This window comes from Rhinoraja longicauda, chromosome 5, assembly GCF_053455715.1.
Source record: "Rhinoraja longicauda isolate Sanriku21f chromosome 5, sRhiLon1.1, whole genome shotgun sequence".
NCBI lineage: Eukaryota > Metazoa > Chordata > Chondrichthyes > Rajiformes > Arhynchobatidae > Rhinoraja > Rhinoraja longicauda.
The window spans coordinates 37,267,822-37,412,000 of record NC_135957.1 but is presented as its reverse complement, the minus strand read 5'-3'; the positions used below and the strand labels follow the sequence as shown (position 1 = coordinate 37,412,000).

Here is a 144,179-nt window from a genome sequence, read left to right as displayed (position 1 = left end):
GACAATTAAGTACAATTTTTATTGGTATTTAAATCACTTTGTTTTTACTGTACTTGGTTTGTGTTGAAATTTATCTACAGAATGTGCACTCTTATACTATGAATCATACAACATTGTTTTGTATAAAAGCTGTAATTGTCTCAATCTCTTAATACCATTGAATTAGGTCGTCAGTTAGAATAGGTTGGAGAGGAAGTATCTAAACTAAATGCAAATTTTGTGTGCATGTTGTTGTATTTCATTAGGTGGTATTGTTAACCCCCAGAACATACTGTTTGTACCAGAATAACAAGAAAACAAATCTAGTCAGGTTATCTTTCTTTGTTTGGAAGGTTCACTTCTGTGAGCATGCTGTGTATCCTTTATCTTCATGATAAAACCATTCCCCTTGTGGTATTATGTTGATAAAGAGTAATATTTAGTTTAACCTGAGCCATCGTTTTATAGAATAGTAATCAATATTCCACAAGCAAATTAAATTGCAACAGAATCAATTTAAATTTTGTCCGGGTCACTGTACACTTGGTAAGATAGCTGCTCTACTTCTGTGGAAAGGTAATGTGAAAATGTCCATATTCTATATAACTTGTTTTTAAGTTGAGCAAATTAGAATCAATGAAAATTTATTTCTTTAATATTCATAGGACCTACTTTAAATTACACTAATCCACAGATAAACCAGTTTAATCGAATATAAATTGGAGTGGATTTATTCCTGCTGGATTTAACAACTATTATGCAGCACCTATTACTGAGAATGGCAATAAGCCAATTAATGAGCAATTTTTAAATATGTGGCTGTGCTACAATCTGATTTTATATGAGAAACACTGACCTTTCAGGAGATCTAACTTTTTTAAATAAGTAAAATCAAATAAACAAAATTTCTGAAAATTGCTCAGCCAGTAGAGACTGAAAAAGTGTATGATCTAAAAAAAACAAAGATAAAACAAGTTTTAAGACGCATTGGAAAGGGGTAGACGAGGGTTCAGAAAGGGGAGGTTTGTGAAGGATTGGACGATACCAAAGTTAAATATGGTATCAAGGAAAAGATAGGTGGGATTGGGATCAGCAAAATATACACAGGGCATCGCAAAACAAAACTTGACTGGAGGAGTTCGAATAATAAAAAATAAATTAGTTTTGAGTAGTTGAAATGTGAATTTGCTTCTCACACATCATTGCTTCTCACACAACACCTGATCAATCCAGGATATTGAGAGTGATTGAAGAGTGAAGTTGTGTGTTACAAAGCAAAGTGTCTTCAGAATGTTGAAAGAAGAGGGCACAGGATGCCAATGCATTTAGTAGATTGGTACCAGAAATGTGGAGGGAAAATGGGTGGTTCAGAGAGAGAGAGAGAGAGGTTAAAATATGGGAGAAGGAATATGAGAAATCGATTTAAGATCATGGATGTGAAACGGTATGGGGAATCCTTGGTTGAGGAAAAAAAGACACGCTCAAACCACTAGCTTGAAATTGGCCCGTTGGTTACAATGGAGATAGAAACTGGGAAAGTACAGTGAAGTCCTTACTGGAATATAGGATGGCATGTAGTTAAGGTAGCTGTGAAAGTCAGTAGCTTATTATATTTGAAGACTTAAACACAGAAACTGAGCTTGTAAGGTGAAAGGAAGGGAAGGAGAGAGGGTCGAAATTAGCAATAAAGATTATCTTTTTCATTTCAAGGCAAGAATGGGAAGTGGTATCTCATCAGTCATATTTGTTTTGAAAAATGAGATGAAGGAGAGAAGATAGACACAAAATGCTGGAGTAACTCAGCGGGACAGGCAGCATCTCTAGAGAGAAGGAATGGGTGATGTTTCAGGTCAAGACCCTTCGAACCTTCAGGAAAGAACGTTGGTTCCTAGGCAGGAACAAAGAATGTTCAATATTTCGTGATATAGGCAATATTTTTGTGATGATAAGGCAGAAAGGTTAACTAGTTTTTCAAATTTTTATAATGATTAATATTACAAAAAGATTATCAATGTTTAAAAAGTAAAATTTATTACTTAAATCAGGCCCTTAAATGGGATGCTGATTTGCCATAGACAATTAGCAAGGGACAATATGTGTATCCTTGTCTACAAAAAAAGTGCTGCTCATATGGATTCCTCTCCTAACATCTCTGGAGAAAGAGAGAAAAAAAATTTCTTAGCAGACAGAAGGAACACTATGAACAGAAAAGTAATAAGAAAATAACTGCAGATGCTGGTACAAATCGAAGGTATTTATTTCACAAAATGCTGGAGTAACGCAGCAGGTCAGGCAGCATCTCAGGAGAGAAGGAATGGGTGACGTTTCGGGTCGAGACCCTTCTTCAGACTGATGTGTTATTCTTCAGACTATGAACAGTAAACATTGCTGGCCAAACAGTTTTTACTGATTTATAGAACAATTTTAAAACCAGCATTTATTTTTCAGCAAACAAATCTATGCATAGATTTTAAGGTAAATGAATGTCCATCTACATTGTTCACTAAAGTAAGAAAACTTCACAGTGGTCACAAGACAAACAAGTCTAGTTTATTGTCATATGCACAAGTACAGTGAGGTACAGGTACAATGAAAATCTTGCAGCAGCATCACATTCACTCAGACATCACACAAAGTAATACATTATACAAAATTATACAAGACAGTGAAAGAAAAAAAGACTGTCAGAACAAAGCATTAGTACAGAAACAGGAAGCAAATCCATGTAGCGCAAAAAGTGGCCCGTGTTCTGTGGAGATAGGATTTTGGTTGCGCAGTTTGGTTTAAGAACCTGATAGTTGTGGGAAAGTTGCTATTCCTGAACCTGCTGGTGTGGAAGGCTTCCTGCCTACTTCCTATCCAACCGTAGCAGCAAGAGGGCATGGCCTGGTTACTGAGGATCCGGGAAGATAGATGCTGCCTCTTTGAGGCAGCACCTCATGCTGATGCTTTTCATGATGGGAAGGGCTATAACTGTGATGGACTGGGCTGTGTCTACCATTCCCTGCAGCCTCCTGCTTTCCTGTGCGTTGGAATTGCCCTACCATGCCATGATGCACCCAGTCAGGATACTTGTTACAGTGCATCTCTAGAAGTTTGATATTTGGTGACATGCCACATATCTTTAAACTTCAAAGAAAATTGAGGTGTTGACGCACTTTCCGCACAGTTATATCTATGTGATAGGCCCGGAACAAATCATCCCAGATGTTTTTTAGTTTAGTTTAGAAATGCAGCGCGGAAACAGGCTCTTTTTCCGCGGAGGAATCTGGGTCCGCGCCAACCAGCGATCCCCGCACATTAACATTATCCTACACCCACTAGGGACAATTTTTACATTCACCATGCCAATTAACCTACAAACCTGTATGTCTTTGGAGTGTGGGAGGAACCCGAAGATTTAGGAGAAAACCCACGCAGGTCTCAGGGAGAACGTACAAACTCCGTACAGACAGCACCCGTAGTCGGGATCGAACCTGGGTCTCCGGCGCTGCATTCGCTGTAAGGCAGCAACTCTACCGCTGCGCCACCATGGCCTCCCTTAAGTTAACGCCAGAAATTTAAAACAAATTTTCTCCACTGCCAAGCCACCAATGAAAAGTGGCAGTGGTCTCCCAATTTCCCCTTTCTAAAGTCAGCGATTAGTGCTGTTGATGTTGAGTGAGAGATGGTTGATACAGAAGCATTTAATCAGGTGTTCTATCTCTCTCCTGTATACTGACTCATTGCCACCTGTGATTCGGCCAAAGGCAGCAGTGACATTTGCGAATTTGAAGGTGACATTGGAGCTGTGCTTAGACTTGCAGTTATTGGCTTTTGTAAACTGAATAGATTGGAGGGCTAAGCATGAAGCCTTAAGATGGTCAAGGATGTTGCTGGTCAGTGAGGAGTGCAGCAATTGAGGTCTGCTGATGAGAAAGTCCAATTGCAAATAAAAGAACTGAGGCCCAGCACTTGGAGCTTGACAATGAGTTTGAAGGTAATGCTGTTTTCAATGAAAATAGCCTGACATACTGTATGTGTTCCTGTTATTCAGATGGTCTGGACCAGATTGGAGAGCCAGTGAGATAGCGTCTGCTGTTGACATTGTGGCTACAGGCAAATTGAAGCACATCCAGGTCATTTCTGAGGCAGTTGATTCGCACAATAACCAACCTTATGAAGCACTTCATAATGGAGTGTAATTGCTACTGGATGGTAGTTATTGACACAGTCAGCATGCACTTCTTAGGTACCAGTACCTAATGGATGCTTATTTGTAAGCAGGTGGAAATATGTCCTTTTGAAGGCTTTAGCTGTAGACAAAATGTGTTACAACTGACAAAATAAGAAAGCCTACCCTTGAAGTACAAAGGCTGTCACAGACCCATAGTCTTTAAATTTGTGAATAGATTAAAAAATTGGTAATCACCAATCTTTGGTTTTAGTAATGAATTCAGTCGTGCTCATAATGCACATGAGGCAATTTTCTTTCCAAAGCAGCTCTGGATTTTGAGCTGATATCATAATGACATTTTCTTTAATGTTATTTCCCTTGCTCTCTCAATTCTACAGAGTTGTTTGTTACGCCATTATGATGTTTTAATTCAATTTCTGACAATTGAATTGAGAATCTGTATAAATTAGCTATATTGCTACAATTGATGTTAACCGATTAAACAGAATAAGGCTAAAATATCTTGTTTTTGGTAATGCTTTAGTAATTGACATGAGAAACTTCAAGATCTATCTGGCCAGTCAAAAATATCAAGGGTCTTTGTTTCCTTTCTCCCACTTCATATTGAGCACTTATTATTTCCTATGAAATGTTTTTTTTTTCCTTTTCTTGGTCAATGAGCTCTCCTGTTCATTCCTGTCTGCAAAGGATGTCACGGTGGAAATAAACCAGAGCAAGCAACGACATTTGCTGAAACCCAGAAAAACATTGTGTCGAAGCAATCAGTGAGGCCCATAAATATTAAACACTAACTGTCATCATTCCAACATTCTGTCCTTCACTTTGACAGAGCAACAGATACAGGTGTTCCAGAGGGGGAAAAAAAGTAAGGTATTGAGCTCACTCATAGGTTAATGAGGGTGCCATTACTCAGAATACCAGAAACCTGTTATATTAGCTACTTCATCAAGACATGCATTAGTGATGAGAACTGGCTCTTCAGTTCTCAGTTTAAAACTGACAGGTATATAGAACTAAATAGTGGGGGGGGGGTTCAAATGGGATAGACAAGGATGGAGTTAAAGGGAAAGAGAGGTGAGGAATAATTAAGAAACACCCCAGGATTAATGGGACAGAAAGCTCATGAAGCAATAGGAGAGAATGGCCAAGTGTAATAGGAATCGATGTGGAAGCTGAGATGAGCAAAGGATTAAAAGTACTATATATGAATGCGCAAAGTATCAGAAGTAAAATGGATGAGCTTGAGGCTCAGTTAGATATTGGTAGGTTATGACATTGTGGGAATTGCAGAGAAGTGGCTGCAGAAGGATCAGGACTGGGACTATGCAGGGTAATCGGTCCAAGAGAAAGGACTGGCAGGTGGGCAGAGGAGGTGGGTAGCTCTGTTGATGAGGGATGGAATTCAGTCCCTTGCAAGGGGTGACATTGAGACTGGTGATGTAGAGTCACTGTGGATAGAGTTGTGGAATTGTAAAGGGAAGAAGCCACTAAAGGGAGTTATCGACAGAGCCCAAAACAGTAGCCTGGATATAGGGTGTAAGTTGCAGCAGGAGTTAAAATTGGCATGTAACAAAAGTATTGCCACTGTAGTTATGGGGGATTTCAATATGCAGGTAGACTGGGAAAATCAGGTTAGTTCTGGACCCCAAGAAAGGGAGTTTGTAGAGTGCCTCCGAGATGGATTCTTAGAGCAGCTTGTACTGGAGCCTAACAGAGGGAAGGCAATTCTGGATTTAGTGTTATCCAATGAATCAGATTTTAAAAGGGAACTCAAGGTAAAGGAACCACTTGGACCATAATATGATTAGTTTTAATCTGCAATTTGAGAGGGAGGTTAAACCAGGAATGTCAGTGTTGCAGTTGAAAAAAGGGGTCTATGAAGGCATGAGAGAGGAGCTGGCCAAGGTCAAATGGAAAAGGATCCTAGCAGGAATGATGGTGGAACAGCAATGGCAGGAATTTCTGGGCATAATCCAGAAGATGCAGGATCATTTCATTCCAAAGACGAAGAAAGATTCTAAGGGGAGTAAGAGGCAACCGTGGCTGACAAGGGAAGTTAGAGATGGAATAAAACTAAAAGAAAAGATGTATAAGATAGCAAAGCGTAGCGGGAAGCCAGAGGATTGGACAACAGAAGATAGCAAAAAGGGCAATACGGGCTGAAAAGAAGAGGTACGAAGCGAAGCTGGCCAAGAATATAAAGAGGAACAGTAAAAGCTTCTTTAGGTATGTTAAGAGAAAAAGATTAGTAAAGACAAATGTGGGTCCTTTGAAGGCAGAAACGGGTGAAATTATTATGGGTAACAAGGAAATGGCGGAAGTGTTGAACAGGTACTTCGGATCTGTCTTCACTAAGGAAGACTCAAATAATCTCCCAGATGTACTAGTGGACAGAGGATCAAGGGAGACAGAGGAACTGAAAGAAATTTGCATTAGGCGAGAAATACTATTGGGTAGACTGATGGGACGGAAGGCTGATAAATCCCCAGGGCCTGATGGTCTGCATCCCAGGGTACTCAAGGAGGTGGCTCAAGAAATCGTGGATGCATTGGTGATCATTTTCCAATGTTCAATAGATTCAGGATCAGTTCCTGTGGATTGGAGGGTAGCTAATGTTATCCTGCTTTTCAAGAACGGAGCGAGAGAGAAAACAGGGAATTATAGACCAGTTGGCTTGACATCTGGTGGGGAAGATGCTGGAGTCGATTATTAAAGAGGTAATAACGGCACATTTAGATAGCCGTAAAAGGATTGGTCCAAGTCAGCATGGATTTATGAAGGGGAAATCCTGCTTGACTAATGTTCTGGAATTTTTTCAAGTAAAATGGATGAAGGAGAGCCAGTGGATGTAGTATATCTAGACTTTCAGTAAGCCTTTGATAAGGTCCCACACGGGAGACTGGTGAGCAAAATTAGAGCACATGATATTGGGGTTGGGTATTGACATGGGTAGAGAATTAGAATTGGTTGGCAGACAGGAAGTAAAGAGTCGGAGTAAACTAATCCTTTTCAGAATGCAGGCAGTGGTGAGTGGAGTGCCGCAAGGCTCGGTGTTGGGGCCACAACTATTTACAATATATATTAATGATTTGTGCTGTTAAATTCAGCAGAATATCAAATACCAAAAAAATAAGATTTAAATTTAATGTTGAGGAAAGTGCAGACATGATACCTGTTTACCTGAACGTTTGCCTTTTAATATTCGGATAAGAATATATAACATTGTTCACTTATTTTAATTAGTGCATCTTTCAATGGTTTCTCCACATGCAATTGTATCAGAAAATGAAAACTTGGCCAGGAGTCGCATGTGGATAAGAGCACAGTGTGCTAACACGAAAACTAAAGTTCCCATTTAATAAAGCAAATGAAGCAATGCAAAATACTTCTTTGGTTGATGGCCATTATATAACTGTCACATTGCGTTATATAAGATGGTAATACATTGCTATAAATGTACAGTGTCTAATCATCTGAGTCATATGGCATGTTTGCTGTCACAGTTCTATCTATAAGAGGCACGACTAATTGCCTACGACCACAGGTGATCATTACCATTTCATATAATTATTCATGAGTTCATCTGAAGGTCAGCAGTGAAAATACAGTTGATTTATCTTAGTGTAAGATAAAATGGCAGAGAAGATACTTACAGGTATTTAGCAGAACGGTGTCCAGGGTGTTTGTGACTGACGTGCAGGGAGGGTGAGATCATGCTAATTAGAACATTATGCCAAAATCAATTACTGACAAAAACATATTCTACCTGCACCTCCTTGATACTTATAATACTCAACAACATCAACAGAAGGGATTCTGGAATATTCTGAGCAGAAAGAAATCAGATGGTAAAAGTAGTCAAAATCCGTGGGCTTTTTTAGACCATGCTCTTGTTGATTTATCATTCATTTTGCTAAATTGGTTTATTCTACTTCATCTACAAAAGTCCAAAACAAATCGGGACCAGTGGGCAGCAACCTGAAAGAGAAGACGTGAAAAATTATTTGTGCGACATGGTCACATTGAAGTGGCAACAAGCTTCACGTTCTCCTGAAGCTTCAGACCAAGGCTTTCTTTCTTACATTTGAACAATTGTTATCTGCTCCCCCAACCCGAAAATGCCGTTAACATTCAGCAGGTTGAATAGCAAATGTACCAAGAAAAACAGTTAATGTTTCAGCTCAATGGCCTTTCTTCAGATGGGATCTCAGCTAGAAGCATTAGTCTTTTAGTGATGACTGAAAACACACCTTAGCCAACAGAAAATATTGGTAGACACAAGAAACTGCAAATACTGGAATAGAGTCATAGATTCACACCCCATGTAAACAGGCCCATCGGCCAAACTTGCCCATGCCAACCAACATGCCCCATCTACACTAGTCCCACCTGTCTGCAATTGGCCTACATCCTTCTAAACCTCTCCAATCCATGTACTTGTCCAAATGTCTTTTATATATCGTGACAGTACTTGCCTTAAATAGAGCTCTACTTAACAGTCACATTACACCTCTACATTCCGGTCTGTAAGCCAAACACTTATGAATTCTCCAAGTGCACTTTAGATATCTACATACGCAGTATATAGCAAGGCTGCCCCTTTTTACTCTTGCACTTTATTTTTACATTTTTAAATTATGTTTTTTTTAAATTGTCTGCTGTAGTGTTATGTGCGAGGAAAGCACCATGTCAAATTACTTGTATGTATACATAACTGACCAATAAATTGACTCTGATTTTGATTCTGATTCTGATTCAACTACCTCCTCTGGCAGCTCGTTCCATAGACCCATCACCCTTTTTCTGAAAAAATTGCCCCGTCAGGTTCCTGTTAAATCTTTCCCCACTCACCTTAAACCTACATCCTCTGGTTCTTGATTACCCCACTCTGGGTAAAAGGCTCTGTGAATTTACCCTATCTCTACCCCTCATGATCTTATACACCATTATCTTATCACTATTGGTAAGTAAAATCATCTATCTCTACTACTTCTATAATTCAATATTGGAATAAAAATAAAAATAAAGGTGAGTAGTTGGTGGAAGTGGTGTTTAGAGTTAATTTTAAATCTCCAATGTAATTAATATTCTTTCACTTAATGAGAGCAAAGTAAGTATTTTAAGAATATTACACCGTGATAACTTGGTCACATGAAATGCCTCCTTCTGCACAATGTGGAAAGCCAGGTCCATATCCAGAGTCTGGGGTGAATGCTTTTGGGTATTTGAGTCAGAGTGATGAGAGGAGAACTAACTACCAGATGTAATATATTTGCATTTTCAAAAGACATTCGCCAAGATACCAGGCAAGAGGCAATATATGCCAATGGACGGTGAATTGGCTTAGTAACAGGGAGAAGTGAGTTGGGAAAAGAGAGCCATTTTCAGATTGACAATCTATAACCAGTGGCCTACTGTAGGTACCAGTGCTGGGACCGTAATTGTTTACAATATAATTAACAATTTAGAGGAAAGAAGTGAATGGACCATAGCTTAAATGAAAATGATACAAATGTAGTAAGCTGTGAGGAGGTTACAAAACATTAAGAGAGATATTAATAAGTTTCACAAATAGGCAGAATGTTGACAATGCACTAAAATGCAGTAAAATATCAAATTCTTCACTTGCAAATGAAACACAGATAGCTGGCACACACACACAACAAATAAATGTAAATGCTATCATTTATATAAAGGGGTTTTGGAGTATAAAGGAAAAATTTCCTCTAACTGTGAGGTCACATCTCGAGGACTATAAAAATGTTGGCCTCCTTATTTAAGGACAAAAATATTATCATTGGAGACGGTTCAGAGAAGATTGACCACAATGGTCCCCCAGATGGTTGCAATGTCTTATGAGGAAAGAATGAGGTTGGGTCTTTATTGAATAGAGTTTAGAAGAATGATGGTGTTCTTATTGAAACATCCAAAATTCCTCAGGGGCTTGGCAGGGTAAATAAACCAATACTGATACCAAATGCTGGGAAGTTATTTCTACTTGAGGGAGGATGTAAGATTACAGCACATAATTTGAGAACAAGGGTGCATCCATTTAAGAATGAGTGGAAGATTAATTTCTTCTGTCAAAGGGTTGTGCATCTTTAATATTCCCTGAGCCAGAACATAATGAAAGCTGGAACCTTGAACATAATCAAAGCTATCATGAATAGATTTTAAATCAATTGAACTTGATGAATGTTGTATAAGTCATGATCTTATTGAACACGTGAGCAGGTTTGGCCAAATTGCTCACTTCTGTTCCTATCTCTTATGGTCTGTGTTAACATCTTCAATAAACTTGAAACTGTGACTTTCTATCTTTTTATCCAAGTCATTTAAAAATATGTTTCATGCTTGCAGACCTTGTGGAAGCCCACAAGCCATATCCTGGCCATTATTCCTGGATTCTTTTTCTTGTGCCTCAGCTAATTTAATAAGCGAGGAACAAATTTTCCCTGTATTCCACAAGCTTAAATCACTGTTCTATGTTATGTTTCTTGGACATGATCTTTACAATTTTTTTGCCAATTAACTGAGATGATTCATTACATTTGATCAGTCTACCTTTAATTATAGACAATTATAGGTCATTTCGAGACACCAATATAATTCTAAACTGGATCTCAGCTTTTCCATGTCATTTACGTAACCTCCTTAATGTGTGGATTGAGGTGCTGAATTTTCCAATGTAGGGAACAATTCCAAAGACCAAATAAGTTTGGGAGATAATGTTTTAGGATATCTACAAACATCTATTTCCCCCAAAAGTGTGGGATGGAAAGTGTGTCGCTCTGAATATTTGTCACTCTCTTGGATCTTTTGTTTTGTCACAGTTACTTTGCTTACATTAATTTTGACAAGTTCCAGTCGCTAATTCAACATGTGTTTTCTAGGGATGTCCAGAGCACTAACCTATTCCTCCACCATAAATACTGATGCAATGTAATCATTCCACATGTACACTTTCATTTTATCTATAAATTCCGTATTATCCATTCATAAGGGGCCCACGTTGCTCCTGACAATCACCTCATCCCTAATCTATTTTATTGTATTTTTCTGAGATCTCTTACAAGCTCAAGCTTAATTTTTCCTCCTTTATCATCCTAACTTTCCATCTGCATGAATAATTATTGTAACTTTTGAGGTTGATTTGAAGCTCAGCTAACATTTTTATGCAGCTGAACAGTGTTGTTTATTTCATATTCTAAATCTATCATTTTATTTCACATAGTGTAAGAAAATAACTGCAGATGCTGGTACAAATCGAAGGTATTTATTTCACAAAATGCTGGAATAACTCAGCAGGTCAGGCAGCATCTCAGGAGAGAAGGAATGGGTGACGTTTCGGGACGAGACCCTTCTTTCACATGTTTCACTTACCAGATGACTTTTTCATTATTTGCGAGATGAGGCACTTACCAGATGACTTTTTCATTATTTGTGAGATGAGGCATTCCAGAAAAGCAGTTGACATTTTCAGGAAGTTCATAAATGATTATGTTTAAAGGTTTGCACTAAAATTGGTGGTTCAGAAAAACATAGCAGGATTCTAGCCCCTAATGGTAGCTTTCAAGAACAGCTGTGCTGTGGTGCTGGTGTCATTTTAATACAGAGTTCATTGATTACTGGAGCAATTAGTCTTAATGCAAGTAATGACATTTATCTGAGATTCATACTATACATGAAAATTACATCCTATGACTTCCGTTTTACCATGATGTGTTTAACAACCTTTATGCTCATTTTTGCTAATTAAATAAGCTTGTTAAGTAATGTGGTGATGTGTTTGAAAATAGTGACTCAAAACACCAACAACTTGAAATGAATTAGCTTCCACAACCCACAGATATATTAGCTGAATGCATGCCTATTTTATGGTACACTAATATTTTTTTTCTTAAGCTTCCACTTGCATCTGATAAATAATAAATTAGATTAATCTTAACATATAATTTGTTGCAAATCAGCATCAGTCATACTTCATGCTAATTCTATTTTATACCAAAATGTTATTGAATTGAATTGAAAGATAAAGCTTGGATACAGGCCCGCCCTTCGACCTGAGTCCATACTGACCCTCTTGTCTTTGCAATGTGGGAGGAAATCGGAGCACCCAGAGTAACGCCACGTGGTCACAAGAAAACGTGTTAACTCCACAAAGACAGCATCCAAGGTCAAAATCGAACCCAAGTTTCTGGCGCTGTGAGACAGCAGCTTTATCACTGTGCTGCCCTGTAGATTCTGTAAAAGTTTGGACTCTGTCCTTTATTTTAGAATGCAAAATGTCATTTGATGATTAAAAGAAACAATTTGCAGTTTGACAAATTTACTAGCATTACTGTTCTCCAGTCAAAGTACAGAAGTTATATTCTGTCACAATAACAGGAAAAGTGCAAAAAAAACGTGACAAAGCAAGTTACCAGATAGGTTACAGTTAACATGGACAAATCCACAGGAATTGTTCATGAGGGACTTTGAACTACAGAGTGAGAGATCTGCCTTGTTTCAGTGCCTCTACATTGTTTCTGTGTTAGGTTATTGGTGAACACCCCACTCTGGAGAATTGAGCATAAAATCTTGGCATTCATAGTGAGGGAGTGGTCTCTTTTGAGAGCGATATTATATCAAGTTTCCATCTGGCCTCTCGGATAATTTTTTTTTAAAGTTCAGAATGATTTCCTGATGTTCAATCAACTAGGCCAGTCCTCATTTCAAACTCAGAAGTTAATTAGCCCTTTTCCTTTAAAACATTATTTATTTTACACACAATTGTTCATGTCTTTTTCCATAACAATGTTACTTGGATCACCGTTCTTCAGATATTCTGCTGCTGCTTCACTTTATTCCCAAATTATGCATTTGCCTATTTAACCAAATTCACTTCTGCAGGTTAAAATTTTCCCTCATCCTTGTCCTTTACACTACAGTGTTTCAGTCTGTGTTTAGAATAATTGAAATTCTACATTATCGTTGCTCTGTATTTTTGCATCCTTCTGGAATTTGCATGGAAATTTGCTCCTCTGCAATCTACCCACTATCTGGTGTAAACCGTAGCTCAGCTGGTCGTACTTGCACCTCTGCGTCAGGAGAGTTCATATTAGTTTAGTGTAGTTTAGAGATATAGCATGGAAACAGGCCCTTCGGCCTACCGAGCCCATGCTGACCAGCTATCACCCATACACTAGTTCTATCAAACTAGTGTACAGAACTAGTGTCAATTTACAGAGGCCAATTAACCAACAAACCTGCACGTCTTTGGAATATGGGAGAGCACAAACCAGAGCACCCGGAGAAAACCCACACTGTCACAGAGAGAACATGCAAACTCTGTACAGGCAACACCTGTAGTTAGTATCAAACCTGGGTACCTGGCTTTAAGGCAGCAACTCTACCACTGCACCACTCTCCTGCCATATTGAAGTCCCACTCCAGAATTGTTCAAAAGTATTACAATCTCTCATTGATAATCCAGTGCAGCGATCCTAGAAGCCCTTACTGTTGGAGGTGTTGGCTTTTGGATGAAACATTAAAATGAAATCTCATCTTTTTTCATCTAGTACCATAAATATCCTCATGGTTTGATTTTGAAGAAGAGTTGCAAGTTAATCCCAGTGACGTGGAGAAAATTTATTTCTTATTTCGGATCACCAAAAATGTTATTATTATCACATCACTATGAGATCTTCCTGCAGGTAAAGTTGCAGCTATATTTCCCATTCTGTAATGATAAATTCATTGGCTGGGAAGCACTTTAGTATGCCCAGGTTTACTCCATTTGTGGTCCAAAGCTGTGGAAATATGGCCTTCTTGGCCTAAACATCAATAATGGAATCTAATTTTAAATTTGCAAGGTTTGGTCTTGAAGAATAGGAGCATTCTGTAATATGGTGGAGAAAAGTTTTTGCCACTTTTACACATCTGTCAAAGGATCTTTTCTTTCAACAGTAGCCAGACTTACTGTGATATGGAAAGTACTGTTTAAAAGGATTGACAAAGTAGATACAAGAAATTAAAATAATTTCAGAGCAAGTGGATGTGGGATTAATCGAATTGCACTTTCGGAGATGAAAATCGATTGAAAAATAGGTCTTGATGTATCATTTTCAATGGTTATTTTTTAATGTTAGGTATCCTAACCATTCATCAGATTAATAAAACAACATAGGTACTCTATGGAAATTTAAAAAAAAGTCACTGGCCATTATAACATATACAATTTGGCTTATGCAGTGCATAGTATTGTCTATGGTGTGTCCTTGTATCAGTTACTGTGCGTTGTCTATGTGTTGTAACTTGGAATGATAACAATTATTCAACCTGGTTGTATGCTTCATACATTTTTATTGTGTGTAAGTATATGTTCTTAGTGCTGCTTTTGAGAGCATTATGGATTTGTTAAATAATCTGTCTACATTGGAAATAATCATGAAGCTAACAGGAAATGAGATGAAAATGGATGCAACTCTCCCTAATGCTGATCAATAATGAGAGTCATTTGCAATAAATGTGTCAGTTACTTAACATAACATGGGATTCTCATGGCAATTCCATTAGAAAATCCTATTTGGTTTGGAAAGGAATTTGGTTTAGAAAGGTATGTACAGTGTATTCAGAAAGTATTATGTAAATGTGATATTTCAGTTGTTTCTTTTTAATTACTTTGCAAAAATTTCTAAATATCTATTTTCACTGCTTCATTCTGGGGTATTGTGTGTAGATTGATGATAAAAAAAAAGAATTTAATCCATTTTAAAATAAGGCCTTAACATAACAAAATGTGGAAAAAGTGAAGGAGTCTGAATACTTTCTGAATGCACTGTAATTACTTTTAAACACAAACATGTGAGTGAGAATTAACTTTGTTCATAAATGTTCTCCAGAAAAATTCATAATGAACAAATTCATAATTAACTTTATTATGAATAAATATTGCCAGCTATTTGTCCTGGAACCGCCCCATCAAAGCAATGGCTCTGAAAGTATACAAATGCATCTACTTCCTTAGAAGTCTTAGGATGGTTTACATGTCCCCAACAATCCTCACCAACTTCTACAGATGCACCGTAGAAAGCATCTTATTGGGATGCATCACAGCATGGTTTGGGAAGAAATTGCAGAGTTGTGGATGCAGCCCAGACCATCATGCAAACCAACCTCCCCTCCATGGACTCCATCTACACTTCACGCTGCCAGGGCAAGGCCACCAGCATAATCAAGGACCAGTCTCACCCCAGTCACTCCATCTTCTCCCCTCTTCCATCAGCAAGAGGTACTGAAGTTTGAAAACACATACCTCCAGATTCAGCGACAAATTCTTCCCAGCTGTTGTCAGGCAACTGAACCGTCCTCTCACCAGCTAGAGTGCGGTCCTGATCTCTGATCTACCTCATTGGAAATCTTTTAACTATCTTTAATCGGACTTTATCTTGCACTAAATGATATACTGTGGCGAGTCTGGAAGCGGATGTGTGTTGCAGACAGAGTTTATTGCATGGGCAAAACTCCGTGACAATCGCAACACCCAAAACTGTAGACAACCAACAAAACGTCTTCATCAGACGGAGTTCAACACTAGACTGCTTGTCCCTCCCGCGCTGGCACACCATGTGACATCGCTAGCCAATCCGAGGGTTCGAACTCTCCCAGCCAATCCCTATGTCCCTACATGACCCCCCCCAGAACCCTCGGTACGGTACCGAACGGGCAGCCGGACAGCCCGACCCGAACGAGTACGGAGAGGGGAGGCCGGTACCCCCGGCGACGAAGGAGGCGGGGAGGGCCCTGCAGGTGGAGGCGATGGGGGCGCAGCTGGAGGGGAAGGCAGGGAGGGCCCTGCAGGAGGAGGCGATGGGGGCGCAGCTGGAGGGGGCAGAGGAAACACGACCGGGGGCCGCGGAGGGCCGAGCGGTGGGAGAAGAGATGCAGCTGTGAAGCCAGGTGGGCCGGCCAGAGGGCGGCCCCGGCGAGGAGGTTGACCCACCAGAACGGGACTGTCCTGGTCCAAGTGGGCAGGTTTAAGCCGGGAGACAGAGACCAGCTCCTGTCGGGTGCCCACTTGCAAAGTGAAGGTGACCGTCCCTCTTTTCAGCACCTGGAACGGGCCCTGGTAGACCAGCTGCAGAGGGGGGCGGTGGGAATCCCGGCGGGGGAAAACGAACTTGCAGTCATGCAAGTCCACCGGTACATGCGCTGCGGTACTCCCGTGAAGGGAGGCCAGGACTGGGGCCAGGGAACCTACCCGGGCCTGGAGAGAAGCCAAAACTGACCGCACGGAAGACGGCAGGACGGAGGATGTAGGAAAAATGTCACCTGGCACCCGCAGGGGCGAGCCATAGACGAGTTCCGCCGAGGAAGTACCCAGATCGGACTTAGGGGCCATGCGAATACCGAGGAGGACCCAAGGCAGCTGGTCAGCCCAGTCAGGGCCGGTCAGGCGGGCACAGAGGGACGCCTTCAGCTGTCGGTGGAAGCGTTCTACCATCCCGTTAGCCTGGGGATGATAGGCGGTAGTCTGCTGCAAGCGAGACCCATACAGCTGCGCAAGCGCGACCCACAGGGACGAGGTGAACTGGGCGCCCCGGTCGGTAGTGATGATGGCCGGGACACCGAAACGGGCAACCCAATGTAACGCCAGGGCCCGTGCACAGGAGGCCGCCGAGGTGTCGGACAACAGAAAAGCCTCCGGCCAACGAGTAAAACGGTCGACCACCGTCAGGAGATGAGTGTAGCCCCTAGAGTAAGGCAATGGACCAACCAAATCCACGTGAATGTGGAAAAAACGGACGGGCGGATCCACGAAATTCTGGAACGGAGGCTGGACGTGGCGGTGGACCTCGGAGGTCCAGCACGGGACACAGGCGCGGGCCCAGGTGGCCACCTGCTTCCGCAGGCCGTGCCAGACAAATCGGGCGGCCACCATAGCCGAGGTTGCCCGAATGGACGAGTGTGCCAGGCCATGAATGGCCTCGAAAACCTTCCGCCACAGGGCGGTCGGCACAACCGGGCGGGGGCGGGGAAGGGAAATGTCACACCAAAGTGTGGTACCTGTGGGGCCGCACGGCACCTGGGCCAACCGCAACCCTGAGGCGGTGGAGGCGTACGCTGAGGCAATGTCTTCCAGGCGCTGAGCCTCCGCTAGCTCCCGAAAATCCACCTCGCCCCCCACCGCAGCAACAGAGGAACTGGCCGGCCGGGACAGGGCGTCAGCAACGGCGTTAAGCCTACCCGCGATGTGGCGAACATCCGTGGTGAACTCCGAAATGAGGGTGAGGTGCCGTTGCTGGCGGGCCGACCACGGATCAGAAACCTTAGAAAAAGCAAACGTGAGGGGCTTGTGATCCGTATAGGCAACAAAAACACGGCCCCCCAAAAAATAGCGAAAATGACGAACAGCTAAATAGAGGGCCAGGAGCTCCCTGTCGAAGGCACTGTAGTTCAGCTCAGGTCGCGTAAGCTGCCAGCTGAAAAATGCCAGAGGCTGCCAGTGACCATTGACCTGTTGCTCTAAGACCCCACCCACCGCCACGGCTGAGGCGTCCACCGTCAGGGCCGTGGGGGCAGAGAAGCGGGGTTGCACGAGCATGGTGGTGTTGGCGAGGGCCAGCTTGACCGCATCAAAGGCCGCCTCGGCAGCTGTGGACCAGACCAACTCAGCGGGATTACCCGCGAAGCATTGAAAAAGGGGGCGCATGATCCGAGCTGCCGCAGGCACGAACCGGTGATAAAAATTCACCATGCCCATGAATTCCTGCAAGCCCTTGATGGTGGTAGGGCGGGGAAAAGAGCGGACGGCGTCCACCTTAGCGGGCAAGGGAGTGGCACCGGCCGGTGTGACCCGGTGACCCAGGAAATCCACTGAGGACAGGCCGAACTGGCATTTGGACGGGTGGAGGATAAGGCCGTGGTCCTGCAGCCTCTGGAACACAGTGGACCAGGTGCTCTGGGACCAAATGACTAGCAACCAGGATGTCGTCGAGATAAATAAACACAAAAGACAATCCACGACCCACATGATCCATGAGACGTCGGAATGCCTGAGCAGACAGAGTTTATTGCATGGGCAAAACTCCGTGACAATCGCAACACCCAAAACTGTAGACAACCAACAAAACGTCTTCATCAGACGGAGTTCAACACTAGACTGCTTGTCCCTCCCGCGCTGGCACACCATGTGACATCGCTATCCAATCCGAGGGTTCGAACTCTCCCAGCCAATCCCTATGTCCCTACAATACTCTTTATCTTGTATCTGTACATTGTGGTTGGCTTGATTATAATCATGTATAGTCTTTTTGTTGACTGAATTGCATGCAGCATAAAAAGTTTTTTTATTGTACCTTGGTACACATGACAATAATAAACTAAACTAAACAAATAACTAAATTAAACTATATCCACACAAAAAATAGGGATCTGAGTGGAGGATTGTGCCAGAAAAACATCTTTCAGCAAATAAAAAGGAAAATACCTTATAATTTAGATCTAAACGACATTGGATAGTTAAAATCTCTGCAAGATTTCTCAGTGAAAATTATTCCCCCCAACTCTTGACATGGAAAATAAATGAAGTGTCACTTCACCAAATTGCATGGGTGAAAACCGGGGACACGTATGGATTCACACCTGTTTTGCAATTCCATTATCCATGACATCCTGTCTTTCTTATCTGCTGTCGCAGATGAAGTGGATTAAACTCTGCGATGTAAAGGTTGTGAATGTTCAGGCTGAGAAAATTAGGAAATTGTCACTGCAGCAGAGCATGGCTGATTGTATCATCAGCCGAAAGCTGAGTGTTTGAAAATTTAAATGTCATAAGGTCCAATGACTGCACGGTGGCAAGTCACCTTTAAATTGTAGTGACACACATGACTGCAACCCTACTTCCGATAAGAGGTGTGCACTGAAGGTCAAAAGGAATAGGAGTAGAATTAGGCTGTTCCGCACATCAAGTCTGCTCCGCCATTCAATAATGTGGAAAAGAATTCCACAGATTCACCACCCTCTGACTAAATAAATTTCTTCTCATCTCCTTCCTAAAAGAACGTCCTTCCTCAGGGTCTCAACCTGAAATGTCATCCATTGCTTCTATCCAGAGATCCTGCCTGTCCCACTCAGATACTCCAGTATTTTGTGTCTGTCCTTGAACTCAACGTTGCTAACATTCAACTAGTTGGGAATGTCATTGATGTTATCCCATAATACCAGGTGTACTCTGGTGTCTCTTTATCTTATTGTTGTCAACCTATACATTGTAGACAATAAATCAGATGAAATGATCCCATCATTTGGTTGCAATCTTAATACAGCCAAGCAAAATGGGATAGATGTTTATTACATGCCCAAGATCTTCCCTGCAAGGATTACTAATCAGTGGAATGGGTCCCAGAAATATTGTTCTCATAGCAACCAGCTGGAAGCTGGTGGAATCCAGCCTTCATTTATTTACATCAAGGAAGATTAGTGGCCAAAGCATAAATATTGCCATGCTAAGTGGTCAAATCATATTTAGTGGACAAAATGAATACACCACTGCTTGTACCAACTTTGTAATGTCTGGAGGAGTGTTCCCACCATAATCATCCAATTGTGTAGGAAGGAATTGCAGATGCTGGCTTAAACTGATGATAGACACAAAATGCTAGAGTAACTCAGCGGGACAGACAGCATCTCTGGAGAGAAGGAATAGGTGACGTTTCGAGTCGAGACCCTACTTCAGACTGAGAGTCAGGGACAAGGGAAATAAGAGATATGGACAGTGAGAAGAACAAATAAATGAAAGATATGCAAAGACCCACAGCACCATCAACATAAGAGTGAAATTAAATGTTGTATAATTATAAAAGGTCGTTTAAATTATTTATGTTGAGAGACTGCACTCTAATTAAACTAAAATTAAACCATCGCTGTGAACACACACAGAATTAATTTTACAAAATGTGCACGGTTCAACTGTACTTATTTTGCCAGATTTATTTTACCCAGAAAAAATATTCTGGAACAGGAAGTATCACAAAAACAGCCATGAATGAACGTCACAATTCACGCAGGAAAGCTTTCTCCCCAAAAGGGTACATTTCTATGTTATAAAGCACTTCACAATATTCCTACAATGAGATTGTAGGAATAATGCCTAATTAGTTCCAGCCTGATCCAATCAGTATGAATCCAAGGGACCACAGTGAATATTGACCATTATGTAAAACAGTGATTTCCATGGAACATTTTTCTGCTTATGCCAGTTAACTTTACCATTACATTTACAGGTTTCATCAATTAATATTGCACATGACTTTTAATCAGTGCATATCAACCCTGATTTTGAGGTGCCTCACTGGTGATACCGCTGCTTACAGCTAATAGCAGTTATAGGTTGGTAAATTAGGCTTCTAGCCTTTTACAAGCACGGTAGCGCAGTGGTAGAGTTGCTGCTTTACAGCGAATGCAGCGCCGGAGACTCAGGTTCGATCCTGACTACGGGTGTTGCACTGTAAGGAGTTTGTACGTTCTCCCCCGTGACCTGCGTGGGTTTTCTCCGAGATCTTCGGTTTCCTCCCACACGCCAAAGACGTACAGGTATGTAGGTTAATTGGCTGGGTAAATGTAAAAATTGTCCCTAGTGGGTGTAGGATAGTGTTAATGTGCGGGGATCACTGGGCGGCACGGACTTGGTGGGCCGAAAAGGCCTGTTTCCGGCTGTATATATATGATATGATATGATGATATGATACTGAATTTCTAAGTGGCCACTTGGGGCCAAATAATTACTGGATGCTAATAGTACGTATAACCTAATTTTAATATGTAAATGAAATTATAGTGTTCAAAATTTGTCACTGAGACAAATTTAGAATTGAATATAGGCAAAATCCAAGATGTACAGTATATCTGCTAAGGTAAATGCCTTAAAAGGAATTTGTTTTTGTTTATGTGTCTTTTAGCATTTCCTTAATTTTTTGTGTGGCATTTGCTGCACTTTAATTCATATACCCATTGTTTTTTGGCTAACTTTTTTACTTTTCCGGTAAATATTCTTCTTTATTACTGTTGGATGTTTCTGGTCTTTTCACCATATTTCAAAACTAATATAATTATGTTTTGATTTTCCAATGCACTGTAATATTGAGGCAAAGAAATGCTTCTAAATGGCGTGCAAAGACAAGTAAAATAAGTCTTGAACACCTTTGACAAATAACCCTCAGAACTGTAGTTGCACACAGAGTTATGACTTCACATCTTTGCATTGCAAAATTGAATTATATCATCTGCTGCCTGATAACTACAGAAATTATCTGAATCGGAAGCTGTTCTTCCCATTGATGAATGAATATAACATCACAGGAATATATCTTTACAAACAGCCATGGGGAAATTTGCTGTGGGGAAAATTGTCTATAAAGCACACATGAACCAAGTAAATGTGAAGAAAAACCCAGTAAACACTTTCTTGATTAGATGTGCACATAGGTTTCAGTGTGGCGAGAGTTGCCTTGAGGATAAACCTTTGCATATGATACTCTTGCGAGTTTCAGTTCAACCTAATGGTTTAAAAAAAAGTAAGGATTTACAGATAATTGATGCTCATCTGGTAACCAACATAAACATATTACATCATTATCTAATAAGCAACTCTGATGCCTTCATTGTGCAATAATCCTTGGTGCCCCCATTATTTAAATGTGAAATAGTGTATTGATACCTTACTCTCTGGATCCATAGCTGCTGAACCACACCAAAGGTTCATAGAATTAGAAAACATTTCATCTTGGTCACAACAGTCTATATTGGCATTGATCTTCAGGAACTATGACATTGTAGCATAAGTGTGTACACCTGTTCCTATACCTCCTCCCTCAAGGGAGTCCAGGGACCCTGACGGTTTTTTTCAGGTTAGGCAGATGTTCACTTGCACCTCCTTCAACTTCATTTACTGTATTCGTTGTTCCAGGTGTGGATTCTTATATATCGGCAAGACCAAGCATAGACTGGGCGATCGTTTTGCTAAACACCTTCGCTCAGTCTGCCTTGGTCTATGTGATCTTCCGGTTGCCAAACACTATAATTCCCCTTCCCATTCTCATCCTGACCTTTCTGTCCTGGGCCACCTCCATTGTCAGAGTGAGGCCTAACGCAAATTGGAGGAACAGCACCTCATATTTCACTTGGGCAGCTTACAGCCCAGCGGTATAAATATTGATTTCTCCAACTTCAAGTAACCCTTGCATCCCCTCTCTTCCCCCCCTCCCCCCCTTCCCCCTCCCCTCCTCCACCCGCTCTGCCCTGTTCTGTCCCTTTTCATACTTCTAGTTTCCCTCTTCCTGAATCAGTGTGAGAAAGAGTCTTAACCTAAAACGTCACCTATTCTTTTTCTCCAGAGATGCTGTCTGACCCGTTGAGTTACTCCAGCTTTTTGTATCTATCTTCCATATAAAACAAGATGGTTGTCTACAGTATGTCAAATGGTACATTCAGAAAAGGTGTGGGAGGTCTCATTTTAGGTTTCTATCCAAATGTGAGGTGCACACTCACCCTTTTCTTTCATGTTATGACATTTCATTTTTTTCAACTGCTATAAAGAAATTCATTAACTGCATTTCACCAGCGTACAATCTTCTTTCTAACATTCGACAACTGTGCTCTTATTTTCAACCCCAGAGAAGAACACTCCCTCAAGCAGCACACAGTGCCAAAACACATATCCATGCTGTCCAACTGCAGGCAATCTATCCACTTTCCTGACTCCACAAGAATGTTCTTTTTTTGATGCCTCCAATGCAGTAAGTCTTGACAAGATCCATCTGGAGGACTTTACTTTTCTGGATACGAAAATGTACAAATATACTGCTGACATCGGAAATGAAAAATAAAGCAGAAAAAGTTTAGTGCTGAAATAACTCAGCTGGTCAGACAGCGTCTCTGGAAGACGTGGATAGGTGATGTTTTGGGTTGCAACCAAAAATACTAGAGGAGCAAGATGGACACTCCGTCTAAATCGTGTATACTGAAGTGTAGTACGCAAAGGAACAGAACGTCTGTCATTTAAATAGGCAAAACCAACCATTCGTTATGCCCCTCGCAGTGTTGTGGGAGAACGGTATGTGTGATGATACCATTAAAATGCAGAAAATATCTCATCTATTAACTCACTTTTTTTTGTTATTTTTAATTTTTTTTATGTTTTTCCCCTACTTAATTTCTCTGATTTTATTATTTCTTACTGTTTCTGCCCATTTCCCTCCCATCCTTCTTCCCCAGCCCCCTCTTTTGTGCAGATTCCCTTGTATTGCTCAAACACGCACTCTGCACAAATTTAACTTATTATATGTATATATATGAAACTGCACAAAAGAGGGGGCTGGGGAGGAAGGATGGGAGGGAAATGGGCAGAAACAGTAAGAAATAATAAATATATATATATATATATATGAATATGTATTTGTGTTTGTGTGTGTGTATGTTTGTGTGTGAGAGGCAAGATAAATAGACCTCAAAGTTCCTTCTCATGGATCAGAAGCAACTGATTTAAAGTAACACTATATTTCTCTCTTCATCTTATTTTTCACATGATGCACATAAACCATAAAGGCGATTTGACCTTTATGGTTTGTGTATCTATATATATATATATATATATATATACATATATACACACACACACACACACATATATATATATATATATAGTTTCTTTCTTGTGATTTCCTATAATTTGTTTAGCTCTCTCTCTCTCTCTCTCTCTCTCTCTCTCTCTCTCTCTCTCTCTCTCTCTCTCTCTCTCTCTCTCTCTCTCTCTCTCTCTCCCTCTCCCTCTCTCTATATATACACAGTATATATATATGTATATATATATATATATATATATATATATATATATATGTATATATATATATATACACAGTATATATATATACACAGTGCATTCAGAAAGTATTCAGACCCCTTCACTTTTTCCACATTTTGCTACGTTAAGCCATTTTAAAATTTTATTTTTAATTACTTTACTTTAATTACTTCTTTTAATTACTTTACACTTTTTTTTTAAGGGGTATTGTGTGTAGATTGATGATTAAAAAAAAAATGTAATCAATTTTAAAATCAGGCTGTAACGTAGCAAAATGTGGAAAAAATGAAGGGGTCTGAATACTTTCTGAATGTACTGTATATATAATCAGTTATGCACACACTTCTCAGCACATGGTTCTCCCTATCATGACCACTGTTCTCTCACGTAGATTTTTAGATTTTTTTTTTAGATTTAGAGATACAGCGCGGAGTCCGCGCTGCCCAGTGATCCCCGTACATTAACACTATCCTACACACACTAGGGATAATTTTTACATTTACCCAGTCAATTAACCTACATACCTGTACGTCTTTGGAGTGTGGGAGGAAACCGAAGATCTCGGAGAAAACCCACGCAGGTCACGGGGAGAACGTACAAACTCCGTACAGACGGCGCCCGTAGTCAGGATCGAACCTGAGTCTCCGGCGCTGCATTCGCTGTAAGGCAGCAACTCTACCGCTGCGCCACCGTGCCGCATACATTTCATTAGGGCCTACCCTATACATTCGCAATCAATGACATCAAACTTATTTCCAGAAATCCTAATATTGTGAATAAAATAACTATGAACACATGTCAACATATTTTTTCATTCTTTTCATTCTATATTAGTGTAATAAAATGCAATGCATACATACCTACACTGATACAGAAGTGCTAGCTTTAGACATGAATAATATACATTGCTCCCATAGTCTAGTTTTGAATTTAACATATAATTGAGGTGGTCAGTGCAATATAGCGCTAACCCTCACTTTTGTGAAAAATGAGTTACATGCATTAACACGATCCTTACCCACTACCCTACTACCTGCAAAAAAATCATATTTAAATTCAACCGATAGGTTGGTCAAATAACATAGGCACCTTCTTGTTTTTTTTGTGATTTATGGATTTTTCAAATGTGAATATCTCATAACGACACATTTGTGGGTTAGCAGTATATTGCACCAACCCCCTTCAATTTTACATAATTCAAAAATGCACTTCACAAACAAGGATAACACTTTTTATTTCTGTCATTCATGGTAAGATGTACATCATTTTGTGTGTGAGATGTACAGGGTTGCACTGTTTCGCATATCAGCTAACCAATAAAAAGAACAGGTCCTGATTTATACCAGCTCTTAACCTTCCCCCCCTTGTCTGAAGAAGGGTCCTAACCTGAAACATCACCCATCCTTTTTCTCCAGAGATGCTGCCTGACCCGGTGATTTACTCCACCACTGTGTCTATTTGAATTGGATTCATGCTTCTGTACCACGTCAGGCAGCATAGGTGATTTCAGTGGCTGTCAATGGTTTATAACTAATGAATTCACCAATTCAAATTTGTTGGCTCTAAGTATAAAGTTAAATGTCTTTTCAATTATATTGTGGATTCAGTAGAGTTCTATTGTTTGCAAATGCCTAATCTCTGCTTCCATGACTTTTTCAAATAAAACAAAAAGAGATACAGCTCGTGGAAGTGAAATTAAAATTAACAGAGAAAGCAAAGAAGAACAGTTCATTAAATATGATCAATTGGCCTGATACAGAGTGAATCTCTAGTGCAAATATTCAATCAGTAACATCCAAAGTTTAAAGATCACAAAGCAGCAACTCTTCAAGAAATAGTTATAAATGTCAACTTATCCAAGAAGTGATTGTTTGCAAACATTTTATATACGAAGAAATCGCAGAGAGTTGTGAACACTGCCCAGTCTAGCACAAAGAATCTGCTTACTAAAATGGCACTGAAATTTACCCATGACTGACTCTCCAAATCAGAATACCAATCATATACAAGCTGGTCCTGATTGAACTGCTGACTGGGTAGGCACAAGAGAACAGGTGTCAGAGGTTATGGCAGGAGAATGGAGTTAGAATGGAATGGATCAGCCATGATTGAATGGAAGAATAGATTTGATGGGCCGAGTGGCCTAATTCTACCCTATTCATTATGACCTTTCAATAGATACTGTAGATGTAATATATTTGATATAGATGTAATATATTTGCATAACTTTTGCCAAGGACATAATAAATGATTTTTCTTCTGAAAACAAGTCATCTTTTAAAAAGATAACTTTTGTTTCCAGTGTAGAAGGAAACTAGTCTTTGATATAAGATGAATTCACTCCTGCTTCTGAGTTAATAAGTTTATTGAAATGTTCAAAATAATTGTATTTTTAATAACATAAAAAGAAAGAATAAGACAGTTACCCCTCAAACCTGTATGCCATTCAGTAAGATCATGATTCAGTCAATCTTGGCCTCATCACCACTTTCCTGTGCCCTCTCCATGAACCCTAACTGCCTTAAAGTTTAAATGTCTGTCAATCTCTACCTTGAATAATTCTTCTCTGAAGAACTCTGAAACTTTATTGACCCTTTGGTGTAAAGAAACTCCTCATCTTCACTGAAATTATGCATGTAGTTCGAAACATCCTCCCAGCATTCATTCTGTCATTCCTGCTCAAAATCTTACATTTTTTGATGTTCACCTCTCCATCTTCTAAAACCCATTGAGTGAGTATGGGCTAAACACTTCTTTGCACGCCTAACCCATCCTCCCAGGAATCAGCCATGGAACGCTACCTGCACTGCCTTCAATACAAGCATTTACTTCCTTAAACATGAAGATTAAAACTGAATGCAATAGAATGTAGAACATTGAACAGTACAGCACGAGACCAGGCCCTTCAGTATGCAATATCTGGGCCGAACGATGATGCCAAGACCATCTTTTATCTACCTGCATATAATCCAGATCCTTCCATTCCCTGGATATCTATGACTATGCAAAGTCTCGTAAATGCCACTATTGTATCTGTCTCAACTACCAATTACGGCAGCACTTTCTAGGCACGCAGCACTCTCTGTGTAAAGAAAAGGTTGCCCCACACATCACCATTAAATGTTGCTGCTCTCACCTTAAAACTGTACCCTCCAGTATTTGATTTTTCCATCCTGGGAAAAGGTTCTCTCTGTCTTCCCTATCTAAGCCTCTTGCAATTTTATATATTTCTATCAGGTCAACCTGCAATCTCCAGCATTCCAGATAACAGGGATTACCTCCAGTACTCAAAAGAAAAATAGACAATAGACAATAGGTGCAGGAGTAGGCCATTCGGCCCTTTGAGCCAGCACCGCCATTCACTGGGATCATGGCTGAGCATCCACATAACTCCTAGTCCTTCAGATGCATTCTGATCAGCACACTATAAAGTTGCATCTAAACTTCCTTTCTTTTAAAATCCATGGCCGTTGGAATAAAGATCAACGTTCCATTAGCTTGCTAATTACTTGATGTTTCTGCAACCTACTGTAACTCTGTGTTATATGCTAACATCTGATACCTTTGTATCACAATATCTTGTGGCTTTACTCCTTTTAACTCTTTGAACTCTTAATTTGCTTTTTCCTTCTTCCTTCCAAAGTGGGTAACCTCACATTTTTGCACATTGTGCCCCAGCTGCCAACTTCTTGTCAACTCACTTAACCTATCTATATCCCTTTGCTAGCACTGTATCTTCTCAGAACTTGATAATCCAACTATTTTATTTGTACCATGAACACAAAATTCATGGTCCCATCGTCCAAGTTATCAACAGTAAAAGCAGTTGAGGCCCCAATAGGAAATGATTGTCAAACTGACAATGATCCATTTATTTCTGTTCTAATTTCTGTTCATCAGCTACTCTATCCATGCCAATTATTCCAAATGTTTTATGCTCTTGTGCAGTGATCTTCTGTGACACCACATCAAATAGCACTACCTTTACTGTTTTGTTATGTCCTCAAGGAACTCCTGGAAATGTATCAAACACAATCTCCCTTGGTTTCCTATGATTTTCTAAATGTTCTGCTATCACCTCCTTGATAACGAATTCCAGTATTTATTTGAATAGATGCAATTTTCCAATCCTCCAGGACCTCTCCAGGGAGAACATAAATAGTGGGAGAACATAAATATTGGCAGGCATTATATATAATGGAGGATGTTTTAACTACCCTGTCTTCCATTCAAACCAGACCAAACACGGGGAAAGTTTGATTGGTGAAAGGTCAGTACAAGGCCAGACAGGTGACAGCGTGAAGAGGAAAGCTGGATGAATGACAATGATGATGACAATGATGATTTGTACCAGACATACAAATCATGTGAGAAAGCAAATATAATAGTAATGACCTCCAATGTCTTCTATTCATTCATCAACTCTGCGATTTGTTCTAATTTCCTTAAGATAAACAGTTCTTGGTATGTTTTATACTGATTAAGTTATTTCTGGCATTTCCTTTCTGTCAATTTTAAAATTTATGGGTCACTGCTGCAATTCAGTGTACAGGGGAAAGAAAGTGCTTTAAAAATGTTGATTGTTTAATCCTTTCCAGCACAGACAAACATTTTTTTTTAAGTACAGACAAGAGTATACTGTTTCTTTGCAGTTTTGACTAATGTAAATTAACAGCATTTCAAAAATTTAGAATCCTCAAACTCAACTTATGGCCTACAAAAGCTTACATACACAGAGCAATGAGGGAGCAATAGAGGGGTGAAAGATCTTATTGGAAAAATACTATTTTCAAGGGATTTGACAGGTTAGATGCAGGAAAAATGTTCCCAATGTTGGGGGAGTCCAGAACCAAGGGTCACAGTTTAAGAATAAGGGGTAGGCCATTTAGGACTGCGATGAGGAAAAACATTTTCATCCAGAGAGTTGTGAATCTATGACATTCTCTGACCCAGAAGGCAGTGGAGACTAATTCACTGGATGTTTTCAAGAGAGTTAGAAAAAGCTCTTACGGCTAATGGAATCAAGGGATATGGGGAGAAAGCAGGAACGGGGTATTGACTTTGAATGATCAGCCATGATCATATTGAATGACGGTGCTAGCTCAAAGGGCCAAATGGCCTACTCCTGCACCTATTTTCTATCTTTCTTCTGTTTCAATGGATGAGAGCAAATAGCTTACCAAGCAGGCCAACAATTTAAACCACATTATTTAAAGTATCAATACTTTGTAGTTGTCTGACAACATAACAGAATAGAGAAGTACATTGGGAGAATCAAGAAGGAACTAAATCATTTATCTCTATATTGGTAATATGAGAAAGCTCTGAGAACATCTACATTATTTGGATGCTTCCTTTGCTTCTCCCTGCAGGTTTAGTAAACATTTAACAATTTGGTGTATGTATTGAGGAACTATAATGTTGAGATAAAGTGTAAAATATTTCCAGATATTAACTCATCGTCAGCACCTTACTGATCTGTCCAGCATTCAATGCAATTTAGCAGAAAAAGAAACAAAATATCAAAGCTATATTTTAAATTTAAATCCCTGACAGCTCAATCCCTGGTGTCAGGGGTTATGGGGAGAAGGCAGCCATGATTGAATGGGGAGTAGACTTGATGGGCCGAATGGCAAAATTCTGCCCCTATAACTTATGAACTAACAAGCTGAGGCTACCGAAGTTGTCGCTGCCACTCACCACCTCCCTGGCTGCTCGCAGGTCGGGCACAGAGACAATGACGTCACCACCAACCCTTACCTGCATTCCAAACTCTTTCACCTCACCACCTTCCACATCCAACACATCATCCTCCAACATTTCTGTCACCTCCAATGTTTCTGTCACCTCCAACGTGATCCCACCACTAGTGACATCATCCCACACCCTTTTCAGCCTTCCACAACTCCTTGGTTCACTAATGCCTTCCCATGCAAACCACCACCTCCCAGGTACTTCTGTAACTACAGAAGATGTAACAGCTGTCGCTTTACCTCCTCCCTCACCAGTATCCATGGACCCCAGCAGTCTTTCCAGGTGCGACAGAAGTTTACATGTACCTCCTCTAACCTCATCTACTGCATCGGTGTTCCTGATGTGACCTCCGGTACTTGGGTGAGATCATGCGTCAACTCAGCAACTGTTCTGCCGAACACTTGCGCTTGATCCACCAAGGCCTACTGATCTCCTGATTACTAACCATTTTAATGCCGCTTCCTGACCTTTCTGTCTTGGGCCTCCTCCATTGCCAGAGGCCACATGCAAACTAGTGAAACAGCACCTAATATTCCGCTTCGTCAGCTCACAACCCAATAGTTGGAACATTGAATTCTCCAATTTTAGGTAACTAACCCACAGTTACTTCAGCATTTTGAGTCTTTGTTTGGTATAACCCAGCACCTGGAGTTCCTTGTTGATGCACTTTAAATTTAATCACTTTTATATTGGAATGGAAGAAACCATTCAGTCCCTCTAGCCTATCTCATCATTCAAACACATCAGAGCTGATGCAAACTTTATAACCTCATCTTTGTGCCTTTTCAGCATTATCTCGTGATGATAATCTGTTGATTGTAATTGATGCAGGAAGATCCCAAGTCATTCTGCAAGTACATCAAAGGCAAAATTATAGCTTGGGAAAGTGTACCCCTCCCCTCCCCACAGAGACTGAAGAGTAATCTATATGTGGAGGCAGGGGACAGGTGAAGTCCTGATTAAAATGTCTGTTTTGTTTGTATTCCTCATAAAGATGTGGAGGATAGTGAGTTCATGGAGGGATAAGCTGATTGTCTGGACCGCCTTGATGTTAAGAAGGTAGAGGTGCTGAATGATTTGGAGTACATAAGGGTTAGTAATTCCATGGGGCCAGATGAGATCAATCAAGAATGACATGAAAAGCAAAAGAAGGAAATTGCAGGGGGCCTGACAGAGATTTTTGCTTCTTCGTTAGCCACAAGTGAGGTACCTGAAGACTAGAGAACAACTCATGTTTGAAGTCTGAAGAAAGACCCCAATCTGAAACGTCACCCATCCTTTTTCTCTAGAGATGCTGCCTAACCTACTGAGTTACTCCAGAATTTTGTGTCTAACTCGTATTGTTCTTTTAGTAAGCAAGGTAACAGGGATATGCCAAATAACTACAAACTGGTGAGCTTTATGTCAATGGTAGAGAAATTATTGGAGAAAGTTCTAAGGTTCAAGATTTATATAATAATAATAATAATAATGCATTTTATTTATATAGCGCTTTTCATATACTCAAAGACGCTTTACAGAGATTTAGAGAACATAGGGAAATGAATAAATAGATAAATAAGTAAATAAATAAACGAACAGAGAAAGGAGACAGAAGGTGAGGTGACCTTCAGTGGTTGAAGGCAGTTCTGAACAGGTGAGACTTCAGCGATGTTTTGAATGTGGTGAGTGTGGAGGAGTCTCTAACGGTTTGGGGTAGTGAGTTCCATAGGGTGGGAGCAGCGATGGAGAAAGCTCTGTCCCCCCAGGATCTGAGTTTGGTCCGGATGTGGGGGGATAGGAGATTGGCAGCAGCAGAGCGGAGGGTGCAGGTGGGAGTGTGCCTGTGGAGGAGGTCGGTCAGGTAGGATGGGGCCAGGTTATGGAGGGCTTTGTAGGTTATGAGGAGGATTTTGTACTGGATTCTCTGGGGGATGGGGAGCCAGTGGAGTTTATAAAGGACGGGGGTGATATGGTCACGGATCGGGGTGTGGGTGAGTAGACGGGCAGCGGAGTTTTGAATGTATTGAAGTTTACTGATGATTTTTGAGGGTGCGCCATAGAGGAGGCTGTTGCAGTACACCAGACGGGAGGTGATGAAGGCGTGGATGAGGGTTTCTGCAGCTGTGGAGGAGAGGGATGGACGGAGACGGGCAATGTTTTTGAGGTGGAAGAAGGCTGTCTTTGTGATGTGTTTGTCGAAGGAGAGGGTTTGATCAAAGATGATTCCAAGATTCCGGATGTGAGGTGAGGTGGATACTGGGAGACCATAAATGTTGAGGATAAAGTTTTGGGTGGATTTGGTGAGCGTTTTTGGACCAATGATGATGATTTCAGATTTGTTGCAATTGAGTTTGAGGAAATTTGATTGAAGCCAAGATTTTATTTCAGTGATGCAGTTTGTCAGTGTAGAGTGTGTGGTGGGGGAGATTGACTCGGTGGAGATGAGGAGCTGGATATCATCGGCGAAGCAGTGGAAGTTGAGACCATGACGGCGGATTAATTGACCAAGGGGGAACAGGTAGAGGATGAAGAGGAGGGGGCCAAGGACTGAGCCTTAGGGGACACCTTGGGGGAGGGGAGCGGTGGGGGATTTACAGTTGTTAATTGAGATGAACTGGTGTCTGTCAGAGAGGTAAGATTTGAACCAGGATAGGGCTGTGCCGGTGATGTTAAGGGAGGTTTCAAGTCGGGTGAGGAGAATGGAGTGATTTATGGTGTCAAAGGCGGCGCTGAGGTCAAGTAGGATGAGGATGTTGAGGTTGCCAGCGTCGGAGGAGAGGAGAATGTCGTTTGTGATTTTGAGGAGCACAGTTTCAGTACAGTGGTTTGAGCGGAATCCGGATTGGAAAGTTTCATACAGGTTATTGGTAGAGAGGTGGTATTTGAGTTGGGAAGCTACAGCACGTTCCAAAACTTTGGACAGAAAGGATAGGTTGGAGATTGGTCTGAAGTTGTTTGGGGTGTCAGGGTTTAGACCAGGTTTTTTCAGAATGGGGGTGACAGCAGCGATTTTGAGGGATGGCGGGACGATGCCAGTGGACAGGGAGGAGTTTATTGTTGCAGTGATAAGTGGAGAGAGAGCAGGAAGGCAGGCCTTGACAAAGCTGGAGGGGATGGGGTCCAGAGAGCAGGTGGCAGTTTTTATTCCTGTGAAGAGGTCAGAGAGGTCGGTGGTGGAGATTGGGGAGAACTGAGGCAGGGGCTGACAGGATAAGGGGGGGCAGGTGGTTTGAGGGGGAGCAGGTGCGTTGGTGGTTAAGGTGCTGTAGATGTTGTCTATTTTGCTTTGGAAGAATGAAAGGAAAGTGGTGCATTTGTCAACTGTGAATGATTGGGAGATGGTGTCCAGGGGGCTGAGGAGTTTGTTTATTGTAGAGAAGAGTGTTTTTGGGTTTCCGGAGCCAGAGTGAATTATTTGAGAGTAGTAGGTGGAGTGGGCGCGGGAGAGGGCATCTTTGTAGTGCTGCATGTGGTCTTTGTAGGTTTGGGAGTGAATTGTGAGACCTGTTTTGTTGCGGAGTCTTTCAAGTTGGCGGGCATGAGTTTTCATCATGCGGAGTTCAGGGGTAAACCAGGGAGCAGAGTGGGTGAAGGAAACTGTTTTGGTTTTTATAGGTGCAAGCTGGTCGAGGCAGGAGGAGAGAGTGCGGTTGTAGTAGTCAGTGAGGTCAGAGGGGCTGTGGAGGTCAACGAAGGGAGAGGCGGACATTATTTCAGAGAGGGAGGATGAGAACGAGGTAGGTGAAACAGAGTTCAGCTTACGGAAGTTGATTTTGCGTTTTTGCTTTGGAGCTGGGGTGGGAATGTTGACGGACATGGTGTTGGCTAAGCGATCAGAGAGGGTGGGGTCGGAGCCAGAGAGGTGATGTAGATTTAGTCCAGTGGAGCAGACAAGGTCCAGAATGTGCCCACGGTTATGGGTGGGAAAATTGACGTGTTGAGTGAGGTTAAAGCAGTTGAGTATTTCAGTGAAGTCAGCGGTTATTGTGGAGTCAGTGGAGTCCATATGGATGTTGAAATCACCGAGGAGGAGGATTGAGGGGGAGAGAGAACAGAACTGGGTCAGAAAGTCAGAGAAGTCAGAAAGGAATGATGGGTATGGTTTGGGAGGGTGGTAGACAACTGCCATGACTAATTGTGTGTGGCCAGAGAGTTTGAAAGCCAGGTGTTCAAATGAAGGAGCAGATGAGATGGAGATGAGGTTGATCTTGAAGTCCTGTCGGTGAATTACGGCAATCCCACCACCTCGGCCTTCTGAGCGTGGTTTATTGATGTAGGAGTATCCGTTGGGTGTAGTGAGGTTGAGTGGGAGGTAATCCAGAGGTTGTTGTCAGGTTTCTGTCAGACAGAGGAAGTCCAGTTTATTTTCCAGGATGAAGTCATTCAGAATGTGGGTTTTATTGTTGAGGGACCGGATGTTGAGCAGAGTGAGCTTCATGTTGCTTTGTGTGGTGTGGATGGACACGGGTGATTTAGCCAGGGCTTGTAGACAGGGGGCACGCTCGTGTGCGTTGTTGTGATGACGTAATGGACGAGTGGAAGTCCGATCAGCTGACCAGAGTGCAGGGATGGAGTGACCGGTCTGGGAGTAGACAAACTTGTGACCGGAGCCTCTGTGGATGTATTTGGGTCGTCGTAGAAATCCGTGGTTGATGATGGCAGAGATGCATGGCGGAGTGGAGTGGTTGTTGAGCTGGAGCAGCCTAGCAGCGAAGTACTTCAGTGCCATGCCAGGCAGGAGCGAAGGAGCATAGAGCCCGGAGAGATCAAAACGTCACAGCAGGCACAACAGGCTGATCCAGAGCAAGGCCTATGAGGACCGAGGAAGCTGAGCAGCCTAAGGGTTAATAGGGAGCTGAGGACGTGCAGGCAGAGGAGGTAGCCAGGCAGCCAGGCAGCTGTTAGCGTTAGCGGTAGCGTTAGCGTAAGCAATTAGCGAGTTGATGACTGCAGCGCTAGCTGTCAGGTAACCCACAGGGGAGCAGTCCAAGCCAGCAGACAGGAGCACAGACAGGAGTGAGAGGTCCAAGGGTGCGGAGTCCAAGGGTGCGGAGGCAGCGGTGGAAGAGCTGGGCAGATGATACCAGGTGGTCAAGCAGAAGGATTAGTTTAAGCAGAGGGATTTTTGCAAGCTGAGAAAATCTTTTCAAAAACGGCAAAATTAATACAAAAAGAGAAGTGGTGAGAAGCGGCGAACAAACAACGCCAGCGTCCTCTCACGTCACTTCCGGGGTATATACGTTTAGAAAGACAGGAACTGATTAAGGCTAGACAGCATGACCTTGTGAGTTCTGGTCACCACACTACAGGAAGGATGTGGTTGCACTGGAGAGGATTCTGAAGAGATTCACCAGAACTTTGTCAGGATTGGAGAACTTGAATTATGGAGAGAGATTGAGTAGTTGGCATGGTTTTCCCCACAGCGAAGAAGGCTGAGGGGTGACTGATAGAAGATTATATGATTATGAGAAGCATGGATACAGGAGATAGTGAATGTTGCTTTCCTATTGAAGGAATATCAAAAACAGGGTGTATTTTTAAGGTAAGAGGTAGGCATTTAAAATGGGGTTTGAGTGGTGAGTGCTTTACATAGAGAGTGGTTGATAACTGGACTGAGCTGCCAGCAGAAGTGGTGGAATCAGATAAAATTACTTTAGGACACTGTATCCATAAAACTTTAAATAGTGATAGGGAAAATATTTTCACACTTCTCTAATTTTTGACTCCTAACTATTGATTCCAATTTTAAGATTTTTGTGTCGGAAGGAACTGCAGCTGCTGGTTTAAACTGAAGATAAGACACAAAATGCTGGAGTAACTCAGCAGGACAGGCAGCATCTCTGGAGAGAAGGAATGGGTGATATTTTGAGTCGAGACCATTCTTTTAAGTTTTTTGTCCTGATTCTAAGTTTCCCCATGAGAGGAATTGGCTCTGTTTTTGTATCTAACAGATTGACAGTTTGATTATCAGACTATGGAACTATCCTCCCATAAGCTAGAGTGCAGTCACGGTCTTCATTGCAGACACTGGACTTTTTCTATGTAACTGTAATGCTACATTGCTGTAAAACTATATTCTGTACCCGTGTATTCTTTTCTTTGCACAACCTGTTGTACTAGTGCATGGCTTAATTGTACTATCATAATTTGATTTAATTGAATAGAAAGCAAACAAAAGCTCTTCACTGTATTTAAGTTCACGTGAAAAGAATAAACCGATACCAATACCTATTTTAAACACTTCAATTTGTTATCTCTTGCTCTTCTAACCTCAAGGGATCACATTAAACGTAATGCAGTCTATCCATACAATTCAATCTTTGGATTTACAGTTTGTTTCTGGTGAATCCAACAGGTTGTGAATGCCCAACTTATATCCAGCTCATACATAATAAGCTCTTGGGTGGCCGACAGGATGAAATTCACGGCTACTGCAGGCACCTTCTCATTTGTGGAAACTTGATTTGCAGTAATTTATCAATTCTTGCAGAGAAATCGGATTGGTTGAGTTGAACACTCTGGTTTAACTACACATTGCCTATGATTGGCCTACATTACTATTTAAATGTGTTGCTTCAGTATTTCCGATTTGTGAACTGTTTGGGTTACTGAAGAGTTCTCAGGGAATGAGCCCTGAGCAGGACTTATACTCGTTAAATTGCACTACATTTGTTTGAAGTTTGTGTCTACCCCCCTCCACCTCCCCCAATTCTCCACGCATATAGCTTTGCCCAAGATAAAACCATTCAGAAAAAAAGGAATATTCAATGCCAATTTCTTAATCTGTTGGGATATTCAGTATACATATTAATTTGTTTAATTAATTCTAAAAAAGATATAAAATAATTTCAACTTTTTTGTAAAATTATGGGTTAAGAAATGACCTGGAGAAGTCAAATAGCTTTCCACAGACTACCTGCAGACTAGACATCAAATAACAAGTTATGGGTGATCTTGTATTAGGACCAAACTGAAAAATTGCATACTATTTTTTAATCTGTCGTTCTTTGTTCCTAACTTGATAGAATTATCATAAATGCAGACGAAAAGTGATGAGGTGTTCCTTTTGATGCCAAGAATTATGTTCACTAATGGAAAACCAGTCTCCCAATTCCTTTCATCTAAATAATCCGTTTGATTTTATGCTATTGTTAAAGACATGTGTACCTTGCATAATCAGTGGTCACACCAAAATAAATCTACCTAATTGAAGTTTTATATGACTTTCTGACTGCGTACAAAATCCTGAGAGGAATAGATCGGGTAAACAAATAGTCTCTTGCCCAGAGTCGAGGAATCAGGAACCAGAGGACATAGGTTTAAGATGAGATGGGAAAGATTTAATAGAAACCTGAGGGGTGATTTTTTTCCACAGAATTCTGCTCCTATAACTTATGAACTCACAAGCTGGAGCTACCGGTTGCTGCTGCCAGTCACCACCTCCCTGGCTGCTCGCAGGTCGGGCACAGTGACGTCACCACCAACCCTTACCTGCACTCCAAACTCTTTCACCTCACCAGCTTCCACATCCAACACATCATCCTCCAACATTTCCATCACCTCCAACATTTCCGTCACTTCCAACGTGATCCCACCACTAGTGACATCTTCCCATCTCCACCCTTTTCCGTCTTCCGCAGAGATCGTTCCTTACACAACTCCTTGGTTCACTAATCCCTTCCCATGCAAACCACCATCTCCCAGGTACTTCTGTAACTACAGAAGATGTAACAGCTGTCACTTTACCTCCTTCACCAGTATCCATGGACCCCAAGGTGGGTGTATGTTACGAGCTGCTGGAGGAGGTAGTTGAGGCAGGTACCATTGCAACGTTTAATAAGCATTTGGACAGATACATATATAGGACAGGTTTAGAGGGATATAAGCCAAACACAGGCAGGTGGGACTAGTGTAGATGGGACATGTTGGTTGATGTGGACAAGTTGTGGAAAGGCCCGTTTCCACACTGTAAGACTCTATGACTGCTGCTATTCATTCTGGGGCCTGCAACCCTGCAGCAGTTGACCAGTTGGCTTTTTACAAGTCTCCTTTCAAGCTTAGTGTCCATTTTGGAATTGTATGAAGCAAGAATACTTTTCTACTTTAAGGGTTTAAATGCCATTTGTTGTGGTTGCAGCATGCATTGCTCATTGCACTATGATGTCATTACACATGCATACTATTATTCTTTATGTAGCAAATTAAATTTATGATGAGTCACACAATGTCAACTGAACCTCCAATGGTGTTACCAAAGCCCTGCAAAAGTCAACTTCTGGGGTATCATAACTCTGAACAACAACCGAGATCCCAATGATCCGTTAATATCTTTTTGTGCATGCTAGCATTTCTGCTGGGCTGCTAGTGCAGGAACTTCATAACAAACCCGTAATAATTTGAAAGGATCAGATTAGTGCTAATTTGCCAATTTATCTTCTGTCCCTGTTATCTTTATACTCACCTATTCTGAAATCTTTAGACGCAGATTGTTAGATCCTGGGAATTTATTGGGTTTCAGTACTATGAATCTCCATTTTTTAAATACCAAGGTTGATTATGTAGAACTCATTCACTCCAATCCTGTAGTTCTCCTCCGTTTCTCTGAGATTTTATATGTCTTTTGTACAGTAATACAAGCTGTTTTTGACAAGTCATGGGTTGTCAATGATTTGAGAAGACAAATAACTTTCTAAAGATTGGCAGGAGATTAGACATTGAATAATTAATTATCGGTGAACTTGTGCAGTGTACAGTTTGTCAATGGGGGGAAGGTTGCAGCCAACAACCTTCTCAGCTAATCGAAAGATTCGTTGCAGCCTCCGGATGCCGTGCTTGGTGGCTGAGCCAAACCAGACCATGATGGAGAAGGTGAGGACAGACTCTACAATGGCAGTATAGAATTGAACCATCATTGCCTGTGGCAGATTGTCATTCTAAATTCCCATTCAACAAAACCTGTTTAAAGCCTTCTACCAAAACTAAACACAATACCCCAAGTCAGAATCAGAATAGCCTTTATTGTCATCCAAAAAACATGTCTTTTGGACGACATTCTGTTACCCACAGTCCAACAATAAGAAGCAATAAAAATAAAGCAATAACGCACACAATCACAAAACCAACACACAAAAAAAGTATGGCCTCACCAACATTTTGTCCATCTGTGATATAATGTAGAAACAAATAACTGCAGATGCTGGTTTATACCAAAGATAGACATAAAGTGCTGGAGTAACTCAGCGGGTCAGGCAGCATCTCTGGAGAAAAAGGATGGGTGGCGTTTCAATTGGGACCCTTCTTTAGACTAAAAGTAGGGGTTGGAGGGGAGGGGTGAAGAGCTGGAGGCGAGAAAAGACCAGGACAAATCAGGGTCAGCCACAAATGATCTCAGGCAGGGTGATTCCCTGGTATGCCCATTCTTGGCTAGGGAAATTTATGTGGTTTTCCCATGGCAATGAAATATGTTATTTTTCTAACTGGAAATATGGTCCACAGCACAAAAGATGTGCTGGTGCTTTGAATAAAGCATTGGAAAACTTGCAACAATTTCCAATATATGTTTAATTTAGCAAACATTGCAAAATGCTATACAGGATCATAAGACAAAAAGGTCCCAAAGACATATAATTTATGACAAAAGCATTTAAAAAGTTGAAAATATGGAATAGCTGAAAAAAGGTGGGGAGGTAGTCGTGACAGCACTGGGGAAGTTACAGAGTGCGGAAAGAATCAAATCAGTGAGGGATCTAAATGGATGGGTTAAATGTTTAAATATGAGCCACTAAGATTAACTGAACTGAATTCAACTGTAAAGTGAGAGTTGGATGATGTGGTACAAAATGTCATCAGGAGATTTTTCTGATAAATTTAAGTTTGGAAATGAGAATCGTGATAAGAGATCATTTGAGAATATGGATCTGATGATAAGCATGGATTAAAATGAGAAACAGATTGAGGGCAGGTTGTGGAATGTGGAGTGATTTAAAAAAAAGGTCTGAGCCATCCAGTTAAGGATCGATTAGGATGCCACAGTTTCAAGCTGCAGCATACAAATTCTATGTTTAACTTGAGCATTTTCAGTTTTCTAGGTTGTTAAAATAGCAATTTAAACATGTTAATCTCCCAATAAAGCACCAGTGTCATTCACATTCAAACGTAACAGTACCTGCAGACTGTTTTTTGGTCTGCCATTGAAAGTGAGAAAAGAGTGGCAATCCATTAAGCTAATTAAAGATCAAGCAGGTACAGCAATAAAAACAATAAATACTGTGTTCACAGCTACTTTCTTGTTTCCACTGGGGATGGATTATTGGGAAGATTCATGGTGGTGATATCTTAATTTCTGCAGGGCATAATTTGTTGGGTATGTGCCAAGATTTAAATAGGTGATACTGCCTTTACTATACTTTAGTCATAGAGTAGACAAACACCATTAGACGAAAAGTCTGCTGTGGAAGACTGGCTGGTGATTTGGAAAGAGAGAATTAGTGAGAGGAACAACAGATAGAACCAGTAGAGTGGGCAAGTTCACTGGAGGCAATACCTCTGAAGCAAGATGCACAGTTGAGGTTTAACTTCCTTGGCAGGTTTGAACACCAAAGCCTCAAATGATGGCAAACTTCTACCTAATGGATCAGGTGACCGCACATTACCATGGCTGCCGCAGTGACCTTATACCCTCAATGTTTTCCTCTATAAGATAAATAATAATGAAAGCTGGAGACATATAATGAATCTCCCATTTGGCTGCACACAAATGCATGAGGTTGGTTACTGATGGGTGGTTTGTCAGTTATACCTTCCCCATGATGCTGGCAGTCCAGATGAGCTGGCAGTCAGGTTTTTATCTCTGGCAGGTTTCCCACGTAGACTTCCCACACACAGCAGTAGATGAACACAGGATTAACCCACACATTCTTGGAAACTGCAAGTAGGTAATTATCTCCAACACTGTCATTATTGCACCCTGACAAACTACCGAGTTATCATGCAGAATGGCTATCATGCTACAAAGCCGCCTGATGCTTCTAAGTTCCTTGATTAGCCCTTTAGATACTTTAAAATTGCATCTCCCACTCCTGCACATTCAAAAGTCAAACAAAAAACGTTTTGTTTATTTTTTTCATTAAAGTATTTTAATGAGATGGCTTTGTAAAAATTCCATCCAGTTTTCCATGGCCAAGGTTGCTGATGAAGATAAAATATTTTAACTTGGATATTTCCAACATTTAGCAGGAAGCAATACAAAGTTGGCTGTTGGACAAAGTCTCATTGCTCTAGATGTTGAACAATATACAGGTCTCAAGAGGTGATGGAAAGATGATTGAATTGCAAGGGTTTGGATTCAGCTCCAACTTCTCCAAATGCAAAATCAGAGCTAAGAAAAAGGATGCAAGTTATGTCCATGGGATGGAAGAAATTTTTGAGAAGGAAATCTTAGTCATTATCATGCAGAGCAGCCAGTCAAAAGATGTTTCAAATTAAATTACAGTGCTGTAATGAATCACCCTCTGAACTAAAAAGGAACAAAATTACACGATTTTGAAAATGTAATTCATCTAACTTAATGCCAAACTTCACGACTGGACCACAAGCTGAAGCTTTATTATGTGCCATATTTTAATTCTGTATAATCTTGCATATGATACAACATAGAAAGAGAAATAGTCATTTCACCAATGATGCTCATTCCTAAAATGGACATTTTGAGAATTGTTTTATTCAGTCTTGTTTACACTCCGATTACAAGCTTTTGTATACATCAGTGAGCAATGGATTACGATAACCTGATGGGAGGCCAGAGCTTTTTTGATAGTAAGTAGATATTTATTTAAATTCAAAATTCCAGCGGCTCGCTCATCTGAAACACTGACAGACTATGGCGGCATGAGAGATCCACCAAGACAGCCCTAGCCCATGGTCTAGTTAGAAATTAAAACAGATGATATTTAAAAGAGAAAGTTGTAGTTAATAAAGGGAAGACAATGTGCATTAGGGAGAACAATTAAACCCTAACAGAACCACCATAAATTTGTGACTCTGATGGCTTTGTATACGTTAATCCCTTCAAGTGATGCTACTGCCGGTTGCTTTGGTTTTATAGGACCACTGGACCGAGTGGACCCGTTGGGCCCAAACCTCTCCTGGTTTGGTGCAGCACCCTCTTCTCCCCCATTCACCTTCCCCCCACTCCATTCCCCCTCAACCCCTTCCTGCATTGGTGCAGTACCGTCCCCTACCCTACTCCCCCCCACTCACCCACTCCATCCCCCTTATCCCCACTCCTTTCCCCTATCCCCCCTCCTCCCCACTCCATTCCCCCTGAGCCCCTCTTATCCCCCCTCCTTCCTCTCCCCCCACTCCATCTACCCTCAACCACCCTTATCCACCCTCCCCTCCCCCCCCACTCACCCACTCCATCCCCCCTCAACCCTCCTTATCCCCCTCCCCTCACCCTCCTCACCCACCATCCCCCCTTATCCCCCCTCCCCCCTCACACACTCAACTACTCCATCCACCCTTTTGATATCATTTTTGACGTAACACCCAGTTTGATATACAAGATAATAACTATTTACTGTTACTATTCATTTCCTTAAAACAATGGGCCATATCTTGCTGTGGTCTCTTGAAACTGCCATCATGGTTTCTGCACGTATGTGCTTGATCTTACTGAGTCAAATGTAAAGGCCCAATATTGCTAGCCAGAGATTTGTGCTTTGACAATGCTATAATAGAGATCAATGGTTTGAAGCAATTTTTAAATTATTAAAATTAAAGTATGTTATTAGTAAAAAAGTGGTAAAAATAAAATAAATTAAAATGCAGTACTCCCTCGGTTATGGATAATCTGACTTCCAAAATTCCAATTTTATTCAAATGCTCCCGTATTTTTTAAAAGTCTCTTCAAGATAATAATAATATTGTGTGGTGGATTTTAATGACTGGATACAGTGTATATTCCACAAGTTTAATTATGGATAGTTCAAAGATGAGTATTTAATGGAGAAGACTTAGGCTATTATAGAAAACGGATGTTCCTGAGTTACAGAGATAATGCATCAGCTTACAAACAGTTTCAGAAATGGAACCCTTATGTAACCCAAAGTCCTCATATGAAAACACTCATAATTAAAAACAATAAACCAAGGCAAAATATATATTTTTTTATTTACTTTCCCCTTTGCCTTTTTATGCTTAGAATTCCCATTGAAATCAGAAGGGTACCAATATTATAGGCCAAATCTGACTGCACATGATCAGAGAGACCATTCACTACCAAAACCGGGCCCTGACATTGACAGAGCATAGTTGCAGATTTACCAACGTGAATTTGTTTTTCTTATCCGGTACATTGAATCTCGATTCAATTCTGTCCCTAGGAGTTGCCTGTGTGGAGTTTCTGCATCTTCTGTTGGTGTGGGTTTCTTCTACATCCCAAAGATGTGCTGGTAAATTAATCCACTGTTGTAAATCATCACAAATATTGGTTAATAGCAAACAGAGCCATAAGGAATTTGATTGGATTAATGCAAGAGGGAAAATAATGCCCTCTTTCAGTGTTGTTATAAGACAAGATATTTAGCTCAAAATCGAATATTGTATTTTCAAAGCTGAAAGACACTGTCCTCTTGTGGTGAATACATTTCATGTCTACTTATAAATGTTACTTTTGGCAATAATATAAAATAAAAGTACATTAAAGTTAATTACCTCAAAAGTACATTAATAAAGTGATGCTGTATTAATGGAATTGCAATGATTGTCTACCATCCAAGACTTCAAACAGAAATATAATGGTAATTGGACATAAGCACTTTATGTTTTAGCTTAATGCTCCAGCCAGTTTCACATGTTTGAACACAGTTCAGGAGCAGAAAGGACTGCCCATTAGTGTTGATTAAAGAACTCAAAGATTACATACAATTTAGATGCGGGTTAGTTAAATGTGGTTGTTATAATCACTCTTGTTTGATGTTTGATGCTTTCTTTAGTTGTTTCAAGTGTTTTATGTATTTACACTCCCAGACCCTGTGATCCTTCGTGCCATTTATGTATTTGGTTTCCATGATATTGGCCTTCTAATTATTTCCACTAAAATGTATCACCTCATACTTATCCATATAGCAATTCAATGAAATATTCCAAAAGCCTATTTGAATTTGTGTGCTTGAGTAAGTGAGAAAAACCCCAGAAATGTAGCATGCCTTTAGGCTGGGGGGATTTAAAGAGATTTCTTACATTATTCCCTCAATCGTTTAATAGACACAGGGGCAAGATTACACAATTGATATTTGGTGGCTGTGGAGGCCAGGTCATTGGGTATTTTTAAAGTGGAGATTGACAGATTCTTGATTAGTAGAGGTGTCAAAGGTTATGGGGAGAAGTCAGGAGAATGGGGTTGGGAGAGCAAGATAGATCAGCCATGATTGAATGGTGGAGTAGATTCCATAGGCCAAATGGCTTAGTTGTGCTCCTATGACTTATATTGCTTTGCTTTGCTTTTTCAAAACAATTGTTACCATCTTCCTCTAGCCCCATCTCCCTACCTTACAGGTATTATGCAATAACCTTTATCCTGGCTGTCAGTTCCTTCAGGACATCTTCTTTGCACTCCTTACTGAGACCAGATGCTTGGATGTCCAAGCCACTCCATCAGATGGGCAGAGACTGTTTTCATTTTAATGCTGTTACTGTCTATGGGATATCTTTATATCATCCTGCCTCACCAATAATGTCTGTTCATTACCCTTCTAATGGCAATTATTCACTTTCTTCTGGATGTGCTGCATCTTTATCATTTGCCCTTTTATTTTATATTAGAAAATATTTACGCTTCAAAATCTAATTCCACACTATAAAAAGCTAGCAAAGAACAATACCGCATCTTCTGTGTGGTTATGTTCTAGCCTTCAGGACTCAATATTGAATTCTCCAATTTCAAGTAACACACTTCTGTTTGTATTATAAATGGCCTTTCTAGTGCAAGACATCCATGGGTGATTTAGGTTTAGTTATTCTCTAATTCACACGCTGAAAAATCCTACAACCATGCTAGAATACAGTCAAGTAAATGTAATCACCCTCAAATTGCCCCAACAGACCCATTTGATCCAGCCTCTCCCTTTCTCAGATTAATATAGTCCTACTCCATTCATGCAACTTAAAATTATCTTATTTATCTCTCTTTTATTGAAAAATTGACTCCAACCTAAAATGCTAACTGTTTCACTGTCCAAAGCTGAAGGGGAATCTTGGAAAGGGAATCTAATTACAATTCCATGCCACCAAACACGGTCAACGTTATATTCAATGAAATGGAATTTGTTAATGAGTCAACTGTGCAGGTAGGTCCGTTGTACATGACAGATGTGTTCTGAAGAAACCTCACATTATTGAAAATCGCTGTACAAAAAGAATTGTGCCAATGGGGAAAAGGTGAGGGGCAGAAGGTTTAGACTCACAATTACAATGTTGTTTTTCCCGCTGGATTTTCAAGTCACTGAAAGCTATCTTGCAGGTGCTCCAAGCAATTAGGAAAGCAAATTCTGGTCTTAGAGATTTATGTACAGAGGGAAAGACATCTTACCATAATCATAAAGGGCCTTAGTAAGACTATGCTTGAGTTACTGAGTACAGCTTTGGTCTCTTTACTGCAAAAAGGACTATTCTTGCCATGAAGAAGTGCAACAAAGATTTGCACACTGAATCCTTGGATGGCTAATTGCCATTTGAGGAGATGTTGATTTGGCCTGTATTCTCTAGTTTAGAAGGCATGGTAATATCACTGGAATTTAAAATACCTAGTGTTCAACAAAATGGATGCCAGTAGTTTGTTTCCCTTGACTGGGAGAAACTAAACTACGGGGTCACAATGACAGAATAAGAGCAAGGCAATTTAGGACTGAGATGCTGAGGAATTTCTTCATTCAGAGGATGACAAATCTTTCCAATTATCTGCCATACATGGCTATGGTGGTTCAGTCATTTTCATTCAAAGTAGAGATTGTTAGATTTCTCAATTTTAAGGGATACTAGATGAGCCTTGGACCTGTTGGGTCACTAAAGGTTCTCTGGGTGCGCCGCCGCCGGGCCCGGCAACCCTCCCCCAACTGCACACGCGAGGATCCTGGGCCCGGCAACCCTCCCCCAATGCGCAGGCGCAGCTGCCTGGCCCAGCAAGTGGGAGCGCACTGCTCAGGAGCGGCTGCCGGGCCATTGAAACTCCCCCTAGGCCGGGAGGCAGGCGAGGGGGGAGAGGAAATGGGAGAGGTAGCCACTCACACTGGCCCCGGGCGACCAGCAACAGGAGAGAGGCCGCAAGGCGCTGCGCCATGTTTGTCCTGCCGACGTCCATCTTCTTTGATCTTCTCTCTTCCGCTGCGCTGCACCATGGGAGGAAGGCCAGGCAGGGGGCACGCCGGGACAGGTGCGCCGCCACCGGGCATGGCAACCCTCCCCCGTTGTGACACCTTATTAGATCAAAATGACGATCTCAAAATGGCGATTGCATATATGACCCGTTGGGTTCCCATTGTGATGCCGAACACGGAAGTATTAAATCAAAATGACTTGTCCCATTCACAGTATAAAGTTTATTAAAGTTTATAAAGTGAATAACTTTTAAAATATAATGAAACTTGATATTGCACACTGCAGGCGAATGGTGAGTAAGGTGGGCCTAAAATTGTTGCGCTATTGTGTACCGTTTTGGCTGTATTTCGGGAACATACATACAGATATATAAATATACATATAAGATGAGGGTTTTAGTAATAATATATATATATATATATATATAAATGGGGGAATCATGCAGGAAATTGGAGCCTGGGTAGAAAAACAGTCATGGCTATGACAGATCTGGCCAGAGCACTTAATCCAACTCTTTGTCCTTGCAAGACATTTCATGCATATAAACAATGCAACTACAAAACATAAATGGGACTGGCAATGGTGACAGTATGCAGAGTGAATTATGAGTTCCTATCTTTGAGACAGTGCCATTGTAAAGTGATTATATAACACAGATATTGTCTCAATCTTACCTGACTTTGCAAATCTTACTTTCTTTTTTATAACCTCCGAGTTCTTGTCAGGAGAGCAAAAGAAATAATGCCACTTACCTGTCAATTTACTGCAGTTTGCATTGAGCCCAATGATATATAAGAACATTTCCGCATTTTATTCTGATTTTTTTTGTAACAAATGGTAAAGTATGTACCATGCTGCAGTTTCCAAAAGTACATTAAAATATCTTCAGAGCCATCCCTCAGGAAGTCCCAACGCAATGAAGGCGAAAGAGGGAACATTTTTTACTGTGACTCTGTAAAGTGTTATTGGAAATCATTTCTACAGCCTGTTTGGATAGACTGATTGGACAGAACATGAGCAAGATTTCCCTGCATTGAACACATTCTACAATTGCTTTCAAACAGTCTGATAATCTGTAGCATGATACATAACTAATAAAGAAGAGGAATAACAGATAACGTGGGTTCCTCTCAAGGTGCCTGTCTATCTTGTCATTCTAGCCAATTTGGCCACAATCAGTGAGGAAAGGTGACAAAAACTATACTCCGCAATAATCCTCAACATTGGTGCCCTGCAGGGATGCCTTCTCAACCACCGTCATGGGCTGGACATTGAATGATGAGACAGAGTACAGAAAAGAGATTGAGAACCTTTTAACCTGGTGCCAAGACAGCAAACTCTCCCTCAAAGTCAGCAATACAGAGGAGATTGTGATTGACTCCAGGAAACAAAGCAGTACACACACCCTGGAATACTGTTGATGGCGCCAAAGTAGATGGTCGAAGGCTTCACGTTCCTAGGAATGGTGCCTGTCTGTGGTGACATGTTGCCAGCAGCACAGCAGAAAATCATCAAAGTAATTCTCAGCTTACCTGTATAAAAGAAACAGCAGAAACCAGCGCTGTAACTGACAAACTGCTAATGCATTTCAACACAATAGCGCTATTGCAATCTACCGGCAGCAATGGAGCTGCCGACTGGAAGGGAATTCCCAATCGCTGGGGAATCCCCGACCTGGCAGAGGATCGCAGGAACAGTAAGTACTGTACCTGGAAACACCGGGGAGGCCTCCATTGTGACTGGAAACGTGGCCAGTGGGCAGGACTACAAGTCAGACTGAAGCGTAGAGGACTATGACCCCCTCTCCCTACCATCCTACTAGCCAATGTTCAATCACTGGAAAATAAAGTGGAGGACAAGGTCAAGGCTGCTTTATCAAAGGGAGCTGAGGGAATGCTCTGTGTTCTGTTTCACAGAGACATGGCTCACCCCAGACTCAGCAGTCCAGCCTGAAGTTTTCTCCATCCATCGTATGGACCGAACACAGACAAGGACTTGCAACGAACCTGAATTAATATGTTAGTCGTTACAGACTTCATAAGGACATGTGTGGAGGACTGTGTTCCTACAAAAACCTTCCGAGTGTTTCCTACCAGAAGCCTTGGATGAACCAGGAGATCCGCATTCTTCTGACGACCAGATCCCGGCCATTCAGGTCTGGTGATGCAGAGGTCTATAAGAAATCCAGATACAACTTTGACAAGGCCATCAAAAAGGCTAAAAGCTGGAGGATGAGGCGGATGTTTGGCAACTGTGGCAGGGCTTGAATGTTGAATGCCATCACCTCCTACAAGCCAAAATCAGGAGGCAGCTTAAGTGACAGTGAAGCATCTCTCCCTGACGAGCTCAATGTGTTCTACGCATGCTTGGATAGGGAGAACACTGATGTGCCTTCCCGAGCCCCCCTACTCCCTGATGGTATTACAGTCACAGTTACAGAGGCCGACGTCAGAAGATCCTTCAGTGGCGTGAACCCTCGGAAAGCATTTGGACCTGATGGTATACCCGGTCGAGTTCTCAAAACCTGTGCAGACCAACTGCCTGGAGTTTTTGCGGACATTTTCACCTCTCATTACTGAGGTTCCCACCTGCTTTAAGAGGGCATCAATAATACCGGTGCAGGACAGCTGAAGGAGTGTGGAGGATTGGCTGAGCACGTAATGGCTCTCGGAGTTTTCAGAGTTTTTTTACAGGAGGCGGGCGTTTTAAAAACTGGTCGGGACCAGCTTCCAACACTTACCTTCAAGTTGGTCAGAGGAGGACAGCAGGAGTGCATGGATTGGCTGAGCAATTAAATTTAGCAAATTGGTAAGTTAGCTAATTAATCAATTAGTCAATTTAACAGCTAATATAAGCAAGGCTTGCTCTAGGGGAGTGACCTTGTTGAGGGAAGTGTGAGTCTTTGGTGAGGAGGCCGAGGGAGGAGGCCACACCAACAGTTGGAGAGGGTGAGACAATATAAGGAAATGATAGGTAAGCTGAGTATGTGTGATGTTTGCAGGATGTGGGAGGTCAGGGACACTGCTGGTGCCTCTGGCTGCTATGAATGTGGTAAGTGTGTCCAGATTCAGCTCCTGAAGGACTGTGTTGTGGAACTGGAGAGCCATCTGGATGACCTCAGGATCATCTGAGAAAATGAGATGTTCCTGGACAAGACCTTCAGTGAGATTGTTACACCAAAGGTACAGGAAGAGAGGTGGGTGATGGTGAGGAAGGGAAGGAAGCTTGGAGTACAAGAGACCCCAGGGGTTGTATCTCTTGAAAACAGGTTCACCAGCTTGGAAGCTGTTGGGACGGAAGCTGCCAGTCTGAGTGGTGAACAAGTCTGTGAGGCAAAATGTGGCACTGAGCCAAAGCTGAAGAGACTGACGTCAGGCAGAGCTGTGGAAGTAGGGGACTCCATCGTGAGAGGTACGGACAAGGGTTTCTGCAGCAACAAGTGGGATTCAAGGATGGTGTGTTGCCTCCTTGGTGCCAGGATCCAGGACGTCACAGACCGAATGCAGAGCATCCTCAAAGGTGAAGATGAGCTGCTGGAATTGGTAGTGCATGTCGGCACAAAGGATGTTGGGAAGAAGAGGAAAGTTATTCTGCAGTGGTGACTTTAGAGAGCTCGGAAGAAGGCTGAAAAGCAGGACCTCCAGGGTGGTTATCTCCAGTTTGCTTCCAGTTCCTCGAGCTGGTGAGGGCAGGAACAGGAAGATACGGGACCTGAATATGTGGCTGAGGAGCTGGGGCAGGGATTTAGTTTCTTAGACCACTGGGATCTGTTTTGGGGTAGGGTGGATTGTACAAAAGGGATGGGTTGCACCTCAACAGATGGGGAACCAGCATTCTGGCAGGCAGTTTTGCCACTACTACATGGGTGGTTTTAAAATAAATAGTGGGGGGGGGGTCAAATGGGATAGACAAGGATGGAGTTAAAGGGAAAGAGAGTAAGTAATAATTTCATTGTTCTATATGGGACATCTGACAATAAAACACTCTTGACTCTTGAATAAATAACACCAGCAATTTGTCCTGTATCAGCCATATCGAAGCTTCAACTGAGAAAAAACACCAATGCCTCTACTTCCTTAGACTTAGGAAGTTCGGCATGTCCCCAACAACTCTAACTAATTTTCACAGATCCACTTTAGAAAGGGTATGGGGAGATGGCAGGATTGGGGTACTGATTGTGAATGATCAGCCATGATCACATTGAATGACGGTGCTGGCGCGAAGGGCCGAATGGCCTACTCCTGCACCTATTGTCTATTGTAAAGCATTTTATCGGGAAGCATCATAACCTGGTTTTGCAATAGAAGTTTGAAAACGCCTACTTCCAGATTCAGGGACAGTTTCTTGCCAAATGTAAACAGGCATATGAATGGTTTCTCATCAGCTAGAGTGCAGTCCTGACCTATCTACCTCACTTTAATTGGACTTTATCTTGTAATATGTTGTATCCTTTTATCTGTACAAAGTGGGCGGCTTGATTGTAATCATGTATAGTCTTTGACGGGAAAGCACACAAACAAAAGCTTTTCACTGTACCTCGGTGCATGTGACAATAAACTAAACTAGATATAGCAAAAGTAAGCCATAAATCTTCAATCTTCAGTTCAAGACCCCACCCTTACAAAAAGGATATAGGTTGCACACAGATTTTCCTGCAACTGATGGTCCGACCACCCCAATAATCCAGACAAAATTACAATAGCTCAGTTGAAACTCAGACCTTTCTTCAGTGTGTTCTGACTGACAGAATGTGTTTGGTCACAATAGGCAATAGGTGCAGGAGGAGGCCATTCGACCCTTCGAGCTAGCACCGCCATTCAATGTGATCATGGCTGATCATTCTCAATCAGTACCCCGTTCCTGCCTTCTCCCCATACCCCCTGACTCCGCTATCCTTAAGAGCTCTATCTAGCTCTCTCTTGAATGCATTCAGAGAATTGGTCTCCACTGCCTTCTGAGGCAGAGAATTCCACAGATTCACAACTCTCTGACTGAAAAAGTTTTTCCTCATCACAGTTCTAAATGGCCTACCCCTTATTTTTAAACTGTGGCCCCTTGTTCTGGACTCCCCCAACATTGGGAACATGTTTCCTGCCTCTAACATGTCCAACCCCTTAATAGTCTTATACGTTTCGATAAGATCCCCTCTCATCCTTCTAAATTCCACCTGCTGTCGCTTCCAAGATGGAGTATGTCTGGGAGAGGAGGAGGCGGCGACCCGTAGAAAGCGCTGTGCCCATAGGCTACAACGTGGGCCGCAACAGCCGTGCCATCAAAACGTGCTGTGGGTGAAGAAGGGCTCACTGGTGCACCTTGCGAGTCGGGAGTGGGGTCAGCAGCCGGGGCTCTAAATGGCAGGTGAGATGGTGAAAGCAGGCCATTCTATTCACATTCAGTTTATGTTTTATATTTGTTTTATTTAGGTTTCTGGCACACCATGGTGCTTTAGAGACACAGGAGGGGTGTCATTAACAGGCCAGGTGTTTTCATTATCATGTGACTTCTTTTGGTCCAGAAAAACTGATAATCCAGAAAGGCTCTGGAATTGAGAGTGCCGGAATTCCATTCAACCTATACCTCGTATTCCGCTTGGGTAGCTTACAATCCAATGGTATGAACATTGAATTCTCCAATTTTAGGCTACTAACAACCTCCTCTCCTCTCTTCGCTGCGCCCCACCTGGATACGCACCCGTGTCTCCCACAATCTTGCCCCCTTTCCACTTCCACCTATATCTCTGGCTTTGTATTTCATGCCTTTTCTCTAACCTGCTGAGTTACTCCTGCCTTTTTTTTGTAAACCAGCATCTGCAGCTCCCTGTGTCTGTATTTAAGTTGCTGCTCCACTTTCCCTTTCCTGGGAAAATCCATAATTCAGATTACACGGAGGCCAATACACCTTATGAATTCTGTCACCACATGCAAAGGCATATGAAGTGGACTTTAAAAAACACTTCACAAACACTTTTCTATTAATAATTTGATTAAATTTAATTTTACAAACCGGAGTCTTTAGTTACAACTGCTCAGGTTCTGTAACATTCACAAGAGAAAATCCAGAAATCGGAGGTGCCAAGGGACTTGGGAGTACTGGTGCAGGACTCCCAAAACTTAATTTACAAGTCAAATCAGTAGCAAGGCAAATTCAATGCTAACATTTCTATCAAGAGGACTGGAATACAAAAACGGAGATGTAATGCCGAGGCTCCAGGAGGTGCTGGTCAGGCCACATTTGGAGTACTGTGAGCAAATTTGCGCCCCATATCTGAGGATTTGCTGGCTCTGGAGAGGGTCCAGAGGAGGTTTACATGAATGATTCCGGGAATGAGTGAGTTAGCATATGATGAGTGTTTGACAGCACTGGGCCTTTACTCGCTGGGGTTTAGACGGTTGAGAGGAGACGTCAGAATAATGAAAGGCATAGTGGATGTGGAAAGGATGTTTCCACTGGTGGGAGAGTCTAGGACCAGGGGCCAAAGCCTCAGAATTAAAGGGCGCTCTTTTAGAAAGCAGGTGAGGAGGGTAGTTAACCTGTGGAACTCATTGCCACCGAGGGCTGTGGAAGCCAAGACAGAGGATATTTTTAATGCAGCGATAGACAAATTCTCGATTCGAACGAGTGTCAAGGGTTGTGGGGAGAAGGCAGGAAAATGGGATTAGGAAGTAGAGATCAGCCATGATTAAATGGCAGAGTGGACTCGATGGGCCGAATGGCCTAATTCTACTCCTTTGACTTGTGAACGTAATTCATCCAATCTAATGGAGAGAAGAAAGATTTATAGCTTCCCCGCCGAATGGAAAAGCAAAACATGAAAAGTACAAGATACATTTCTAACCGGTCACCACCCACCGTTTTATGTAAGATATCTTCTGGCCATCTGAATTCCGATGGGGATCACCAAACATTTCGGGAAGGAAGACACTTCCAATGCTCTTTCTTTTACCGGCAGATGTCACCCTCGCAAACTCGAAGGGTTGCAACGCATTGCAGTTTATGTTAGTGATCGCGATTAGTAGCTAAACACTTTGCACCCTCTGCATTGGGACCAATCGTTTCCCGCTTAGAACAGAAAACAAACTTTTAAAAGCTCCTGCAGACATATGGATCTGCAAAAAAAAACAAAACCCCCCATACAGGAATTGTACTTTTTTGGGAAGACGCCGACAGTACTTTGCAAGGGAAGCGGGAGTTTGGCGACAAACGCATCTCCGCCGTGAAGCAGCGGCCCCGCCCGTCACGGGAGTCACTCACAACCGCGCACGCGCAGCGACCAGCGCTTGGACCAGACCAGCGGACCCCCAGACAAGCGGGGGGGGGGGGGGGGCAATCTGACCATCTGATCTCCAACAAACCTTCCGCAGGATCACTGCGCCTCGACCTGGTGTTTATCATTCGGCAATACATTGATAGTTAAAATGATAAGCGAGAGGGTAGAAGCAAGAACGCGGCAAGCGAGTGGTATTTGGTCACTTCCACCTTGCATCCCCCCCCCCCCCCCGCACCACATCATCCCACCCGTTTCTGGAGTGGGCGCGGCCACCCGGCGCATGTGCAGAAGCCCTGATGGAAAAGAGCGGTTAAACGACGTTGCGTTCCATCGCCACTTATGAACGCGCGCCCATTGTTCGCTGTCCGCTTCAAACACCAACGGCTGCCCGCCCGCCGGCCACGGGGCTGAGGCAGCCACACATTGGCGAGGCGGCACCGGGGAGCCGCGCAGCGCGGTGGCCGCTCGCAGCGATGGGCTCGACGGGCGGGCTGCCGCCCACGGGCGTCTGCCTTGCTCTCCGGGTGACCCGGGTCGACCCACCCCGACCCGGCTCGGTGTTGGTCCGGCTGTGGGGCCGCTTCCAGCAGCGCGAAAGGCAATCCGAGTACCTGCGGCTGCACAGTGAGATCCAGAGCTGGGCCAAGGCGCTGCGGCTGGGCCAGGGCGGCGGTGGCGGTTGTCCCGGAGCTCCTGCTCCGCCGCTGGAGACCAACGAGCGCTGCCTGGCCGAGATTTGCGGCGAGTGGCACCGGGCTCGGGTCCTGAGCCACGTCGGCGACGACTACACCGTCTTCACACTGGACGAAGGGCGGGCGCTGCCGGTCCGGGCCCGCAGCCTGGACCGAGGTAAGAAGGACTTCTTCCAGCTGCCGCCCGAGGTGGTCTGCTGCATCCTGGCCAACCTGGTGCCGGTCACTGGGCCGGGGGCCGCCGCTGACAAAAGTGTCCAGGAGGAGGAGGAAGAGGAGGAGGAGGAGGAGGAAGGGGAGCAAGAGAGTCGCCAGCGGCCGCCGCCGCAGGAAGGTGACGAGGAGGAGCCGGAGGAGACGGCGACGGAGGAGGAGAAGGGGACGGGTAGCGGCGGGCGGGAGGAGCTGGCCCGCGAAGTGGGCACCAGGCTCCGAGGTGGCCCCGGCCCCGCCGCCGCCTCCTCCTCCTGGCCGCCCGGAGCGCTGTCTTTTTTCCGCGCCCTGCAGGGCCGCACACTGGAGGCGCAGGTGGAGGCGGTGCTGCCCAACCGCCTGGTGCTGGTGGAGGTGGCGCGGGTGTCGCGGCAGCTGTGCGAGCTGGGCCTGGCCCGCACCATCGACGCAGGCGCCTTCCGGCTGCTGGTCGAGGTGTCCACCTCCCGGCCCTGCGTGGCGCTCAGGAAGGAGCGCCTGGCCCTTCTGCCCCCGCCGCAGCCGCCGGCGGCTTCCATCACCGCCGCACCCGCGCACAGCCTGGGCGACGCCGAGACCCTGGCGCCTCCGCCATCCGCTCCGCAGCCGCCCAGCGAGGCGGGCTACAGCCTTAATTACTTCTACCCGCTACTGCAGCTCGGCGAGACGGTGGCGGTGAGGGTGACACACGTCCGCTACCCCGACCGCTTCTTCGGCCAGCTGAGGTGCCACTGTCCCGAGCTCGAGCGGCTTCACGACAGCATGCACCGCTACTACGACAACGGGCGAGCGGCCGAGGCGCCGCGCAAGCTGGGCACGCCGTGCGCGGCCAAGAGCACCGACGGCCGCTGGCACCGCGCCATCATCCAGCACACGCTGGCCGACGGCGTGCTGGAAGTCTTCTACGTTGACTACGGCGACCGCGAGGTGGTGCCGGCCCGCGCCGTGCGGCGGCTCAGCCCCGGATACTTCAAGATGCCCATCGTCACCTACCCCTTCGCTCTGCGCGACGTCTCCGACTACGGCCGCGGCTGGACGGCGCGACATGTGGAGATGCTCAAGTCGCTGATCTTGCGCAAGGTGCTGCAGGCCAAGGTGGAGTTCTACAATTCGGTGGAAAACGTATATTATGTCACCCTCTACCAGGAGGATGGCCCCACTATCAATGCGGCCTTTTGCACCCAAGCGGAGGGTCTGCTCTCTGGGTATTACACGGAGGAAAGAGGAATGGGAAACGATTGCCAGAAACTGAATGCTCTGCAGTGTGGTGGTGACTATCTGATTGGGGACAAGAGGATAGAAGGGATATCGAAAGTCAAAGATCGCACCTCTCTACTCAAGAATGCTAATTTGAAATTAAATTCATTTTATGATGTCCTGGTTGAATTTGTCAAAGATCCTTCAGAATTTTGGATCCGAACCATGGAGACGGCTGGCGAGTTTGAGAAGCTCATGAATAGCATTGCCAAAAAATATGGACATTTGGGTCGAAATGAAGGATTGGTAAAGAAGCCTGAACCCGGTTTGTTGTGTTGTGCTAAATTCAAGGCTGACAATTTGTTTTATCGAGCTGTTATTACAGAGATTCTTGATGGTCATTTCAGGGTTTTTTTCATTGATTATGGAAACATGGAAGTTGTGGACTGGCATGATGTTAAGGCTTTACTTCCAGAGTACCGAAAACTTCCAGCTTTGGCAATTAAGTGCTGCCTTGCTGACCTGGTTCCCAAAGGAGGAGCTTGGAATAGAGAAGCTATTACCTATTTTGAAAAGGCGGTGTTTGAAAAACATCTTGTAGTTCACGTTTTGGAGAAAGAAATGGACAAATATTTGATTGAACTGCTGGATGTGGAAGATGAGGGTGAGCCCAGTGTAAACAAGTTAATTTTGCAAGCTGGATATGCTGATCGTCAAGATCTTAGAGTTTCAAACTTCACTTCAAAGAATTTGGATTTATTGGGTCATTTGCACATTCAACATTCATCTGAAGAAATGTTCCCTATGTTTGGCAGGAGCAAAATTGACACATTTGAGCAAAGACCAATGACACCAGATGTAATCAAACCATTCACGGATTACTGTGGTACAGCATCACTGGGCTCAAGTGATTCTTTAATTTCATTACTTTCTGGTCAGGAAGAATTTGAAGGTAATGCCAGAACAGAAATGATGGAATCAGTAATTACAGAATCCCCTTATAGGCAAGAATATCTTAAAGTGGGAAGCACGGTAGATGTACAAGTTTCTTACATTGATGAGCCTGGTGATTTTTGGTGTCAAATGACTAAAAATACACATGAATTGAAGATACTAATGAGTAAAATACAAGAATATTACAATACACACGATGATCAATTTCAACCTGGTCAATCAGCTTGCGTTGTAAAGTACGCTGAGGATGGCAAGTGGTATAGAGCACTAATCCTTGGCAAAGTTATTTTGATGGAGGTAGATGTGTTGTACATTGATTATGGAAATAGAGAATGTGTGCCCATAAGTGAGCTATGTGCAATAAGACCAGAGTTTCTTCTTTTCAAAGGTCAGGCATTTAGATGCAGTCTTTACAACATAATTCAGCCAATGGGTCCTGATCCATTCATGTGGAATGAAGATTCAATTGCTGCATTTCAAGAATTTATTGATAATGCCTTAAGCTTGTACATGGAGCTGAAATGCACAGTGTATGCATTGACTGTTGTGGATGGCAAAGGACTTTGTAATGTTGTGGATTTGAATACACCATTCCAGAGTGCTTGTCAGTTGCTTATTGAGCGTGGCTTAGCCAAATTTGTAGGATCACCTAGTATTCTTTCTCCATCAGTAAGCCTTTACACTTATTACTATTCAACTCATGATGTAAAAATTGGAAGTGAAGAAGAAATGTATGTGAGTCATGTTGTAAATCCAACAAAATTCTACTGTTTACTTTGTAGAAACTTGGGTTCTCTAGAAAAACTTGCGGACAAAGTTAATCAACTTTCTTGTAAGATGCAAGGCTATAATTTTACACAGGGTGTGGACCCTATCTGCCTTGCAAAATACACTGATAATCGATGGTATCGTGCTTTGGCGTGGCCTGTACAAAACAGAATTCGAGTTTCTTTTGTCGACTATGGGAACAAACTAGATGTTGACAAGAATGACTTGCTTCCTATACCAAACAGTGCAAAAGATGTCAAGTTCTTACCTATGCAAGCAATTAAATGTGGTTTGTCTGACATACCAGCTGACTTATCCCTTGACATTATTTTATGGTTTAAAAAAACTGTCATGGACAAGCCTTTAAAAGCTGTAGTAGTTGCGAAAGAGACGGATGGAAAACTGATTGTTGAATTATACGATGGGAACATGCAACTTAATGCAAAAATTAAGGAACAGCTATGTTTGCAGAGCTCTAATGAAACAAAAACAAATGGAAATGTAGGAAGGCAAAAAAACAAGAGTGAAAAGTCATGCTCTCCTTACTTGGCAAAGAGTGACAATGAGTCATTGCCCTTCAAAAAGCGTATAGTTGAAGATCAGAATGAAAGTCGTGAAACTGAAAAGCTAACTGGATCTGTTTGCAAGCAGGAAAAATGGAAGAATAAGACTGAAGTCACTTCACAGACTGAAGAGGCTGGATTTAAAAAATGTAGTGCCAACAAAATAGGTGCAATGAGTATAAAAGAATCTTCTGATATAAAATCCGGTGGAGAAATGGGAGATTATAAATTTGGCAAGAATGTTGAAAACACTGACTTGATCACAAAATGGACGAAAGTGATAGACATTTCTCTGAGTCCTGGATTTAAAAGTGAAGTATCTGTTTCATATATTATCAGCCCATCACACTTTTTCATTCAGCTCTCTCAAAATAAAGATAAACTAAAAGTGATGAAAGAAAAATTAAATGCATGCGCTACAAACGATAGAAATGTTGGAAGCATTCAGATAGGAGATGTTGTCTGTGCAAAGCTCCCTGAAGATGGCTCTGTATATAGAGCAGTAGTAACAGAAATTAACAATGATTTGTTTTCAGTGGAATATATAGATTATGGTAATATAGGAACAATTGATGCTTCAAAAATCTTCCCTCTTCCAAAAGATTGCATGGAAGTTCAACGACTTAGCATACCTTGCTCTCTTGCTGGATTCCGGGATGCAAATTTCAGTGAAAGCAAAGTAATACTAGCTGAATTTGTAAAGAGAACAAATAAGACTGAACTATTGTGTGAATTTGTGCAACTGTTTGGACAATTTTGGGAGGTTCACCTCTGTGATGACCAGAGACTGTTGGCTGACTTGTTGAAGGACTTCATGTTTAAAAGTGGCTTACCGTATTCTAAACAATTGACTGAATATCCTGCAATTGATTTAAGACCTGCTTCCAAATTCAATGCATATGTTATTGCAGTAAGGTCTCCTCAACGATTTTGGTGTCAATTTAAGACAACAAGTGATGGCATTTTTATTGAAACGCATGAAGATAAATATGATCAAAAGTTACAGTTCAAAGATGACCTTACACTCAAGGCTGGCAATCTATGTATGGTGAAAAATAAAGATCATAATAACTGGGCCACTTGTGAAATTGTGCAAGTTCTCAATGCAGTTGTTGAGGTACTCTTTCTGAAGGAGAACATTAAGGAAGAAGTAAAATGTGAAGATATAAAAGGAGTAACAGCAACATTTACATTAACTTATGAATGTAAATTGTACGGTTTGGTTCCAGGTGATGGGAATAGTTGGTCTGAAAAAGCAATTGAACTCTTTAAAACTTCAGTTTTGCACAAAACTATAACTGTGAAGATATGTAGTGTATCTGAAGATAATATATTAGAAGTGGCCATATATGAGAATCTGGACAACGTGGTAAGAAATAAATTAACTGCTTCAGGATTTGGTGTTGAGAAGCTGAATGAGAGTTCATCTAACACAATCAGCTTTGGGCGGTACATCAGAAAAATTCCTTTAATTGGGCAAACCATTGAAGGATATATCACAGCAGTGGAGAGTCCTAGCTATTTCTGGTGTCAATATTCAATACCTGAAATTCAGATGCTATCTAAAAAGATGCAAGAAGTTGGAGTATTTAGTATTACGAATCGAGAATTGCTTTCCAATATTTCAATTGGTGATAGTTGTGTTTGTAAATATTCAGAAGATGAACTGTGGTATAGAGCTGAAGTAAAAAATATAAATGAAAACATTCTTACCTTGCAATATGTTGACTATGGGAATGAAGATGATGTTAGAATAGAGCAGGTTAAAAGGATACCCAAGGAGCTGCTGAAGATTCCTACCCAATGTTTTCCATGTTGCCTTTCTGATTATGATTTGTCAAAAGGTTCTTGGAAAGATGGTGCCATGGATGCACTACTTCAGTTTTCAGATCAGTTGCTAAATATTTCTGTGGTGGAAAATGAATATAGGGAGGACAGTGGTGCTCCGCTTTTATCACATGTCCAAGTCCGATATGCTGGTGGTACAATCAATGATGCAATGAGAGACTCGTGGAATCTACATGCTGAAAGATATAATGGAAGTGATCAGACATATGAGAATTCATTAAGTACTGAGCAGTTAACTCCTGTGCATTCAAACCCTGTTGGCCTGAATACAGAAGAGAAGCTATTGATACAGCCTACACCTTTGAAGCTCTCAAGTAAAGACAATGTAGTCTTATTTGCACAGATTGAAAATGAGGAAAAGGTGCATACTGATATTCCACCTGTACATGTAAAAGAGAGAGAATGCACAATTAATGTTCAGTGTAGTGAGTTGTCTCCAGCGGTGGATGGTATGAGCAAGGAAATGGAAATGCTGAATACTTCGAAGATGCAGGAACTTAATGTGCTGACTTCAGTTCCTGCAGAGAGCAATATTAATGTCCATTTAAGGCCCGCGAAAGAACTGAATTGTCTGAATGAAAACTCTTCAAACCACCAGCCTGATAAGGCAAATCTTAATGAACCATCCTTGGATTTAGAAACAAACAAAGTATGTGAAGATTTGGAAGGCTCTGTGCAGTCCATTGATCTGTATGAAGAGATTTTTAAATGCCAACATGATCAGCCTTTTATTGAGGAAATTGGTGATGATTCTATGACCCGTATTCTCATATCCCATGATGATGATGATGAGGAATACTATGAAGATCAGAACTTATCAGAAGTCCAAGTGAGTGACAGTGATATGGAGGAACAGTTTACAACAGGTGGGTAAGAATGCTGAGCAATTTTCATTTTGAAGTAGGATTTTGTAGAATGAAGGCTTTATGTAATATGTAATATGCAAGTTTATTAGGACTCATACTGGGAGGCAGAGGGTAACAAGATGGTTTGGAATGTTTCAAATATTCCAGGACACTGTACCTGATGTCTGAACCAATATTTGTTTCGGTTCATATCATATCATATCATATCATATATATACAGCCGGAAACAGGCCTTTTCGGCCCACCAAGTCCGTGCCGCCCAGCAATCCCCGTACATTAACACTATCAGTAGCACATTGAAAAAAATACAGGTATTCCGGCATTGTTGTTTGTAGGTACTTGATAAACCTAAATTGGCAGCTGTGTACATTACAAAAGTACTGCTTCAGGTTGTCGTGAAAAAACACTGCAGATTTTACATAAGTTTAGTTCAAGAGCATGAGCTTAAGTTTTAATTTGAAGGTAGATAATTTTTTGCATAGTCATTTTGAAACTTAAAAAAACTCCAGAAATTGAAAATTTGAAATATAAACAAAATAAATTAGCATCCAGTCAGAGAATTTGTGGAAAGATAAACACAATTAATTTTTCAGATGGAAGACACTATCAGAACTGGGAAAGAAAACAAGTTAGTTTTAACTTGCAGAGGAGGTGTTGATGGGTCAAAGGAAGAATATCTCAGTAAGAGGCCAGGCTAGATTGTGGTGTCAACAATAGGCTAGATGTTCGCAGTTAGAGAAGCCAGGAAAACTCGGTAGCATGGTATTAATTTGCTTGTGGTTTATGACAATAAAATTTAGATATTTATATAAAATTACAATTTTATTCATTATAAAAGCTCCATGTTCATTGTCTGAGAAATGATTATCCCAGTTAATGTTTTGATTATCCCAGTTAATGTTTTGGATCAATATACTTGATCAGCATTGGGGTGGGAACAAAAAAATAAGTTTAGATGAATAGGAGGGAAATGCCAAAGAGAGGTGGTTTTAGGCAAACGGTTGCAATAATGGGACAATGTAAATTAAGCATGGGCATAGGAAAGGTGCACGGATAGGTCTCTGTCATTACTTTGGGAGGAATTCTATAATTCAAAGTGCAAAGTAATTAAACCAATTTCCTCAGCATGCATTTAGAGGAAATATCTGTCCAATAAATTAAACCCATTGGGGAACTAACATAACCTACAACAGGGGAGTGTGAATACAGATGTTGTATTGACTGATTTCCTTTACTGTTGATGCTCTTTAGATTTTTAATTCTGAGGATGGAATTATCACCAAGTGTCTCCAGTTTGAACACATGAAGCTAACTAGAATAGGTTCTAACTGTCAGACTTGCCACTTTGGGTTGTACATTAATGGATTACAGAATTATTTTTTCCTATCTTTTGTAACAGCTGTTGGGTTGAACATCTGCTCAGAAGAAGCCAAAATTCCATCTGGAGCAAATCTTGGTGGAGTTATAAATGAAGGTATATGATAATTCTTGGCATTCTCTAAAACTGAATATTTTGAGATGTGACAATGAAATTGACACGCAAGTGATAGATCTGGTAAAAACAAATTTGCTTCATTGTTGCTGAATTGATTGGTATGTTGTTAACAGGTGGTATTGGTAGGATTTTTGATCTGAAAGAAATGGTGCTGAACAGTTCAACAGTCCTCATCCATTTTGTCAATTTCATTCAAAACATTTTTGAGCTTCAGCATACTCTTAAACTTACTCTTGTTTGTACTATCTAACTTGCGTACTGTAATGGGCAGAGTTGTTCAACTGGTAAAATGTATTAAAATTCTCATGACTAGTCACATACATGGTAACTTTGGATACATTTTTGCATAATGGTACCAAGTAAATTTTTTTTCTTGCAGGATTACAAGAAAATATGAATGAAAAAGATGGTGAGAATGACAAAAGCATTATTTTAAAAGATCCACTAACAATTAATAGCAGTACAGGAAAAGGTATGAAAAATGTCCTCTGATTTTGAATGTATATTGCTACAAAATATATCCTGTCTTGGAATTACACATCTTGGTGGGTTTAAATTGCTTTTGCTTGTATTTGGAACTCATGTAGTTTTTTCATTTAAAGTTTGCATGCATTACTTCCATTACATCCTTTGTCATACATTTGCCATAATTAATTTTCAAATCTTACAAAATTGACCTTCGTGTTTGGCAGTAGGAAATTTGATCTTCTGAAGCAAGTTTTGGCAGCTAGTTATGTTCAGTGGATGTCGAACTAGTATCAATAGATTTCGCATGGCTTAGTTATCGTTGGGAAGAGTGCATGATGACTGGTTCTTTTTTTTTTTTATCATACTTTCTCTTGTAATTAAATACTGAGGCTAAATTAGGATATACTGAAATCCTAATTTCAGATAATGAAATATAAGAAAATACTGCTTTAAAAAATATTAATTAGGTGTATTTATGGTTAATTTGTACTCCTACAGGAAGGGACTCGACCTGAAACGTCAGCCATTCCTTCTCTCCAGAGATGTTGCCTGTCCCGCTGAGTTACTCCAGCATTTTGTGTATTTTCCGTGTAAACCAGCGTTTACAGCTCCTTACACGTTAAAAAATCCCCACGCTTGGTGCTTCATTGCGGGTTACAGAGCTCCCTCCCACCCCAGGCAATGTCATTTGTGCCCCCTCTCAGAGGAGACACGGGCGCTGTACAAACACTCCTTCATTCCACACAAACCTCGCTTCTCCCGGGGATGGTGGTGCCAACAGAGGCTGTGTTCGCCAGCACTGGCTCCCTGTAGCCGGTTGTCTGGGTCTTGCTCTCTTGATCACACCCCCGCTGCGCGTTTCCGATTGCACCACTTGTAACCTGACGGGGTGGCACCCGACAGGCTCAATCCTCACAGCCAGCGCTGCTGTGAGAGTGGTCCCCGCGACAGGCGGACTCTTAAAATGATATTTGTTTTTGTTTTCAACCAATGTATAATTGGCCATATAATGGTTTAGTTTTAGTTTCCAAGACTCAAAATCTAAAACTTTTGCTCAGGTTGGAGATAGCACCATTATGCGTTTGAGCTGGAATACCATTTAAGAGATTTATTTGCATTCATTGAAACAACAGCTATTTACGATATACATTAATGACTTGGACGAAGGGATTAAAAGTACCATTAGCAAATTTGCAGATGATACTAAGCTGGGGGGTAGTGTGAATTGTGAGGAAGATGCAATAAGGCTGCAGGGTGACTTGGACATGTGTGAGTGGGCGGATACATGGCAGATGCAGTTTAATGTAGATAAGTGTGAGGTTATTCACTTTGGAAGTAAGAATAGAAAGGCAGATTATTATCTGAATGGTGTCAAGTTAGTAGGAGGGGGAGTTCAACGAGATCTGGGTGTCCTAGTGCATCAGTCAATGAAAGGAAGCATGCAGGTACAGCAGGCAGTGAAGAAAGCCAATGGAATGTTGGCCTTCATAACAAGAGGAGTTGAGTATAGGAGCAAAGAGGTCCTTCTACAGTTGTACCGGGCCCTGGTGAGACTGCACCTGGAGTACTGTGTGCAGTTTTGGTCTCCAAATTTGAGGAAGGATATTCTTGCTATGGAGGGCGTGCAGCGTAGGTTCACTAGGTTAATTCCTGGAATGGCGGGACTGTCGTATGTTGAAAGGCTGGAGCGATTGGGCTTGTATACACTGGAATTTAGAAGGATGAGGGGGGATCTTATTGAAACATATAAGATAATTAGGGGATTGGACACATTAGAGGCAGGAAACATGTTCCCAATGTTGGGGGAGTCCAGAACAAGGGGCCACAGTTTAAGAATAAGGGGTAGGCCATTTAGAACAGAGATGAGGAAGAACTTTTTCAGTCAGAGAGTGGTGAAGGTGTGGAATTCTCTGCCTCAGAAGGCAGTGGAGGCCAGTTCGTTGGATGCTTTCAAGAGAGAGCTGGATAGAGCTCTTAAGGATAGCGGAGTGAGGGGGTATGGGGAGAAGGCAGGAACGGGGTACTGATTGAGAGTGATCAGCCATGATCGCATTGAATGGCGGTGCTGGCTCGAAGGGCTGAATGGCCTACTCCTGCACCTATTGTCTATAATATTTCCGGTTCACAACATGAATTTGTAATTTGTAACATTTAGATTTCTGTGACTTTTAAGATTGGATCAGTTGCTAATGTAAAAATGTTGTAGGATTATTTCAGTTTTAAAGAGCATAAAAGTAGTATGCCAGTTGGCTCCTTGAGCATGCTCTGCTGTTCAGTATTGCATTTGGCTAATCCATATCAGTTCATTCTTTTCCAAAATCTTTTTGGGAACATGGAAGGGGAAGATTTAAAGGAGTGCTGTGGGGGAGGGGGCTGCGGGGTTGGTAGAAGCAGATGCAATTGTGGCGTTTGAGGCCTATAGACCGGCATATTGATATGCAGGAAATGGAGGGATGATAAGGATCATGTGTAGGCAGAGATTAACTAGGCATTGAGTTCCTATCATTGGACCCACAATCCTGGAGTACTGCATTTGGTGTTCAGTGTGGTCTTTTGGGAGAAATAAAATGTGGATTGGGTGATAGCTTGCGGAGCTCTTTGTTCGATCCTTTGATGACCTTGAAACTTGTTGCCTGCCATTTTAATTATCCATTCATCTCTCAGTGTTCTGTTGAAGTTTGTCTGTGGCCTCTAGTGCAGTTGTAACAAGGCTCAGTATAAACCTTGTCTTCCATGGGACACTTTGCAATGCTTTTCACTCAATGATAAATTGTGCAAGGGTAATTCCCTAGTGTATATCAAAATTGGTCATTTTAGTTGAGGTATCCATTTAGAAATTACTTTCTTCTCTCTATCAATGCAGCCTGATCTGCTGGGTATGTACTACAGTGCCTCATTTTTGCAACTTTCCTTTGTTTGCATTCTTGCTCTCTTAATTGCCTTCATTCATTGCTTTGGTCATTTACCCTTTTTCTAACTGCCCCCATTAACCTTTGATCTAATGACCAAACTTATTTCCACAGCATCCCTGATTCCTTTGGTTTAGAGAGAGTGCGGAAACATGCCCTTCGGCCCACTGAGTTTGCGTTGACCAGTGATAACACTTACACTATCCTACACATACTAGAGACAATTTACAATTATACAAAGCCAATTAACCTACAAACCTGCACTTCTTTGGAGTATGGGAGGAAACTGGAGATACCAGAGAAAACCCACACGGTCACGGGGAGAATGTACAGACAAGCACCCAAAGTGAGGGCCAAACCCGGGTCTCAGATTTCCTTTCTCGTGTCCATTCCTCCTCCAACTTATCTATAACTTGATTTTTCACTTCCAGTTCTGATTCATGGTCTTTAACACCAACTCTTCACAAATGCTGTCTGGCTTACTGATAATTTGTTGCTACTTTATTAGAAGATGATTTGTGCACTTAATTCCATTCCAGTTTCCATTTTATTTGTTTTCCTTGTTTTAATTTCTGATGTCAAACTGTTAGACTACTGCTAGAGGAATATATGACCATCATTTTTGCAGTTACAGGTTTCGGCCTGGAAATCTGTCTTTGTGGTTCATTTCTGTTTTGATTTTTTTACAGCGTAATACTTTCATTTAGAAAATGTGCTAATGGTACAGTTTAATACTCTATATAAGAGCTTGCTGCTTTGAAAAAGTTATTAAAATAAACCAATATAATTAGCTATACTGCATTTTTTTTACTGGGATTGAAAGTGAAGCTATTTGTCAAGCATGCAGTTAGAAATTGAAACTGACATATTTGAAAGAATTCCTGAGAGAATCTGCAGAAAGCAAATGGTCCGATGGAGTCCCTGGCTGTGTCCTTGGGACCTATGGCAGAGATATTCACGGGCATCTTTAACCATCACCACTCCATTCTGAGGTCTGCACCTGCTTCAAAAAGGCCATTATCCTGGTACCAAAGAAAAGTAAGATAGCATGCCTTAATGACTCCTGTCCAATGGCTCTGACTTCCACCACCATGCTTCGAGAGACAGGTGATGGTGTACATTAACTCCAGCCTCCCAGCCAACCTTGATCCACTGCAGTTTGCTCACCGATGCAACAAGCACAGCAGATGCTGTCTCCCTGCCCCCAAACCCCTCTCTGGAACACCAAGATAACAAGGACTCCTATGTTAGACAACTGTTATCAACTATGGCTCTACCTTTAACGCCATAATTCCATCCAAACTCTAGGACCCCCTTCTGCCACTGGTTCATCGACTTTCTGACCCACAAACCTCAATTTGCGAGGGTAGGTGATAATGCCTCCTCCACACCGATAACTCCATAACTCATCCCCTACTATACTCCCTTGACATGATTGTACAAACAAATTATGCTCTACTTCCATCTACAAGTTTGTAGACAATGCCACTATGGTGGGACGAATCAGGAACAGTGACAAGACGGAGTACAGGAAGATAAAGAACTTGGTGACATGATGTCAGGACAATAACCTCTCTCTCAATGTCAGCAAGTTCAGGAAGCTTGTTACTGACTTCAGGAAACATAGTAGAATATATCCCCCAGTCAGCATCAATGGTATAGATATGGAATGGTTGAGAAATTCAAGTTCCTCGGCGTTAATATTACCAATCATCTTTCATGGACCAACCACATTGATGCGACAGCCAATAAACTGTACCATTAGCACATTTTCTAAATGAAAGTATAATGCTGTAAAAAAAAATCATTGAGGATACTGAGGAAATTGAGCACTTCAGTGACTCTTATATCTACATATACACCACAGCAAGCTCACTGTTGGATTGCATCATAGCTTGGTTTTTGAATACCTCTGCCCAAGACAGCAAGAAATGGCAAAGAGTTGTGGTTGTAGCCAAGTCCATAACACAGGCCAAACGTCCCACTATTGCCACCATCTACACTTCACATTGCCATGGAAAAGTAACCAGCATAATCAGAAGTCCCACCCCATTCATTCCTCCATCTGCCTGCTGCTGTCTGGTAAAAGGTAGAAGTTTGAAAGTGCACACCACCAGACTGAGGAACAGCTTCTTCCCCTCGTCAGAACAGTTCTTCCATAAGCTAGTGTACGGTTTGATTCAACTTTACCTCATTGGGGCCATTGGACTTTGTCTAAGGAACTGAATCGTTACAATGCTGAGAACTATATTCTGCACTCTATCTTCCCTTTGCTCTGTTATTGTTCAGTTTGACTTGATTGTATGTATCTGTGGTATATCTGATCTATTTGGATAACATGCAAAACAAAGCTTTTCACTGTACCTTGATACATGTGACAATAATAAACCTAAACTTGCCTAATCCTAATTAATATAGCAGCTAATGTTAATTTCCCCATTTTTAGTTTTTTTGGAGGTTGACCAACTCTCAATTTTCTGTTTCCTTTGACATTTGAACCCTATAGTGTGTAATAACTATTATATTGACTTGGCATCCTCATGGCAATATTTCTTTGAAGGCAGTCTTGAATAATGGTAAAATAACTCATCAATAAATTTAAAATTTACAATCGGTAGAAATGCACAGATTATAGTTGCATTTCAAAAGCAAAAAAACCCTGCATTTGTTGCAAATCTGAAAAAGCTTGAAATATTTAGCAGGTTGAAGAGCATTTGCAGAGAGATCTTGCTTGAGAATTTGATTTTCTGTCAATATTTCTAACATTAAAAAATATTGTGACCATGCTATTGGAATCTTGTTCGGGTAGATGCACCTCAAAAAAAAAAATCAAAACTAATGGAAAATTTGCATATTCGTAACTCTTGGGCTTGCAAGTAAGCTTAAGAAATAACATTTCTTCAAATTGATTATAATTTCTTCATTCCTTTGAAGGGCAATTGATATTGCACTCCAAAGACGTACAGGTATGTAGGTTAATTGGCTGGGTAAATGTAAAAATTGTCCCTAGTGGGTGTAGGATAGTGTTAATGTACGGGGATCGCTGGGCGGCACGGACTTGGTGGGCCGAAAAGGCCTGTTTCCGGCTGTATATATATGATATGATGATATGATATGTCCATCCCATCTTCAGTTGCTGCTCATTCTTTGCAAATATCAGTTTATGCACTCTCACCCTTGGTCTATCTGACCATTTATCTATGATCACTTTAAAATTTGCTGTTTTGGATTCCTAAACCCATTTCTGGTGTTTCCATTTCATGGCCTGACCAATTTGCACCTACCTTAAAATTGCCTATATGTTGTGTGCCTGCGTAAAGCATGCATATATTTTCAAATATTTCGTGTTTTCTGATTTTTTAGCTCTTTAGATTCTGCTGTAGTTTACTATTCATGGTACATTTGATTTTTGAGGGCAACAGAAAAAGAACCATACCATTTTGGGTTGAGCTGAATATGTGAGTTGATTTACTAGTATTATTCACATGCACTCAGATGGAATGTTCTTGCTCATGGTTGATTAAAGGTTATTCTAAATGTGACGGTATTTGGAATGGTCAAGCTTTATAAATCTTACCATGCATTTCTGTAGGTAAGTAATTTGGAATCAAGGGGTTAAACAATTCACGTGAGATTTGAACAAAGATCAGTATCATCCTGTACTTGTATCTTACATCCAATTTCATGGCATATGTGTACTTTATGGGTGCCAACAGTATTGAGATTATAAATGTTCCATTTTCTGTTGAAACATTGATACAATTAACATTTTATGCCTCATTAAAAAGGAATCTAAGAATAAAAGTTATGACTTTATGATATGCTTTTTAAAAATTAGGATCATCTTTATTGAAACTTCAATCTGAATTTGAACTTTCGCATCAAGGTGAGAATGAACATCAGGATACCAAGTCAAGCTGCTCTAATTACAGTATGGATGCCGAGAAGGAAATGATTGCTTCTGCAGTTCATTGTGATAAAGATGATGGTCAGATTTTGCCCTTCATTACTGGTGTTAATCTGGATAAAGAACAATCGATTCATGGTGTCAGTATTGAGGTTACAGATGTTGTGCTTCCTTCCACTGCATTGTTTGAACACTTCATTGATCAAAAACACAAACTTCAACTGATGCCTTTTCCGACACTTTCAGTATCAGAAAAAAAAAGTAAGTTTGAAAATCTGTCAGACACAAATTTGGAAGCTAATGTCTGCATCGCAGTGGAAAGCACATCTATGGATTTACTCAACTAATGGTCATCAGATGTCTGAGGAAGATCTGGGACAAAAATATGGATTCCTGCTTATGTGATAAACTTACTAATTCCTGCTTCTGAAGAATTTTGTTAATTCTACAGCTACAATACTGGAAAATGAGCAGAATATTTCATTTAGTCCCTTGTGTTGCTGTACTGATTTTAAAAGGTAAATTTAAAGGATGCTACGGTCTCAAATGAACCCTCAATACAGAAACCACTCGAGTACTTTGTTTGACATAGTTGATCAGGAGCTGAGAGGAAAAAATAGAATCGTCAGATATTTATTTTGGGTAGATGTGATATTTCACCGTATGGAAGGTTTAAGTATAGGGTTCAAACATGCATTCAATTGATTTGGTAAACCAGTTTCACTTTTCATGAAGATGCTTAAATCGTGGGTTATGGGTGGGGTGCGAGGGAGAGAAAGTCATGTTAACAGGTACTTGGCCTGTTACATGGAATTTAAAGGTTACTGCTGGCACCAGTCAGTTGGAAAATTACCATATTTCATCTATAATGATGAACAGAGATACTTGAAGTTGTAAAAAATGATAAACATTGTATGTAGTGAATCTTGCTGAAACCTGATCAGTATGCAAGAATGTCAATGCCTTTGAATTGTTTCTGTATGTATATTACAGCCAAGAAAAGTAATCGCCCATGGTTCCTGGAGAAAGTCATTTTACAAATTCTAAATTATGGATTATAATGCAAGTCAACTACAGCCTAGAACCCAAGGATGTTTCCCACACTCAGACGTCATATTTGTATACACTGCAACCTGTTTAAAAATGTGTTCAATTAAAGTGACAAATAAAAGCATGTTTATCCAATTTTGTGAGAGCTTATAAAATTTAGGTTGACCAGTGCAAAGCTGTAACAAACAATTAAGGGAGATTCTATCTTTCCCTGTGGGCGGCACGGTAGCGCAGCGGTAGAGTTGCTGCTTTACAGCGAATGCAGCGCCGGAGACTCAGGTTCGATCCTGACTACGGGTGCTGCACTGTAAGGAGTTTGTACGTTCTCCCCGTGACCTGCGTGGGTTTACTCCGAGATCTTCGGTTTCCTCCCACACTCCAAAGACGTACAGGTATGTAGGTTAATTGGCTGGGTAAATGTAAAAATTGTCCCTAGTGGGTGTAGGATAGTGTTAATGTATGGGGATCACTGGGCGGCACGGACTTGGAGGGCCGAAAAGGCCTGTTTCCGGCTGTATGTATATGATGATATGATATGATGATAACTCCATGCAAAATGGTCAATTTCCCACCAAACTAGAATGCTTAATTGAATGTTGAATAAATTTCTATAGTGCCATTTGAAATTATAACCCAATATATCCTCCTAACTTGTCCCACCTGTTAAAGTTCTTTATAGGTGCTAAAAATCTTTGCACCATCAGCTGGAGCAGTATTGTAAATATTTCATTGAACATTTCACTTTATCACTTTGATATTTCTTTTCATCTCAAGATGTATAATGCAGTAGATTTGCATCAGACCAAATGTGATATAGGATCATACAGCAAATGATTATGGTCTAGAATGCACTGCTGAGGTAGTAGCAAAAGGAAATTAAATTGTGTATCTATGGGGAAATTTTCAGGGCTCGGGGGAAGGCAGGGATTGGGGCTAACTGGATAGTTCTTGATGAGAGCCACCTTAGAAACGGAATAGCATTTTACATCTAAAAGTGAGTGACTCGTCTGTTCGAGCAGAGTCAAAAGTTAACACATTTTGTTCTCACAAATGTTGGATGTTTGTGTCTTGCTCTAGTACAAAGCATTCGTTCATGATATTTAAACCAATAATAGTATGACTTTTGCCCTTTAACTTAAATCAATTTTGGTGGTAGTGGCAAGGCCAGTGTTTATCAAGTGGTGATGGTGAGCCAGAACCATAAATTGCTTCCATACATCTACTTTGTCAAAACTTAATTGGAACTCTACCTCTTGTTCTACATGCTAAAATAGAATTTTAATCTCTTTCATTGCAAATAGATTCTTGGATAGGGACAAGCATATAATAGCCTGGCTGCAAGGCTCATAATTAATTATAGTAGAACATCTTTATTCTTTAATCATTTTGCAATAAAGACCATGACTGTTTCCCAAATGATTGAGCTTGTGTGTTGATCATTGGATGTGTTAAGGACATGCAGGTCTTCCTGAACATTATTTTTAGACAACAGAAGGTGGCAGAGTCTGTCATCTTCTGATATCTACTATAAATGTCTTCTGCACCCTCGCTAAAGCATACACATCCTTCCCATAATGGGGTGACCAGAACTGCATACAATACAACAAAATGACCTAACTAAAGTCCTATAAAGTTGCAGCATAACTTCAGTCTCCTGACTATAAGACTGAAACAGTGGCTAGCCAAGGACAAATAAATGGCACACAGTTGCTCAACCAACCATATTCTGGGGGTCATTATTAACCACAAACAGAACTGACACTCACAAAGGTAGCTACAAGAACAACTCAAAGATTAGGGCCTTACAGCAAGAGATTTGCTTAATATTACTTTTTATTATGGTATCTACAAGGCACAAATTAGCGTAGTGATGGAATATTCTTGACTTGCCTGGCTGAGTGGAGTTGTTATAATACTTGAAGTTTGACATTGATCAGGACAAAAAACTTGATTAGCACTGAAAATTAACTACAATAATTACCCATTGACCATTACCAAGACAAGAGTAGCATGGAACAGGCTTCTTGGTTGACGTTATTTCAATAATGCCCAATCAAATACCCGAAACTCCTTTGTCACCAATTCTAGGACCTTAAGACTATATTTAAATCTTAATGTCATAATGGATAGGCATTATGGAACCAAAATAAAAGGATTTGGCAATATATAATGACCACTTTACAACAATTGAATGGGGTTAGGAAAGAGAGAGATTGATTGAACATGGTTTGACAGCACTGGGGCCTGTACTCACTGGAGTTTAGAAGTATGAGCGGTGGACCTCATTGAAACTTATCGAATAGAGTGGATGTGGAGGACATTTCCACTGGTGGGAAAGTCTAGGATTAGAGCTCAGCCTCAGAATTAAAGGACGTTCCTTTAGGAAGAAGTTGAGATGGGATTTCTTTAGTCAGAGGCTGTGGAGGCCAAGTTAATGGATATTTTTTAAGGCAGAGATAGATATATTCTTGATTAGTATGGGCGTCAGGAGTTATGGGGAGAAGGCAGGAGAATGGAGTTAGGAGAGAGATAGATCAGCCATGATTGAATGGTGGAGCTGACTTGATGGGCTGAATTCTATCACTTATGACCTTGCGGCTAGCTTTCCATGTAATTTTTAGATAAATTCTATTGATTGAAGTTTGAATTTCTGCTATCCATAATTTGTATTTAAACATTTTTTAATTAGCTTAAAATAATTTCATAATAAAACTACCTGAAAGATTAGTTTAAATGAACAAAACAAGATTAAAGAGGACTTGGTTAAAAAGCATAGTATTTAAATAGCACCTTTTATTCTCTGGATGTCTAAAATAATATTTAAACAGCACATTGTCATTTAACGTACTAATATCTAGGTTTTTCAAACATTATTGGTTAATAGTAACTTTTAAAAAAATGATCCATATTATTGAGTCATTCCAGAGCAATGTATCTAAATTTGTTGAATAATTCTGAAACCCAATTTTACCTTGCACCTCAGACGAATAAATCATTTTTTAACAAAAAGCATTTATGATATCCACAGGGGATGACCGGAGTTTATACAATCCATTTGAAAATAATTGCACCAACGCCTCTTCTCCCCACCTCCCAAAAAAAAGCACAAATACTGGTTACAGAATAAAGTTTTCTACATCAGCATAATGCATTCATGTGTTGCACAATGATAAACAAGAGTAGGTGATTAACTTGTGCTACTCAATTCTGATTGTAGACCAAAGTCATCTGTTTGGTTGACCTCTGTCATTACAATTATCACTAGGCTAGATGGTCATGTTATCCTGTTCATGTGTAGAAAACTTAGGCTTCTCTGATCAGCAAGTTCTGCAGGCAGTATAATTGCAGCCCTCCAGTCACTTTCCTGTTGAAAGCTGCCAGATGGGTACTGGCTGAGATGAGAAGATAGTTATGGAAACCAATTCTAATTAAAAGTGAAAAGATGAGCTTGCCTTAACCTGTTAGTCATAGTAAACTCATTAAAGTTTCTGTGAATTGCAGATAGATTTTAATAGTCATCTTGGTCTGTATGTAGTGGATCGACCAATTGCAACAAAACCCTGTCTGATTTTCATTTGATTTGGATATATATAAATGTGTAAGCGACTAAGACCTGGTGAAGGTGAACATAGAGTTTTTTAATTTATTTGACAATAAAGCATCTTCAGGAATTGAAAATTCTGTTTTACTTAAAATGCCAACACCATAACACAAGTACAGTTGGATCCTTGTTTATTTGGGTCTAATGCATCATTTGCTGAAAGCATAGTCAATATTTTAACTATGGGCAGTCACTAGAAATGGAGAGTGCTGTGCATGTAGTTGTAATGGTGTAGCAGTTATAATTTGCTCGTGATGAGCTAAACAGCACTTGGAGTCTGAGGAGGTTACCGTGGACACATATGAACAATAGTTTTTTAAAAAGCTTAATTATTCAACAAACCGACCAAATGCGACGTTGTGCTACTGTGAAAAGAGAGATCAGTGTTAATTAAAAAATCCATTGGGAGAAGGAAACAATGCAAAGAATCTGGATTAATCTGAACAAACTTGGGCAGTTTACACCCGAGCGGTATGACCATCGACTTCTCCAACTTCAGATAGTTCCTCTGTCCCTCTCCTTCCCAGTTCTCCCACTGTCTTCCTGTCTCCTACTACATCCTATCTTTGTTCCCCCCCCCTCCCCTGACATCAGTCTGAAGAAGGGTCTCGACCCGAAACGTCACCCATTCCATCTCTCCTGAGATGCTGCCTGACCTGCTGAGTTACTCCAGCATTTTGTGTCTACCTTAAACCTTATTACCAGGTCTTCAGCAAAATGTTGATCTTATTTCTTTCTCCGGATGGAATTTTAAATTTTAGCCAACAATGCAGAGAAAAACTTAACAATCACTCTCCAAAAAAAATAATTTACACTTTTGGTTTTGAGAATTATTGTAGTCAGTCAAAGAATGAATTTACAGCTTCAGAACAGTGTGGCTAGTAAAAAATACCGGAGATTTAAACATTTGGGTTCAATATTAAAATACCTAATATAATAATTCACCACTTTAAAAGCTGTGGCAATTCAGTATATGAAACATCGCTTAAAATATATAAACATTCGGATAACTCACACTTTCATCCCACTGTCTTAATGCTAGAATAATTAGACACTAACCTGAATATTGTGTTTGTGAAACATGGGTCTACAAGCAACAAAAGGAAACTAAATTATGGAGGTAATGAGTTTTGTATGGCTGATGATATTAAAAAGGGCAATATTGTGCACAACAGTATTTACGACAGGTAAATCTGTGCACACATTTTTCTGGGGTACATTCAAAGATGGCATAGTCATTGTGTAGATTAAGAATTTGATGGAGGCAGAGGAATATTTGTGCCAGGTATAATATGTTCTCCTTTTCCATCAATAAGAGTGTCCCACTGATCAAAATCTCGCTGAAGACCTAGAAAATAAAATATGTTCAGATTAATTCAGAAACAATTATTCAAGGGTAGACTTTCAATTTGTTATGTAGGAAGATTTGTCCATATACAAGGGCTCAAGGGAGACGGAGGAACTGAAAGAAATTTGCATTAGGCGAGAAATAGTATTGGGTACACTGATGGGACTGAAGGCTGATAAATCCCCAGGGCCTGATGGTCTGCATCCCAGGGTACTCAAGGAGGTGGCTCAAGAAATCGTGGACGGATTGATGATCATTTTCCAATGTTCAATAGATTCAGGATTAGTTCCTGTGGATTGGAGGGTAACTAATGTTATCCCACTTTTCAAGTAGGAGCGAGAGAGAAAACGGGGAATTATAGACCAGTTAGTCTGACATCGGTGGTGGGGAAGATGCTGGAGTCAATTATTAAAGAGGTAATAACGACGCATTTGGATAGCGGTAAAAGGATTGGTCCAAGTCAGCATGGATTTATGAAGGGGAAATCCTGCTTGACTAATCTGGAATTTTCTGAGGGTGTGACAAGTAAAATGGATGAAGGAGTGGATGTAGTGTATCAAGACTTTCAGAAAGTCTTTGACAAGGTACCACACAGGAGGTTGGTGAGCAAAATTAGAGCACATGGTATTGGGGTAGGGCATTGACATGGATAGAGAATTGGTTGGCAGACAGGAAGCAAAGAGTAGGAATAAACGGGTCCTTTTCAGAATGGCAGTGGAGAATGGAGTGCTGCAAGGCTCGGTGCTGGTGCCACACCTATTTACAATATATATTAATTGGGACGATGGAATTAGAAGTACCACTAGCAAGTTTGCGGGTGACACAAAGCTGGGTGGCAGTGTGAGCTGCAAAGAGGATGTTAGGAGGTTGCAGGGTGACTTGGTCAGGTTGAGAGTGGGCAGATGCATGGCAGCTGCAGTATAATAATGTAGATAAATGTGAGGTTATCCACTATGCAGTGCAGCATAGGTTCATGAGGTTAATCGCTGGGATGGAGGGACTGTCATATGAGGAAAGATTAGAAAGTCAAGGCTTGTATTCACTGGAGTTTAGAAGGATGAGAGGGGATCTTAAAGAGACATATAAAATCAATAAAGGACTAGACAAGCTAGATGCAGGAAAAATGTTCCCAATGTTGGAGGAGTCCAGAACCAGGGGAACCAGTCTAAGGATAAAGGGGAGGCCATTTAAAACTGAGGTGAGAAGAAACTTTTTCACCCAGAGAGTTGTGAATTTGTGGAATTCTCTGCCACAGAAGGCAGTGGAGGCCAATTCACTGGATGAATTTAAAAGAGAGTTAGATAGAGCTCTAGGGGTTAGTGGAATCAAGGGATATGGGGAGAAGGCAGGCACAGGTTACTGATTGTAGATGATCAGCCATGATCACAATGAATAGCGGTGCTGGCTCGAAGGGCCAAATGGCCTCCTGCACCTAGTTTCTATGTTTCTACCTGCACCTACAGGAATAATTCTGGAATTGTCACTTAAACTTGGAACTCCACAGGAGGTGCTTTTACTATGATCCTAGATATTTAATGCACATATATGTGGTGTCATTGAATTTTATACCACTGATTTAACATAAACATATTTTCTATTGGAAATACAAGTTTTAAAAAGATTTCAAGCAAAAAAGATCAACAATGATCACGTACTGTATATCCAAAGCACTGCACACGGAAAAATATTTTCCTTGCTGTTCTTTGATTGCAATCATCTCACCATTCCCATTGTTGATGCTTTCCAATCATCTCTAAAATAACTGTATCTAATACCTGGAATTATAAAACTTGATTCCTATGTTTTATATTTCAATACGAAGTATGTATTATTTACTTACCTAAGTGCCTTTGCATAAATGCTAAAGCAGCTTTGTTGCTAATATCAATTGCTATATGGGGATCTATTGTTCCTTTCATCCCAAACATCTTTCCAATTAAATTGCCAGTCAAAAATGTAAAATCAGGGAAACTCTGGTGAACTGTTCCCCTGTGAAGAATTGAGTAAAAAAAAGATTCAGTGCACCAAATTAAAGTATAATAAATTTCATATGTGTCTGTTGAGGAAACTAAAGAACCTGGGGAAATAACAGTCTGCAAATAACTTTATGGTTCTCCAATTCATTTGACATCAAAGCCATCAATTTTTATTATTTGTAGTGTTTCATTAACGCATTCGTTCACTGAATCATAATTGTGCAAGTGACTTGAGATTGTTCCAACTGAATGTGCATGAGAACCATTGGTAAGCATTAAGTTATTAATTGCATTTTCTTCAGGAAAACCTTTACTGTCAATCTGGAGAGTGTAATGGATTCAAATAATTAGGAAAAAGACAGTTTCTATAAAGGTAGATTGGACTTTTTAAGAATGCATAAAGAAACTCTCAAAATACTACAGATCAAATTTCTTTTCTGAAGTGGTGGGAATTATGAAAGAGGGTGTGGCCCCAGAAGACAGGGGTGAATTGCAAATGTGATACCCTTATTTTAACATGTAGGTAATCTGCCCCCTCAGTGACATGGGAACTTTATAAAGACAATACAAGACAAATTTAATTGAGTTGTTTAGGCATTGGTTTACTTCTAAGCAAAATGGACGTTTCTCACCCTCAGGATAACACAAAATAATTCCATGGAAAACAGGATGGATGTCTTGCCTTCACAGAAAACTGGTGTATAAACTAAAGCGTATTTACCAAACAGTAGACTTTGTTAGACTCATAAAGGAACCAATTGCCTTCACTGCTGTCATCACTGACCTAAATTATCTCAGTCAAAATCAAAATTGAGTCACTTTAACTGTTTGTCTTACTCTATCCCATTTACGAATCTGCTCCACTGTATGGGATTATTTTTGTCTCATCATTGGCATTGCCTTCATGCACCATGCTCCCAGGTTGTCTCAGAGCTCTTGCAGCTTAAAATTCACCTCAGACTGGTTAGTCCTCTTTGCTTTTTTGTTTATTTTTACCTTGCATCTCAGTAAAGTTCCTTTCTATATTAAATGTTTAGAGCCTCACACAAACAGATGTAATGCTAATTTAACAATAGCACAGATTAAAGCTCAAATGAAATATTTAATGATAACTCATACAACAAGTAATAATTTTGATTTGTTTGGGTTTTTGGAGATACTCTGTTTACATTTTCTACTACTGAATTATGTTATTTTGTAAACAAAATTGCATTTATGTTCCTTTTGTTCTTGAACACCTCAAAATGCTTCATGATCTTCAATTGCATCACTATTTTATACAAAAGCCCGTTTATTTACAGGAGTTAAATGACCAGATACATACCCGATTTTAGAGATGTGGTTTGAGGGCTATCTTTGGTCAAGACACTAATAAAATACCTCTGCTCTTCTGCTATTGCTATTTCTTCTGCTTTGACATCCTTCATGCCTATTGGTAGATGGGTTGACATGAAGTGAGTTTTGATGGTCAGGATTGAATCTGGGTCTTTGGCGCTGGAAGGAACAACTTTACCGCTGTGCCACCCTGACAGTGAAGCATCTCCTATCAAGTGTACTACTGATTCATATTATTCTAATGCGCTCCTTAACATCCCAGCAACATTCTACTATATTTGATCGGTCTTTCCCGGCTTTATCTTGCACTAAATGTTATTCACGTTATTCCCTTTATCATGAAACTATATACTGGATGGCTCGAAGGTAATCATGGATTGTCTTTCCACTGACTGGTTCGCATGCAACAAAAGCTTTTCACTGTACCTCGGTACACGTGACAATAAACTAAACTCCAGTATCTTTTCACCCTAGACAACAAAAACCAGAGCCTCGAACTTGTTTTTTTATTTACTCTGGCTTAGATTCCTGGAGTTTGATTTAAACTTCTGGCTGTTACTGCAAAACCACACTGAAACTTACATTTTTGCATACAAAATTTGTGAAGAGAAAGGCATCACTTGTCTGGCTCAAGATACCAAGGAATCAGTTACACTTTTTATTCGATAGGATTCTTTTTTATATTCATTGATTGATATGTTTGGTTGGCAAATTCAAAAGCAAGAAATAAAACAATTCAGAGAATTTGAGCCTATGTAGGGAGGAAAATTGGAATATTGGAAAGAAAATGTATATTAGCAAGCTGCTTCACAGTTCAATCAAATTTCCTCCCACTGACATCTTCAACATATTTTCTTTTGCAAGTTATTGTTAACAAAGCCTCTTGTAAAAATACAGAAAGATGTTTGGTTCAAAGATTTGACGATATTATTCTATTATTTTTAACCTTCGATGTGTTCTATAAACAATTGGAAATATTTTTAATTTTGCAGACAGTTAAACTAGGTAATATAGCTCAATAACTTAATTTACCTTCACTTGCAGTTACTCACATTATTGTTATCATCTTTCGTTGTATGGTGCTTGAATCAAGTTCTTTAATTTTCAGAATATTTGTAAGCCACTGGAATTTTTCTGAGTTGATGAACAATATTGGCTTCTGTATCCTGGTATGTATGTCATCTTCCAGTGGGAACATCCATGCATCTAATGCCACTCCGCAACTGCGCATAGAAAAATATATACAGTGCAATTAATTTAATGAATACAGCTGAGATGCACATGTTTGGCAGCTATTTAACAAACACAATTTATTAACAGAATGAAGGACACAAAATGGTGGAGTAACTCAGTGGGTCAGGACTGCAGGAAACTGCAGAGAATAATGGATGTAGCCCAGTTCATCACGCAAACTAGGCTTCCCCTCCTCTTCGTCACCCCCCCCCCCCCCCCCCTACCAAATGATACACTAACCGATCCTCCCATAAGTTAGCATGCTATCCCCATCTCCCAACCTCTCGTTGTGGATCTTGCACTTTGTTAAGTCTGCATTTTCTCTGTAACTGAAATGTTATAACAACACTGTTCTGCACTCTTGTATTTTTCTCTTTGCACGACGTCAAATTTAGGTATTGCTTGATTGTACTCGTGTATAGTATGATTGGACTGGATAATACACAACACATTTTTTTCACTATATTTCAGTACATGCAAAAATAAACCAATACCAATAGAAGTAGCGCAGTCAAAAACAAAGTGGTTTACTTTGAATCTGATGGAAGTAATAAGGCCTTGATTGGAGTTATGTTTATAGTTGTGGCATTCGAAAGGACTTATGCAGGTGTAGAAATGATTTACTAGATTGGATCCAGGGATTAGAGATATCAGTTGCAAGGTTAGTTTGAAGCAGCTGTTTTGGGTGCAAATTGGTGTAAGAAAATTTGTTAGACATATGCAAGATCTTAACAGGTATTAACAGGGTAACTAGAGAGAAGCTGTTCCCATTCGTGGATGTTCAAGGGCCACGGACAGAGATGAATAATGAAGAACAAAAAGATTCAGGAGAATATGAGACAATATTTATCTTATGTTGACAGTAGTTATGATCTAGAACTCACTCACTGTTAGATAGGTTAAAACAGTCTAGCAAGGCAAATTGTAAGACACTTAAAGGGCTTGAAGAAATAATTTTCAGGGCTATGCAAAAATAGCTGATATATACTTTGACAGCCTTCCCGCACATTCCGTGACCCCAGCAATCTTGGTGTCATCTGCAAACAACTCATCTGTGTTAATGTCCAAAAGGACACAAAGTGTCAGAGAAACTCAGCAAGTCAGACAGCATCTCTGAAGAACATGCAGAGGTGACATTTCCTGTAGAGTCCCATCTTCAGACTGATTTCAGAAGATAGCTGGAAAAGGAGAGAGAGGCATGACAAGGCCTGGCAGGTAATAGGTGGACACAGGCAAGGGAGGGTTTTGATAGACAGATGGTTGGAGCAAAAGCTAGAGATAAGAACATTAGGTGTGAGACAGGTTTGAAGAGTTGCAGATTGTGAAGCCAGAGGGAGGAAAGTAGCAGGTGGGGTGGAGGGGAGAAATAAGTGGGAGTCCAGGTGATGCATTGCGGGGCCGGGGGGGGGGGGGGGTACGGGGGACATTGAATTTGAGAATTCAGCATTCATACCATTAGGTTGTAAACTACACGAGTGGAATTTAAGGTGTCGTTCTTCCAGTTTGCATATAACCTCACTCTGGAAACAGGTGGCCCAGGACATAAAGGTCAGCGTGAGAATGTGATGGTGAGTTAAAATGGTTAGCAACCAGGAGGAGATCCAGTAGGCCTTAGCAGACCAAAGGCAAGTGTTCAGCGAAACAAGCACTGTCTACACCAATATAAAGGAGACCAATACATTAGCATAATTTAGAGATCTTTGAAGAGCAGTTGATGAGCTGGAACTATACTGCAAAGGACCAAGTGGAGCAAGGGATACAATCTGGTGAATGGTTTCCTTCTGTGTTCATAGTATCAATGATACTATGGTTTACCCCACTTTCTCTCTCCTTCCTTTTTGCTTCCTCATCTCGGTCTAATGATCCCATCACAATAACTGATCAAGGCTTATTGCACGGTCTCAGTTGCTCAAACAGGGAGCAGAGAAAGACCAGTGAGCATATTAAGAGATAGGAGTCACCATTTTGAGTAAAGGTAAAAATTATTTAAATATTAAACAATTTTCTGAGAGTTATTGTTTACACACACTTACATCGTTTAGCCTTTGGGGACGTTTCTTGACAATCATTGAACTAAAACATTAACTCAATTTCCTTCCCACTGCAGATGTTACATGGCCTGTGTATTCCAAAGTATGTTTATACATTCTAGTAGTCCAACATCTGCAGGATGTATTTTGTTTTAAAGAAGATTACGCATAAAAAGTAGAGCCTATTTTTCTTTAGTCAACGTGATGATTTCACTATCATGTACACTGTTTATAAGTGTTAAATAAATATCCTGTAGTTACAATCAAAATACAATTTATATAAACATTAGGCTGAATGTAATATTAGGAATATGATAGAAAGATATTGCCACAGGTGGGAAATTAAATGAACCAAATTTTGCTTTTAAACTGAACACATCACATTCATCATGAGGTCATTCTTGTTTACATTAACCAACTGCTGTGTACTCCATTTACTGAACCAAATAACTTTACAAATTGAGAAACAAAATTATAGGTCAGGAATTGGGCAAATTTATTTCATTCGGATTAGAAATGTTATGAAACATAGCCATAAAAAGCTGCCTATTAACCAAGAATTACTGATATTTTCCATGAATAGTTTCACAGTATACAGACCTAGATTTATCAAGACTTACCCAAATCGAAGCTCCTTGCTAAGTGAATCAAGAACTGTGGCACCACCAAATGAATGGCCCATAATAGCTACTTTACACAGATCAAGACAATCCTACAAAAAAAATGGTCACATTTATAAACTGAAGTTTTTGTATTTTCCTTTGAAATAACCAGTTACATTTTTGAATTTGATAGTTTATAATCTATGGTCAAAACATTGACTTCAATGCAATTCCCCAACTGTCTTAAGAGATCTGATATTTTCACAGAACATGTGACAAAATGTCTAGCTAACTCAGATTATTAGTCTATATTGTTTTAAATGCAGACAACCTGTGGAATCAATCTATCTTCGTGATATCTCAGAACCTGACAAATCCCTGCAGTTCAAGAATTTCTTGAAGTTCAAGAAGTTCATCAATCTTTTACCCAGCTCAACAGAGTGAACACAATGCACCCTGCTTAAACTTTGCTTTACCTTTAATAGCTATTTGTTTTACTAAGCTCTGGACATCTGTTTAATATTCACTGCCAGATCGTGTTAAATTATAAAGCATGTAAATTGAATAGTAAGCCAATCCCAGGCCCATTCATATGAAGCCCGAGATACAACATAACTGGGTATTTCTTTTAATAAACGTACATTTTTGACATTTCATGGCATAATGCTGAATCTTAATACTTATCTTATTTACCAAACAGATTTAAAAGTATGACAGTGACATTTTGGTGCAGATCAGAGGGAGAGGTGGAGATGATCAAAAAATATATTACAAGGCAAGACAACAGCCATGATGGTCTTGTGCAAAATGAGGAGCAAGAGCCAATAGGGGTGCAAATGTAGGAAACACCATGCAGGTACAAGAGACAATATACATCTGCATGAGAAAAGTGAATATCCATTGATAATTTGCACAGTCCATTGAACAAAATTGCACAAAAGGAAATTATATCTGGGTGGACGTGATACAGGGGCCAGATGTACTGAAATAATGCGACATTTTCAAACCGGTAGATATCTATTTAGCCTGCCCAACGTCTCCTCACAAGCCAACCTGCTCATTCCAATCACTAGTCAAGTACTGTTTCAAAGACATTAAAGACAAAGAACTCCCTGGAGAGACTGGTGCTCACTCACCTGCGTCCCCTGGTTAAATCCTACTAGGGCCCCCTGCAGTTCGTTTACCAAAGAAAGATTGGCGTTGAGGACCCCATCATCCACCTGCTCCATCGTTCCTATGCTCACCTGGATAAGCCGGGAAGCTCTGTGAGAGTAATGCTTTTTGACTTCTCTAATGCTTTTAACACCATTCGGCCTGCACTGCTAGGGAGCAAACTGACGAAGATGCGGGTGGATGCTCCATTAGTGTCCTGGATCACCAACTACCTGACTGGACGACCACATTATGTCAGGCTACGGAACTGTGTTTTGGACATGGTGGTGAACAACACAGGGGCCCCACAGCGGACGGTCCTCTCTCCCTTCCCGTTTACCATCTACACCTGGGACTTCAGATATAACTCCGTCTCCTGCCACCTGCAGAAGTTTTCAGATGACTCTGCAATTGTGGGCTGCATCAGTGAGGGGAGGGAAGCCAGATGCAGAGGTGTAGTCAATTACTTTGTTGAGTGGTGTGGGCTGAATCACCTGCAGCTCAACACCGGCAAGACTCTAGGAGGAGAGGAACACCCCTGTTCCCTGTCACCATCAATGGTGTGATTGTGCAGTTTACCAGGGAGAACAAATACCCTGGCATGTACCTGGACAGTAAACTGGACTGGTCCAGGAACGCTGAGGCCCTGTACAAGAAGGGACAGAGCCGGCTGTATTTTTTGAGAAGGCTCCGCTCCTTCAATGTCTGTAGTAAGGTGCTGCAGATGTTCTACCAATCGGTTGTAGCCAGTGCCATCTTCTTCTCTGCCATGTACTGGGGCAGCAGGGCGAAGGCTGCGGATGCCATTAGGATCAACAAACTCATCAGGAAAGCTGGCTCCATCCCAGGGACAGAGTTGGATTTATGGGAGGTGGTCTTGGAGGGGAGGATGCTCCTCAAATTGCGGAGCATCCTGGACAAAACAGCTCACCCACTCCATGACACACTGGTCAACCCGCGTTCCTTCAGCAACAGACTGGTTCCACCAAGATGCAGGACAGAACACCACTGGAGGACCTTCTTTCCTGTGGCTATCAAACTTTACAACTCCTCCCCCTTCAGTTGTGGGGTAGAGACTGACTCAACCCTCCCCCCCAATCTTTGCACATTCCCCAAGCCTTTCCACTCCTCACTTTAATGTCATGTTTCATGCATTTTGTGTTTTTATGACTGTTGGCAGATCAATTCCCCTCAATAGACAATAGGTGCAGGAGTAGGCCATTCAGCCCTTTGAGCCTCCTGGGATAAATAAAGTTAAACATAGAAACAGAGAAAATAGGTGCAGGAAGAGGACATTTGCCCCTTCAAGCCAGCACCGCCATTCATTGTGATCATGGCTGATCATCCATAATCAGTAACCTGTGCCTGCCTTCTTCCCAATCCCTTGATTCCACGAGCCCCTAGAGCTCTATCTAACTCTCTTTTAAATTCATCCAGTGAATTGGCCTCCACTGCCTTCTGTGGCAGAGAATTCCACAAATTCACAACTCTCTGGGTGAAAAGGTTTCTTCTCACATCAGTTTTAAATGGCCTCCCCTTTATTCTTAGACCGTGGCCCCTGGTTCTGGACTCATCTAACATTGGGAACATTTTTCCTGCATCTAACTTGTCCAGTCCTTTTATAATTTTATACATCTCTATAAGATTCCCTCTCATCATTCTAAACTCCAGTGAATGCAAGCCCAGTCTTTCCAATCTTTCCTCATATGACAGTCCCTCCATCCCAGGGATTAACCTCGTGAACCTACGCTACACTGCCTCATAGCAAGGATGTCCTTCCTCAAATTACGAGACCAAAACTGCACACAATAGTCCAGATGTAGTCTCACCAGGGCCCTATACAACTGCAGAAGGGCCTCTTTGCTCCCATACACAAATCCCCTTGTTATGAAGGCCAACATGCCATTAGCTTTCTTCACTGTATGCTGTACCTGCACACTTACTTTTGGTGACTGATGTACAAGGACACCCAGGTCTCATTGCACTTCTCCTTTATCTAATCTGACACCATTGAGATAATAATCTGCCGCCTTGTTTTTGCCACCAAAGTGGATAACCTCATATTTATCTACATTACTAGACCAAGTGGACCCGTTGGGCCCAAACCTCTCCTGCATTGGCGCAGTACCCTTTCCTCTTCCCTCCCCCTCCAACCCCCCCCTTTCTCTCCCCCCCACTCCATCCCTCTCAGCCTCCCTCATCTTCCCTCCCTCATCCTCCCTCCCTCCTCCCCCCTCCCTCTCCTTCCCTCCCTCCCTCCCAAGGAGATAAATACAAAAATTTAAATGTGAATAACTTAAAAAATATAACACCGATTTCAATGAAACTTCTTCCATTAGCACCAAAGGGATGACGGTGAGTAAGGTGGGCTTAAAATTGTCGCTCTATCGTGTACCGTTTTGGCTGTAGTTCAGGAACAACCAAACAAACAAATGAGAGTTTTAGTATATAGATAGATACTGCATCTGTCATGCATCTGCCCACTCACTCATCCTGTCCAAGTCACCCTCAACCTCCTAACATCCTCTTCGCAGTTCACACTGCCACCCGGCTGCAAACTTGCTAGTGTTCAAGTCAAGTCAAGTCAAGTCAAGTCAAGTCAAGTTACTTCTAATTCCATCATGCAAATCATTAATATATATTGTAAATAGTTGCGGCCCCAGCACCGAACCTTGCGGCATTCCACTCACGAACGGCCTGCCATTCTGAAAAAGTCCCGTTTATTCCTCTCTATTGAACATTGGAAAATGATCACCAATGCATCCACGATTTCTAGAGCCACCTCGAGTACCCTGGGGTGCAGACCATCAGGCCCTGGGGATTTATCAGCCCTCAGTCCCATCAGTCCACCCAATACTATTTCTCGCCTAATGCAAATTTCTTTCAGTTCCTCTGTCTCCCTGGATCCTCTGTCCTCTAGTACACCTGGGAGATTGTTTGTGTCTTCATTAAGGATCCGAACTCTTCTTCCATTTCCTTGTTACCCATAATAAGTTCACCCGTTTCTGCCTTCAAGGGACCCACATTTGTCTTTACTAATCTTTTTTTCTTAACATACCTAAAGAAGCTTTTACTGTCCTTCTTTATATTCTTGGCCAGCTTCCCTTTGTACTTCATCTTTTCAGCCCGTATTGGACGTTTTATTACCTTCTGTTGTCCATTGAAAATGTCACAATCCTCTGGCTTCCCGCTACTCTTTGCTATGTTATACATCTTTTCTTTTAGTTTTATTCCATCCCTAACTTTCCTTCTCAGCCACGTTTGCCTCTTACTCCCCTTAGAATCTTTCTTCCGCTTTGGAATGAAATTATCCTGCATCTTCTGGATTATGCCCAGAAATTCCTGCCATTGCTGTTCCACCATAATTCCTGCTAGGATCCTTTTCCAGCACACCATCTTGTACCTTTCCAGAGATAAAAGACTCACGTACGCCATCACTATTTTCTGTAAATTGCAGTCACGTGATGTAGTCTAAATGTATATTGTTACTTCAAGTGCTAAATTGGTGGAGTAGAGATGAGTATATATCAAAAAAAGGGGGAAAAATGACGTACAAAATAGCTAAAAACAGGTATATATCATGCTTGTGGTTTAAATAAAAACAAATATTGCTGGAAATACACAGCAGTCAGGCAAGATCTGTATTAAGAAAAACAGAGCCACCATTACAGCTGAGATTAAAATAGAAAATGCTGGGAACACTCAGGTTAGGCTGCATCCATGGAAAGAGAAACAGTTAACATTTCATCAGATAAAGGTCACATACCTGAAATGTTAATCATTTCACTTTCCACAGCTGCAGCCAAACCTGCTGAGCATTTCCATAATTTTCTGTTTTTATTTCCGATTTCCAGCCCCTGCATATTCTTCAGAACACAGGGCTTTCTTAGTTCCAAGGTAGATACAAAATGCTGGAGTAACTCAGCGGGACAGGTAGTATCTCTTGAGAGAAGGAATGGGTGACGTTTCGGGTCGAGACCCCTCTTCCTTAGCTCCAGCAAGTTGCGCTACACTAATTATTTATGAAATAATCTGCAGGTTTCATAAAGTTCAGTTCAAAATACTTAATCAGTATTTTTATGTGCAAATCTCGGGCAAAAAGTTTTAAATCTTCACATGTACATGTTGGCTCAGAATTTCCATTTGATGGCAAGTTGACAGTGGTAACTACAGGCCTATTGAAATTCCCAATTACTTTACATAGTTTGTTCAACAGAACTTGTCGAAAGGGAATGGGTGCTTTGGATGTTCCAGAGGATTTTGTGTAATATTGACTACACTACATTCTCTCTGGGCTGAATATCCTGTTCGTGTGCTGTTACGTTCAGTGTAATTTTATTATAGTCCCTTTAGGTGAACACTGCAGTAAAACGTGTGTCTTGATGCATAAATCATACATTTTCTGCTGCTTTGATGTATAATTAAGAATTGGTCATACTGGTGTGGACTGCAATCACACATAGGCCAATTTAGGAAGGACAACTTCCTAAAGGTGTCGGAGGTTATGGGGAGAAGGCCGGAGAATGGGGTTAGGAGGGAGAGATAGATCAGCCATGATTGAATGGTGGAGTAGACTAGATGGGTCCAATGGTCTAATTCTACTCCTATTCCTTATGAACTATTTCCTTCTGTAAAGTGCAGAAGTTATCCAAGACGAGTCTTTACCTCATCACAATTTGAAGATTTAAGAAAACCCACCTGATTTGAAGTGGTTCTTGAAGCGGTTTGCTAGAACTCAAAGAATTATTCTCTATATCAAGACAAAACCATGGCCTTACCTTCATTTTGGAGAAATCAAAGTCTAATGGAAATACATTCTGCACAATTATTCCCTTGTTTATATTAGTAAGCAGATTTAAGGCCCTGGTACATTCTACTGCTCGCTGAAGTACCTGCAAATCAAGTTTAAAAAAAAGAAATGTTATTTTTAAGTTGTTACAGAACATTAAACAATGTTAGCAATTGAAGTAGAAAAACCTGGTATCACAAAATGCTGGAGTAACTCAGCAGGTCAGGCAGCATCTTGGAGAGAAGGAATGGGTGACGTTTCGGGTCGAGACCCTTCTTCAGACTGATTGTTTCTTCCTTAGTGAAGACAGATCCGAACTCTTCTGCCATTTCCTTTGTACCAGCATCTACAGTTATTTTCCTACCACATCAGTCTGATGAAGGGTCTCCACCTGAAACGTCACCCATTCCTTCTCTCCAAGATGCTGCCTGACCTGCTGAGTTACTCCAGCATTTTGTGATACCTTCGATTTGTACCAGCATCTGCAGTTATTTTCCTACACAAGTAGGAAAACCTGATCAAATACCATCAATGATTACCCTATTCCATGCTATTATTGACGGAATTAAATTATGGACTTGGGCAGAGACAAAATTAATGAGGGGCACCTCCAGGTTTGGACTTAAGTAGTTATCCTAGAATTGTGATGTCTAGGCCCGCAATGACCTGATAATACCAATCAGTTTATGGCACAGAACACAAAGGCTAAAAAGATTAGAAAAATGACAGTGGTAAGCCTTTATTATTTATCAAATGAACATAAAATGATGGTAGAGGGAGGAAAGTAGCAGGAGGGGAGGGGAAGAGGAGAGTCCAGATGGGGCACAGAAGACATGAGGGAGAGCAGGGTGAACACAAAGAAAAGGGGTGGGGAGGGGGGTGAATGTAGTGGGACGTTACCTAAAATTCAGTGTTCATACTATGGGGATGTAAGCTACCCAAGAGGAATTTGAGGTGCTGGTGTTCCTCACTAGCAATGGAGCAGGCCTAGGACAGAAAGGTCAGTAAGGAATGGAAAGGGGAGTTTAAATGGTTAGCAACCAGTAGGTCTTGATGGACTGAGCACAAGTATTCAGCAAAACAGTTGCCGAATCCATAGTTGGTTTTGCCAATGTAGAGGAGGCCACATTGGAACATGGTATGCAATAGATGAGGTGAGAGGAGGTGCACATGAACCTCTGTTCACCTGGAAGGCTGCTGGGTTCCCTGGATGGATGCAAGGATCTTTTTTTGTCCTTTTGTATATTTGTTCCTTGTTTCTACATTTATTATTTATCAATCCAGCTCAGTGTCTTAAAAGTATGGGTCTAATTAAGATCGTTAATTAGGATCCAGAAAATACCATTGCAAGGCTCCAGGCAAATTTGAGAATTCAAAATTGAATATGCCACTTTTCTCTTTTTATCAGACTGTTGAGATTTGCAATGGGAAATTCCTATCTCTCTTTTACAGAGGAAAAAATGTGATAAGATCTGCTGTTCATAGCATGCCATTTGATATCTATTGCACAAAAATGCAATCACAGACAGAAATGTATACTTTGCAGATTTGCAACATGCACATGCTCCAATTCCCAAGGTAAGCTTTGACAGGTAAGGACATTAGATCCAAATTTCATGAAGATCTCATTGGTTATAAGCATAATAACTGGTAAACAACATAGGCCAATATTCATGGTTTTAGAGTGAGAATTTGCAACTTACTGCAAAGCTACTTGCATCTAACACATACCAAAGCCAGTGATATCTGGGAGAATCTCCAACAGGTGTGCTGCATTACCAAGGTTATGAAAATGGTCACTGATTAGCAATTTAAACTAGCCTCCAGTTTCTGAGCTGCTGTTTTTAGTGCTCTGGCTTTAGTTTAGTCTTCCTTTATCATATATAAATAAAACAAGATGAGTCGACACTCCTACGGGATTTTTCTTCACTTAGCTAACACCACACACGTCCCTCCTCTGCGTGCACCCGCACAATGCACACACAAATTCTGCAACTTCCCTTTAATCAACACCATTTTGTTTTATCTCCGCAATAGCAAGTTTCCTGCATATCTCCAAGATAACCGTCGTTAATAAGATATGAAACTAACATTGAAAATAATGAGAAAATGGCGCATTGCATGTGGGCCTGTATCCACTTTTAAACATTTGAAATGTGGGACAGATTGCTGAAGTGTTATCATTGCTTCTCCAAGCAAAAGCCAAAGCAATAGGCGTTAAGACGACAAAACATCAGCTCTGCATTTTGAAAACACAAGGATTATTAATGTTAGGTTTTCCTGATCATTTACTTTTTTTCTTTCCCTTCAAAGGAAATGAAGGGGACAAATGTCAAGATGTATTTATTATAAGAAAATAACTGCAGATGCTGGTACAAATCGAAGGGAGGGAGTGGGGGGGAGGGGGGAGTGGGGAGTGGGGGGGGGAAGGGGGGAGGGGAGGGGAGGGGGAGGGGGAGGGGGAGGGGGAGGGGGAGGGGAGGAGAGGGTGCTGCACCAATGCAGGAGAGGTTTGGGCTAGAAGAGGATTGGCACGGTCTAGAATTTCATTAAAACACTGCTGAAAGGTTTGACCTTGGCTTCACTACAAGGGACTGGACCCAGATAACAGTGAATTTCCTGGTGACTGCATGTTGAAATACCAATTCTGTTAGTATTTAAATTAAATGATTTACTTTCTCATGTTACTCTGCTGGTTTACTATGTATTGCTCTGTGATAAACTTTAACTTTAAACAAGGTGGAAATTCTCTCGGAACATATTCAGGATTAATTGTTAATCGAAGACTAAAGTATGGTTTTAATGGACATAAAAAGCAAGGGGTGATTATGGAAATAGTTACCAGGTGATTTAATCCAAAAATAGGCCATTCATGTCTTGGTATCAAACAGCCTATAAAAGTGTTAACCCATTTGTTTTAAAGTACGGGTAATTCTGCTGCAACATGCATTTTCATAATGTGAATTGTATATAACATGTCTGAAGAATCCCCCCCACAGCAGTAATCAGAAACCATTGTCTCTCAGACAGTTTCAGCACAGGCATCACTGTAATTGAGCAGAACCGTTTCTTTTGACACTTTTGCAACCATACACCATTAAACAATGTAACTTACAACTTCCAGTCTTTTTAGCAGTAACAAAACATAATTTGTAACTCTTAAAACTCTTATATTTTTTAAATCTCGAGAAATAACTATGTGATTGGAACTATCTGAAACCCTCTAGCGTCAAATCCCATTTCCACACTAACACAATTGTTTTGATAATGGATTTATTTTGCTGTAACAAAGTTTCTCAGGAACACAATTATCGCATTATAGCAGAACTACCTGTACCTGTTTTGCGTTAGATCTCATGTTTAATTCCTTCTCAGCAGCAACATAAAAATCTATTTGATTCCAAAAGCAAGGACAATTTCATGTTACTTTACCTGGTGATTTCGGAATGGGAATTCTTTTTCTCCCTGTTTGTATGGCTTATAGTAAAGCCACTTCTCCTCCAACTGATCCAAAGTCAGCGTTGAGCTGGTGGGTAAGGTTGGTTGCTCTTCTTCAGAGCCTGTTCTGGTTTTCTCTTCAAAGTAGTAGGTTGCTGATGCTGATCCATCCCTGAAATAGAAAAAACAAAGCTTTTTTTTAAAAACAGTAGTTTCAATAAAGCTAAGATTTTATGTACTCAAATTGACTTTTGATATTCTAAATGTACATTCTTCTTCAAAACTTAATTGAAACATGAAATGCCATTAAATCAAGTTAATCCTTGACAATACATAAGAAAAATAGTAATGCACCCAGTCACAAATAGGTAACATCTGCACAAACTTACTAGAATCCTCACTTGCATACTCATTCCAAAGAAAACAAATATTACTGTAATTCTTGCCCAGACTGCCACACTGGCTGCAGTACAAATTTAACCTCTCAGTAACAATATAAAATACAATCAAAGTCACACAGAACAAATCCGTTTCCACAACAAGACACAAAGTGCTGTAGTAACTCAGTGGGTCTCACCCTATCTCCGGAGAACATGAATAGGTGACATTTCGAGTCGGGACCCTTCTTCAGACAAGAGTCAAGAGTTAAGAGTGTTTTATTGTCATATGTCCCAGATAGAACAATGAAATTCTCACTTGCAGCAGCACCACAGAATATTTAAACATAGTACACTGTAAACAATATAATAAACAAGAGAAAAAATTTCAATGTGTGTATATATGTGGGAAGGTCAGAACCTGTGATGGACTGAGCAGTGTTCACCTTTTGCAGTTTTCACTTGCTTTGTTTCCACTTTAATTTAAGCTTATGTGAAAACCTAATAAATACTTCCCGGCTATGAGGGACCCATATGGTGAATCAGCCATCCAAATTGAAGTCAGTCCAATTCCTACATGCACTCCGAGCCATCAGACTTTGTCACTACACTCTGCTGGTGGACTCCATGTGGAGAAAAATTAGCTGAGACTCCCCTGAGTGGGAGTCCTAAAAACTGTTGGAGATGTTTATAAATACGGTTTAAAGCAAGGTAGCACAGCGGTAGAGTTGCTGCTTTACAGCGAATGCAGCGCCGGAGACTCAGGTTCGATCCTGACTCCGGGTGCTGTACTGTAAGGAGTTTGTACGTTCTCCCCGTGACCTGAGTGGGTTTTCTCCGAGATCTTCGATTTCCTCCCACACTCCAAAGACGTACAGGTATGTAGGTTAATTGGCTGGGTAAATGTAAAAATTGTCCCTAGTGGGTGCAGGATAGTGTTAATGTACGGGGATCGCTGGGCGGCACGGACTTGGTGGGCCGAAAAGGCCTGTTTCCGGCTGTATATATATGATGATGATGATGATGAATACATTAGTTCAAGTTGCCAGTTAGCGTCTTCCATTAACATATTCATTTCCCTTGCCATTGTACTCTGTTGCTCGTAGAGTCCAAAAGATGCCTGTCAGTATCTATCACTTAACATACTAACTTTTAGTTCCACTACATCCCAGTTCTCGCTGACTCGCCATTAACACCTTCATTGATGTTACTTTTGTATCTTGTTACATGCGGACTGGTGATCACAGCCTTTGACTGAGACACTTCTCCCTTTGTGCAAGTAAAACTCACGGCTGATGGTCAATCATAAAGAGTCCTTGAGTCTTATTAAAGGGTCGACTTCATCTCCTGCATCCGGCTGAGAAACTGTACTGTAGGATTTGAGCCCGAATTAAAATTAAATTCTCATAATTCTTACCTCAAATTATGAGGTAAGAAGGCGGTGATTTTTTTTCTTTTATTATTTTTAACTTTAGTTTAATATTTATAGTTACATCAATGCTTTGTTTTTTTTTTACATTTTAAAATTTGAATCAATACTTCATTTAGAGCAGTTTTAAAAATGTCTCTGGACTTCAGAAGTTTAAGTTTGTCAGAAGACTAACCTCTATCCTGACTTAGCTTTCTGTCACAGGTCCTGTGGGTGAGCACCTGCATCCTATCATTACTGCGAGGCCGATTCTGGACCAGGTAAACATGGGATGTGCAGACAGAGTGCGAGAGTTTCAAGGGGTGAGTCCTGTCCAACAAGATCTGGCCAGGGACAGTGGCGCAGCAGTAGAGTTGCTGCCTTACAGTGCCAGTGAGCCGGGTTCCATCCTGACTATGGGTGCTGTCTATACGGAATTTGTACGTTCTCCCCATGACCTGCGTGGGTTTTCTCTGGGTGCTCTGGTTTCCTCCCACACTCCCAAAGATGCACAGGTCTGGAGGATAATTGGCTTTGGTAAAAATTGTAAATTGTTCCTTGTGTGTAGTGCATGCTAGTGTAATGGGGATCGTTGGTCGGCGTGGGCCGAAGGGCCTGTTTCCACTCTATCTCTAAACTAAACTACCTTTGAACTTATTCCTTTTTTATTATTGAGGTGAGGAGTTCACCAGGTGGGGAGTTACTGTGAAGGCAGTAACTCCAAATCATTGCAGGCAAATAAAAAAAATATTGAATACCCGTCCAATTAATTATCTGATGATCCGAGGTCAGGAAAAAATCTAAGGTCGCTCAGCAACCCGAATGGTATATTTGCAATCACACTTTGGTTTGCTTACCACAATACAACTGATCGAGAGTCTCACTCCACTAGTGCTGGAATACTGTGTTCATTGTCAGGATTATGACTAACAGATTAGAACAATGTGTTCAAGTTCACCATCTATATCTTTTTGGAGAAAGAGAAAAGTTGCCATAACAATCCCTCAGGCCAAAATTTCGTAATTTAATAGGAAAATAGTTTTTCACATTGGTTATCTGCTTTTAGATGTTTCCCCTGCAAAACAACACTGCCTGGAGCTTGGCACAAATCCAAATGCACCTTGCTTTGGCCGAACAGAGACAAAAACATTTTTCCCTCGCAGTTGTTGATAATACCTTGACACATTCTTGTACTCTGAACAAACACCAGGATCAAATCTGCAGACACTCCTTTGGATGGATTGTGCCTCACATTCACCCTGATTTTGAAACCCATCTAAATTACATGTAATTCAACTCCAGGCACTGCTGCCATGTGATCCTGGAAGAGCAGTGACCTGCGAGCAGCACCTAGACCTCATGCTACCAAATATTAGATTTTAAATAATGGTTTGAAAATCTCTCTGATAATCAACGATAGCCAAGATCACTTTAGATTTAAATATTGTTAAAATTTCCAAAAAAAATGTAAACAATTCTAATTAAACATAATTAAAGTAAATAAAAACACTTGTCCGTTCCATTCATGTTCAAATGAATAGTGCCATGTTAGATACATCAGAAATGGCTGATATAAAATTGAAGGGCCATATACTGATGAGTCAGACTTAGCTCTGCCCTTGCACTCAGCAGTTGAGTGCTGACAACTTTGATTTTCAGCTAATTCCTGACTTCCATGCTGCATTGCATGGGTGAAGAAGTCAGGAATGGTTTTATTTTTTATTTTTTATTTTTAGGGATACAGCACGGAAACAGGCCCTTCGGCCCAGTCCTGGCCAACCAGCGATCCCCGCACACTAACAATATCCTACACACACTAGGGACAATTAATAATTTTACCAAAGCCAATTAGCCTACAAATCTGTACGTCTTTGGAGTGTGGGAGGAAACCAGAGATCCCTGAGAAAACCCGCACAGGTCATGGGGGGAATTTACAAACTCCGTACAGGCAGCGCTTGTAGTCAGGATCGGACCCGGATCTCTGGCGCTGTACACACTGGCTACGCAACCATGCTCATGGTTTATTTCTGAACTGCTGGCAAAATGTTGGTCATTGCAACCCTTTGTTTCAGTTGTGTCTACTGCCACTCAGTATCCCATCAACAGAGGGTTCTAAAGGCTGCAACAATATTAGATTGTATGTTAAACAGGAAACAATTGCACTATCTAAATGTCTTCATTCTAAGTTTTGGTTTTAAACATACATCGAAATAAAACTTTAAATTCTGTTGGAAGGTAGACTTTTTCTACAACTGCATTACTAGATAAGTCAATGTTTCATACACATCATATTAAGATTCATTCCACTCTCTACGATCAGGAGAGAAAGAAGAAGATTGATGCAATAAATATTACTATTCAGAGATAAAGATCATGTGGTATTATAATAATAATGTTCAGCTCAAACAACTTTAAATATAATTGGGTTAATGGAGTTCAGCTTTGCTTAAAATGTATGCAGGGATTCTCCTTATCTTCTGTAGTAACTTTAATGGAACTGAACAAAGGACCTGGAATACTGTGTGCAGTTTTGGTCTCCAAATTTGAGGAAGGATATTCTTGCTATCGAGGGCGTGCAGCGTAGGTTTACTAGGTTAATTCCCGGAATGGCGGGACTATCATATGTTGAAAGACTGGAGCGACTAGGCTTGTATACACTGGAATTTAGAAGGATGAGAGGGGATCTTATCGAAACATATAAAATTATTAAGGGGTTGGACACGTTAGAGGCAGGAAACATGTTCCCAATGTTGGGGGAGTCCAGAACAAGGGGCCACAGTTTAAAAATAAGGGGTAGGCCATTTAGAACTGAGATGAGGAAAAACTTTTTCAGTCAGAGAGTTGTAAATCTGTGGAATTCTCTGCCTCAGAAGGCAGTGGAGGCCAATTCTCTGAATGCATTCAAGAGAGAGCTGGATAGAGCTCTTAAGGATAGCGGAGTCAGGGGGTATGGGGAGAAGGCAGGAACGGGGTACTGATTGAGAATGATCAGCCATGATCACATTGAATGGCGGTGCTGGCTCGAAGGACCGAATGGCCTCCTCCTGCACCTATTGTCTATTGTCTAAAAGGTGGCAGTCAAGTTGCTCCTTGTTCTTTCCATTAATTCTGTAGTAGTGGATTGGAAAACGTTTTACAGCCGTATTAAACTTTGGTTTGGCCACATTTGAGTAGTGTGCAATTCAGCACACCCTTTGGCCTTCTGAGGAACCAATATGATGTTAGGAGAGCGAGACCTGTAATTTGGTAAAGCCCTCAAGACATTAGAAAACCCTGTTCTTTTGGAAAGCAGAGTCATGGACTACCTACAGCAGGCATCCCAAAAGCACTGGAGAATCATCACCAACATGGTCTATGTAAAATACGTCGTCCACAGACAGGAGAAGCAAATAAACATTTGGTTACTTCTCAGCATCCAATCTTAGTAAACATTCCCAGCATGGGGGCCTTAACAATTCAGTTAACTTAGTTGGACAGGCATGTTGTTTGCGGCTTAATATCCGGCTGCTGAAGTAGATCCCAACATTTGTCACGGCAAGAAATTTACAGGTGCGTAAAGGAAGTGCTTTAAGAATGTTTTGAAAGCTGCTTTGAAAAATATTTTAACACCCCACAAGCTGGTGGGAATCTCTGGCCTGTGACCATTCAAAATGAAGGAGCATTTGATGAATGGAGAACTTAGTGTGAGCTAGTGTGAACAGCAGAAAGAAACAGAAGCTTCTCATCTACCCACCCCATCAGCCCCTGCCCCCCCCCCCACCCAAAGCAGATTCTGCAGGTCACAAATGGGCCTCATCAGGCACCTCAGAACTCCACATCTGCAGAATAGAATAACTTTATTTGTCATTCAAAACAAGTTTGAACGAAATTTAGTTACCATGCAGTCACAACACTAAAAAAACGCAAAACACACAACCACATAATTCAACACAAACATCCATCACAGTGACTCTCCTCCAGGCACCTTCACACGGCGATGCAAGGTAAAAAAAAGTCTTATCTCCTTCTTGCTTTTTCACCCGCGGTCGGGCAGTCAAAACTGCTGCGTCGAGGTGATCGAGGCTCCCGACTCTGACGCCCCCGCCGGGCGATTGAAGATCCCGCAGCCGATTTTTAAGCCGCGCCAGACGATGAAAAGTCCTGCGAACGGCGCGTCGAGGCGATTGAGGCTCCCAACCCTGAAGTCCCTGCCGGGCGATGGAAGATCCTGCGGTCGATTCCAAGCCACGCCGGACGACGAAAAGCTCCGAGAACGGGCCGACCCAAGGCCCACGATTCTGGGTGGACGTAGACGCTGCCGCTGGAGCCCCCGAAACTCGGTCGCCATCTAGGGACCCGCGAGCTCCCGACCGCACTGTCCACAGGGCCCGCAGCCGAAGCCTCCGAAGTCAGCCAGCTCCGTGATGGTAAGTAAGTCTGGAGGAGGCCAGCTCCGTTGCTAGGCCGCAGCACGAACGGAGCTGCGACCCGGAAAAAAGGTCACATCTCCGTTGAAGAAGATTAAAAAAAATTCCCCCCCCCCATAATACACAACTAAAAGTAAACTGTAACATACAACTAACATTAAAAACAAGACAAAAAGGAAAAGATAAACGGACCGCAGGCTGCTAGGGCAGTGCCGCCACATCCGGGATGCAGTGGACACAAAGTCAACCTCGATCCTAAGGGACTGCCCAAGATGAACTTTCAAAATCATCCAAAAGGATACCACTGAAGAACACTGAAGAATGTTATTTCCCCACTATGTTTCTGTAGGCAGCAATAGCCAGAGAGATTGGGTGTACCCCATAGAATATGACCCATGGTTACTCGATAAAGAATCTGGAACAGCCTTTCTTTCACTTGTGTGAAATTTCAACAACTTAATAATGACACAGATCACATGTGTTCCAGCAATATGTTTAATCAAATAAAAATATTGAGCATGCTTGACAAATAATGGACAGTTGGATAAATCAAGCAAATCTGCCTATCTTTATCTTGTCAATAAATGAGTTAACCCACCAGAAACTACAGTGGTGGGCATCAAAGATGGCCAGTTTTTCATTATTTATAAGTAACCTCTGTGCTACCGAGGGGTGGGGGCACATTCTTGGAAAAGGGTCTGTATTATGATATTCTACAATGAGAGTTGATAAAAAATTAATTGTGTTGATTTATTTATTTGCCCTTTAGCCTCTCCCCCTTGACCTCCCCACACACAAAATGACTGGAGAGCGCATTCTATTCTATACCTCAAAAGTTTGGGTGACGACTCGTGAATTCTGCAAGGGCAAATTTCCGTAAAACTCGAACTCTCGAACTGAAAATGTTTGAAAACAGGCATTAAACATTCACCTCGAACTGCAAAGTGCCATACATTCCAGTTAGTACAGACACTGTTTTAACTATTGTGTGCCACTCCACCATTGCCTCAAATTGATGACCTTGTAGTTCTATTGTTGTCCAGATGCACTTGCTATCTATTATTCCAGAACAATCTGTGTATACAAGACAACTAATTTAAGCATCGTTGAGGTTTAATGCATTTTTCTAGCTGTTTTTTCAGTGAACCGTGAAATTGCCTGTCCCCTTAATAACACCACACATCAACATCAGCAAAATAGTCCAGCTAGAAAATCAAACAAAATTGTTTTTCTTGTTTTCTTTTTGATTCTTTAAGAAAAATTATCCTGAATATGATTTTAAAAAATACACAATTTATAAATAACTAGACCAAACCTCTCCTGCATTGGTGCAGCACCCTCTCCTCCCCCCCATCCCCCCATCTTCCCTCCCCCCCACGCCATCCCCCTCAACCCTCCTTATCCTCCCTCCACCCCCCCCACCCTCCCCTGGAAATAGATTTAAACTTTAAAATGTGAATAACTTAAAAAATATAACACAAATTTCAATAAAACTTCTTCCATTAGCACCAAAGGGACGACGGCGAGTAAGGTGGGCAAATGTAGGTTGGCACAGGGTGAACGATACAATGAAATGTATTTGACAAGACAACGGGCCACCTCAGCAGTAATATTCCAAGGATAAATAAGATTAAAATGGCATTAATAAGGTAAAACGACAATATTAAAATAATCAACATATATGATGTGAAATGTGTTTATGAGTTCAGACGCCTGATGGCCGAAACTATTCTTAAGTCTGGTGGTACATGCAGCCATACTCCTGTATCGTCTGCCTAATGGTAACAAGGAGGACAGCCTGCGTGCTGGGTGGCTGTGGTTCTTGATGATGCTGCGTGCCTTTCGCAGGCACCGCCGGTAGAAAATGTCCTGAATGGCGTGGAAACAGTTGCCAGTGATGTGCTGTGCCATCTTCACCACTCTCTGTAGTGATTTGTGGCTGTGAGCAGAACAGTTCCCGTACCAGACTGTAATGCAGCCCGTCAGCAGGCTCTCGATGGTGCATCTGTAGAAGTTTGTGAGGATGCTGGCGTTCATGCCAAACTTCCTCAGTCTTCTCAGGAAAAAGAGCCGCTGGTGGGCCTTCTTTGTTATTGTGTCCGTGTGCAGTGTCCAGGAAAGGTCCTCAGTGATGTGCACACCGAGGAACTTAAAGCTGCTGACCCCTTTCAACCTCAGCATCACCGATGTGGACGGGGAAGTGTCCACTCCCCCGCTGCCTCCTGTAGTCCACGATCATCTCTTTAGTTTTGCTGACATTGAGAGAGAGGTTATTTTCCTGGCACCAGCTGTTTAGTGCCTTTACCTCCTCTGTAGGCCGTCTCATTGTTGTCTGTGATGAGGCCCAAGATGGTCGTGTCGTCAGCAAGCTTTAAGATGATGTTGGAGCTGTGCTTAGCAATACAGTCGTGCGTGAACAGGGAGTACAGGAGAGGACTGAGCACATTGCCCTGTGGTGCGCCTGTGTTGAGGATCAGTGGGGAAGAGCTGTGGCTGCCAATTCTCACCACCTGGGGCCTGCCCGTCAGGAAATCGAATATCCTTCCGCAGATGGAGGTCTCCAGTCCAAGATCAAGGAGCTTGGGGACGAGTTTTGAGGGAATAATAGTGTTGAATGCTGAGCTGTAGTCAATAAAGAGCATTCTCACATATGTATTTCCTTTGTCCAGGTGGGTGAGCGCAGTATGTATTGCCATGGCGATGGCATCGTCCGTGGCCCTGTTTGGTCTGTATGCAAACTGAAGAGGGTCCAAGGTGTCAGGGAGAGAGGAGCAGATGTGAGTTTTGACTAGTCGCTCGAAGCACTTCATGATGACTGATGTCAGTGCGACAGGACGGTAGTCATTTAAACAGGAGGTTACTGGTTTCTTTGGAACAGAAACGATGATGGATGCTTTGAAGGAGGTGGGAACCACAGACTAACTTAGAGAGAGGTTGTAGATGTTGGTGAACACCTCTACCAGTTGATCAGCACACGCTCTGAGGGCCCCGCCCTGGAATACCATCCGGCCCTGGAGCTTTGCGGTCATTGACCTTTTTGAAGGACCGCCTCATGTCTGCCGTTTGTAAGGACAGTGTGGTAGTCCCCCTGCACACCTGTGGACTCATGGTGGGCGCTGTGTTGTCTGCATCGAACCGGGCGTAAAAGGTGTTAAGCTCGTCCGAGAGCGATGCGGTAGGCTGAACAGTTCTCCTGTTTTTCCCTTTGTAGTCTGTGACGCAGCGTAATCCACTCCACATGCGTCTGGAGTCCGAGCTGTAGTAGTTAGACTCCACTTTGTTTCTGTAGTCTCTCTTGGCTTTCCTGATGGACTTCCGGAAGTCATATCTGGCTACCTTGTAGGCGTTGAGGTCGCCTGAGTTGAAGGCAGTAGTCCGTGCTTTAAGTTTAGCACGGATTTCCCGTCCGACCCAGGGTTTCTGATTTGGGTAAGTGCAGATGGTGGCTTTTGGAACCACATCATCGATGCACTTACTTATGTAGCCTAAGACAGAGTCTGTGTATTCGTTGATATTGCCTTCTGCTGCGTCTTCAAACATCTGCCAGTCAGTTGTGTCAAAGCAGTTCTGTAAGGCCTCGTCAACCTCATTGTTCCATTTATATGTGACCCTGGAAACCGGTTTTTCCTGTTTTAGTTTCTGCCTGTATGCAGGCAGCAGTAGAATGGAACAGTGATCTCTGCCTTACCAAAAGCAGGGTGAGGGAGGGGCTTATAACAGTCTCTGAATGGGGTGTAACAATGGTCCAGGGTCTGCTCTCCCCTAGTGGGAAAAGTGATGTGTTGGAAGTATTTTGGGAGAACCTTCTTCATATTGGCTCTGTTGAAGTAGCCCAGAACAATGAACGCAGCCTCAGGATGGGATTTCTCCAGCTCATTTACAACCCCATACATTTCGTCCAGGGCTCGAGATTTATCAGCCTGTGGGGGGATGTAAGCAGCAGTAAGGAGGACTGAACTGAACTCTCTGGGGAGGTAGAAAGGTCTAGCTTTAATGGTCAACAGCTCCAGAACCGGGGAGCAGAGTATAGTTAAAACGCAGACATCCATGGCCCACGAAGAGTTAACCATTAAGCACACTCCCCCTCCTCTCGACTTGCCTGAGTCCTTCGTTCTGTCTTGTCGGTAGACGGAAAAACTCTCCGGAGTGACGGCACAGTCGGGCACGCTGGTCTCCAGCCACGTCTCCGTGAACGTCAAAACACAGCAGTTCTTAATGTCCCGATGGTGTTCGATCCGTGCGCGCAACTCGTCTAATTTATTGTCCAGGGATTGCACATTAGCTAACAGAATGCTGGGCAGAGGGGGTTTGTTACTTTTTCGCCGGCTTCTGCACAGAGCGCCAGCACGCTTCCCTCTCTTTGCTTTCCTCCTCCGCCGTGCAGGTAGACAAAACACCCAGGAGAGGCCGTCGTCTGTGTTATCAATAGCTGGCTTAAAGTCCGGGTTGGCTGACGTTCCTATCTCCAAAAGTGTCTGTCGATCATACTGAACATGTGATAGTACAGTATGTGCAAAAAGAGCAAGCAGTAAAAAGTAAATCCACACAGGTTTGCTGAGTTGACTCGGAGCTCTTGTCAGTACAGCCATCTGCACGGCGCACAGATGAGACCTATACAAGGAGGACAGGTTGCACCCAAATTGGGTGAACCAATATCCCTGCAGGGAGATTTCCTCACACTACTTGGGGGGATTTATACTAATTTGGGAGGGGTTGCAGAAGGCACAGCAGCAGACCTCACGGCCCTTGGCAACAGCACATTCAAGTCAAGTCAAGTTTATTTCTCACATACATATACAAGATGTGCAGTGAAATGAAAGTGGCAACGCCTGCAGATTGTGCTAAAACTACAAAACAGAATAGAAAAAAATGTTTAACACAAAAAATAAATTAATACAGTAAATTAAATTATTCCCTGGTGATATGAGAGTTAACAGTGTTGTAATATATAAGATAAGGGGGATGTTGTGATATTGCTGGGACTACTTTGTGTATCCAAGGACTACTTTGTATGCCTGTGTATATAAGTGATTGGTGTGATTAGGTGGTCACTCTGGATCCAGGCGGCCTTGGAATAAACAGCCTGGAGTTAAGCTCCACCATGATAACATCTTAAACATGTGTACTCGTGGTCCTTCCAGAGTCACAACAAAGGTACAACAAGTACCGGACCACGAAGTACGACATGGTGGCAGCGGCTTGGTGTTTCGCCTAGGGAGGGAATGAAGCATGCCCGAGCAGAAAATGTTAAAAAGAAGAAAAAAAAAAGAAGAAAAAGAGCCCTGAAGGGAAACAAAACGAAAGAAAAGTTTCCAGCTCGGTACGGGACGTTTGGAGTGCATCCCGACAGGGCCAGTGTGAGTTGGTATAGTTACCTGCTCAGTAGTCGGCGCCGAGTTGCCAACGCGATGCTGCAAGCTGCTGGGGGCGGTGCGTGTAGGCCCACGTCGCGCCCCAGCACCTGTGTAGGCCCGAGATTAGAAGCCTGCGACTGCTTCGCGGGGGAGAGACAGGGAGAGCCGACACACACGGAAATGTGCGGTGACCGGGAGAGCCGACACACATGGAGGTGTGCGGCAACAGGGGAAGACCGGGAGACCCGACACACACGGAGATATGCGGTGACCGGGGAAGACCGACACCCATGGAGGTGTGCGGCAACAGGGGAAGACCGGGAGAGCCGACACACACGGAGATGTGCGGTGACCGGGGAATACCGGGAGACCCGACACACACGGAGATGTGCGGTGACCGGGGAAGACCGACACCCATGGAGGTGTGCGGCAACAGGGGAAGACCGGGAGAACCGACACACACGGAGGTGTGCGGTGACCGGGGAAGACCGACACCCATGGAGGTGTGCGGCGACCGGGAGAGCCCCGGAGGAGACCGACACCCACGGAGGTGTGCGGCGACCGGGAGAGCCCCGGGGGAGGCTGACACCCACGGAGGTGTGCGGCGACTGGGAGACCCGACACCCACGGTGTGCGGTGACCGGAAAGACCGGGAGACCCGACACCCACGGAGGTGTGCGGTGACCGGGGAAGACCAACACCCACGGAGGTGTGCGGCGACCGGTAAGACCGACACCCACGGAGGTGTGCGGCGACCGGGGGGGGGCTGACACCCACGGAGGTGTGCGGCGACCGGGAGAGCCCTGGAGGAGACCGACACCCACGGAGGTGTGCGGCGACCGGGGGAGGCTGACACCCACGGAGGTGTGCGGCGACCGGGAGAGCCCTGGAGGAGACCGACACCCACGGAGGTGTGCGGCAACTGGGAGAGCCCTGGAGGAGACCGACACCCACGGAGGTGTGCGGCGACCGGAGGGGGTCGGCGACCGGAGGGACCGACCACCCGCGGAGGTGCGGCGGCCGGTAAGGCCGAGGCACTAAATACTCACCCAGGTGCGTCGATTGTAGAGTCGGGACGGCACTGCGCCCGAGGCAGCGGCAGCTCGTTGGAATTGCGCGGCAGCTGCCAGGAGCACCTGTGGGCGGGGCCGGGGAGCACCTGTGGGCGGGGCCAGCGCGCACTGCAGCGGAGGCGCGATCGCACCGCGATTACAGCAGTACCAGCCCAGCAGTGGGAGCCCAGCAGTGCCAACCCAGCAGTGGGAGCCCAGCAGTGCCAGCCCAGCAGTGGGAGCCCAGCAGTGCCAACCCAGCAGTGGGAGCCCAGCAGTGCCAACCCAGCAGTGCCAGCCCAGCAGTGGCAGGCAAATCATGGTGGTGGAGCATCTAGAGCCTACACTACGTTTGATCTACACAGCACGTCTTCTTGAGGGGAAGATATGGAACAAAATGAATATTTTGTGTTTAATGACCTGTGTAGTGATCTGTGTAATGAAAGCTTAATGTATTATATTTGATGCTTTTGTATAAATGTATATATCTGTGGAGTGACCACACGGAGATGAGTGACCACACGGAGTGAGTGACCACCCGGAGATGAGTGACCACCCGGCGATGAGTGAAATTCCGCAGAGGAGTGACCACCATGATGGCGAAAAAAAGCAATTGTGTTTAATTGTGTTTAGTTGTGTTATTGGTTTTGTTTGCAAAAAGCAATGGTGTTTTGGTTTTGTTTGTTAAATATATTTTAGCCCTCGAATGGTAAAGAAAACAATTTTATATAAGACAAGGGGGATGTTGTAATATATAAGACAAGGGGGATGTTGTGATATTGCTGGGACTACTTTGTGTATCCAAGGACTACTTTGTATGCCTGTGTATATAAGTGATTGGTGTGATTAGGCGGTCACTCTGGATGCAGGTGGCCACGGAATAAACAGCCTGGAGTTGAGCTCCAGCAATGTAACCTTTTATACACGTGTACTTGTGGTCCTTCCAGAGTCACTAAAGGTACAACAAGTACCGGACCACGAAGTACGACAAACAGTCCTGATGACATGTGGGAAGAAACTCCGTCTCATCCTCTCTGTTTTCACAGCGTGACAGCGGAGTCGTTTGCCTGTCCGTAGCAGCTGGAACAGTCCATTGCTGGGGTGGTAGGGGTCCCCCATAATGTTGCTGGCTCTGGATCTGTACCTCCTGATGTATAGGTCCTGCAGGGGGGTGAGTGTAGTTCCCATAGTGCGTTCAGCCGAGCCTTCCTGTCCTGGGCAGAGCTATTCCCAAACCAGATTGTGATGTTTCCGGACAAGATGCTTTCTACAGCCCCAGAGTAGAAGCACTGAAGGATACTCAGAGAGACCCTGAATTTCCTCAACTGTCTGAGGTGGTAAAGGCGCTGTCTTGCCTTACTCACCAGTACCTTATTCAACTGGTTACAGTGCCTGGTGGGGCGTTACATAACTTCTGCTGCCTCAAACGCAAGAAAAAGAAGCAGCAGTGCAGTAGGTGGGAGAAAAAATTAGAGGATAAATCTAGCAAGTCGTCTGGGCAATGCAGACAGAGATGGGTTCGGAGCAAGCAGCCTCACAGGTGAAACGATGAACATTCAGCAAGGATCAATGTTTGGAATAATTGTTATATGGAGCTGAGGGAAGTGTGGGACTATCAGCTTAATGTTTCAGGGTACAGAAGGTTCACAGTGATCGCAAAGAAGAGAACGCAGAAGAGGATGGAGAGTAACACTGATTAGGTAGAACACAATGATGGTATTCAGAGAGGACATCCTGGAGGGTTCATCTAATAAGGCCATCTGGATGGAGTTTAGGAACGAGGCTGGGATTATCACATTGCTGGGTTTTCACTACATGCCTCCCAATATTCAGCTGGTATTAGAGAAACAGTTATGTAAATAATTAGCAGAAAGATACGAGTAATATTTTTTTAGTAGTTATTGATTTTAACTTTTCCAGTATTGACCATCATGGCCTGAGTAGCAAAGACCATAGATGGGCTAAAACTTATTAAGTGCATCAAAGAAAGTTTGTGTAGCCAATACATTGAGTGCCTTACTACAGAGGAAAGTGGGCAAGTGGTGGAAGTATTAGTGGGGAAACACTTGGGGAACAATTATCATAATTCTTTACATTTTAAGACAGTTTCAAGTTCGGATCTTGAATTGAGGGTGGGGGGGGGGGGGGGGAAGAGATTATTTAAATGGTGTAAGAGAGGACCTGGCAAAGGTAGATTGGCTTTTGTATGAAACAACTGGCAAGTGGCCCCATTTCACTGCTGTATGATTCTGTACAATGGTTGGTAGAATAGTTATATGGTAGGAATTTGCACATTATTTTTTATTTCAGAAAATATTGGTTTATTACCTACCTGTGTTCCACAGCAGCAACGACAAATCCCCTGGAAGCTATTTCAATGCATATAGCCGAATAAAGAGTCCTATGAAAAGATAACAAATTCAGATTAAAGTGCCTGATCAATAATATATTAACTCAGCAATGTGTACCCTCGCACTGAAAACACTGGATAGCTGAGACCAATTAGTAGATTAGCAGTAACTATTCAACGTTGTGTACGCACATCGCAGAGGATCTTACCTGGTCTACCAATACCATCACCACAGTAAAGAAGGCACAGCAGAGACTCCACTTCCTGAGGATTCTCAGGAAAACCAACCTGCAGGAGAAGCTCATGATGTCCTTCTATCGCTGCTCCATCGAGTGTGCTGGCATACTGTATAGCCACATGGTATGCCAGCTGCTCAGAAAAGGACAGGAAGGCCCTTCAGAGGGTCATCACGACAGCCCAGAAGATCATCGGCTGCTCACTGCCCTCCCTGGAGCACCTGTTCAGCCTACGCTGCCTCAGTAGAGCAGGCAAAATAATAAAAGATCCATCCCACCCCGGCCACCGTCTGTTTGTTCATCTGCCCTCTGGTCGACGTTTCAGGTCGATCAAATCCCGAACAAACAGACTTAGGAACAGTTTTTACCCCAGGGCCAAACGAGAACTGAACACTACCTTCTGCACTAGGCAACACTGTTAAAAAATCTTTTGTACTTAATATAATTGTATTTGTTTTTGCATTTATTGCATATATGTTTTTACGCACCGTCAGGATTGGCTATTTTTTAATTTCGTTGTACTCGTTGCAATGACAATAAATGAATATTATTATTATTATTATTGGGGAGTTTCTCTTTGACCCTTCATACAGGCACTCCGACTATACATTCAGGAAACTAATCTCCAGTTGGAGATGGTTGAATCAGCACATTGTACGTTGTCTCTGAAATTCATTCAATCGACTTCAATAGCAGATGGCAACATGATGATGTCACCACATTGTTTATACAGTGCTTTGACCAAAGGTGAATTTTTAGATCATTATGCACAGGTACAAAATAATTTGAATGTGCATATTTATGCTTTAAAAATCTCTGCTTAAAAGAGAATCTTAAAAACTCACAACCTTTTTAAAGAAATAAGTACACTTCATCTCTGCTTAAATAAGGAAATCCTCTGCATCCACCATGGCAAGACCTTTAGGATCTTCTATATTTCATCAAGGCCCCCGTCACTTCAAGATCTCAGCCCAAACTATTCAAACTTTCCCTCAAAAGACATCCCACCCATTTCAGGTATATATTTCTAGTAAATATTTTTTGAACTATTCTAAAATTTTGTTAACCAAGAAGATCAATATTATATACCGCACTCAAGATGTTGTCTCAATAATGGCCTATATAATCAAAGAAAAACCTCCTTATTTTTGTATTCAATTCCCCTTACGAAGTGATAAAGGTGTTTCATTTTCATATATTTTCTTACACCATTCAAGGCAGTCATTCAACCCATCCATCGGTTGGGGGTTGGCGGGAACCAAGGACATATTGAGAATCACCCCCTCTTGATCTAGCTGAACAATCTTCCTCTGATTTTGGCACACTACATATAGCGCACTCTCTCATCTTACTCCTCATTTCTATCGTAGAGTCCAAGGTAAGAAGTCACAATAAAATCAACTTAAATTGTCGAACTTGTTTGCTTTAAAACAAAATGCCTGTATCTAATTTTTATGGTGGAACTTTATTGTCTGATTTATAATTCATACAATTATTTGGAAGTTTGTTTAAAGTAATCATAACTACAGTGTTATAGAGAACACAGAAATGGGCCCTTCAGCCCACAGAGTCCGTCCCAACCATCAACCACCCATTTGCAATAATCATAGATTGATCCCATTTTCCCAACCCAATTACCCTCAAATCCTCAATTTACCTACATACTCAGGACAATTTGGATTTTCCAATGAACCCACTTGCTTTCGGAAGATGGGAGAAAAAAGGAGCATCTGAAGGAAACCCTGTGATCATAGGCAGAAAGTGCAAGCTCCACACAGACAGAACCCAAGTTCAGGATTGAGCCCGGGTCTTTGCGCTGTGAAGCAGTAGCTCTACTGGCTGCACGGCTGTGCTATCCATGGAATGGCTTCCAGAATAAGATCCGCAAAAATAATACATTTACAGATCCATCATTAAATTTCTTTTTTCTAAAAATAGACGATGAACAATGAGGGAAGGCTATTTTAATCCATTTGATCAGTGATCCCAAATTATATTAAAGCATTCTTTTCTCAGTTGCCTCGCATTAACTTTTTATTACAAATTGGAAACTTATCCCTCAGATATTTGAGTCTGGGAACAAAAGGGTGATAACATCTATAATTGTGCATGTGGCTCATTCCTTTTATGGACAATCGGGATAATGCATGATACCACTCCTTTGATTTGGACATGCTCCATTTAAAACACGTTCATCAGTTTATGCAAAATATTCCTAAAAGAGGTCTAATGCTTCAGGTTAAAGACCCATCATCAGGATTACCAAATGGGTCTTTCCGATACAGGGTATTTGACTCCAGTTTCTCTTTCAATAAATGCTGCCGAGTGTTGCCAGCATTTCCAGTTTTGATTTCTGATTTCGAGCATCCACCATTCTTTGATTTTCAAGTTAGATTATCCAATAGGTAACAGACTGGGACAAGAGCAGACGCAAGGGTCTAGAGTGTCCTTGTACAACAGTCACTGAAAGCAAACATTGGTGCACAGCACGTGATTAAGAAATCAAATGGTACATATGTCTTCATTGCAAGGATCAGAGTACAGGAGCAGGAATGCCTTCCTGCAGCTACAAAGGGCCTTGGTGAGACCTCATCTAGAGTATTGGTCTCTACCAAGAGGAAAGATGTCCTTGCCATGGGAGGGAATGCAAAAACTGATTCTTAGAATGGCATGGTTGATATTTTGTGGAGAGATTGGGTCCATATTCACGATAGAGTAGAAGAATGACCTATAAAATCCTTTAAAAATACCATTAGGATTAAGCAGACTCAATAGAGGGAGGATATTTTTGATGGTTGGAGAGTCCAGAAGCAGTGGTCACATCTTCAGCTAGTGGAGCTGCTGACAGAGTGCTGAAGGCCCTGGATCAGTCCTGACCTCGAGTACTGTCTGTGTGTGGTTTTCACATTCTCTGTGACCTTGGGTTTCCTCTTGGAACTCCAGTTTCCCCCCACATCCCAAGACGTGCAGGCTGGTTTGCAAATGGCCACCGTAAACTTCCCCTAGAGGTAGATGATGTGTGCATGAGGAGGATAAAGCACGGGATTAGTATCGGATGATGGGCCTGTTTTTGTGCTGTATTTGTTTATCACTATGAGGAAATGCCATTTGGAGGATCAGGATAATTTTTTTTTCACTCAGAGGATGATGAACCTGTGCAATTCTCTGCACAAGAGCAGGAGCCCACATTATATTTATGAAGGAGATGGATTAATTCTGAAGGGATTAAGGGAAACGAGTAGGCAGAAGGAATAGTGTACTGATATGAATGATCAACAATGGTTGTGTTGAATGGTGGAGTTGGTTTGAAGGGCCAAACTGCCCCCTCTGGTCCTATTTTACAACATTGATCATTTGTGAAAAGTCAAGTAAATTTGATTTACTGAGATGAGTAAACTTTAAACAAACAGTTTGTGCTAGCATTCTCTCGTGATTGCCCTTTTCTGTATGGATTTCCAAATTCATGGTACAGTGGGAGCTGCAGTTTCTGCTCCACCCTTTTGGCAAGCAAAGAGTGCGTGGGGTTCTGCTGATAAAGCTGCCAGAGGTGCGTGTGGTTCTGCTGGTAAAGCTGCCAGAGGTGCGTGTGGTTCTGCTGATAAAGCTGCCGGAGATATTTTTTTAAAACTGAACGAAAGCCACTGTTTCACCCACAATAAATACATAAACCCGTCCAGCAACTGATGCAAGGATATGCAGAGTATTTATATAAATAGACCACAATTTTTAATTTAAAAACTGTGTTTTAATATGGGCAGAATTGCAACACACCACGATTGCATCAAGTTCCATGAAGCAGGTTAAATTAGCAAGGTAATGCTTACATAACTTCCATGGCAACCAGTCTTTCAACAGAGGGAGTGTTCTCTGTTGCATCAGGTATAAGATAAAAGGGGCAATGTAACATTGTTAACAATGATAACATTTAGTTTTTAATAACCTTCAGAATATCTGAATGACCCTATAAATTCCTAATGACAGAATGTTGCTTTAATAATGCCTCATCATGCTACTGCACCATTCTTGGCATTGTGCATGGCACATCTACATGAATACAACTAACTAGAAAAAATTTAAAATGTTTAAGATATTCTCAAGGACTGCTCACATCCCTCCCATTGTACAGAATATACAAAAAACTTGAAACAACCTCTTCCCAGTTTTTATCAGACTACTGACCAGACCTCTCATAAACGAAAGACATAGATCTGATCCCCCAACCTACCTTATTGCAGCCATTGCTTTTTTTTAAAAAACCCTGTATTTTCTCTGCGGCTGCAACACTATATTCTGTACTTTTTATATTTTACTTTGTATCACTGACGCACTTGTGCATGGTTATTATTGTATTCATGCATGATATGATTTGACTGGGTGGCATACAAAACAAAGTTTTTCCACTGTGTCACTGTACACAATAATAAACCAATACCAATAATATATGTACAATAAAGAACAAAGGAATAGTCATATCATCTAATGAAGAATTTGGGAGGAGACATTTTAAAGTGAATGTTATCATTCCCCTTGTCCTCAGAAATGAGACAGCATTGGGGAAGGAATTCTTAATGAGAAAATAGTAAAAATATAAAATGTTATTTTACTACCTACTTTTCTTATTGTGAATAAGAATTTTATCCAAAGCATGAAATGTTGTATAACTACCGAAAGTGCACAAGAATAGAAACTAGGTGCAGTGTAATGTGATTGGAACTAAATTTAATATATGGCACTTCATCAAATTGTTTTGCATCACCTCTAATTTTGTGTCCTCGGATACATCACAAAACAGATACTGGTTTCTGTTCAGAGCAGAGGTCAACTGTGATTTAATTGGGCAAAGCACAATTAAATGAAATGAGGTAGGGAATAACAAAGGTTGCAGTTGGATACAATGTTGGGAAAAAGTTGAATGCAGTGGGTTGGAATGCAGCAACCACAGAATCAGGATGGGTTGAGCAAGAGGCAAAAACAAGATAGATTTGTTAAGCATTGGACATATTTCTGTGTATACACTGTGGTAGAGATTTGCTCAATAGAACTCAATTGGCAGAGTTCCCAAAAGCTCTTTGAAACATTAAAGCTGTCAGTGGGAGAGTGTAACTGGGAGGTGTGGCTGCAATCTATATGAACCCAATAGTAGTTTTCTAAAGGGAAAGTGTTGAGGGAAATAGATGTTGCAGAATAAAATGTTCTTCACCCAAATTGTTTCATTGCTTCATCATTTTAGCAATTCAAATAAGTGCTATGCATAGTGGCCTAAAAACCAACATTGCTGAAAAATGGAGTTTGATCCTTCTCTTCCCCAGTACTTCTTAGAATACTAACAGCTCAGAAGGAAATAAGTATACCCTTTGAGTCTGCAGCAGCTCTCTGTAACAATGAGATAGCTAATGTTACACCCAGCTTGTCCCGTAGCCCCAGAATTCTTATTTTCTTCTGATCTAATTCCCTTTTGAAATCATCAATTTAATCTGTTTCCATCATCCGGTCAGGCAAAACATTAAAACCGGCTTGCTTTGTGAATTTTGACTTGACATTTCATTTAATTAGGAAGGTCGCCGGTGGGCAGATTTTCCCTTTCCCCCATGGTGGGTAACTATAAATCGTATAGACTTGAATCTTGATTAATGCGGGTGTCAGAGGTTATGAGGAGACAGCAGGAGAACGGGGTTAGGAAGGACAGATAGATCAGCCATGATTGAATGGCAGAGTAGACTTGATGGGCCGAATGGCCTAATTCTACTCCTGTCATTTACGATCTTATGACATGATAAACACACATATACTCACCAGTATTTTTTTAATTACTGCTGCTCACAGCAAACTGTGGGATACAAGTGTGGCTTACTAAAGCATACACATTAAAAACAACACTTCTAAACAGCGGAGTGACTTTCCATTAAGTGGAGAGACTATTACTACAAGTGAACATGAATGCATGCAAATATAGTGGGAAAGCTATATTTCAGTCACTGAAAGGAAGCATGCAGGTACAGCAGGAAGTGAAGAAAGCCAATGGAATGTTGGCCTTCGTAACAAGAGGAGTTGAGTATAGGAGCAAAGAGGTCCTTCTACAGTTGTACCGGGCCCTGGTGAGACCGCACCTGGAGAACTGTGTGCAGTTTTGGTCTCCAAATTTGAGGAAGGATATTCTTGCTATTGAGGGCGTGCAGCGTAGGTTCACTAGGTTGATTCCCGGAATGGCGGGACTGTCGTATGTTGAAAGGCTGGAGCAATTAGGCTTGTATACACTGGAATTTAGGATGAGGGGGGATCTTATTGAAACGTATAAGATAATTAGGGGATTGGACACATTAGAGGCAGGAAACATGTTCCCAATGTTGGGGGAGTCCAGAACAAGGGGCCACAGTTTAAGAATAAGGGGTAGGCCATTTAGAACGGAGATGAGGAAGAACTTTTTCAGTCAGAGAGTGGTGAACGTGTGGAAATCTCTGCCTCAGAAGGCAGTGGAGGCCAGTTCGTTGGATGCTTTCAAGAGAGAGCTGGATAGAGCTCTTAAGGATAGCGGAGTGAGGGGGTATGGGGAGAAGGCAGGAACGGGGTACTGATTGAGAGTGATCAGCCATGATCGCATTGAATGGCGGTGCTGGCTCGAAGGGCTGAATGGCCTACTCCTGCACCTATTGTCTATTGTCTAATGACCCTCTGCAGTTTGCATACAGGGCCAATAGATTGGTGGATGACGCAGTCATCCTAGGCCTGCACTTCATCCTCCAGCCCCTAGATTGAGAGTGATCAGCCATGATCGCATTGAATGGCGGTGCTGGCTCGAAGGGCTGAATGGCCTACTCCTGCACCTATTGTCTATTGTCTAAAATGACCATGAGATCAGGTTCAAAACTGAAAACAACAATGAGCATTTAAAGAAAATTAGAAATTATCTGCAATGGATCGCAAAGAGGATGTTGATGAAAAGGAATAGAAATTTTAAATACTTCTATTGAATGAGTGTCAGGGGAATAACTAAAGATCATTAGGTGAACCACAGAATGCAATTGCTCTTTCGGTATTAATGTCTATTCTGGTGTTGAATGAAGAAACCTCTCTTAAAAAAAACACAATGATTATCAATGATCTTAAAATGTAAATAATTTTACCTGAAAGCTCCAAGGCCATGGGAGAAGATTACCAGGGGATATTTTCCATCTGATTTAAATGGAGCATCCCATTCAACAGGAACTCTGTATGACCCTGGTAAGAAAACATACATTTAAATTCTATTGCAAAAATAAAGCCAGTGTTGGAATGTTATGTCAACTCTCCTTTGGTAGAATGCAAATTTAAACAAATTTTTATCTTCTGTCACTAGCAATAACTTTGGATTTAAAACCTTTTGCTTTATCTCAATATTTATAGATCTGCATCCTTGTTTTCCACATAATCCAACTACGGTAATAGTTCGAAAACTAAAAAAAATACTAGTAGCTTGGTGATGTTTAGCAATGTGATTTGGTCAACTTTTCAAATACTTTTCAAATAAGAATGGTTTGAAATTAGCTGATTTATCATAACAGGTGTAAAACAGATTAAAATGGAGGTCTGGACAGGTGTTCAGCAACTACTACAGTGAGTTTTCAGCAAAAGAATCGCAGGTTACGAGTACAAGAGCCAGCAGCTGACTTAATAATTTAAGAACAGTAAAAGTGTGGGAAAGAGTAATTTAACTATTGAGATGATTCTGACTCTAAAAGCCTGTCATTATCTTACAGACCTGCATTTTTTGTTTTTCTTTAAATAATTCGGCAATTCCTTGTTGAACTTCATGAATGAATTGGCCTCCACTATTTTCCTGGGAAGTGTCAAAGTGTCCATTTACAGCTAAAAATTCCTCATGTCATTTTTTGCTCCATTGCCAATCAATTTTATGCTATGTCCTCGTCTCCTGACCCTTCAACCAACTATTACTCTCTATCTACATGTCTCTGTCAAGAATTAATTTAACTCAAAACAACATTAAAGGTGGTAGACGGTAGTATTACAAGCTTGTTTTGTGGCTGAGACCCAAAATCTGACCACGCTGCAGTACCATCAAGCAGTCAGCAACAAAAGGGCGTTATAATAAAATATTAAAAGAGACTGCATGTTAAAGGAATTGCTGGAGAAATAAACACATTTTCCATTTAGCTTTCACCATCCATTTCATTTTTGAAACTCTTTGGTTTGGGTCCATAGGCCAGTAGCAAACTAGTCTGCATTCAGCTCTGGATGCCTTTGACAATATTCAAGTGAAGATAAACCTAGAACTTCTCTCATTAAAACATTTATGCGTGGGAACAGTTGGACAGAATGGTGTTTTCTTAATGACAATGCACATGTTCACTAAAATCGGACGTTTCATGGCTTTATGAAAATCAAATAATGATGGCACAGTCAAACTGGGATAGAAGGTATAGTGATAGCAAAATTGGTGTGAAGGAAAAACATGCAGCATACCTTTATGTGTACAATGCATTTATCATGCGAGGTGTAACTTACTTTTCGATCAGGTATCTTTTGTGCAAAAGACATGAGAAAGATCCGACCCAAATCTGTGTGAGTTCAAGGTTGAACACAGAGGGACAGAGACTTTGGACCTCAAAGCATGATTTGCAGTCTGCAGTTAAGGTTACACAAATGGGAATGGAGAACAAAGAAAAACCATGGAGACTGTGGATAACGGTCAGCAGAATCTGGCCTTAAACATAAATGCTTTCATCCTATTAAGGCAGCCAGGAACAAATGACCTGCTCAGTCGCCACACAGGATGTACGTCATTAGAATGACCATCAAGCTGGCTACAAATACACAAACTTAAATTCTTAATTTACAAATACCTCATCTATGAAAACTTTGCATTTAGGAAAAGGCAGGTTGGTCAGTTACCAGAAGTTACCAGAAGGCGCACACTACTGGACTACTGAGCAGAAGAACAACAAGATGGCCTTGGGTTAATCTGATAATTTAGTCATGCAGGTTGTAGAGTTAGCCACTGCATTGTGTTATTGTAATTTCTAAACTCAAATGAAAGGTACAACGAATAAAATAATCTGGGTGGAATTTCTGGGAATAATCCGGAAGATGCAGGATCTTTACATTCCAAAGAGGAAGAAAGATTCTAGGAGGAGAAAGAGGTGACCGTGGCTGACAAGGGAAGTCAAGGACAGTATAAAACTAAAAGAGTAGGCGTATAACCTAGCAAAGATTAGTGGGAAGCCAGAGGATTGGGAAACTTTTAAAGAACAACAGAGGGTAACTAAAAAGCCAATACGGGGAGAAAAGATGAAATACGAAGAAAAGCTAGAGGGCCTGTTTCCATGCTGTATGACTGTAATCAGAAAGCTGCAGGCATCATTCGTCCCTGAGTTTCCTGCCTTCGGAGAATTTTAAACAGCATATGGAAAAGTTCTGACCAATCATTAACTACGTACAGGGTTCAAAGGGTTGATCCTTCAAGATCAATAAAACTGCTGTAAGAAAACTGCCGGAAATAATGAGTTAGTTAGTTTGTGATGTTTTGCCAGTTAGTTTGTATTGACTGTCCCAGGCACAGTGGTTCTTTCGGTATGTCTGGATAGAAGAAATGGGTGATTTTTCAAGTCAAGACCCTTCTTGAGACCGAGTCGGGGGAGAGGGAGACAGAGAGAAGGAAGGGTAAAGTGTGTAAATGAGACATCAAAGTAGATCAAAGGAAAATGTAGAATAGATCATTGTTAGCTTGGGGAAGGTGACAAAGTATAGAGATAAAAATGTAATCAGAGGGACAGTCAGGCTGGTCGGAGAACTCAGATGAGGGAGGGATGGAGAGAGAGGGAAACCAAGGGTTACGAAGTTAGGGAAGTCAATATTCATACCTCCCTCAACTCCGTCCAAGGACCCGAAGTCTTTTCAGGTGAGGCAGATGTTCAATTGCACCTCCTCCAACCTCATCTACTGTATCCACTGTTCCAGGTGTGGAATCCTATATATCGGCAAGATCAAGCGCAGGCTCAGTGATCGTGTCGCTGAACACCCTGCTAAGTCCACCTAAACTTACTTGATCTCCTGGTTGCTAAATACTATAACTCCCCCTCCCATTCCTATACTGGCCTTTCTGTCCCTGGCCTCCTCCACTGTCAGAGTGAGGTCTAGCATAAATTGGAGGAACAGCACCTCATATTTTGCTTGAGCATCTTACACCTCAACGGATTTACTCCAGCATTTAATTTCTATCTTCGATCCCATAGGGTTGAGCAGCATTTGTGGGTGGGAAGGAATGGTCGACGATTCGTGTCAAAACCATGCATTAGGACTCAGTCCCAAAGAGTCTACTGTTTCTTTCTATCCCCAGATGCTGCTCGACCTGCTGGAGTTCCTCAAGCAAATTGTTTGTTGGTTCAGATTCCAGCATCTGCAGCCTTCTGTGTCTCCCAGAATGCTGCTCAGATTTAGGCCCTTGGTAATAGGCAATTCACACGGGTGCCAACCAATCAACCAACCAAGGGGCGCAGCGGTAGAGTTGCTGCCTTACAGCACTTGCAGCGCCAGAGACCTGGGTTTCGATCCTGACTACAGTTGCTGTCTGTACGGAGTTTGTACATTCTCCCCGTGACCGTGTGGGTTTTCTCTAAGATCTTCGGTTTCCTCCCACACTCCAAAGATGTACAGGTTTGTAGGTTAATTGGTTTGGTATGTGTAAAAATTGACCCTAATGTGTGAATAGGATAGTGTTAATGTGCGGGGATCGCTGGTTGGTGTGGACTCGATGGGTCGAAGAGCCAGTTTCCGCGCTATATCTCTAAAACTAAAAACTACAAAGATTTACATGCAAGTACTGGTCTTCAAGAAACATGGATATCAACATGTTGCGGAAAATATTTCTTACCATACATATGCTTTAAAATATAATCTGCAGATTTTCTGTTGTGTTTAAGAAAATCAGCAAGTCCATTGTAATATTCGCGTCTGGGAATCCACAGTGGCTGTTGATGCTTTTCACGATGAACACACGGGTAGTACAGGCGCAAGAAACTTCCCTGTTGGGAAAAGGAGGAATATGGAGCACCAACATACAGCAGCTTTGAAGTCAGAAGATAAGTAACACATCAGGACAAAGAAAATAAAGAGTTCAGCTGAAGGACATTGTATGAAGCCCATAAATGTAGAACATAACATCCATTGTTCCGTTGTCAACACATATGACCACTAAATATTCTTGACCCTTGACAAATGGTTAGCTTTTCATTCCATTAATCTAAAAATCCACATATTTCATTACTTTTGATTTCAGAAGAACAAAAGATTGAAATGAGAGTAGCGCAGAAGTCAAGACTGCTGCTTCATAGATCTAGAGGCCTGACTGATCCTGACTCCAGGTGTCCCTGGGAGCTGACAGCCAGCCAGAATTCATGAAGAGTGCTGCGGTTTCCTCTCAAATGCAGAAGACTTGCTGATTGATACATGAATTGGCTGCCTAAAATTGCCCCTTGTATATTTAGGTGCCAGGAGAATCAGAGGGAAGGAGTCGATGGGATGCCAGAGGAAAAATTGAATTAGAATAAATAGATGCGCGATGGTTGGCAATTGATGGCAAATGAACAAAATAACCTGTTTCCGTGCAGTGTGATTCTATGAGTGCAAAAGCAGGAGTTATAATTGCAACTGTACAAGAGTGGAGACATCATAGCAAATCTTTATTCAAAATGTAGGAGTAACTCAGCAGGTCAGGCAGCATCTAGGAAGAAGTGAATCAGGTCGAGACCCTTCTTCAGTCTGAAGAAGATGCTGCATGACCTGCTGAGTTGCTCCAGCATTTTGTGATACCTTTGATTTGTACCAGCATCTGCTGTTATTTTCCTACAAATCTTTATCCAAGATAGGTTAGGTCACAAATGAAGTATTGCATCAAATTCTGGTAACCACTCTCAAGGGGAAACACACAAAAATCTGAGAGAAGGTTCCAGGGATCACGTTTCATTGAGAGAATTAGAGCAAAGAAGTTTGCCAGAACAGAATTTCACAATATCATGATGGGATTAGAGGGGGAAAAATAAAAATCAATATTCACTGGAACTGTTATTGGACAGCTCTGGGGAAATCAAGGGCTAGAGAGAAAATATTTAAAGTTATTCACAGCGGTATGGGGTGGGGGGATTGCATATTCACAGCGGTATGGGGTGGGGGGATTGCATATTCACAGCGGTATGGGGTGGGGGGATTGCATTGGGGCATAAGTAATTTTTAAAATTTGTTTATTACACAGAGATTAATTATTTATCTGGAATTTATAGTTTACAAGAATATGAGAGGGGTTAATCAGGGGTTACAACAAGGAATCAGAGTGGCACTGGAAGAAAAATAATCAATTTGACTTCAGAAGCGGAGCAAAAGACGAGAAATTATGGAATTGTTCCACCAAAGTTCCGGTGTATGGCAATGGTAATGGGACTGATGACCTCCATCTTTGTCACAATTATTCCATGATTCCTGAAGACATAGAATGATGCCATTTTTGCAGATGTGATTCAAGCCTTGAGCAACCGTAGGTTTAACAGTACTTTTTCTTTGATGTTGATCCTAAGATTAAATTAAATGTTCAGCATCACAAACTCTGAGAGGCAAAGGTTGGCGGTGGACTGAACTACATGAAAATCTCTTTCAGTTGATGTGATCCTTGCTGGCAGGATGACAAATTTCAGCCAGGATGTCAATTGATACATTAAAACTGGTATAATTTCTTTAGAAGAGGCACAAGGGAAAGAGAACATTTTAGGGCCTAAGTCAATGTCTATTTGATGACATTAATCTGGATTGATTAAAATCAATGTGTACAAATCACTAATTGTTAAATGTTTATTAAGTTTATTTTCTCAACATTTCATCTGAAGGAAATAAGAATTTTGATATAACCATACCAGAAAAATGACTGATTGGGAAGTAAATATTATTTTATTATGGTTTTAAGTGCAACATGCTGCGACAAGTAAGAATTTCATTATTCTGTTTGTGGTGCATAAGATAATTAGACACTCAAGACAAAATAGATGGAAAATAAAGAATTCTGATATCTGGACATGGGGTTCAGCTGCAATGCCACTCAAGACTGAATAGTTCTTCAACACTCGTTATGAAGGCTCACTTCTGATGTGTCAGAGAACATCAGAAACACCAGAAATTCAATCACTTCCAAGAATGAAGACAATCTGATTGCAAAAAAGAACACAAAGTGTTGGAACAACTCAGCGGGTCAATCAGCAACTCTGGAGAACATGGATAGTTGATGTTTCCTGGCCCGATCATTTTGTGTGAGCCAGCATCTGCAGTTCCAGGTTTCCACAATCCGATTGCAGTAACTTCAGAGGAGCTTCCCTGCTGTCAGCCACTGGGAAGGCCATCTCACCCACCCAGTGGCTGGAGTACTCCCTGAATTGCGCCCATCAAAAAGGCACAATAGACATAATTATACATATACTTTTCCTGCATCTGACAGAAATATTTTTTTATATTTAATTAAGTTTCTATGTTTTGAGACTGTCATGTCTCATTTGTCTTTCACATCTGGGATTACTCCTTACCTGAATTGTGTGATCAGTCATAATATCTATACATCCAACAAGATGTGGCCCTTTCCCAGAAGGAATCCCCAGACTATGACTCCCACCATGTCCCATGTTCCGCTTAATTATAAAAACCTGTAAGATAAAAAGTTTTAAAATTAGGTGCATTAGTTATGGCACTACATTAACATCCCCATGAAACAATAACTCATTCCAATTCACTAATTGTAGCAATATGTATATTGGAATTATATTATTGGCTTTCCCTAGTTTCATCAATTGCTCCATTTAAAATATGGAAGGTGAATTTTTCTGATTAAGTCATTCAAAGCATCATGATATACTGATGGCTACCCAACAATTCCATTGAACACCAATCTGAATTATTTTTATTTTTCAGTCTGTGCATCAGTGTAAGTATATAATGGTAACTGTACCCTTAAGAACCGAGTACCAGATGGTGTGATTTGTGTCATGTGATATATTCATTATCTTATCAGTCTCATGAATATGTAAGTGTGTGCAGTGCACTTTTGTAAAGAAGATCCACACTAGCAACAGCTTGTCTGAAAACCTGCCTTTATTTCTGTCTACTTGCCACTACCGTAATATCTTACAATCACTGACAAGGCCAGCATGTGTTGCCATTGAGAAGGGAGTGTTGAGCCATCTACTTGAACTCCTGCAATCCCACATTGCGCTTGGGAAGACAATTCCAGGATTTCGACAAAATGCCAATGAAGGACGGACAATAAATGTATACGTCTTGGAGATAAAAGGAATTGCAATTACTAGAATTTTGAGCAAAACACAAGATACTGGAGTAACTCAGTCGGGCAGCATCTGTATTGGGAATGATAGGCGATGTTTCGGGTCAGGATCCTTCCAGGGTGGCGCAGTGGTAGATTTGCTGCCTTACAGCGCCAAAGACCTGGGTTCGATCCTGACTATGGGTGCTGCCTGTGCAGTTTGTATGTTCTCCCTGTGACCGCGTGGATTTTCTCTGGGTGTTCCAGTTTCCTTGTAGAGAATGGAAAGGTACTTGAGTGTCAGAAGACAAGGCACCCACTTGCACATAGCAGCACAAAAGTATAGAATATACTGGACATCAGACCAAGTCCAGGGAAAGTTCCTCATCTTTGAAACGCGTGGCTGTTATATACAAGTTACCTGGTGGAAAGCTGAAGGCCCTGCAATAGCTAATGTATAAGATCCAAGCATTTGAATGGAGTTACTAGCCTTCATTTAAAAAGGTGTAATTTTTTAAAAAGAAAGGTATTTTAACATGAATGTATTTAAAAGCACAATCAACATTTCCAAGTTTCTGAATTTTTAATTTGGTGAATTTCAATAGTTTCTAAATGCTTTTAATCATAAGGGATATTTAGAAGTGGCGGAAAAAGCTGTCAAGTGGCAGGATTTATCAGATGTCCGCAGAGTTGTCGATCGAAGGGGTCTGCTGTTGCACTGTCTGCAGCCTAGTTGCTGCTCACAAACCACACCGATGGTGTCCAAGATGGCCCTGGCAGACAATGTTTGCTGAGCTTTGGATAGTAGGTCTAGTCTACATAATCTTTAGCACATGACTGACCTGCTACCCCAGGGACCAGACTGGCCAATCTTCACTACGGACTTTGACAAAAACATCCAGTTTTAGAAGTAAAGATAAATTGTGTACAATACTCCACCTAGGATTGAATATTGACTCTGCACAATTGTAGTAACACATCTTTATGCCTATACTTAGATCACTTTACAATCGAGTCCAATGTATTGTTTGCTATTGAGGGCGTGCAGCGTAGGTTTACTAGGTTAATTCCCGGAATGGCGGGACTGTCATATGTTGAAAGACTGGAGCGACTAGGTTTGTATACACTTGAATTTAGATGGATGAGAGGGGATCTTATCGAAACGTATAAGATTATTAAGGGGTTGGACATGTTAGAGGCAGGAAACATGTTCCCAATGTTGGGGGAGTCCAGAACCAGGGGCCACAGTTTAAGAATAAGGGGTAGGCCATTTAGAACAGAGATGAGGAAAAACTTTTTTGTCAGAGAGTTGTGAATCTGTGGAATTTTCTGCCTCAGAGGGCAGTGGAGGCCAATTCTCTGAATACATTCAAGAGAGAGCTAGATAGAGCTCTTAAGGATAGCGGAGTCAGGGGGTATGTGGAGAAAGCAGGAACGGGGTACTGATTGAGAATGATCAGCTATGATCAACTTGAATGGCGGTGCTGGCTCGAAGGGCCGAATGGCCTACTCCTGCACCTATTGTCTATTGTTTGCCTTCATAATTGCTTGCAGTATCCACATTAAATTTCATTGACTTATGTACATGGACACCCAGATCCTTTTGAATATCAACGTTTACCAATCTATGGAGATACAGGAGATTACAGATGCTGGATCTCTTTAAAGTCTTTGAAAATACTGTCATTCCAAATCCATGCCACCTTTCTTACAACTCACATCTGAAATTTGCTGATCATGTTCTCCCTTGCTTCTCCCCATCCACCCCAAATATACCTGCACCGTTGCAGTCTCAACATCTTTTGTCTCTCCACAGCACTGAAACACGAACAACAATCTTTGGAATTGTGCCAATCCAGACAATTTGCTGGACTTGTCTGCAGTCTTTGACAGAACCAGTCACTCCTTCTTCCGTTAGCAATATACAGTGGGAGAAAGTCCCTCTGGAAATCTTCAACATAAACTTCCCAGTGCCACAAAATCTTTTGGCATAGAGTTAATATCTGCCATTCAGCACGGAAACAGGCCCTTTGGCCCTACTCATCCATGTCAACAAGTGTCCATCTAAGCAAGTCCCATTTACCCATGATTAATCCATTTACTTCTAAACACTTCCTATGTATATAGATGTTATATAAATGTCCAAAAGTCTTTAAAATCTTTCCCCTCTCACCTTGAATCTATGCCCTCTGGTTCTTGATTCCCAAATCTTGGGAAAACGACCGTGCATTCATCCTGTCCATGCCCCTCATGATTGTATACATCTTTTTAAGATTACTCCTCAGTCTCCGATATGCCATCGAATAAAGTCCTAGTTTGCCCAACCTCTCCCCATAATTCAATCCCTCAAGTCCTGGCAACATGTTCCTAAATCTGTTGTACTCTTTCTAGCTCAATAGTATCTTTCCTACAACAGGGTTACCAAAACAGAAATCAATACTCCAAGTGTGGCTTCACCAAGATCTTGTACAACTGCAGCAAAACATCCCCAATTACATACTTATACATGTCCTTGCTGATGAAGGCCAATTGGACAAAAGCCTTCTTCACTACAATGCCTACCCATGTTGCCATTTACAGGGAACTATGAACGTACTCCTAGGTCTCTCGCTTCTACGGGCCCTACCGTTTACTGTGAAAGGTCTACCCTAGTTTGCCTTTCCAAAATGCAACAATTTGCACTCACCTGGATTAAACTTCATTTGCATTCCTCAGCCCACTTACCCAACTGCCCAAGATCCCACTATAATTCTTGATAACCTTCTCCATTATCTACCATTTCACCCATTTTAGTGTCATCTGCAAACCTACTAACCATACCTTATACATTCTCATCCAAATCATTGATATAGAGATGACAACAAGTCCACCAGCACAGACCCAAGGCACACCACAAGTCACTCACTGATAGTGGACAATCTTCCACTATCACCCTCTGCTTTCTACAACGCATCCAATTAACAAGCTCTACCTGGATCCCATCTAAGCTTCCTAAGCACCCACACAGATCGTTGTCAAAGGCCTCGTTCAAGTCCATATGGACTAGGTCTGGGTATATCTTATCCCTATGAACCACCTTCAGTAATTTACCTAACTCAGTAGAGCAGGCAAAATAATAAAAGATCCATCCCACCGCGGCCACCGTCTGTTTGTTCATCTGCCCTCTGGTCGACGTTTCAGGTCGATCAAATCCCGAACAGACTTAAGAACAGTTTTTACCCCAGGGCCATACGAGAACTGAACACTACTTTCTGCACTAGGCAACTCTGTTAAAACTTTTGTACTTAATATAATTGTATTTATTTGTTTTTGCATTTATTGCATATATGTTTTTACGCACCGTCAGGATTGGCTATTTTTTAATTTTGTTGTACTCGTTGCAATGACAATAAATGAATATTATTATTATATAGGTAGATGTTACTTTAGGCTTTAGAGATACAGCACAGAAACGGGCCCTTTGACCCACCAAGTCCGTGCCAACCAGCGAACACCCTGTACACTAGCTCTATCCTAACCACTAAGGGCAATTTACAGGTGACAATTATCCTACAAACCTATACGTTTTTGGGATTCGGGAGGAAACCGGAGCATCCGGAGAAAACAAACACGATCACAGGGAGAAGGTACAAACTCCATACAGACAGCGCCCGTAGTCAGGATCGAACCAGAGTTCTGGCACTGTAAGGCAGCAACTCTACCGCTGTGCCACCCTCAGGATGCCAGGATTTGCTTTGCAGTCCTTCTTGAATTAGCCAACCATCAAACTTCTGGCACCTCACCCATGGCTAACAACGATGCAAGTATCTCAGCTAGGACTCCTATAATTTCTTCTCTAGTTTCCCACCATGTTCTTGGATATACCCGACCTGGCCCTGGAGAAGTATCTATCTTCATACATTATAAGATGTCCAGTAGCTCCTCTATTGTAACGCAAACTTTTCTCAAGATATCCCCATTCGTTTTCAAGTTCCCTAGACTTCATGTCTTTCTCCAAGATAAAAACAATGAGAAAATATTCAATTGGTATAACATAACATATTTTGATCTGAAGTGTAGGCTGCTGAAATGGAAACTGGAAAATGTTGAAAACACTCAGCAAGTCAGCTAACAATTGTGTTGAGAAAAAGGGTTGCCACCTGAGTTGATCACCTTTCATCAGAACTACTACACACGCCTTTCTCCAGTCATAGTATGTCAATTTGCCCAGATAAATCAGTTTTTGTTGATTGCAGCCTGTTAACAATCAAACGCGAGAGACTGGGATGATCGAATGTGGAGCGAAAACAAAAACTGCTGGAGGAACTCAGCAGATCAAGCAGCGTATCTGAAGGCAAAGGGGTGTTCCACGTTTTCAGTCGAGAACCGAAGTAGATCTACATCATTTTCAGTTCCCTTATTTTGACAATTCTCACCGAGTACTTGTCACCCACGCACAGTTTTCGTATATCTTCCTCATTATAATCCAATATTGCCAGACACGTTTCAGCCAATTCGTTTTGATAAAAGCTTAAACTTTTAGTGATCTCTTCCTCGTTCGTTAGTTTCGCAATCACCCAATCAATTTCATCAAGTTAATACGAAGCTTCTAAAACTAAGTGACACGAGGAACTGTATATGTGGGAACCATAAACAAAAACAAAAGTGCTGGAGGAACGCAGCGGATCAGACAGGATGAAGAGAGGGAATGGGCAGAAGACCTTTCGGGTTGGGGTCTTCTTCAGACTAAAACTAAGCTGATAATGCGTAAAACAAGAAAATATCGACACAAGGAACTACAGATGCTGGGTTGCAGAAAGGGACACATTGCTGGAATAACTCAGTGGGTGTGAGTGACAGCATCTCTGGAAAACATAGCTGGACGGTGTTTTGGGTCTGACGAAGGAACCCGACCCGAAACGTCGCCTCCTATCCATGTTCTCCAGAGATGCTGCCCGATCCGCTGAGTTACTCCAGCGCTTTGTAACGTAAATATGGAAATACAAGTATCGCCTGCACTTTCCAGAAACCCTCGCCGGCAGCAAATCATTGTTGTGCCGCTCCTCAAACTCCTCATACTGCAGCCCGGTGTGTTGTGTTGTGGACTCCACAGACTAAACCCAGTTCTCATGCCTCTTGATTAAATGAGGGCATTGACACATTCCACCGGGACGTGATTCGTTTCCGTGAACAGAAATTCTCTGGCAGTCCAACGCCACAAACTGTTGATTCCAAGCTGGGACGTCTCTCTGTGTAGTTTGCTGCCGGCATAGCTACTTCCACGGTCGCTTTCACCCAGGCCCATTTGTTACCGACCTTACCCGCTGTGCGAACGATAGATAGCCCTTTGTCTTGGTTTCGTGTGTGGCGTTGTATTGTGCACACTCTTTAATAAATGCAACATGTCTTACCGCTTCAAGCTTGGCAGTGTAATCCGGAGCTGACGTCCCAATGCACTATAGCCGGGACTGTTCCTGCAGAAACCTCCCCCTCCGACCGTCCCTGCCTGCCTTCCCTCCCTCCCTCTTCAGGTCCCAGTCTGGCACTATGATGGGATCCCACGCTGGTCTGCACGCCGGATACGCTGGCATCGCTGCAAGTGCCTCCTTGTTATCCCGCTCGTCCCAATTACTACAGAATAAACTAGGTGTGTACGAGTGTACACAAATGTGGAAGTTCAGGACTTGTAAGGTGTGGTTTTCTCTAATGCACTCGCGAATACAGCGGCCGGTTTGCCTCGGGATCGTTAATCAAACAAAAAGGGTCCCCAGCCCCTTTAAAGAGGCACAGCTATTAATGAGTGAACCCATAAAAGTGGAAAGGGGGAAAAAAAACTATCAATGCCCGATGACTGCAGAAGGGTATTGATCTGACAGTGGTCTTCGTGATTATCTGTTTGATTACGAAATTATGTGGAGATCAATAAATAAGACACCAACAAATTCAACCTGGAGTCTGGTGAAAAGTGGGGTTGGTCACCTGACTGTGACTGGTCTGTTCAACACCAGCACCAGCAAGAATCAACCAGGCTAAGTCACAGCACATTACATTCCTCGTTGTCCGATGTGTAACTGGGATTTGAATGGGAGATCTTTAATGTCTGCACATTCATAGAAACCAACCAATCCCCAGTGAGACGACAGTGGTCTTCCACATGTGTGTGTGTGTGTACCAGAGATACCAGAGGAGCAAGAGTGGGTCATGGGTACATTTCAGCGCCATTTTAGTAAGCAGATTCTGTCTGCTAGACTGGGCAGTGTTCACAACTCTCTGCGATTTCTTCGTATATAAAATGTTTGCAAACAATCACTTCTTGGATAAGTTGACATTTATAACTATTCCTTGAAGAGTTGCTGCTTCGTGATCTTTAAACTTTGGATGTTACTGATTGGATGTTACCGGATTACACGGTAGCGCAGCGGTAGAGTTGCTGCTTTACAGCGAATGCAGCGCCGGAGACTCAGGTTCGATCCTGACTACGGGTGCTGCACTGTAAGGAGTTTGTACGTTCTCCCCGTGACCTGCGTGGGTTTTCTCCGAGATCTTCGGTTTCCTCCCACACTCCAAAGACGTACAGGGATGTAGGTTAATTGGCTGGGTAAATGTGTAAAAAAAAATTGTCCCTAGTGGGTGTAGGATAGTGTTAATGTACGGGGATCACTGGGCGGCACGGACTTGGAGGGCCGAAAAGGCCTGTTTCCGGCTGTATATATATGATATGATATGATATTTGCACTCGAGATCCACTCTGTCTGTAGCAGGCCAATTGATCATATTTAATGAACTGTTCTTTGCTTTCTCTGTTAATTTTAATTTCACCTCCACAAGCTGTATCTCTTTTTGTTTGTCCTACATTTTTAAAAGTCATGGAAGCAGAGATTAGGCATTTGCAAACAATAGAACTCTACTGTACCCACAATATCATTGAAAAGACATTTAACTTTATACTTAGAGCCAAGAAATTTTGAATTGGTGAATTGACAGCCACTAAAATGGCCAATGCTGTCTGACATGGTACAGAAGCATGAATCCAATTCAAATAGACACAGTGGTGGAGTAAATCACTGGGTCAGGCAGCATCTCTGGAGAAAAAGGATGGGTGATGTTTCAGGTTGGGACCCTTCAGGTTGGGACTGCTACACTTCAATCAAGAACACACATCGCTCTGTTCCTCGGGCGGCTCTGGGTCTCTCCGATCATTGTTTAGTTCACCTTATTCCGACCTACAGGCTGAAACTAAAATCTGCTAAACCTGTGGTCAGAACAACAAAAAGGTGGACGAGTGAGGGCATTGAAAAACGACAGTCCTGCTTTGACGGCACTGATTGGAATGTGTTCAGGGAAGCAACCACAAGCCTCGATGAGTACACAGACACTGTGACATCCTATGTCAGCTTTTGCGAGGACAGCTACATTCCCACAAAGACCCGGACCTGGTTCAAGCCCTGGTTCACAGCAGAACTCAGACAGCTCCGCCAGTCAAAAGATGAGGCCTACAGGAGCGGAGATACAGACCTCTACAGGCAGGCCAAGTACAAGCTGAGAAGAGGAATCAGAGCTGCCAAGGAAAGGTACTCTGAGAAGCTGAGGAGCAAGTTCTCAGCTAATGACTGCTTCAGTTTGGAAGGGCTTGCAAGAAATCACCAGCTACAAGAGGAAAACTTGGACAATCGTCAGCTGACCAACGACCTGAACGAGTTTTACTGCAGGCTCGAGAAACAGAAACATAATCCTCCCACCTCCCATCATCACTTCACACGTATTCGCAGACTGACTCCAGTTTGCAAAGACTGGACCCTGCCCCACCCACTGCTCCCCAAGCAGCAATTCACACAAACTCACAGCCTGACTCCGTTCTGAAAAGACTGGACCCTTCCCCACCCACTCCTCCCCAAGCAGCAATTCACACCTACTCACAGACTGACTACAGTTTGCAAAGACTGGCCCCTCCCCCCAGCCTTCTGCAATCACCAATTTGCACATACTCACAGCCTCGTCCATTGCCCAACATCAGTGGCCATTTCTCCATCACCGACTATAGAAATTGCGGAGGTGGAGAGGCTATTCAGGAAACAGAAACTAAGGCCATCTTGAATTGCTCATTATATTGCTCACTCATTAGTCCATATATTACACACTGTGAGGAAGTATGGGGAAACACCTACAAAACTAGCACTAATTCAATCTTTATATTGCAAAAAGGAGCTATAAGAATTATCAATAAAGCTGGTTATAATGACCCAACCAACCCATTATTTATGAAATTATATGCCCTACAATTTATGGACCTAGTAGACTTTAAAACTATACAGATAATGTTTAGAGCAAAAGAAAGAACACTTCCTGACTGTATCCAAGGTTTGTTTTCAGTGAGGGAGAGCAGGTATCCACTCAGGAGTAATTATATATTTGAAAAAATGAGGGTAAGAACAAATGTGAAAATTTGATGTGTGACTATTAAAGGGGTCAATTTATGGAATTGTTGCACAATTAATTAAAAGAGTGTAGTAATATGTGTAAATTCAAGAAAATGTTCAAAAATATCATATCATATATATACAGCCGGAAACAGGCCTTTTCGGCCCTCCAAGTCCGTGCCGCCCAGCGATCCCCGCACATTAACACTATCCTACACCCACTAGGGACAATTTTTACATTTACCCAGCCAATTAACCTACATACCTGTACGTCTTTGGAGTGTGGGAGGAAACCGAAGATCTCGGAGAAAACCCACGCAGGTCACGGGGAGAACGTACAAACTCCTTACAGTGCAGCACCCGTAGTCAGGATCGAACCTGAGTCTCCGGCGCTGCATTCGCTGTAAAGCAGCAACTCTACCGCTGCGCCACCGTGCCGCCCTTATATTTGAAAGATACAAAATATGTGATCAGCACTGAGAAATGACTGACATGACAGAAATGATGGTTCTTGACTATATTTGTGTTTCTTTCTATGTTTTGTTTATCTGCTTCTGACTTATGATGTTATGCTTTTTAAAATTATAATATGAATAGTGTGAGATGTAACTTTGGTGCTCACAATCACGATGCCAGAGACAAAGTCGTTGAAACAAGAAATATTTATTACGAGTCTGCAGAGCCGGGTGCCTCTCCAAATCGAGACACCCCGAGACACAGACAGTGTCTCCTTTTTATACAATATTACTTCTTTGAATTTCCCTCCCCTTCGTTGGATCCCCCTCCCCTTCGGGCTCCTTCCAATCAGAGCGCTGAGGTGCACAATCTTCTGTACCGCCCAGGGTAACTCCCAGATCATACATCGCATGTAAATGGTAATTAGCAGTTTCAGGATCAGGGGCGTGTTTGCAATATTCATTTACCTCATTGAGCAAGCGCAGTAGCTATCTACATGACTCATTTTAACCCTTTCCTGCCTCGTTGACACCTTCTCAAGATTGTGGCTGATTGTGTAGCTTATCTCTGTCCACAATCATTCTCTCAGTGTTTTAACAAAGGCAGTGTTAAACTTTTATCATCCTGTCTCCGGGTTTAATCGTCCTGTCTCTCACAAACCCTCAGTTCCCCCCCCTTCATTTCTTCAGGTATCGGTCCTCATGCCCCCCTCTGCCCAGCTAACCCACCACCCCCCCACCATACATCCCCTCCACCTGCCCCCCTGCCTCCATCCGACCCCAACCCTCACCATTGCCGGGTGTTCACCATCCCCCCTGACCTCCCCCTTTCAGACACCGAACGGTCGGTCCTCAGTAGAGGCCTTACCTTTGTTCCCCTCCGCCCCCACATCAACGAGTTCCGCGTCCGCCATGACGTGGAGCTCTTCTTCCGCCGCCTCCGCCTCCGAGCCTTTTACCATGGGAAGGAGTCCCGACCCCCCACTGATGACCCCTTCTCCCGTCTCCAATGGACCCCCTCCACATTTACCCCCCAGTGTGGCCTACTACCCTCACTAGAACTTTTTATCTCAAACTGCCGGCGTGACATCAGCCGCCTCAAATTTTCCACTCCCCTGACTAACTCCAACCTCTCCCCTCCTGAACGTGCAGCCCTCCACTCACTCCGCAACAACCCGGACTTAATCATTAAACCCGCTGACAAGGGAGGGGCTGTGGTAGTCTGGCGTGCTGACCTCTACCGCACCGAGGCCAGACGACAACTATCAGACACCTCTTCCTACCTATCCTTGGACCATGACCCCACCGATAAACACCAGACCTTTATCAGCAGCACCATCACCGACCTCATCACCTCCGGCGATCTGCCCCTCAGTGCCTCCAATCTCATAGTTCCCCAGCCCCGCACGGCCCGATTCTACCTCCTACCCAAAATCCACAAACACAACTGTCCCGGCAGACCCATTGTCTCTGCCTGCTCATGCCCTACCAAACTTATCTCTACCTACCTCAACTCCATCCTATCCTCCCTGGTTAAATCCCTCCCCACCTACGTCCAAGACACCTCACACGCTCTCCATCTCCTGGATAACTTCCGATTCCCAGGCCCCCACTCCCTCATTTTCACCATGGATGTCCAGTCACTCTACACCTCCATCCCCCACAAGGATGGTCTCGAAGCCTTCCGTTTCTTCCTCGACCATAGAACCAGCCAATCCCCATCGACCAACACTCTCCTCCACCTAGCAGAGCTGGTTCTTACCCTCAACAACTTCTCCTTTGACTCCTCCCACTTCCTCCAAACCAGAGGTGTAGCTATGGGCACTCGCATGGGCCCTAGCTACGCCTGCCTCTTTGTCGGGTACGTTGAACAATCCCTGTTCCAGACGTACACTGGCCCCGTCCCCGAACTCTACCTCCGCTACATCGACGACTACATTGGTGGTACCTCTTGCACCCATGCAGAACTCACTGACTTCATACACTTCACCTCCAATTTCCATCCTGCCTTTAAATATACCTGGACTATCTCTGACATCTCCCTCCCGTTTCTGGACCTCACCATCTCCATCACAGGAGACAGACTAGTGACGGACATTTAGTACAAGCCCACCGACTCGCACAGCTATCTGGACTACACTTCTTCCCACCCGGTCCCCTGCAAAAAGTCTATCCCCCTACTCCCAATTCCTCCGTCTACGCCGCATCTGCGCCCGGGATGAGGTGTTTCAGACTAGGGCTTCCGAGATGTCCTCGTTCTTCAGAAAACGGGGCTTCCCCCACTCCATTATAGATGAGGCTCTCACTAGGGTCTCTTCTACATCCCGCAGCTCCGCTCTTGCTCCCCCTCCCCCCACTCGCAACAAGGACAGGATCCCCCTCGTTCTCACCTTCCACCCCACCAGCCAGCGGATCCAACATATCATCCACCAACATTTCCGTCACCTACAACGGGACCCCACCACTGGCCATATCTTCCCATCCCCTCCCCTCTCTGCGTTCCGCAGAGACTGTTCCCTCCGTAACTCCCTGGTCCACTCGTCCCTTCCTACCCAAACCACCCCAACCCCGGGCACTTTCCCTTGCAACCGCACGAGATGCAACACCTGTCCCTTTACCTCCCCCCTCAACTCCATCAAAGGACCCAAACAGTCTTTCCAGGTGAGACAGAGGTTCACCTGCACCTCCTCCAACCTCATCTATTGCATCCGCTGCTCTAGATGTCAACTTATTTATATCGGCGAAACCAAGCGCAGGCTCGGCGATCGCTTCGCTGAACACCTGCGCTCGGTCCGCATTAACGCAACTGATCTCCCGGTGGCCCAGCACTTTAACTCCCCCTCCCATTCCCAGTCTGACCTTTCTGTCATTGGCTTCCTCCAGTGCCATAGTGAGGCCCGCCGGAAATTGGAGGAGCAGCACCTCATATTTCGCCTGGGCAGTTTACAGCCCGGTGGTATGAACGTCGACTTCTCCAACTTCAGATAGTTCCTCTGTCCCTCTCTTCCCCTCCTCCTTCCCAGATCTCCCTCTATCTTCCTGTCTCCACCTATATCCTTCCTTTGTCCCACCCCCGACATCAGTCTGAAGAAGGGTCTCGACCCGAAACGTCACCCATTCCTTCTCTCCCGAGATGCTGCCTGACCTGCTGAGTTACTCCAGCATTTTGTGAATTAATCATCCTGTCTCTGGTGGTTTAATCATTCTGTTGCTCATATTAAGTATTAAGGGTAGGCACAATAAGCTTTGGCTTCTCCCTACACCTTTTTTTTCGGTCAGAAAATATCATGTGTGATTATATTGTTTTATTTTTGATACAATGATTTTGCACTATTTAACTTTCACAACTGTATGGTCAATCTGTTGTATTGTATTGACCGGAAAATATATATTTTTTAAAGCCGTAAATCTCCAGGATGTTTCCCCCTCTACCCTCAAGCTCTGTGCCGAACAACCGGCACCGATGTACACAGACATTTTCAACCAGTCCCTGCAAACCTGCACTGTCCCTGCCTGCTTCAAGGTCTCCACTATTGTCCCTGTAGCCAAAAAGACAAGGATCACTGGTCTTAATGACTACAGGCCTGTCGCACTGACCTCTGTAGTCATGAAGACCTTTGAAAGACTTGTGCTGGCCCAGCTGTGAAACATCACAAACCCCCTGCTGGATTTGGATAGCAGTAACAGGATCATTCCGAGTCAGCATGGATTTACGAAGGGGAAATCATGCTTGACAAATCTACTGGAATTTTTTGAGGATGTAACTAGGAAAATTGACAGGGGAGAATCAGTGGATGTGGTGTACCTCGACTTTCAGAAAGCCTTCGACAAGGTCCCACATAGGAGATTAGTGGGCAAAATTAGGGCACATGGTATTGGGAGTAGGGTACTGACATGGATAGAAAATTGGTTGACAGACAGAAAGCAAAGAGTGGGGATAAATGGGTCCCTTTCGGAATGGGAGGCAGTGACCAGTGGGGTACCGCAAGGTTCGGTGCTGGGACCCCAGCTATTTACGATATACATTAATGACTTAGACGAAGGGATTAAAAGTACCATTAGCAAATTTGCAGATGATACTAAACTGGGGGGTGGTGTGAATTGTGAGGAAGATGCAATAAGGCTGCAGGGTGACTTGGACAGGTTGTGTGAGTGGGCGGATACATGGCAGATGCAGTTTAATGTAGATAAGTGTGAGGTTATTAACTTTGGAAGTAAGAATAGAAAGGCAGATTATTATCTGAATGGTGTCAAGTTAGGAGGAGGGGGAGTTCAACGAGATCTGGGTGTCCTAGTGCATCAGTCAATGAAAGGAAGCATGCAGGTACAGCAGGCAGTGAAGAAAGCCAATGGAATGTTGGCCTTCATAACAAGAGGAGTTGAGTATAGGAGCAAAGAGGTCCTTCTACAGTTGTACCGGGCCCTGGTGAGACCGCACCTGGAGTACTGTGTGCAGTTTTGGTCTCCAAATTTGAGGAAGGATGTTCTTGCTATGGAGGGCGTGCAGCGTAGGTTCACTAGGTTAATTCCCGGAATGGCGGGACTGTCGTATGTTGAAAGGCTGGAGCGATTGGGCTTGTATACACTGGAATTTAGAAGGATGAGAGGGGATCTTATTGAAACATATAAGATAATTATTGGATTGGACACATTAGAGGCAGGAAACATGTTCCCAATGTTGGGGGAGTCCAGAACAAGGGGCCACAGTTTAAGAATAAGGGGTAGGCCATTTAGAACGGAGATGAGGAAGAACTTTTTCAGTCAGAGAGTGGTGAAGGTGTGGAATTCTCTGCCTCAGAAGGCAGTGGAGGCCAGTTCGTTGGATGCTTTCAAGAGAGAGCTGGATAGAGCTCTTAAGGATAGCGGAGTGAGGGGGTATGGGGAGAAGGCAGGAACGGGGTACTGATTGAGAGTGATCAGCCATGATCGCATTGAATGGTGGTGCTGGCTCGAAGGGCTGAATGGCCTACTCCTGCACCTATTGTCTATTGTCTAATGACCCTCTGCAGTTTGCATACAGGGCCAATAGATTGGTGGATGACGCAGTCAACCTAGGCCTGCACTTCATCCTCCAGCCCCTAGACCGCAAGGGGACCTATGCCAGAATTCTGTTTGTGGATTTTAGCTCTGCATTTAACACCATTGTGCCAGAGCTACTCCACTCCAAACTCTCCCAGTTGACTGTGCCTGAACCCCTCTGTCAGTGGATCATCAACTTCCTGCCAGACAGGAAGCAGCATGTGAGGCTAGGAAAGCACATCTCGGACCTGCAGGCCCTCAGCATAGGAGCACTGCAAGGCTGCGTACTCTCCCCACTTCTTTACTCTCTCTACACCAACGACTGCACCTCCACAGACTCCTCTGTCTACCTCCTCAAGTTTACGGATGACACAACCCTGATTGGACTGATCCAGGATGGGGAGGAATCTGCCTACAGACGGGAAGTGACACAGCTGGCGTCCTGGTGTCATCGCAACAACCTGGAGCTTAATGCTCTTAAGACAGTGGAACTAATTGAGGGTATGGCTGAGGGGCTGGTGCAGGGAGCAGGGATTTAGATTTCTAGACCACCGGGATATCTTCTGGGGTAGGGGTGACCTGTGCAAGAGGGACGGGTTGCACCTTAACAGCAGGGGAACCAACATTCTGGCAGGCAGGTTTGCTAGTGCTACACGTGTGGCTTTAAACTAAGTAGTGGGGGGGGAGGGGTTGACAAATTGGCAATATGAAGATGGAGTTAAAGGGGAAGCGAATACAGGAGAAATTGCAAAGGACTCTCAAATAAATGGGAAGGGAAGTTCTAGAAGGGATAAGAGAGTAAGGTCAGGGCCAATTGTGACCGGTGTGAGAGGGGAGGTGAATACCAAAATTAAAGTGTTGTATTTAAATGCGTGAAGTATAAAAAATAAAGTGGATGAGCTTGAGGCTCAGTTAGACATTGGCAAGTATGATGTTGTGGGAATCACTGAGACATGGCTACAAGAGGACCGGGGCTGGGAACTGAATATTCAGGGGTACACAACATTAAGAAACATAGAATCATAGAAAATAGGTGCAGGAGTAGGCCATTCGGCCCTTCGAGCCATTCAATATGATCATGGCTGATCATCCAGCTCAGTAGCCTGTACCTGCCTTCTCTCCATACCCCCTGATCCTTTTAGCAAAAAGGGCCACATCTAACTCCCTCTTAAATATAGCCAATGAACTGGCCTCAACAACCTTCTGTGGCAGAGAATTCCACAGACTCACCACTCTCTGTGTGAAGAAATGTTTTCTCATCTCGGTCCTAAAAGACTTCCCCCTTATCCTTAAGTTGTGACCCCTGGTTCTGGACTCCCCCAACATCGGGAACAAGCTTCCCGCATCTAGCCTCCAACCCCTTAAGAATTTTATATGTTTCTATAAGATCCCCCGTCAGTCTTCTAAATTCCAGCGAGTACAAGCCCAGTCTATCCAGTCTTTCCTCATATGAAAGTCCCGCCATCCCAGGGATCAATCTGGTGAACCTTCTCTGTACTCCCTCTAAGGCAAGAACGTCTTTCCTCAGGTTAGGAGACCAAAACTGCACACAATACTCCAGGTGCGGTCTCACCAAGGCCCTGTACAACTGCAGCAGAACCTCCCTGCTCCTAAACTCAAATCCTCTTGCTGTGAATGCCAACATACTATTCGCTTTCTTCACTGCCTGCTGCACCTGCATGCTTGCTTTCAATGACTGGTGCACCATGACACCCAGGTCACGTTGCATCTCCCCTTCTCCCAATCGGTCATCATTCAGGTAATACTCTGCTTTTCTGTTCTTGCCGCCAAAGTGGATAACCTCACATTTATCCACATTATATTGCATCTGCCATGCATTTGCCCACTCGCCTATCTATCCAAGTCACTCTGCAGCCTCCTAGCATCCTCCTCGCAGCTAACACTGCCACCCAGCTTCGTGTCATCCGCAAACTTAGAGATGTTGCATTCAATTCCCTCGTCCAAATCATTAATATACACTGTAAATAACTGGGGTCCCAGCACTGAGCCTTGTGGTACCCCACTAGTCACTGCCTGCCATTCCGAAAAGGACCCGTTTATTCCTACTCTTTGCTTCCTGTCCGCCAACCAATTTTCTATAGAAAAGATAGACAGGTGGGCAGAGGTGGTGGGGTCGCTCTGTTGGTGAGGAATGATATTCACTCCCTTGCAAGGGGTGACATAGAATCAGATGTAGAATCAGTATGGATAGAAATGAGGAATTGTAAGGGTAAAAATACCCTAATGGGAGTCATCTACAGGCCCCCAAACAGTAGCCTCGACATAGGGTGCAAGTTGAATCAGGAGTTAAAATTGGCATGTTGCAAATGTAATGCTACGGTGGTTATGCGAGATTTCAACATGCAGGTAGACTGGGAAAATCAGGTTGGTAATGGACCTCAGGAAAGAGAGTTTGTGGAGTGCCTCCGAGATGGATTCTTAGAATAGCTTGGACTGGAGCCTACCAGGGAGAAGGCAATTCTGGATTTAGTGTTGTGTAATGAACCTGATCTAATAAAGGGGACTCGAGGAAAAAGAGCCATTAAGAGGCAGTGATCACAATATGATAAGTTTTACTCTACAAATTGAGAGGGAGAAGGGAAAATCGGAAGTGTCAGTATTACAGTATAGCAAAGGGGATTACAGAGGCATAAGCTGGCCAGAATTGACTGGAAGGAGGCCCTAGGGAAGACGGTGGAACAGCAATGGCAGGTATTCCTAGGAATAATGCAGAAGTTGCAGGATCAATTTATCCCAAAGAGGAGGAAAGATTCTAAGGGGAGTAAGAGGCACCCGTGGCTGACAAGGGAAGTCAAGGACAGCATAAAAATAAAAGAGAAGAAGTACAACAAAGCAAAGAAGAGTGGGAAGCCAGAGGATTGGGACTCTTTTAAAGAGCAACAGAATATAACTAAAAAGGCAATACGGGGAGAAAAGATGAGGTACGAGGGTGAACTAGGCAATAATATAAAGGAGGACAGTAAAAGCTTTTTTAGGTATGTAAAGAGGAAAAAAATAGTCAAGGCAAATGTGGGTCCCTTGAAGACAGAAGCAGGGGAATTTATTATGGGGAACAAGGAAATGGCAGACGAGTTGAACTGGTACTTTGGATCTGTCTTCACTAAGAAAGATACAAGCAATCTCCCAGATGTTCTAATGGCAAGAGATCCTAGGGTGACGGAGGAACTGGAGGAAATCCACATTAGGCAGGAAATGGTGTTGGGTAGACTGATGGGACTGAAGGCTGATAAATCCCCAGTGCCTGATGGTCTGCATCCCAGGGTGCTTAAGGAGGTGGCGCTAGAAATTGTAGACGCATTGGTGATCATTTTCCAATGTTCTGTAGATTCAGGATCAGTTCCTGTGGATTGGAGGGTAGTTAATGTTGTCCCACTTTTTAAGAAAGGAGGGAGAGAGAAAACGGGAAATTATAGACCAGTTAGTCTTGCATCAGTGGTGGGGAAGATGCTGGAGTCAATTATAAAAGACAAAATTGCGGAGCATTTGGATAGTAACAGGATCGTTCCGAGTCAGCATGGATTTACGAAGGGGAAATCATGCTTGACTAATCTTCTGGAATTCTTTGAGGATGTAACTAGGAAAATTGACAGGGGGGAGCTGGTGGATGTGGTGTACCTCGACTTTCAGAAAGCCTTCGACAAGGTTCCACATAGGAGATTAGTGGGCAAAATTAGAGCACATGGTATTGGAGGTAGGGTACTGGATAGAAAATTGGTTGACAGACAGAAAGCAAAGAGTGGGGATAAATGGGTCCCTTTCAGAATAGCAGGCAGTTTCTAGTGGGGTACCACAAGGCTCGGTGCTGGGACCGCAGCTATTTACAATATACATTAATGACTTGGATGAAGGGATTAAAAGTACCATTAGCAAATTTGCAGATTATACAAAGCTGGGTGGTAGTATGAACTGTGAGGAAGATGCTATGAGGTTGCAGGGTGACTTGGACAGGTTGTGTGAGTGGGCGGATGCATGGCAGATGCAGTTTAATGTGGATACGTGTGAGGTTATCCACTTTGGTGGTAAGAATAGGAACGCAGAGTATTATCTGCATGGGGTCAATTTAGGAAAAGTCCCGTACAACGAGATCTAGGTGTCCTAGTGCATCAGTCACTAAAAGGAAGCATGCAGGTACAGCAGGCAGTGAAGAAAGCCAATGGAATGTTGGCCTTCATAACAAGAGGAGTTGAGTATAGGAGCAAAGAGGTCCTTCTGCATTTGTACAGTGCCCTAGTGAGACCGCACCTGGAGTACTGTGTGCGGTTTTGGTCTCCAAATTTGAGGAAGGATATTCTTGCTATTGAGGGCATGCAGCGTAGGTTTACTAGGTTAATTCCCGGAATGGCGGGACTGTCGTATGTTGAAAGACTGGAGCGACTAGGCTTGTATACACTGGAATTTAGAAGGATGAGAGGGGATCTTATCGAAACGTATAAGATTATTAAGGGGTTGGACATGTTAGAGGCAGGAAACATGTTCCCAATGTTGGGGGAGTCCAGAACAAGGGGCCACAGTTTAAGAATAAGGGGTAGGCCATTTAGAACGGAGATGAGGAAAAACCTTTTCAGTCAGAGAGTTGTGAATCTGTGGAATTCTCTGCCTCAGAAGGCAGTGGAGGCCAGTTCGTTGGATGCTTTCAAGAGTTAGCTAGATAGAGCTCTTAAGGATAGCGGAGTCAGGGGGTATCGGGAGAAGGCAGGAACGGGGTACTGATTGAGAATGATCAGCCATGATCACATTGAATGGTGGTGCTGGCTCGAAGGGCCTACCTCTGCACCTATTGCCTATTGTCTAATTGTAGACTTTCGAAGAGATCCCCCTCCCCCCACTCACCATCAACAACACCATAGTCACATCTGTGGAGTCATTTGAGTTCCTTGGAACCATCATCTCCAGGGCCCTTAAATGGGGGGGCACCATTGACTCCACAGTCAAAAAGGCCCAACAGAGGATGTACTTCCTGCGGCAACTGAGGAAACACAATCTGCCACAGGCAATGTTGGTCCAATTCTACACTGATATCATTGAGTCCGTCCTCACCTTCTCCATCATGGTCTGGTTTGGCTCAGCCACCAAGCACGACATCCGGAGGTTGCAATGGATCGTTTATAGACAATAGGTGCAGGAGGGGGCCATTCGGATCTTCGAGCCAGCACCGCCATTCAATGTGATCATGGCTGATCATTCTCAATCAGTACCCCGTTCCTGCCTTCTCCCCATACCCCTTGACTCTGTTATCCTTAAGAGCTCTATCCTGCTCTCTCTTGAATGCATTCAGAGAATTGGCCTCCACTGCCTTCTGAGGCAGAGAATTCCACAGATTCACAACTCTCTGACTGAAAAAGCTTTTCCTCATCTCAGTTCTAAATGGCCTACCCCTTATTCTTAAACTGTGGCCCCTTGTTCTGGACTCCCCCAACATTGGGAACATGTTTCCTGCCTCTAACGTGTCCAACCCTTCAATAATCTTATACGTTTCGATAAGATCCCCTCTCATCCTTCTAAATTCCAGTGTATTAATCAACTGAGTTTGATCAGCTGAGAAGGTTGTTGGCTGCAACTTCCCCCCCATTGACGAACTGTACACTGCAAGGGACCAAACTGGTCTCCCGGTGGCCGAGCACTTCAACTCCCCCTCCCATTCCCAGTCTGACCTTTCTGTCATGGGCCTCCTCCAGTGCCATAGTGAGGCCCACCGGAAATTGGAGGAACAGCACCTCATATTTTGCCTGGGCAGCTTGCAGCCCAGTGGTATGAACATCGACTTCTCCAACTTTAGATAGTTTCTCTGTCCCTCTCTTCCCCTCCCCCTTCCCAGATCTCCCTCTATCTTCCTGTCTCCACCTATATCCTTCCTTTGTCCCGCCCCCCTGACATCAGTCTGAAGAAGGGTCTCGACCCGAAACGTTGCCCATTCCTTCTCTCCTGAGATGCTGCCTGACCTGCTGAGTTACTCCAGCATTTTGTGAATAAACACCTTCGATTTGTACTAGCATCTGAAGTTATTTTCTTATATATATTATATAATAAGTTACATTTGTGCATAGTGTGTGTTAGAGCAATACAATGGAAACTGCACAAAAGAGGGGGCTGGGGAGGAAGGATGGGAGGGAAATGGGCGGAAACAGTAAGAAAGAATAAAATCAGAGAGATTAAGCAGGGATAAAACATTTTAAAAGAAAAATAACAAAAATCTGTGAATTGGTAGATGAGATATATTCTGCATTTTTATGGTATCATCGTACATACTGTTCCCCTACAACACTGATTACACTGCGAGAGGCATAACGAATTGCGTTCTTTGTCAGTTTTTGTGTTGGAAATAAAGATGTCTGTGCACTGATGTGTGCAGGCAGCGGTACAGTTAAATTATGTGTTATCCATGTTGGTTCAGTCAAGCTCAGAATTGTACAGCATGGAAACAGGCTCTTCAACCCAACTCCTCCACGCCAACCCCCAACCTCCAGTAAAATCCATTTGCAATACGTTGGCACAAGGCTACACCAGAGTTGGAGCTTTCATGAAATACCGAGTGGGGGTGGGGAATACATTTGCTGAGTTGCAATCTTCACTCATTGGCTAAAATCAAAAACTAATCATTAAAATTGATTTAACCAATTTCCATCCTGGTCATGGGAACGGGCTGTTTGGCCCACCAAAGCCTTCTCTCAGAGTGTTTCTCAGTATGCACTAAGGCCTTCAATAAACCAACTTGTTAGAATAAGTCACCACTTATTTTGTGTCTGTTCCTATCTGAGCTGAGCCCCAAGTAAAGTCAGATTCAAGGTACAGGTATAACACAAAATTCCCTCCTGCACTGACCACCAACTACCTATTTACACTATCCCATTTCTCTCTCCTCACATTGCCCTTAGCTCCTCCAGATTTTACCAGTCTCCTACACATGAGCTGCGATTTACAGTGGCCAATTTTCCTACCAATTCTCACCTCTTTGAGATGTGGGATGAAACCATCCTGCAGTAAACCAATATAGTCACAGGGAGAATGTGCAAATTCCGCACACCGGAGATATTGAACCCAGCTCACTGGGGCTGAGAGACTAGATACACCTCAGTTTTCCACACATTTTCAGGTGTTTTGGTAAACAATCTTTGCAAAAACATACCCGTAAATCTTATGACTCCTATATATCGGCGAGACTAATCACAGGCTTGGTGATCATTTCGTTGAACACCTCCGCTCAGTTCGCCTAGGCCTACCCGATCTCCTGGTTGCTAAACACTTTAACCTGCTCCCATTTCCACACTGACCTTTCTGTCCTGAGCCTCCTCCACTGTCAGAGTGAGGTCCAACGCAAATTGGAGGAACAACACCTCATATTTCGCTTGGGCAGCTTACAACCCAGCGGTAAGAATATTTATTTCCCTAACTTCAAGTAACCCTTGCTTTCCATCTCTCTCCATCCTTCCCTCATCCTAGTTCTCTGACTAGTTCCACTGTCCTCCTGATTCTATATTACTGATTGCATGCCTTGTTGTCACCTTCCCCTCAGCTAACAATATACCATTCTACATTTCCTTGCCCAGCATCCCCTTTGTTCTGTGTTTTCACACCTTACCCTTCCATGTCTCTATATCTCCCTCTCCCATAACTCTCAGTGTGAAGAAGGGTCTCGACTCAAACGCCACCCATTCCTTCTCTCCAGTGATGTTGCCTGTCCCACTGACTTACTCCAGTCTTTTGTGTCTATCTTCCCCGTAAATCTTATGATTTTTTGCAATGAAATTTCATCATCACATATACAGATATCGCACTCAAGATGTCAGTCACATTGGATGAGATTGTCTTCTGATAAATATAGAGACTAGGCAGTTCATGTTGAATTTAGCAACTCAGTCATCCATCCTCATGGAAATAACCCTGCAGAATTTTAGCTTAAGGCATTAGGTGAAGTAATGCACTGTTGACTGCGCAAGCTCTCAAGTTCATGCACTGCATGGCCTCTGAGGTGAACAATACAGTACAAAATTGGCTTTTCACTAATGTCTTGTTATTTGCAGTTTTTCTTTTTTTCTAACAGAATTTATGAGTAATTCCTGTTTTTATGTGTTGTGTCTGTGATCCTGCTGCAAGCAAGATTTTCATTGTATCTATATCTCACCATACTTGTGCAGATGACGATAAACTCAACTTAATTTGACTTAAGTAACCCTCAATATTAGTCCTATTTTTCATCCAGTACTAGTCCTCTAGCCTGTGCTTATCTGAATCCTTCTTAAATGTTATGGGAGTCTCTGTCTCCATCATTCCACTTTGCACTGCATTCCAGATTCTAAACAACCTCTGGGTAAAAAAAAATCTTTCTCTAAACCTCTTATCCCTATTTTAAACCTAGATCTCTAAGTTTGGACAGATATAAGGAAAATTCCATTATCTTCCCTATTTATGCCCCTATTCATCTTGTATCACTCAATCTGGTCCACCCTCAGCCTCTTCCCCTCCATGGAAAGTAAATTAATCAGCGCCTCCTCATTGCTGAAATGCTCCACATCAGGCAATATTTTGGTGAATCTTTTTTGCATCATCCTACAATCAAGTCCCTCCTATATTGTGGTGACAAAATTTATACACAGAAAACTAGTCGTGGCCCAGTCAATGTTGTATAAAGTTGTACCACAACCTATTTTCCCTTGGATGCCACACCCAATAAAAAGCATGTATTGACGACTTATTTACATGCGCTGCCACCTTCTGGGAAGTTTGCACATTTACACAATGTACCTCTACTCCTCAAAATTTCCTTGGACCCTACCATTCATGATGTATTAATCCTTCTCAAAATGCATCCTGTTAACCTAGCATTTCTACCGTTCTGCCTCATCATGATCAGATTCCTGGACTGACTTTGTTTTTATTCTATCTTAGATTACACCTTTTGCCCCTCAATTGTACATCTGCTCTATCATAGAATCCACATAGTCATACAGCATGGAAACAGGCCCTTTGTCCCAATCTGTCCACACCATCCTTCAACTAATCTCACACTAATCACATTTTATTCTCCCCTTATTCCCACT

General features: G+C 42.4%; 3 protein-coding genes across 4 annotated transcripts in view; 2 read left to right on the top strand and 1 right to left on the bottom strand.

Moving 5' to 3' along the window:
* Positions 1 to 1,145, top strand: part of sf3b6 (splicing factor 3b, subunit 6) — a 4,582-nt gene extending 3,437 nt beyond the window's left edge. The window contains exon 4 of the mRNA XM_078399288.1: positions 1 to 1,145. This exon is cut by the window's left edge and continues 269 nt beyond it. The gene's annotated coding sequence lies outside the window, so the exon portion shown is untranslated.
* Positions 1,146 to 53,846: 52,701 nt separating this feature from the next.
* LOC144593975 (tudor domain-containing protein 6-like) lies at positions 53,847 to 69,604 on the top strand. Its single transcript, XM_078400114.1, has 4 exons — positions 53,847 to 60,453; positions 61,853 to 61,927; positions 62,328 to 62,357; positions 69,164 to 69,604. Exons 1-4 carry the CDS (start codon positions 53,847 to 53,849, stop codon positions 69,577 to 69,579), a joined length of 7,128 nt encoding a protein of 2,375 aa, XP_078256240.1. The 3' UTR covers positions 69,580 to 69,604.
* Positions 69,605 to 72,156: 2,552 nt separating this feature from the next.
* On the bottom strand, positions 72,157 to 126,728 carry pla2g7 (phospholipase A2, group VII (platelet-activating factor acetylhydrolase, plasma)). Of its 2 annotated transcripts, none has more exons than XM_078400112.1 (11): positions 126,644 to 126,728; positions 120,523 to 120,639; positions 117,834 to 117,984; positions 114,091 to 114,184; positions 106,716 to 106,784; positions 91,781 to 91,958; positions 88,338 to 88,451; positions 82,426 to 82,517; positions 79,595 to 79,765; positions 77,072 to 77,220; positions 72,157 to 75,231 (listed from the first exon to the last, which is right to left on the bottom strand). In XM_078400112.1, exons 2-11 carry the CDS (start codon positions 120,616 to 120,618, stop codon positions 75,131 to 75,133), a joined length of 1,215 nt encoding a protein of 404 aa, XP_078256238.1. In that variant the 5' UTR covers positions 120,619 to 120,639; positions 126,644 to 126,728; the 3' UTR covers positions 72,157 to 75,130. The 2 variants fall into 2 exon arrangements, with proteins under 2 accessions (XP_078256238.1, XP_078256239.1); XM_078400113.1 differs by lacking the exon at positions 126,644 to 126,728 and adding an exon at positions 126,554 to 126,608.
* Positions 126,729 to 144,179: the final 17,451 nt, after the last annotated feature.

What these genes read in the sequence shown, in the direction of transcription:
- LOC144593975 (XM_078400114.1), top strand. Translation starts at nt 53,847, where the DNA reads ATGGGCTCGACGGGCGGGCTGCCGCCCACGGGCGTCTGCCTTGCTCTC. An exon ending in GGAGGAACAGTTTACAACAG is followed by an intron (nt 60,454 to 61,852) that starts GTGGGTAAGAAT and finishes CTTTTGTAACAG; the next exon opens with CTGTTGGGTTGAACATCTGC. An exon ending in TGGTGGAGTTATAAATGAAG is followed by an intron (nt 61,928 to 62,327) that starts GTATATGATAAT and finishes TTTTTCTTGCAG; the next exon opens with GATTACAAGAAAATATGAAT.
- pla2g7 (XM_078400112.1), bottom strand. Translation starts at nt 120,618, where the DNA reads ATGGGACATGGTGGGAGTCATAGTCTGGGGATTCCTTCTGGGAAAGGG. An exon ending in TATTTTAAAGCATATGTATG is followed by an intron (nt 114,185 to 117,833) that starts GTAAGAAATATT and finishes TTTTCTTACCAG; the next exon opens with GGTCATACAGAGTTCCTGTT. An exon ending in ATTTATGCAAAGGCACTTAG is followed by an intron (nt 75,232 to 77,071) that starts GTAAGTAAATAA and finishes TTTATTTTCTAG; the next exon opens with GTCTTCAGCGAGATTTTGAT.